General features: G+C 42.9%; 4 protein-coding genes across 8 annotated transcripts; 3 read left to right on the top strand and 1 right to left on the bottom strand.

Moving 5' to 3' along the window:
* Positions 1-2879: 2879 nt before the first annotated feature.
* LOC115368698 (ATP-binding cassette sub-family E member 1) lies at positions 2880-15734 on the top strand. The gene is made up of 18 exons (XM_030064987.1): positions 2880-2918; positions 3091-3253; positions 4227-4312; positions 4407-4504; positions 4617-4734; positions 5286-5423; positions 7267-7336; positions 7753-7849; positions 9921-10010; positions 10093-10214; positions 12913-13134; positions 13229-13288; positions 13388-13446; positions 13530-13640; positions 13935-14077; positions 14167-14289; positions 14685-14796; positions 15318-15734. Exons 2-18 carry the CDS (start codon positions 3151-3153, stop codon positions 15363-15365), a joined length of 1800 nt encoding a protein of 599 aa, XP_029920847.1. The 5' UTR covers positions 2880-2918; positions 3091-3150; the 3' UTR covers positions 15366-15734.
* A 9726-nt stretch (positions 15735-25460) lies between these two features.
* Positions 25461-39943, top strand: smad1 (SMAD family member 1). Of its 2 annotated transcripts, none has more exons than XM_030062931.1 (7): positions 25461-25527; positions 32082-32689; positions 34558-34821; positions 34905-35021; positions 36599-36820; positions 37472-37728; positions 38206-39943. In XM_030062931.1, exons 2-7 carry the CDS (start codon positions 32290-32292, stop codon positions 38347-38349), a joined length of 1404 nt encoding a protein of 467 aa, XP_029918791.1. In that variant the 5' UTR covers positions 25461-25527; positions 32082-32289; the 3' UTR covers positions 38350-39943. The 2 variants fall into 2 exon arrangements, with proteins under 2 accessions (XP_029918791.1, XP_029918796.1); XM_030062936.1 differs by lacking the exon at positions 25461-25527 and adding an exon at positions 30863-30882.
* A 1570-nt stretch (positions 39944-41513) lies between these two features.
* On the top strand, positions 41514-53698 carry mmaa (metabolism of cobalamin associated A). Of its 3 annotated transcripts, none has more exons than XM_030048285.1 (7): positions 41514-41581; positions 41981-42413; positions 44477-44599; positions 45364-45534; positions 47053-47138; positions 49856-50005; positions 52488-53698. In XM_030048285.1, exons 2-7 carry the CDS (start codon positions 41981-41983, stop codon positions 52782-52784), a joined length of 1260 nt encoding a protein of 419 aa, XP_029904145.1. In that variant the 5' UTR covers positions 41514-41581; the 3' UTR covers positions 52785-53698. The 3 variants fall into 3 exon arrangements, with proteins under 3 accessions (XP_029904145.1, XP_029904140.1, XP_029904134.1); XM_030048280.1 differs by having other exon boundaries at positions 41571-41652; XM_030048274.1 differs by lacking the exon at positions 41514-41581 and adding an exon at positions 41701-41768.
* Positions 53699-65702: 12004 nt separating this feature from the next.
* znf827 (zinc finger protein 827) lies at positions 65703-132077 on the bottom strand. 2 transcript variants are annotated; one of them, XM_030048257.1, is made up of 15 exons: positions 131834-132077; positions 109863-111146; positions 107346-107518; positions 106522-107017; positions 97006-97284; positions 87832-88074; positions 86338-86392; positions 85971-86074; positions 80527-80664; positions 78894-79065; positions 76994-77160; positions 74076-74285; positions 73134-73311; positions 70460-70510; positions 69935-70072 (listed from the first exon to the last, which is right to left on the bottom strand). In XM_030048257.1, exons 1-14 carry the CDS (start codon positions 131874-131876, stop codon positions 70462-70464), a joined length of 3591 nt encoding a protein of 1196 aa, XP_029904117.1. In that variant the 5' UTR covers positions 131877-132077; the 3' UTR covers positions 69935-70072; positions 70460-70461. The 2 variants fall into 2 exon arrangements, with proteins under 2 accessions (XP_029904127.1, XP_029904117.1); XM_030048267.1 differs by lacking the exon at positions 70460-70510 and having other exon boundaries at positions 65703-70072; positions 85971-86071.
* Between the last annotated feature and the right edge of the window lie 12102 nt (positions 132078-144179).

Genomic DNA, 144179 nt, shown 5'->3' with positions numbered 1-144179 from the left:
GGAGATGATGTAGTAGAAATGAAGCAGGTTTTCCTCTGGGAAACGGTACCAGCCTTATGACTAACCCCTTACTGAAGTTTTGTCCTAAGAGTTACTAGAGTAGCTCAGCTCAGATACTCACCTTTGCACACATACACTATATTACCAAAAGTATTCGCTCACCCATTCAAATGATCAGAATCAGGTGTCCTAATCACTTGGCCTGGCCACAGGTGTATAAAATCAAGCACTCAGGCATGCAGACTGTGAAACAAGACATTTGTGAAAGAATGGGCCGCTCTCAGGAGCTCAGTGAATTCCAGCGTGGAACTGTCATAGGATGCCACCTGTGCAACAAATCCAGTCGTGAAATTTCCTCGCTCCTAAATATTCCACAGTCAACTGTCAGCTCTATTATAACAAAATGGAAGCGTTTGGAAACAACAGCAACTCAGCCACGAAGTGGTAGGCCACGTAAAGTGACGGAGAGGGGTCAGCGGATGCTGAAGCGCATAGTGCAAAGAGGTCGCCGACTTTCTGCACAGTCAATTGCTACAGAGCTACAAACTTCATGTGACCTTCAGATTAGCCCAAGTACAGTACGCAGAGAGCTTCATGGAATGGGTTTCCATGGCCGAGCAGCTGCAGCCAAGCCACACATCACCAAGTGCAATGCAAAGCGTCGGATGCAGTGGTGTAAAGCACGCCGCCACTGGCCTCTAGAGCAGTGGAGACGCGTTCTCTGGAGTGATGAATCACGCTTTTCCATCTGGCAATCTGATGGACGAGTCTGGGTTTGGAGGTTGCCAGGAGAACGGTACATTTCAGACTGCATTGTGCCGACTGTGAAATTTGGTGGAGGAGGAATTATGGTGTGGGGTTGTTTTTCAGGAGCTGGGCTTGGCCCCTTAGTTCCAGTGAAAGGAACTTTGAATGCTTCAGGATACCAAAACATTTTGGACAATTCCATGCTCCCAACCTTGTGGGAACAGTTTGGAGCGGGCCCCTTCCTCTTCCAACATGACTGTGCACCAGTGCACAAAGCAAGGTCCATAAAGACATGGATGACAGAGTCTGGTGTGGATGAACTTGACTGGCCTGCACAGAGTCCTGACCTGAACCCGATAGAACACCTTTGGGATGAATTAGAGCGGAGACTGAGAGCCAGGCCTTCTCGACCAACATCAGTGTGTGACCTCACCAATGCGCTTTTGGAAGAATGGTCAAAAATTCCTATAAACACTCTCCTCAACCTTGTGGACAGTCTTCCCAGAAGAGTTGAAGCTGTAATAGCTGCAAAAGGTGGACCGACATCATATTGAACTCTATGGGTTAGGAATGGGATGGCACTTCAGTTCATAGTATGAGTAAAGGCAGGTGAGCGAATACTTTTGGTAATATAGTGTATATTCCCACAGATCTTTGGAGTTGTTGTGGTATAACTGTGTTACAGGAATCTTGTAAACCCTGTTTGCCCTGGTGCTGCATAAAATCCTCGGTCAATTTGACACCATTCAATTTTTAACATGTTACGGTTCGGGGGATAAATGGATAAACATAAAATTAACATGATGCTGTGTTTTCAGTGTTTTGGACACATTTTTGTATGCATCATGTGTTTCACTAGGGTATTTGGGTTTTTGTTATATAAAAAATGAGAAACATAAATATTTCACATAAATATTTCACGTTTTAGTTGTTTTGCATTACACTGAAGAACTATAGCATTGATTTTATCATAGTCAATAATCTTTCCTATACTTTGGGGCCCTCACCTAACATAACCATACCTGTAATGGTGTGAGGGCTAGTCCAGTACATTTGACATGTGGGAGGGAAAATATGATTCCCACAAGAGCTTTGATGTATCAGATGGAAAATAATCAACAAGAAACATAAAGTAGCGGAGACATAAACTTGGGTAATATTTTTTGTAATCATTTTCTGGATGTTTCAACTGCTGGGTTCAAATTAAGCCCAATTGATTTTTTTTTTTTTTTTTTTTTTTAAAAAGTTAGTAAATCTGAAGGAAACAGGGGGGTTAAAAAGTTTCAAGAGATCCCGCAGATATCAAGCCCAGTGTGGTGTGTGACTCCAGTTCGTGTACAGTGTGTCCTTTTCCTGGAAATACCTCCCTTTTTCAATAATAAATTTATTTCGTTACTCCTAACTCAGTTGTCCCAGTTCTCCTTTACCTCAAACAGCCCTGCTCGTGTTTTGAGAGCATCAGTGGAGCGAGGCTGTGGGCGTTGCCACGGGTTACACTCCGGCTCGCTCTATCTTCCTCCCTGTCCATGCTGATTTAAAGTGATGGCGAACAGAAAACTTTCCTAATTACTCTCGGAGCTTCAATATTAAACGTAACATGACTACATACAGAGCACTTGGCATGCTTAAGCTCAAACTAAACGCACAAACCACCCAGGCTACATCGCACCAGAGGGCCACAAACACCCAAGATGTGGTTTTAGGTGAGTTTGATTAACATATGGGCGGCTTATTTTGCACAACTGTTTGACAGGCAGTTGTTAAGATTTGACTTTCTGCGCCCTGTTACGCATTAAAGCTCGTTAACATGCTAATGTCAGCTAAGTAACGTTAGTTAGATGCTACCTCAGGATGCTAGCTAGTAGTCTTATTAGTATCAAGAAGTTAGAAACTTGTTAAAAACTCGTTGCTCTGTTGTCAGCACTAAGTTAGTTACTTTTCTGTCTAGTGCTCGGTATAGTTATAAGCTGACGGTTAGTTAACGCTAATGTTTAAAGACGTTGCACTCAGATTACACAATAACACATCAGAAATAAATGATGCAACGTAACGTAACTGACCAGTTTACCGTCTTATTGGCTGCCTAAGTGACCGACGTGACGCTGTGGTTACAACACAGCTTATATAGGATATGTCGTAGAAACATTAGACAACAGGCTATCCCTGTAACGGTAATACTATTCTTTATGGTCCTCATCATACTCAGACTTGTAACATGTTTTTTTCATAACTGTTTCACTGTGGAGACGTATGATGAACAAGGAAGAGTGAGCTGTGTTGTCATGCTTTTACTACAGTGAGACCACGCAGCGTTTCCATCCACTTGTCTTGTTGTGTCTGCAGTGCATCAGTCCAGGAGGACAGCTTCAGCTCTGCCAGCAGGCTGTGGATCGGGCAGCCAGGATGGCAGAGAGGAACACCAGAATTGCCATTGTCAACCACGACAAGTGCAAGCCAAAGAGATGCCGCCAGGAGTGCAAGAAGAGCTGCCCTGTGGTCAGAATGGGTAAGAAACCTCAAGTGTCATCCAGAGGTGGACGAAACTGCTTCCATCTGCTCACGTGCCTGTGATTGAGTACCTTGTTTGTGTACATGTACTTTTTGAGTATTTTTTAATACTAGAAACAGCAGTTTTATTTCTGTTTGGATTTGTGTGCCAGGGATATGCATGTATAGGTAAAAACATGTACGACTGTAGATTTCTCCTCAGCAAAGAATCAGTTACCTGGTTATATTTGATTCCTCGTGATGAAACTATTGGACATTTGAAAGTCTTAGCTTGCAGATACAGCATGCCAGAAAAAAGGAACGATTCAGTGGACCCTTTTCCTGTCATTTTCTTCCAGGTTTTTGAGATGCTTGTTTTGTGTTAGAAGAAGACATTTTAGGGGAGGGATGATTCATATGAAGTTCGTATTTGTGTATGAATCATTATTTTTTATGCAGGACATATTATGATTAAAAAAATGACCACTTTGGGTCAAATGATTCAACAAATATAGGTCATCTTTGGCCCTCAAATTGCTTGTATTTTTTAATTCAGCCCCTTTAGCAACTGAGTTTGACACCCCTGGTGGAGACTGTGCTCACTTCAGCAAACAATCTGTAGTTTAGCACAATGCACCTTTAACAGAATGTAATTTTCTCTCATCCTTTTATACCTGCATGGACAAGATCACACCATACACAGTTAATGTTTTGAAATAGTAGGTCAGTAACTTTTACTCCAAATATATTTTAAATGAGCCACTTTTTACTTTTACTTGAGTAGATTTTACAGCAGTACTTCTACTTAAGTAAAATATCAGTAAAGTAACAGTACTTCTACTTAAGTAGAAATTTGTTGTACTCTCTCCACCACTGGTCTTCTCAAATGATCCCACTTATCAGTGTTTTCGTCACGCCAGTTTGTTAATCCTAAATTCCACAATATCTTTTGAAAAGTTTTGTTTGCCCTCTCTTTTGTGTGCCTCCACTAGGTAAACTGTGCATAGATGTCACCCCTCAAAGCCGAATTGCATGGATTTCTGAATCACTGTGTATTGGTTGTGGAATCTGCGTTAAGGTAAGCGTTGTCAGTGTTTTGTTTCAAGGTCAGGTGAAAAACTTGGATTTCTGATGTGAATTTGAACAAATTTAGCAGATGCCTCCATTCTCAGAAATGTCCATTTGGGGCTTTGTCCATCATCAACTTGCCAAGCAGCCTGGAGGATGAGACTACTCACAGATATTCTGCCAACTCCTTCAAGTTGCATAGGTGAGTACAGGAAATGTAGGATCAGAACATGATGCCTATTGACTTTGTTAACTAATCTACTGTTTAGCTTGCTCTGTTTACTGGATGAATCTGTTATCCTGTGGAATCACAGATTGCCAGTTCCCAGGCCTGGAGAGGTTTTAGGGCTGGTGGGAACCAACGGGATTGGGAAATCTACAGCACTGAAGATTCTGTCAGGGAAACAGAAACCCAACTTGGGGAAGTACGATGTGAGTAAAGTTGAAAAGTTCATTGTCACGGTTCCCTCCTGAAGTCATTTTTTGTTAAGTGTTGTCACCTGTGTCCTGTCGACCCAGTTGGCTAGTCCTGCATCCTGTGTTTTGTTTCCTTTTTTTATGACTCAGACCACAGACATCACCTGCACACTTGGAACATTTTTACTCAACAAAGACTATAAATAAGGTTAATTGGAAGGTCGTATTAGTGGATCTACATTCATTTTCATCCAGGGAGTGTAGCATAAAAGCTGTGATATGCAGCTGTGTGTTTTTAAAATAGGGCCAGGCAATACTGACAAAATCAAGTATTCATTTTTCCTTGTTCACCGTGTGTTTGGATAAATGACTTTTACTTCATGCCAGGATTTGGGAATTTGGAATATTTGGATATTTGGGTTATGAGCAAAGTTTTTTTTTTTTTTGTCCAGCTAGAGGTATATGTGATGAGCTGTAAGTCTGACTCACATCTCAGTTTAGAGGACAGGCCTAATAGCATGACTAATGTTTAAATCTCAGCTAACGTACTGCCCATGCTGCCCCAGGCTCCCCCGGACTGGCAAGAGATACTCACCTTTTTCCGCGGTTCAGAGCTCCAGAACTACTTCACCAAGATCCTGGAGGAAAACCTCAAGGCTGTTGTCAAGCCTCAGTATGTGGACCAGATCCCCAAAACTGTTCAGGTCAGTTCAGCTCCAATCCACCTGCATACTGATAGTGTTGGACATAAAGTTTGTGAGAATTCAGGGCTGTGATTTGTCACTTAGTTTTTTGTTTGTCAACAGATAATGTAATAACTTGTCAAGATGTGGTAAAATGTCCATTTTTGAAAGGGTTGAAAATGTATTAAAAACCTGATGTGTAATAAATCACTAGATAACATAAGATTTCATAATAATTAACATGATTTCATGAAGGGTGTTAATGGAATAATTCTAAAGAATAAAGTGATTGTATTAAGTTATTACATTATTTGCCAATATTATTATTACACTGACATCATAATCACTGACAAATATGTTACATATGTAACATATACCAAAAAAAGATTAATGTAATAATGCAATGTGACTGTATTATTTTGGAATTTAGTACATTAAAAGGTGTTTCCAGCCCATTTAGTGGGATAGGCTGTTACATTTAGGCAAGTTATTGCTTTTGTCTCTTAAGTGATTTTTCTCCTAATTACAATCAGGGAAATCAAAACCCAGTGTAAACGGAGCCTTAGCTATAGACTACAAAAAACAAAAGGTTGGTGTTTGTAAAATTACCCAGTAAACAAATCTCCGGATCCAATGGAAAGTTAACACCATGAATACCGGCTAGGGTATCACAAACCCCTTGCTAAAACTCCTGAAGTCTAGGGCACCGCCATGTGGAATGTAGGAATGTTCCCACATCTAAGCCACATCTAAATCACACAGGCAATATATTTGAGTTGCATTCGTGTAGTTTGTATGGAGTGATACAGAGCTGATATAGGAAGTTAAATTGTATCATAAATCAAGAGTTTAAGTGGAGGCAACACCATCTCTGCATAAGTCACTCCGAGAGTTATTCCCAGGTTTTTCTCCTATGTAAGTCTGGGTCTGTCCTGATCCGGTATTAATAAACTCGACATAAGAGTTTGATACACCCTAGAGCAGGGGTGTCAAACTCGTGCCATGGAGGGCCGAGAGGCTGCAGGTTTTCATTCCAACCAACAACTCCACCAGGTGATTTCACTGATTAGTCCCGCCTCTCTGTTTGGAGGTAGGGTGATCAGTGAAATCACCTGGAGGAGTTTTTGGTTGGAATGAAAACCTGCAGCCTCTCGGCCCTCCATGGCACGAGTTTGACACCCCTGCCCTAGAGATAGTTTAGAGCACAGGTGTCAAACTCGTGCCATGGAGGGCCAAGAGGCTGCAGGTTTTCATTCCAACCAACAACTCCACCAGGTGATTTCACTGATTAGTCCCGCCTCTCTGTTTGGAGGTAGGGTGATCAGTGAAATCAGTTTTTGGTTTTGGTTGGAATGAAGACCTGCAGCCTCTTGGCCCTCCATTGCACGAGTTTGACACCCCTGGTTTAGAGTAATGGTTGGTCAGTATGGCACAACTCTTCCACAGGTGTCTTCATAAGCAAACTCCACTGGTCTTTGTGGTTGACTCTAATAAAATCACGTAGTTGTACATAGCTGAGGAAATATTTGTTAGTTGAGCAGTAGGCTATTTCTGTTTAAACTGTTCAAAGAACTTTTTTTTAGCTGTTCTCAGAAACTACAGCATCTAATCTTTTTAATAGAAAGAATAAAATGGACCTTCTGTTGTTCACTATAAAGTGATGCATTTCCCATGTTTAAATGCAAATATTCAAAATATACATTTCTTTCAAAATACTCCAGCTGCTTGAAGTGTGGTCCAATTCCCATTCCTCTCATTTACAGTAAAACTCATGGCATTTTTTCTTGAGTATTCAGTAACTTAGTGGTTTATAAATGTGATTGTTGAATGTCCAGTAGTTGGTAGCTGTTAATTCTTTCACCAGGGAAACGTTGGCTCCATCCTGAGCAGGAAAGATGACACCAAAACCAAAGATGTGGTCTGTGAACAACTTGGTACGTTGTGACTGAACACTTTTGTCCAGCTACTTCCTACATTCCCAATCTGTTGCGTCTTTAAGTATCTTTAGAGCAGCCACATGATGGCGTCAGCAGGTTATTAGTGTCCAAGATGCAATAACACTATAATGGCATTCTTGTACCACTGTTTTGCTGAGGTCCTCTGCCACATGAGTTTGCATGAGATGGGTGAAAAACATCTGTCCACAATAGCTACTCTACCTAGCACATCTAGGGTAGTGTCTTTGACCATTTAGAAAATTATGAACAGCCTTCATATTTCACTGCTCATGAAATGTTATTTTTGAAAGATTTACAGAGAACCACTCTCTCAGCAGCTGTTTATTATAGTAGAGGTTGGAACTCCACATTTTCATGGTCTCTGTTTCTCATTATAATTCCTTCTCTCTCAGATCTGACTCATCTCAGGGACAGAAATGTAGAGGACCTCTCAGGAGGGGAGCTGCAGCGCTTTGCTTGTGCCGTTGTCTGCATCCAGAGGGCTGACATGTAAGGATCATTAGTTCTCGTATTGACACTTGCCAGATCTCATCAAGGCCTGCACTAAATAGGTGACCCAGTGGGCCTCTGCAGTTCTTTTCTTGTTCTTCTGCAAATTTGTTCTTAAAATATATAGTTGAAGAAAAGTAACAAAACCTAAAGTCAGCTCTGAGGAAAATTATGCATACCACCCATTCTGTTCTTATGCACAGAAATCAAATTGATGAATCACATCATCTCAAAATTGAGGGGTTTGCTTGAATGTTAGTATATTTAAACACCAGCTTAAACTCTTATAAAGGCAGCAGAGTTCAGCGCTAGGGTTGGGACCCGTTTGGATTTTAACGATTCCGATTCCTTAACGATTCCCTCTTAACGATTCCAGTTCCTACCGGTTCCGATAACGGTTCCAAATATATCCATTTTAGTATTTTTTTATGACACCATTATACTTAAAATAAACAAGTAATAAACAACAAGCTTCTGCCAGCTTGAACGGATTGACTTGACTGTTGCTGCTGGTCTTACTCTTATCTGAACTTTCTATAGAAAAATGTAACATTATATTAATGAACGATTAATTTAGAGCCAATTTAACAGCAGTTGAGTAAGTTGTAACTAAGTACAGACAGATTTATGTTTGCTGATTTATGGCTCTAGTTAACTTTATTCATATATCAGACAAATGTCATTAGCGTTCTAATAACAAAATAAACAGCAGATAGGGTAGTGTTAGTGTATGTTTATGAGTTGTAGAACATCTTATCTTGAAGGAGTAAATGTTTACCAGTAAGCTTGACTCCAATAATTTAACAATATGTTAAATTATTATTTGTTTTAAAAATGTAAATTACTTATCAAACAGACCTAACAATTCAACTACCAGTGAATGAGCAGGAGTATGCCTGTGATAACATAGATTGAATATGAAAAATAAGCCTAAGTGATACCGCTTCTCTGAATAGACAAGCTAAGCTGTCAGTGTGCTGCTGTTAGCCAGTGAAAATAGAGCGGAGTGGCAACTCTTCACTTTGTTAGACAATCCTTGTCAGTGCGCTGCTGTAGCCTGGAAATTTTCTTTGCCAGTGCACACAACTGAGCAAAATGAATGCAGATGAGAAATTCCTGGAATTGTTATGGGAACTGGTTTTGCGAAAATGTTGGATCCGGCTCCATTTCTTCAATTTCAGAATCGGTTTCGGTTCCCAACCCTATTCAGCGCCATGTCTACACTAGCAAAACTTACCAGTGTACTTGACAGATTAGGTTGACAGGTTAAAAAACAGTTGTATCTTGTCCTGTCCCTTACTTTAAAGGACAGGTTCATAAAGGGCCAATTACTACTGAGGGAGGTAACCAGTGCTACATCTTTTCATTGGGCAGCCCAATAGAGTAGTCATTTAAAGCCTGCAAAAATAATGATATATCTCCTTTTAATTCACCTTTTCTAAAATGGGAGGTTCACTGCACAGTCAGGCATGTCTTGCAAATTCATTGTCCTGGCTACAGACACACCAAAAATTGCACTTGTCTGTTTGTTTGATTTCCAGTGAGTTCATCGCCCTTGCTGAGTATTTTTATGTGTGACTATACTTCCCATTTTCCGAAAGCAGGTATATTATGGTGTGGGAAGGCTTGAACATCTGCTCCACTGAACTGTGCTGAAGCTTAGTGAGAATATGCAGAGTGGTAAATTTCTGCTTGAGTGATTGATGAGACAGCTCTATATGATTGTAAATAATGCCAGACAATATTGTGATGACTTCTAGGAAATTAACTGTGAGCATAAACCATGAGCCTTTTCTTAAAATGTTGTTCTTACCTATGAACAAACAGAAAATATTAAAATACTGAAGAATGTCAAAGTTACATGCTAAATAATCTATCATCAAATCTGTGTGCACACACAGCTTCTACGTTAGGACCTTCATTTTTATTATACCATATCAAGCTGTACTTAACAATTTCTTGGTGAGCAATGGATTTAATTCACCAGGCAACTTAAAATTCTTGGTCTCACCATTGAGTACAGTTGTGTAGTTAATACTGTTTGACTGCACATTCCCTGTTTATTCCTCAGCTTCATGTTTGATGAGCCATCCAGTTACCTGGATGTGAAGCAGCGTTTAAAAGCTGCCATCACCATCCGCTCCCTCATCACCCCAGACAGGTGAGACACAAATATCACTCCACTTTGAAGTATTCCCTCGGGTCGTTCCAGCCTGAACAGGTGGATCTTCTCTTCCACACAGGTATATCATAGTAGTGGAGCATGACTTGAGTGTCTTGGACTACTTGTCTGACTTCATCTGCTGTGTCTACGGGGTGCCCAGTGCCTATGGAGTGGTCACCATGCCTTTCAGCGTCAGGGAAGGTAGCTACACTACCCCAATACTGGCTAGATGTTCTTGAAGTAGTGTGTTCCTCCGTGCAAGTGTTACGCATGCTTCTAGCAGTTGCACTATTCACACAACAGCACAATGTTTCCCAGCCTACCATTTACACCAGTATTACCACATTTCACCACTAGATGGCGTAGCAGGCTTCCATTCACCATCAACAATTGCTTTATCTAAACTACAAGGTTGACTTCAGTATTTCCCTCTTTCTCTCTGGCTTTTTGTCTTTGTGATTTTGTTTTCTGGGATGGATCTTTGATTAAAATCAAACAAGTTGTAAATTAATGAATTGATATGGTGTTTAATGCTTAAGCTCTGATTAACCATGAACCAAAACATGGTAAAAAAACTGTGTGAATGGAGTCAAACAAGATAGCCTAATTCATTAGTCACAATAATGTTTTTTCCTTCCAACTGATAGGCACTGATGAGATGAGGCACTTTTGAGGCACTGTGTAAGCTTCAATGAAATTAAATGATTGCAGAGAAATTATCGGGAGATAAAATCTTTTTTGTCATACTATGTCGAGGAAAGAGAAAACACTGAAGTAACTGATGCACTAAGCATTTCATTATTATCTGTTCGTGCCAGGACTCGTTAAGTCACAGGTCTAGACACCCCCAAAAATAAATAGTATACATACATACATCTATACATAAATGAATGAATAAATACAAGTTTATTTGTATAGCCCCTTTCATACAAGAAATGCAGCTCAAAGTGCTTTACATCAGTGTTTCCCAACCTTTTTTGTCTTGTGTACCCCCTGAGCCTTTTTGTCAGACCATGAGTACCCCCTCACTCATACGTTATACTCATTTGTTATAAGTTATGTTATGTTATGAAATGTTTCCATGCAGGGGCGAAAATCCCATTTCATTATTGGGGGGTGGGGGGATAAACAGCAAAATTTCAGAGAGTAATTCTTGGGGGGGACATGAAAAAATTGCTGTCTGGCATGATTGTACATCTCTCTCTGAACTCTCTTATGCTCCATTGAAATTTGCAGTACAGTGCTGAGCCCTCAGTATGTTCATATGTTTTAAATAATGCTATTAAGAGCAATAATCCTCAAACCAAATTTCTTTACTCACTGTTCTATTTCCACTACAGTCCATCAAAGTAGCTTTACAAGAACTAGAAACTCAAAATAAGCTCTAAAACTAGAGGAAATACCTTGAATAATCTAACTACATCAAACTATTCTTCAAAAAACAGATTTATTGTAGTGTCAACAAAAAACAAAGCAAGATATGGCATCAAATAGTGAATACAGTATATGTTTGAGCTGTACACTCTCCCTTTTAGATCAAATAAGAAAATGAAATGGAACTATGCCACAAAATAATGCAGTTTAAAATGCAAAAAAGTAGATATCTATCTAGAGACAAACTCAAAATATCAGTAAAATATGAACTATTTCTGACATTAATATCCTGACAGACTTTTTGAAAGAATAAAAAGCTCAGTATTTGCTCCTCCTGTGGTCTGTCCTCTCTCTCCCTCACTGTCCTGCACTCGCTTCAGCTTGGAAACAGTCATTAGCTGTTAGCTTAAACAGTGAGCTGAAAGAGGCAGGTTTTGAACCAAGCAGGGAAAAATATCGCTTTTCATATTATAGCCTTGTGCTTGGTGAACAAGTGGTGTGATAAATGACTCACTGGCTTTCACTTGAGGAGGTTTTCTTGCTAGTTCTCATCAGGCTGCTGCCTCTCAGGCTGACGGACTGAAAGTTACCGAGCTGCCGCTCTGCGGGCAGCAGGATGCGGACCAAACCACTTTGAGGCATGGGGGGAGGTCATAACATTTTAACACTTAAAAACACACTATTTTACATTTATAATCAGCACCGCTTGCATTGTGCTTTCATTGAATATTACTATATTATTCAAAATTTATGGATGGAGGGGTCTTGTCCCCCTCGACCCCCCCGGGATTTCCGCCTATGTTTCCACGTACCCCCTGCAATGTGCTCGCGTACCCTTAGGGGTACGCGTACCCCCCGGTTGGGAAACACTGCTTTACATGACAGAAATTACATGCACTTGGTGCCTCGCTTGTCAATAGACAGAATGAACATAAAAACAGGGATAGAATGCCATAAGTAATGTAACACTGTAATGTAACAAAAATGAAATTGTACAGATGTTGAAGTGATCAGGTTTTTATTTTATTCAGAATTAAGTGTTGTTGGGAGCCAAGCTGCACTGCACATACAAGCAGCATAAAGAGACAGAGCAAGAGTGGAAAGAATGAAAGGGGCCACAGTCATTGTAGATGCACAACAGCCGTTTTTAGACTTACACTTAAGTGCATGTGTAACAGTAATGTCATCTGAGATCCAGCCTTTAGAATCAGATGTCAAAAAAACTCTTGATGACAAGTGTAACTGTAGCCTGAGGTGTTTGAAGAGTGAAGGCAAATGAGTCTGTCAGAGGGTTATTTGTGTGTTAAGGTATACGGTCTCGAAAAGGTGGTGTCACCACTTGGGGAAATATGTGGTATTGTATAAGTTGGGCTACAATAGCAGAGTCCTGACCTGAATCTTTTTCAATTTAAGCAAAGTTTATGGAAGTTGTTCCAGTACACTTATAAACCCACTGCTAATGTAGCAGAATGGCAAAAGACCAGAAATATGTCCTAAGCTGATGTGGGGTTTCTCTTCCCCTCAGGCATCAACATCTTCCTGGACGGTTATGTGCCTACAGAGAATCTGCGTTTCAGAGAGACCTCGCTGGTGTTCAAGGTAGCTGAGACAGCCAATGAGGAGGAGGTCAGAAAACTGTGCCGCTACCAGTACCCAAACATGAAGAAAACCATGGGTGACTTCACTCTGGAGGTCATGGAGGGAGAGTTCACAGACTCTGAAATCGTGGTCATGCTAGGAGAGAATGGTAATGGGTGTGTTTTTGTTTGTGTGTGTGTGTGTGTGTGTGTGTGTTGCAGTTGGTCATTATATCTAAAACTCTGGATTTTTTACTTGTTTAGGGACAGGTAAAACAACATTCATCAAAATGCTTGCTGGGTGCCTCAAACCAGATAAAGGAGGTAAGCAGATTGCCTTTTTAGTCTGTTGTGCCAGGTGTTGCTGTTGGCAATTTTAGTGCCTTTAGAAAATAAATAAAATGTTTTTCATTCTTCCCCCAGGTGAAGTGCCAATCCTCAGTGTCAGCTACAAGCCACAGAAAATCAGCCCCAAATTCAAAGTAGGTTGCAGCCTGACATGATGGAACAAGGTCAGCTTTCCTCAGTGTGACCTAACAGGTAATCAGGTCTGCTCTGTATGTAGGGCAGCGTCAGGGCCCTGCTTCATGAGAAGATCCGTGATGTCTACACACACCCTCAGTTTGTCACAGATGTCATGAAGCCCATGCATATCAACAGCATCATTGACCAAGATGTGAGTATACAGTTTTAACTTTATTCATATAGAACTTTTTCAAAAAAAGTTACAAAGGCACTTCACAGAGAAAATAAACCAAAAGCAAGCTCCATAAAATAAAATAATTACCAGGACAAAAAACAGTTAAAACAACTTAAATGACATTAAAAAGGCTATTAAAAAGCATGCCTAAAAAGTGTGGTTTTAAAAAAGGACACTGTGTCAACATGGCACAAAAATGTTTAATACATTCTAACACAACCTGACTGTTACCATTGCATGTGTGTGTGTTGGTGTGTGTTGTGGCACTAGGTCCAAAACCTGTCAGGAGGTGAACTGCAGCGGGTGGCCCTGACTCTGTGTCTGGGGAAACCTGCTGATGTCTATCTGATCGACGAGCCCTCTGCCTACCTGGACTCAGAGCAGCGTCTCATGGCTGCCAGGGTCATCAAACGGTAAATCACACAACTGCAGACAGCGCAGCACTTTTGGGGTGGTTTTTCATGATGACAGACCTGTGATGTATGGTACTGTTGTTTCACAGATTCATCCTCCATGCTAAGAAGACTGCTTTTATTGTGGAGCACGACTTCATCATGGCCACCTACCTGGCAGACCGGGTCATTGTGTTTGATGGTGTTCCCTCCAAGAGTACCACTGCAAACACGTAAGACTCTCTTTCTCTTTTGCATGTGATGTATTTGTGAATTGTATTAACAGTAAAAAGTGACAGCACACAATGGTGCCATTTAATGTGCATTGTGGAATTAAAATTGATATCTCACTTGAATTACATTTACATTTGCCTGTGTAATCACATAATTTCATTAGCAGTCACTATCAGACATAACTAACCCTAACCCTAACCTAATGTAATTTTTATACACTAGAAATATGATTTTCTGACTTGTCAACAATGCATATAAATGAACAACATTACTAGAAGTAAAGCAGGGTAGCCAATATTGGTAATTCACCCTTTGCAAAGCCTTACATGGATATTTCTGGCAAAAACTGAAACAAATGTCCAGCATACGGCTTCAACCTCATGTACTCTTTCAGGCCGCAGACCTTACTCGCAGGGATGAACAAATTCTTATCGCAGCTGGAGATCACATTCAGGAGAGACCCTAACAATTTCCGACCAAGGATTAATAAGATGAATTCCATGAAGGTATGCAAGGTTTCTACAGTGATGAAAGTCCTGGAAGAGTCATGGAATTTGAAGATGTGTTTATCAGGCCTGGAAATGTTTTGGAAAGCGACAAAATATGTCTGAAAAATGGGAAAAGTCATAGAAATTTTTAATAATGCAGTTTTTAATTTTTTTAATAATGCAATAATCTTGACAAATCGACCTAAAACCAGAGAAGGAAGAACAATTAAGATATTTTTTATTTCCTTGAAATCAGTTATTATATCATTCTAAGTAACCAGCCAGTCAGAGTCAAGACACGTTTGTCTTGTGATTCCACCCGCTCGCTGTGAAGGTTGCTTTAATCGGTATGCTGCAGCATTACTGGAATATCATGGAAATTTGGTGTGTGGTTATGGAAGAGTCATGGAAACGTTTTGGAATTTTTTTGTCTTCGTTCATTTGACAAATTCTGCCTTTGAGCGCTGACTTCAAACTTCAAGTGAGCTGGTGAGGTCTCATCTCAGTTATGTAACCACACCTTTGCATCATCTCCTCAGGATGTGGAGCAGAAGAAGAGTGGCAACTATTTCTTTCTGGATCACTAATGGCGCCTTTTCTACATAAGAAACAGCAAGACCACCTCAGCAGAAAGCCTCCTCCGGGTCCATGGTTTAAAGCAAGGCTTCTCACTCAGCTCCTCAGGGCCCTCAGCAGAAGGGACACAGGAGGTTAAGTGCAGCTCTGGCACACACCCGATTCTTCCTATCTAATTATTTTAACTCTCCGAAATAGAGCAACATGATAAATCTGGAGTGTCACAAATAATGAGCTGGGGAACAGAGCCTTTAAAAGCCCTTGCTTGTGCTATGGGCTGGGCTCACCAGACACACACACGCACAAATATATATACGTATGCCTTTGGGATCCAAAGGAGTATTTTATCATGGGATTCAAAGAGAATATCTAATTAATAAAGCCAGTTACTTAACATGTATGGGCATGTTCTTTTTTTTTTTTTATTGAATGGATTTTATATGCAGGAGTGAGCTTGCCATTCACTACAAATGCTCATGGCATGTATGTTTCAGCAATGTGTTTTATGAAGCTAGGATATCAGAGGGATGTTGTATTTGACAAGATGTCACAGAACCTATCAAAAAGTTGTTAAAGCATGCTTTTCCAACATCACAGAAACGGTTTCATGTAAGTGAAACTACTCCATACTGGGTATGAAAGTGAAAAGCATTTTATTTTCCATAAGTTACCACTAGATGGAGCTCACAATCTATTACTTGCTCTTGTTTACTGGTGGACAATTTTATCTCTACAGATCTCACTTTGTTTTATAGCTGAACATGGCAAGTACCGAAGAGCTGCAGAAATAGGAACTTCATCAGATGTTTTTTTTTTTTTTTAGTTAAGTTTAATTTATATTTCATCTGTGCATCATACATAGATGATTTACAGAAATCTATCTTCAGTCTAGCTTTGGTATATTTCCTGTTTAATGTGCTGTAGTGTCTAATATTAACACCGTAAAGGTTCAGTTTTTGTCACCCCTGTAATTTTAGAATGAAACATAAATGGGGCTCTACGTAGGTGGCATAGGAAAGTACATTCGTTATCCTGCTGAAGCTGATTTTAACTTTTGGTTCAGTGTGGTTTAGTGCCCCAAACAAATCATAATATAGAGAATTAAGTTTTTCTGTTTTTTTTTTTTTTTTTTTTTTTTTTTAACAATATACTGTAAGTAGTGGGAATTTCAAGCGGTACCAATGATGTTTAGGTATCTAGACAAGATTTCTTTGGATACCTCAAAGGCCTGAGAAGAGGCCAAATGGTGCAAATTATGACGTATCTCATAACCATATTTTCACTGCGTAAAACAAAAAGCCTTTTGGTGTCCTATGCAGTTGAAAGACTACTATCATAGCCAAAACAAAAAAAAATCTTCTTTCCTCTCATGTGGTTTCACAAAAAATGGGACAAAGGAGAGTTTATAAGTGGGCAGCTAACAGGGGCAAGCGGGACTGTAGTGGGGATGTCCCGAGAGGGAGGACTGGTAAATAGTCATGATCGATGGGTCTCCCCCATGGGCCAAGTCTTCACACTTCTAACTGAGGACAGGGGAGGGGCGGGCGGTGCACTTGGCTTGCAGAGGGGAACACATGACACCATGCTTAGACACAGGCAAGCCTGAGTAAGTTTACACAAGAATGAGCTGAAAGGGGGTCCCTATCAGACCTACCCCCTCTTCCCGCTACACGCTCAATGTGACCACAGGGATCAATTCAAGGTTGGTGACATAATCCTGGTGTGTAGGTACAGTTGAAAGGTTTCCCGTAGAGCAAATGAGGAAATAATTCCCAGACTGGCCACCTGTATCCTACATTTGACACCAAGTCACCAAGTCATCACACATGGCTTGGTGTTATTTGTAACCCCATGGCAACATTTTTGTATAGCATCATGAGCAGAGGAAGGCTTGTCACATACCAAGTTATATTATAGAACACTTTAGGTCCCATTGTTCCACATGAATATTGCGAAACAGCTAATGAATCTGTTTTCTATCATTTGTCATCACAGTATCACAACCCCTCCTCTTACTCCATGACATTTGGCCTAAATTGCCATTGTAACTCCTCACTAGGGTAATTATTTTTGCAGCAAAGCAAACAGGTCATCAGCTTTGTTTGAGAAGCGGTCTATTTTTGCCCGACTGATTGGTCTTTCCCTGTCAAACTAGGAAGAGATGATGTCATGATCGCTATCACTTACAATGCTCCAGCCAGCTCCAGATGTACAGGCCCCCTTCTCTCCTGAGGTATGACCTCACCCAGGGTGTACTGAAGGACCATCTGCTGGATGATCTAGCTAGCAGGATGCAGGTTTCATCTGTTGCAAGACACTGCAGCACTTCAGAAGGCTTGTGTGATTTTGGCAACCATGTTTATGACAAGACCTTATCAAACAATGAATAGCGTCTTTGAATAGATCAGAGAATGTAGTTTTTGGGTGTGTGTAAATCTGTGTTTTTGGATGGGGGTGGTTGTATGGAACGTTGTCATCTGTCAGACCCTTGCTTTTTGAGCACCGGGCCCCACAGTTACTTTTCCACTACTTTTCTTCCTGTACAATAACAATTGCACCAACACTGACAAGGTGTTTTAAGGGCTGTTTACGCATAATCTGTGCATTAAACGACTCAAAATTTATGGTGAGAGTACCTACCCTAATTGACAATGACAAGTCTGTGCATGTTTTATTGCAAAAAAAAAAAAAAAAAAAAAAAAGACAGGTGTGCTTTTAGGAGCCAGACCTAACTCTAGATGTACTGCTTGAGTGAGCAGAGAACAGACACAGTATCAGCCAGTCTATCCTGGTCCAGCCAAGTATCATCAAACTCACCCTGACATTCTTCAACGCTGCATGTTATGAGTCAGCATTTACTCACTCCAAGGGTAATCTAGCTCAAGTTTTCCATTGTGCAAAGGTTTTGTCAGTCGCAACCTGTTTTCCATTTAGGAACCTCACTCCTCCAGGATGCTGCATATCTTTTAGACCATCGCCTTACCACTCAAATCTCAGACATTGTGTTGGCCGCTATCAAATATCTTGACACACAAGCACTGTCTCCTTTGTCCTCACTCTGTTTCATAAACTGGCTAACACCTGAACCATTGGACTCCTTGGGGTAGTGTCTCTCCATGCACATATTGTGTTGTTCTGGAACATGTCTTCCCACTGTGGTATGTTGACGTCAACTTTGAATTAGAAAACTGCTGAAATGCGGACTGACTTTGAGGGATTCCACAGGATCATCACCCGCTGGAAATCAATGACTCCATTGTCGGCTCAGTATTTGAAATTCCTCAAGGGGCAACATCATCAAGAAATGAACCATAAAATTGGGCACAAACAACTTCTACTTAATCATAAAAACCCAAAAGAGAATGTTCTTTTTGTGGCGGCTGAAAAACTTCAACATGTTTTTCCCTGTCCTGGTAAATTCTGTAGATTTTGAATAGATCAAAAGCATCTCGTGCCAATTGCAAACTAAATTAAGGGGGTCGTTAGCTGCTGGTTTAGTGTCAATTAAGGTGATTCTCACCAATCAACAGTGCTTACCATAAACAATCACTGCTTCCTTACAGTCATTAGATTTATTGATACTCAAGTAGTTTTTGCACAGTCTCTATCTACTTTATTAAACATGCCTTACCGTATATCACTTCACAATTTGTGCACTTTGCCAGTTTACAGTTACGGTAATATGTTTTGTAACACTCATACCTTTATCTTGGTATTCACTCTTTTCACCTTAAAATTTTCATGACACAAAGGGGTTATGCATGACTGGACACTACTTGAATAGAGTGGAAGGTACCATCTGTTACCTTCCCTCATCCATTTCGACTGTATGTGAGACCCTGTTGTCCTTACATTGTGTCACAGCTTGTCAGTATGTACTGTTACAATGTAATTTGTTGATATGAATCTGCACCAATGCTGATATGTTCCTTTTTTTGTAGTTAGCTGGTTCTTTACTGTAGTTCATCAGGTTATTCTGATGCTGCCTGATACAGATCACTTTATCACCTGTGTGATTTTGTATTGCACATTTAAGAGTGTATACACACTAGGAGAAAGGTTCTGTACTAAGGTTGAAACGTGAAAGTATGTTGCATTTTTGGCCACACCAAATTAATGATCTCACAGTGAAGATTTTTCATCAGGTGTCGATGGCAAGATTGTCACTGTGACATCACTGATAGGGTGTGGCCAGAGGTGCAACATGCCTGAAAGCTTCAACCTTTTGGAGGGCAGTGCAGCGGTTCAAGACTTTTGCTGCCATAGGTCATTTAGCATGTTCATACCCTTTAGCAGTGCTGTTTATGACTCTACTGTAGGTGGCGTGTATGGCATATATGAGATCCTGTGCAGCAGTGTGTAATCTGTTCAAGTTATTTGCTTTAGGATTTCTGTCATTTTTATGGTTAAAATTTCTTAATCTGTATGTCCTTTGCATCTGCATATTTTAAAAATGTAATAACAGGGCATCAGAGTGGCACAGTTGGCTAAGGCATGTATCATGTGCCTGAAAGCATCCTGGGTTTTGGTCCAGCTTTAGGCTTTCCTCTTACGCCATCTGTCACATTTATACCTACGGGCATTTCCAAATCTCCAGTCCATTCGGCCTGCATGTCAGCATGGAAAGAAACACAAAAAAGGGTAGAACAGACAAACTTTACACAGAAAGACTCCACCCTGGGTCACTCCTGCTGCTGTTCAGTATCCACTGAGGCACCATGCAGCCTGTGTAACAATAACAATTCAAAGAATGCTGTATATTCCTTATACTTCTTCAAATAAAAATCCAGGTGAAACAACACCAAATGCCATTAACTACAGCATGCACTGGCAGAATGAAAAGGCATTTCTTTACTATTTGGGATGAATGACAGACCCTCTGAGAGTACAAGTGCACCTGTATAGCAGGGGACAGCTGGCCAAGATACAGGTGCATGTGTCCATGTCATGTGTCCAGCCATGAACAAGCCTTAGCAGTTGGTCGAAGTTCAACATGTCACCACCCCCTTGTGCAAAATGCGCTGCAACAGCTTTGACTGACAGCTGTGGTATCTGGGGTCGACCATCCCATCCAACAAGTGACTGTGGCAGCTGCTGTCAGATCCCTCCCAAGACTCGAACCCTGCTACTCCTCCTGAGCCCACACAAAACCTGGGGAGGGGAGCAGGGCAGACCACCCTCCCTACGAAGCCCAGGGGATCTCTTTGCTGGGGGTAAAGAGAATTGGGGGGTGTAGGGCAGTGGGTTTAGACACAGTCCACAAGGGAGTCTCATTTTACACAGTGGGCTTAGATTAGAAATAGAGCATTGTCTGCTGAGAGGACCAGTGATCAAATCTCTTAAAGGTGTATGAAGAGCTGTGAGAACTGTCATTTGACAGTGTGCGTGTGTGTGTGTGTGTGTGTGTGTGAGAGAGAGAGAGAGAGAGCGAGAGAAAGAGGTGGAGTGTCAGACAAGGTGTGACGACTTCTTTTGTCTCTATTTTTCAGTGCCTGCATGTTTGTGGTATCTACTCAGTGAACCATTCACTACCAAATGTAAAGAGACATAACTTGGCCTCAAAAACAAAGTGCAACCATGGTCATACAAAGCAATGTGCTGATAGCTGTGGAGTTATGGTAATGTCACCCCCTGTTTTATCCTATTGGTGCATTCTCTGTCTCTATGCAGTGTGGAAGGGGCAAAGGGATGGCCCTTGGAGACAGCATTCAAATATTACCACCCCAGACATTATTTCTAGAAGGACTTGCGAAAAGCCACGTCAAGCGAGGCGCCCGTTTGAAATGCGAGCTGGCCTGATGCACTGCCACCATGCCTCGCGTTACTGCAAAAACTCAACGGGCCTGCCAAGAGACCTCTGATGGCACTCGCGGGCCAAATGAATTGCATGTGTGAGGGAGCGTCATCTAAACACATGCATGTCAGTCATCGTTAAGCATTTCAGCCCCGTGCTAATTCATGGAAGTCTATGGAGCTATGCTGTAATCAATCCTAACTCTTGAGGTCTACTCTTCCTCAGTCTGGCTAGAGACAGGCAGGGCTCCAATATTTCTAAATGGCTCTTGCTCTTTGTGAACCCTGACCTAATAGGACCTGCTACTGAGTGAATCAAACGTTAATGTCCTGTCTGCACATGCTATAATCAACAATTTGGCCATATCTTTCATTCTGTTTTTGGTCTGTTTTGAGTGTTGATGAGTTCACATGTATGTGCGGCTTAAGAGAGTAATAAAGTATATGACTGTTTCCAGAGCCTGATCTCCTGCTTTAGATTAAGCAGTCTTCCCCTCCAGCCCTCCTGCATGATGTCTGCATTGGATAGTAGTATGTGGCTGCAGTGTACATGAATGGTGCACTAAATGAGATCAATTTGTGCCTTGAGCTTATGATAATTAAAAAGAAAAGTGATTGGAGACGAGAGGCAGTGGGGTAGAAAGGTCTAACACCCAGCTGCAGAAAAGCTTAAAGATATGTTTGTTTATTTATCATAAACCCAATTCTGATGTTGACACTGAGATAAATGTTGATTTTATCAAAAGAAAGAATGGTTTAAGCGTTGAAAACAGTGTTTGGATACATTTTATATAATGGAGATTGAAATCAAATAGCCTTGATGAACTTATCTTAGACTTGTGATAGCTCCTCATGACAAGTTATGGCTTTGCTGACTTTAGCTTCATAGCTTGACCTAAAAGGCCTGCGTCTCTCATCCTCAGGTGACCTGGGGGTTAGATCCTTTTTCACTCTCTCCTGAAGTAGCATGTCCTGCAAAAGGGATTGAGCGGGCAGAGAAAGGAGCTGACCTCTTTGTTGGCCTTTTCTCCTCTCTATCAGTGGCTGGTATCCTGCTGTGTGACGGCTCAACAATAGGAATTGTCATCTAACTGCATCCACATTCAGCACTCACCACTACAAAGCACTGACAGTCGAAGTTTGCCTTATCAAGATGGCCTCATACTTTTCACTGTGATTAATCAAAGTGGGATATATGGCTGATAAAGTATCAGGTTCCTCAGCTACTTTAAATGATCACATTTATTGATGCTACTGTTTATGAGGATGAAGCACATTAAGTGTGAATATTTGGTTGATTTCCTTGCCACAGATCAGACCTATCTTAATTTTAATGGTCACATTACCCAAATCCCAATGAATATACTGACAAATCTGTTCAGGGAAAAACCTTAATTTGACTTGTGTCAAACAGAAGATAAATGAAAATATTTTGATTGTGTCTGCTTCCCGTGCTGACTGATTCAGGCCACAATCCACTCTGAGAGTGCACTAAAGCCAGCATCGAGAAGATGGCTGACACTCTCCCCCTGAAACAGCCAAGTAATCAAATTTGCCAACAAATCTTGGTCTAATTTGAGCATCTACAAGATCTTGTCTCACCCTCTGTTCCAGTGGTTGTCAAAGCAGATTCTGGGGATTGTCAAGTGCTCATTGAGGGGGCTCTAGGGGTCTCAGGCAAAATGATGAACAATCAGATAAATTATGAGGATGGCTGTGCTTTTTCTTACTTCAGCTTTTCTTCTTTTTTTTTTTTTCCCCATACAGGCCTCAGTATACCATTCTGGATGAAGGTATAATCAAAATGTCCCTGACCAAAATAACTGTAGTACTCCTATAGTAAATTTTAGACGGATGCTGTGCACATAAAGGTCCCCATATTTTACATATACCATAATATATGGAGGAAAAATACAAACAAAAAAAATCATGATGTAAAGCATGATATAATGCCATAAAACGTGATAATGTCAGTATAAACGTAGGATTGAGTAGGGCCCTATAATATTATGGTTACACCACAGTAGATCCTGAGTATTACTCACACCATACCAGATAAAAAGAACCATAAAGCATGAAGGTCAGTTTTCTCACTATAGGGTGGCGCGCACGCACACACACACACACACACACACACACACACACACACACACACACACACACACACACACACACACACACACACACACACACACACACACAGCGAGTCTCTCTAGGAATGTAGCCGATTGAAAAAAATAATAACCCACGAAGCCCAATATTGGAAATAGCACAGCATATACAAAACGCCAGAAAGCATGTAACTTCATTATTGAGCAGCACGCGCTGAGTCCCATAGCTTTATTACAGGAGTCTACATGTGCCGGTCATGTGTTATTTAGGATGGGGGTGGGAGCCGACACATGAAGAAGTTTGGGGACTGTACCTTCTCTTTCTATCCGGATCATCATCATCACCATCACCATCACCGCCCTCCCTCCTTCCCTCCCCTGATCGCACTGTTTTCCCAGATTTCACATTCACGTGCAGCTCGCTCCCGCCTCACTCAGACATTCTGTCGCCAGCGCCGTGACGTCACCTGCGCCAGGAGCCTCCTCCACTCTGAACGGTTTTCCTCCGCCTGTCTTCAGGATAATCTAGTCCCCCACCGCCCCTTCACACAACTTGGCTGTCGCCGCGATGAACTTGACAAATTAACTCTTAAATGAAATGTAAATAATAATAATAATAATAATAATAATAATAATAATAATAATAATAATAACAATGTTCTGTATCACATTAAAGTAGGCTTGGAATAGAACTCCACCCATGTTTTTGTCAGTGTTAAATAATTGCAGAACATCTAATAAGAAATCATGACAATAGTCATGGATTAACCACAGGGACTTAAATGGTGTCTGTGGTGGTGAATGATGAGTTTATAAGGCTGTATAGTACATTCTGGTATTTCTTTGCTTATATGGCAATGGGAATTTATGTGGTGTACATATCTTTAGTTATTTGCATTTTTTAGATGTAGTGTCCTCTTTAAAATGCTTTATACTATAAACTATACTGTACTATAGGGCTAGATCATTTTTGGAAGAGGAATATGATGTAAGTCTCTTCACCTGTGTTGTGACTAGAAACGAAAAGCTCAATATATTATAGAATGGTCTGAAATCTACTTAATTGTGAATCATAGTATTTGTCCAACACATAAACCTGTGTGTAAGATAGGACTGATCTGGATCTCACATCTGAAAGGAGGAAATGACATTTTGTGTATCTGTCCTCTGCTGCTGCCCTGAAGGCTATTTTCATGCATTAGCATGCAATATTAATGAGATGGTTTGAAGATCTGTTGAAGTTTCACTTTTGACAGTGCAAAATTATGCCTCTACCCAGCAGAGGTAGTCCACTACATGCAGAGGTCTGTGTTAAAGGCTGTGTGCATGGAGGCATTGTCTTGAGGTGAGAATTTGAGATGATGGCATGTGCGAGCATGCTCCCATGCTTACCCTTCTCTTAGACACTTTTGTTCTCTTGACAACATAAATAGTGCTTATCATATCACAATCAAAGCAGGGGGAACTGAGAGGCAGGCTTAACACAGTGCAGTTCAGGAGTTCACCATCAGATAAACCACAGCTGAGAAGAGTTGCCTGTCAGTCACTTACAACTATTGTGAGAGATTACTGTCCCAGTTTGGAGAATTGGATCAGCTGTTTTGTTTCAGTGGTGAGGGGTGATATATTCTGAAGCCAGTGTGGCGAAACATCTTAAAGACAGAGAGAAAGTTTTTACACATGTGATTATCTAATTTGTATCCTAATTTATATCTGGAGGCTATTAATTGTATAAAGCCTAGCCCAGGGATATTACACTTATAGCGAACCTTTCCCCCCCATGGATCCACATCTAGGTGCCATTTTTGCACATTTAAATGTGGGGAGGTAATTATTAAAAATCACAGTAAATGTCCAGGTTGTGTTAATGTGGGGGTGGGGGGTATCCCCCAGGTTGAGATCTACTGGGCCTTACTGTCTTCTTCTTTTCTAAATGCATCAAGTGATTACAGGCAACACGGTCTCACCGCCCAGCAAGCCAAGTGGCAACAGCAAACTAAAAGAAACCCTCCACTGGCGAGGCTCTTTAAACTTAACGAAAAGGCCGCATTGTTTCACAGTTACATAATCCATTTCCACACAGTGAATGAAGATGTTAGATGTGTAAAAAGTAGGGCTCGTTATTGTCGGACTGTATCCCGCGGCGTGATACTGGCTCTCAGCGGAGGGTGAGGCGGCCCCGCGACTCACTGACGCCAGGCCAAGCAGAGCTAAGACAGGCAGCTGTATGAGAGCGCATAGGAGAGAGACTTAAAGCTGCACAAAAAAGGTACTGTAAACTTTATTTTCCTTCATGCAGAATGAAAAGTACCGCTGCTTTGTTTGACTTTTCCCTCTGCACGACTTTGCTTTGAAGAAAATACATTCAAACGATTCAGCTGAAGAGTCTATCACTTGGCAGCTTCAAACTTTTTTTCCCAAGCTATCAGATTGGGAAGAGTTACAAATGTAGCCAAATTGAAAATTTAAGTCATATTTCTTTTGTATAGGCGAAACATTTTTTGCTTTTTGCGATATGTGGGCATCATTGGTCTTTAGAAAACGAGTTGTAATAATGTTATGAAGTGGATACTGTACAAATTGCACAGCAAAATTATAATTCACACTAGGAGTATTTTAGAAATAGAGCATGGCTACTGTAGTGAAACCACAGAAGAAAAAAGATACCATTAAGTGGGAAAAGGTCACTCTCCACTGAGTAGCACAGACACACTAAATGTAAGGAATATTACAGTGATTTTTCATTATGGATTTAATGTAACTGTTATTCAAGGCTTGTTCAATGACATTTTGGCTTTAGGCTTTACAGGCAGTGTGTTTCAGATCATTTTTGTGTAGACTGATGGAAGGTGTGTCTGTGTAATACTGTTGATGACACGTTTTATTGTTCATTGATCATATTTGATCATTGATATAGGCCAGTGAGAGACTTTACAGGACCAGGAAGAACATTTGCAATAAAGAACTCAACATTGGTCACCAGCATGCAAATGCCATTTTCTTTGCAACAGTGTCATCTTAACATTTTCCCAGTTTTATTGTCTTGTGGCTGATGCAAATTTACTGAGGCCGTATCATCTGCACTGCTGTGCCTCCCAAGTACATGCATGTGGTTTTATGTACAGTTATGTCACTGGGTTCATGAATTTGTGTATGTGTGTATGAGAGAGATAGAGAGAGAAAGAGAGACAGAGAGAGAGGGAAAGGGAGGGAGACCCACAGCAGCTAAGGCTAGATCTCCTGACATTATTGAAGATGACATATCAGATTACCCAAAGGACGGGAATTTGTCCTTGTCCGTGATTTACTTCAATTGTTTTATCATCCTGCATTCTCAGAATATAGGGATTTAAATCATATTTGGAAAAATAAACAAATGTTCTTGAATTTGGATTGAAATGACATACTTAGTTTTGTGTGAAAATAAAGCTACAATATATCAGTGTGATTATCAAATACTTTTATCAGGTTCATTAGCTGTAATTCCCCAATCTAAGATGTTGTTAATACTTCCAGATGGAGAAACATGCCCAAAATATCGTGGGTTATTTTCTTTTCCCTAATATAAACACGGTTTATTGACCTTGCACAATGTATGCACTCTGTGAATGTGTGCAGTCTCAATACGAGGCATTTTTTTTTAAAGCTCAAGACAGAATCTAGTCAGTGTTATTACAGTCATGTTAATGCAAAAGTGTTCAGATATTGTGTGGATTTAACTTGCAGCAACACATCACATCACTGCTTAAAACACTCGGCTACAAGGTGTAAGTATAGGTTAGCCACATTCCTCTGTTTCCAAAGAGTCTGTCACAACAACAATGTCAGTCTCAGAAAACCCTTCTGTCTGTCCGTATGGCCCAGACACCCTAGCCTGCCATGTGTTGGGGTGAGGTGTCCACCCCTAACACAACACTAACCCAACACTGAGTGCCAAGCATGGTTGGGATAGCTGCTTGAAACCCCATGTGTTCACTAGTTATGTCTGTGGTCGTGTGTGGACTGGTCTGTCTGGTACATGCAGAATCTGATCCTAGTTCAGCTTCTGAAGCCCTTCAAAGTCATTGCTCGCGCCCTAAGGGGTTGGGCATTACTGACCACAATTCGGTAGTGACAAGCTTTCCAGTGTGTTTTCTGTGTGTTTCCTGTCTTGCTGCCTGTCCATGTCATGCTCGTAAGTGGTGTGAGAGCGAGATTTCACTCGTACACAAACTCAGTCTTTACTAGGTCAGTGCTGAATATGTGGTGTGGTGTCTGCGAGGAAAAGTAACCCCATGGAGTTTAAGGAGCCTCCCAGGTCAATGCTATGTCTAGTTACTAAGGGCAACACCTCATGCCTGGCTGTGGTTATTTCAAGCCCTACTCTTAGACTATTGTATAAAGGGAGACTCGAGTGACTGTGGTTATAAAAAAAAAAAAAAAAAAAAAAAAAACTAAACTAAATTTGCTGGCCACTGGTTTGGCTGGCTTTAGCTCATTTCTAAGAATTAGTTAATTCTTTTAAAGACTCAAACCAAATCAAACTTTTTTATTCCTAAAAATCTGCCACCCTGGAAAGATAGTCATACACATTAAAGCAGTGTTGCTGCATAGCTGTGATTTGTATTTATAAAAAAGCACATATTCTATCTTTCAGTGTCACTACTCACTAAGCCTTGACAACACTTTTGTGAGACGTACTTGTATAAAAGAGTCTGTTTGAGTTGGTGTGTGTGTGTGTGTGTGTGTGTGTGTGTGTGTTCTCTTCCTCCTTTTCTATCTCTCTCTCCTCTCTCTCTCTCTCTCTCTCACACACACACACACACGCAGACACACACATACAGTTGGTCTTAAATCTCTGTCTTTGCTGTCACTTTCCCTTTTTCTCCCTCTCTCGCTCTGCATCATTCCCCCTCTTTGCCTCTTTTCCCTCCCTCTTTCTTTATCTATAACCCTCTCTCTGCTTCCACTCCTCTGTTTATAGCCAGTGACTCCATTGAGTGGGGGCTAATGGAGGCCCCATCCAGGGCCCTGCTGATAAATAATGTAGCTTCTTTATAATGCTCTGTCCCTGGGGAGGGTCCAGAGAGCATCATTACTGCCTCCTCATCCCACACAGCCCAGTCCTAAATTGATTAACAGACACAGGAGCAGTGCAAAATGATCCATGGGGCTAGTATAGTGGCTAACAGCTTGCACCAGGTGGGTCAAACCCTGCGCCTGTCAATGTCGCATGATCCCACTTATGTGCTCCCATTAGCCACAGCCTCCGTCCAACATGCTAACTGCTCACGAAAAGACGCTGCCTTTAACACAATAGGAGGAGAATGGCAGAGGCACAGCTGTACAGAATGTCAGACTGACTTTCTTGTTTCTTGTGTAAATGATGTGTGCTTTAATAGGGAGGGTAGTAGTGGGTGAGCCCACTGGAGGCATTTCTATGTGATGCTTCATAGATGCCAAAAGATGAGGGCGATGAGTGCATAGAGATGTTTGGCGCATGGAGAGGTGGTTGATATATTCAGCTCATGGACTCATACAGCCAGTAAAAAGGATCATTACTAGGATCAGTAAGTCAGTGTCTGACCAATTGTGGCTTAATCTGCAGTGATATAGGCTTATTTGGCAAGTTTTCCCAAGATATTCCAACAAGTTGAATTTCATTTGGGCTGAGATTTTCCATGAAGGCTTTTTTGTGTGTTGTTTGTTCAAATCTGATACAGAATGATTAGATTCAGTTTGGGTTACTGGGTTCAGGGACAGCAGCTGTGAAGCCACCTGCATATGAACAACATTTCTACGCTGTAAAGTGGAATTTCCAGACCATAGTTTGGAAAGTTGTTACACAAAAACCTGCCGGTCCAGGCTTCAAAAACATCCCTAGGTATAAGGATAGGGAGGCAGTGTTATTTATTTTGACTACTCCACAGACAGCTCTAAACTAGCATTGCTTGTAGAACCATCAACACAAACTCGTCTAAGCCCCTTTAAGCAGGCTACTGTAAGCACGCGGTCACAGCAGCGGTCAGATAGTGTGGATTGTCAGGTTTGGAAATACCCAGAGAGATATGGTCTCCAGCTGCACTAGGATGACAGTAGAGGATTGTGAAGCCTGCTCCAGATGTTCCAGCACGTACTTTTCTGGAATTCTCCATCTGAATTGGATTAAAGGCCCTTCTGCAGCTAGTCCTGAACTTGTGCCGATACAGCTAGCTGTCACTGAGTGGCCATCAAAGCAGCTCTGCAGCTGGATGTGGACTGAAAAGATTCCCTTTACGTCTGGGTTATGACCCTGGTACCAAGGTGGCTTTGCTGTTTTTAGGCCTCCCCCCCTCAACGATTCTGATTTATGGTGCATTGTAATGCTGCGTGCTTAGTATATCTAATTGCTCTTTGTGAAGGTTTGCTGAGTCAGTTCTGCATCAGACACTGTGAAATGGCAACAATGCAGCAGTACATTGGCGGACAGACGTAGATTTCCAAGTAGTGCTCCAGAACTCTTCTGTTGTAATAGTTTACTCAGCACTTAGTTAGGAGCACTATATGGTGAAATGATGAATACTGATTTTACAAGCAACCAGCACCAGCAACAGGAGTACAAAACTTTTGCCTTTCAGTTATGGGAAACATCACAGAAATTCAACTACTTTGATGCTTGAACAGGCGGGAGCAGAGACCGCACCCACGACATTTCTGACCCATCCTCCACTCTAGCTGTTCACTTGCAAGGAGAGACAGTTTGAGGTGTGTGTGTGTATGCATGTGTGTATGTGTGTGTGTGTGTGTGTGTGTGTGTGTGTGTGAGAGAGAGAGAGAGAGACAAAGAGACAGACAGTGAGAGAGAGAGAGCGTGAGAGACAGAGTCAAGAGTGCACAGTTAGTACAGAGACCTGTAGGCCTCAAGAGAAGGAAGTGATGCTGCTTGTGTGTTGGTGATGACAGAAAAGTAGAAATAATCACACAGCCTGTTTCCTGCCTCCCGTATGGTGGGACAATGCGTTGAGGTTGTTGCAGAGGGTGTGAATATGCCGGGGCCTGAGACACAAAGGAAATCTGCATTCATGTTTTCTCTCAATGTTTCTCCTCTCTCTCTCTCCCTCCATGGTGGGAGTGCACACTCTCTGTCTCTCTCTCCCTCTCTCACACACAGACACACACAGATACAAACACACACACACAGACACACCCTAGTCCACCCTTCTATCCCCTCCCTACCCCGTTAGCAGTTCAGCCCTCACTTTTTAGATTAGCCAATGTGATTCGGGCAGCTATGCTAAATATAGGTGCAACTTGCAGCTTTCCTGTCAGTGTGGTTGGCAATAGTAGCCCTCCAATGACTCCACAACACACACACACACACACACACACACACACACACACACATCGTGTTGTAAACAGCACCTGTTCTCATCAAACTTCTCTGCCCGTTTGTCAGGATGATGTAGCCCACACATACAGTAGCTGACAAAGATAGAAATGGCTATTCATCCCATAATCTGAAGGGCCAAGAATAACTATAGAGTTAGCCAAGCAGAGTCTTGATGATGTATTTGTTCCTGCTTGTAGGAAATCCAATATACTGCTGTATTTACTGTCAGCGAGTGATGCATCTTCACCCTGAGTCCGTCGGGACATAAGAAAAGAGGTGAATTTCTGACACACTGTTTCTGTGTGTGTGTGTGTTCACATGTATGTACAGCCAGACCTCAACCACAACTGAATTTTTTATCTTCCAAATTGCACGCGGAATAACTTGAAAAGAAGCTGGAGCTGTGAGAGCTTAATGCCCTCTTGTTTCCCCTTTTAAAAGCGAGAATGCATGTACCTCCTGGCTACTGAATTGCTCCTGTGGGACCCTGGTGAATGGGCACATTTATCCTGAGGTCCACATGCACTTCCTCTTTTATTGTCCCAGACGTTGCCAGATTCCTGCTGAAGCCAGAGTGTGTTGGTGGTGTTGATGCTTAATAGAGTGTTTGCCACAACAGGCGCTCACTAAAGTTCTTCCTCCTGTGAAAGACGGTCTCAGCACTAAACACAAAATGTTTTTCAAATGTCTGATATGCTATCCGTCCGTCTAACTCTTCCTCCTCTCTACTTGTTCCACTGCCAATATGTTTATTTGTGTGAGAGGCACAGAGTGCGAGAGAGAAATTTGAAATCTTTAATGTGCAACTGGAAGTCAAATCCATCTAATCAGAAGTTCAACCCATCCTCCGCTGTAGCAGCATCACCACCAACAACATGCGGGATAAAATAAAACATGTTAGATGTAATACAGCAAAGACTGAGAAGTGGACAGAGAGGCAGAGAAAATCCTGCTTATCAAGAGTGTGTTTTTGCCTCAGGATCTACTACTACAGCCTCTTTTCATTTGAACTGTTAAAGAATTAATTTCCCTGTCAGGTGAATCAGTAGTTGAACGTGTCAGTGAAATTCCTCAACAGTCTTCTCTACAGGTTGCGTGGGCTGTGTATGTTAGGTCTATGTGCTAAGTGACATTAGTGACTGCTGGTAATGTGACAAGCCATATGCACAGGAAGCTATCTAGAGAGTGTCTGGTTGGGGTTGACGTTCCTAGTAGGGTGTTCGCCGAGATTCCTCTGCTGCCGCTGCTTCCCAGAAGCCGCAACAGAGTGACATCACTGCTCAGTTTCGCATGTCTCATCGATGATTGTTCCACCCATCATCTGATCAGACATCTGTGCTAATGAAGCAAAAGGGGCAGAGTTAAGCATCCGCTATATAGTCGGTCCAACTTTGCTGGAGGAAGGGTAAGGGAAGCAGCAGCGAGATTTTCACATTTCTGTTACCGCTCTAATTTTCTTTTCTCTCTTCTGCTAGGTGGCCTTAGAGAGGACCCCATCTGAAACTTTGGAAACTGAGGATTATCAGGAAACTCCAGAAGGACAAACAAACCTGCAACATTTTACCCTTTCCCCTTTCTGAAACTGGACTACCCTGCACTGCTGCACACATTTCCTTCAGCGTTTTTGACCTTTGAGCGCCCCGACAGAGAGAAAGGAGAGGAGAGGAGGGAGGCTTGTCCACCATGAATGTCACCTCGCTCTTCTCCTTCACTAGCCCAGCGGTCAAACGGCTCCTTGGTTGGAAGCAGGGCGACGAGGAGGAGAAATGGGCAGAAAAGGCCGTAGACGCTCTGGTAAAGAAACTGAAAAAGAAGAAGGGAGCCATGGAGGAGCTGGAAAGGGCTCTCAGCTGCCCGGGTCAGCCCAGTAACTGTGTGACCATCCCTCGCTCCCTGGACGGAAGGCTGCAGGTGTCCCATAGGAAAGGTCTGCCTCATGTCATCTACTGCCGGGTGTGGCGCTGGCCTGACCTGCAGTCCCACCATGAGCTGAAGGCCCTCGAGTGCTGCGAGTATCCCTTCGGCTCCAAACAGAAGGATGTGTGTATCAACCCCTACCACTACAAGAGAGTGGACAGTCCAGGTGAGTGGAAATATGGCCCAGAATTTATGATGCAAAGTCCGCAACAGTGCAGTATTAAATTATTTCATATGTAACGTTACACCGTCTCAAAAGCATTTCTGCATTGGTGTTAAAATGGAATTTCATGGATCTAATGACCAATGATTAATTCTCGGAGCAGTTTCATAGCCTGTAGGGCATTAACCTTGCAGTTCATGCCTTTTCCTCTCTGGTAATGGCTTCTGCAGATGTGCACTCGTTTTTTACTTCTCCATCTTTTATATCCACTGTTCTCTGCAAGGGGTTTATCTGTTTGAACCAGATCGAGACACAGGAGAGGCAAAAGAGTGCTAAATTCAGAGTCCAGGGATGCTTTAGTTTACTTTGCAAGGGCAGATGCAAAGCAAATCAAACACACTCTTTTGCCTCTTTTCTACTAAGCAGAAAATGAGGGTCAGCTGACAAGATAGAAACAGCTGTCTGCAGGGTGCTAGAAAAAGGGGCTGAGTGTGTGTGTGTGTGTGTGTGTGTGTGTGTGTGTGTGTGTGTGTGTGTGTGTGGGGCAGGAAATTCCAGCCGGGAGAGAATGAGGGCTTTGTTTTGGGCATGCTCTGTGCTGCTGGCCAGAACTCACTCACACACATGCACGCACATTTATGCACTCAAGTACACACACAGATACACAGACGCATGCATGCTCACGCGCACACAATTACACAGACGCATATGGATACATAGACACTCATGTATGCGCACACAGTTTCTCTGAAGATGACTGGGACAGGAAGCCGGTCACCCACACACAATGGGAGGAAAGAGTGGTTGCCTGCCTCGCACACTTTTGTTTTAGCAGCCGGTTGAAGACAGAGGGCTGAGGTGATATAACCCCATAACACCTGTCTGTCCACACTCCCCCACACCCCATGGTCCCACACACACACACACACACACACACACACACATCCTGTCAATCTCCATTCACCATTCTACCAAACAACACAACTGACAGGCCACTCCTGTGCAGTTTTAACATTTTAAATAATGTTTTACTTTGATACTTTGGCCCACCACTGCAGCTGACATGGGCTTCCTGTCGGACCTCTGACAGTAGTGCAGGCCCCTTCTAAAATTTCAGCACAAACTTTATTTGTCCGCGCAGGTATTTATAGACACAAGCGGAGCATATCTCTGCGGTTTGTATCTGCACCTGAGCCTTCACAAGCATATCAACCAGGATATTTGCCCCAAGTGGTGAATTCCTCCAGAAGGGCTCACCTCAAAGATGTTTTTTCAGAGCAGAATGTCTGGGAGTCGGGGCCAAATACTGCTGGCTAAAACCAACAGGCTGGAAGCTGACATTTCAAAAATGCAGGGACATCTGCGCTGAGCAAGTAGAATGATGGATAGAGCCAAATAGCAAGATGGAGAGAGATTTCTTCATTATGCCGCAATCAAAGAACTCAGTCCTTATTGAGTTTGTGTGTAAGTGTTTGTGTGCGCTTGTGCATGTGGGCTTCAACACTGTTAAAAAGACTCCTGGAGCTTAAACATGACCTGAAACCTCACCTGAGCAATTATTGCAGCTGGAGTCAGATGTTACATCAGAATGAAGAGAAAATTCTTGAGGTCTTTGAAATTAAAAGTGTATCTGCATCATGAACTGGCTTTAAAAGCTGCCCCGTCACATTAACAGAGTATTGTTTAATCAGGTTCTTGTGTGTAATGTAACACCCGCCCCTTACACATTCAAGTTCATATCTTAATTGGTCTGAGAATTACTGATGTAACATTTGACTCCAGCTGCAATAATTGCTGTTGTTTTGAACTTGTTTTTATTTGGGAGCAGTGTTGCATTTGATAACCCAACCTGCCCTTCCCTCTCTCCTCAGTGCTGCCTCCTGTGTTGGTACCTAGGAACAGCGAGTTCAATGCCAAGCATACAATGTTGCCACGCTTCCGCAATCCTCTTCAGCAGAACGAGCCGCACATGCCCCAGAATGCCACCTTCCCAGAATCCTTTGCCCAGGCCAACACAATGCCCTTCCCCCATTCGCCAGGGAACAGCTACCCGAACTCACCCGGGAGCGGCAGCAGCGCCACCTTCCCGCATTCACCAACCAGTTCTGACCCAGGCAGTCCATTCCAGATGCCAGGTGAGATAGCAGACTGAACTGACCTCCTCCTGTTTCTTCCATAGCCACCAGCATAATGCTCTTATCTCTTCTTCGCAATGCAGAGACACCCCCTCCAGCCTACATGCCCCCAGAGGAGCAGATGACTCAGGACTGCCCCCAGCCAATGGACACCAACCTCATGGCTCCACCCTTGCCCTTAGAGAGCAATAACAGGCCAGGTAACCATGGCAATATTAACAGACACATACACCCCCCCACCCCCCTTCAGTCGTCCCATGGCAGCATCACTTGTCTGCTCGCTGTGATATCATCCCCATAGAGCTGTCTGCACCTGCTCCTGTTGTTCTGCAGGTGCAAAGATTTCTGGGAATCTGTGTTCTGCTGTTGCGGTCAGACTTTAAGCACATGCACTTCCAAATGGAAAAATGCAGTTGGTAGACCTTATCTTGTCAGATACAGCTGCAGACAACTTGAGCAGGAATGTGGAAAGGATTTGCTATGGTTGCAGTGAGGTGCTGTCTATGGGTGCAACCCCAGGAGAAGTTCAAAGCCTCAGCCAATTAAGACAGGGCTCAGAGCGGTTTTTATGGGTCCTATAAAACCTAGGGCTTATGTCATCTCTGCTGGTGGTAATGACTTGAACCTCGTTAACGATCAGCTTCACTAATTACCTCCAACTTTCAGATCTGAAATGTGCTGCAATACTTGCTGGGATCTCAGTTTGGTGGTTTGGCTTCTTATTGTGTTAGACAGGCTGTAGCTCAAATCTGAACAGTGCATTCATGAATACACAATAAACCATACAAAGGACATGTATTGGATTCTTGTATAGTCTTTGTACTCAGTGCAGGGATAAGAACAGACAAACAAAACAAAATTCATCTCCTGTGATGTCTCTGAAATTCTGTTTGAATAATTTGGACCCGTAATTATTGTTAACAATTGTGGTTTGACACTTAGGGCTGCACTTAAACTCTGTGGGAATGTTTTGTATTTAATTATTCTCACATCACCTTGGAATATGTGGCTGGAGCTACACAACTAAAGCCTTGTGTCCACACCTGACCCACTGAAGCTTTTTATTTTTTATCATCGTGCATTCAAGGCCCAGAGATTGGAGGACTATCCCGCCCACACAAAGTGACAGCAGTGGCGGGAGGAGCTGTTGAGATGTGTGCTGGAAGTGGGAGTTTGGGGAATTTTTAAGTTCTTTTCCACAAGCTGCATCCTGTAGTGGGTTTCCATTGTAGGCCAGTTCTGGGAACAAGGCAGACAAAACACACCTGCTAGCCAGTGCCATGCTACAGAGGAAGTTTGGGAGAAGTATGTGCTTAGATAAACATGATTTATTCCTCCCCCAGAGAGGGTTAGCCAACTGGCACTGGCTCACCCAAGATACCAGGCACAGAAAGCATGGGCCAGGCACCTTCTATTGACTGTCTGCCTGCTCGATAAAGCCTGGCACACAGACCACAGACAATCTGCAGGAGTCCGCCTTTGAATTGGTGTGCATTGATTTTGGTCAGGGCAAATGTATACAAATGTAGCCAGTGGGTCCTATAAGTTTATTCAAATTATTGTTATGGGCTACACGGGACAGTTTGGAAGAATTAGTTTTTGCGGATGAACAAGATCTACAACTGAGCCTCAACAGACATCAATGGCCCCTGACAGCTTGTCTTTGGCTTTCACAGAGGTATCTTAAAGATCAAGCGCTGCATTAAATCTTCTGTTTGTGTTTGCGTGCAAAGTTGGACTGTGCTCATTTTGTAACCCGTCTTGGTTTCCTGTGCAGATGTGCAGCCTGTTGCCTATGAGGAACCCAAGCACTGGTGTTCCATTGTTTACTACGAGCTCAACAACCGCGTTGGAGAGGCGTTCCAGGCTTCCTCCACCAGCGTGCTTGTCGATGGCTTCACAGACCCCTCCAACAACCGCAACCGGTTCTGCCTCGGCCTGCTCTCTAACGTCAACCGCAACTCCACCATTGAGAACACCCGGCGGCACATCGGCAAAGGTGCAGTATGCAAACGCATCAATGACTGCAGCGCTCAGCGTGTCCACAGACTAGACTAGATCAATGTGTGCTGTCAATAGATATTAGGGATTGGCATAAAGAGGAGTATGGAACAATAATAACAAATTGAGTGAACATTTTAGTTTATTGACTTTACATTTACCACACTGATGATTTGTGGTTGTTCATTTTTGCATGAAAGTCACAGACAAAGTGACAGACAAGGTGATAGAACCATGGCGGAGAGCAGGATGTGGAAGAGCTCAAACTAGGGCTGGGGAACTATCAAATATGACTGAATACTGCATTATTGACAGTGTGACAATAGTGTAGGGATGAATATTGGAGCTTTAATAATATGTTTATACACAAGAGATTTGTGATGAACAATCATTAGTAATGTGGATCTGATGACCGAGCAGGTGGAGGCAAATGACAGAACAACTAGAATGTTGTAATGTAGACTTTTAAACCAGGAAAAGACAACACTTATACCATATCATGATTGTACGATGTCCAAAAACCTATACGATATCTAGTGTCATATTATGATATTGATATGATATTGGCGTATCGCCCAGCCCTAACTCAGACCTCTACTACTCCACATCACCGACACTTCCTCCTCTGTCCTCTTCCGTTTCCTTCCAGGTGTCCATCTGTATTACGTCGGTGGGGAAGTGTATGCAGAATGTCTGAGTGACAGCAGTATCTTCGTCCAGAGTCGTAACTGTAACTACCACCATGGGTTCCATCCCACAACCGTGTGTAAGATCCCCAGCGGCTGCAGCCTGAAAATTTTCAACAATCAGGAGTTTGCTGAGCTGCTGGCCCAGTCTGTCAACCACGGCTTCGAGGCCGTCTACGAGCTCACCAAGATGTGCACCATCCGCATGAGCTTCGTCAAGGTAAACTGATCAAATTAAAGAGTCGTACAGCTGAGGAGGAAACACATATACTTTTGTTCAGACTCTCATACATTAATCTAGCCTCTGTGGATGATATGATAAATGGGTCACTGATTCATATAGTGGCCTGTTATTACATAATTAGTGGCTGATCTTGAAAACCAAACTATGAACTTGGATCTGTGTTTAAAATATGGAAGCGGACAAAAAAGTGTTGGCTCATGTTGTCTGTGGTTTGGATGTGTTAGTGTCAGAAAATGACAAAAAAAAGTTTGCAACATGCTGTATGCAGACAGGAGATCCCATATGGGAGAAATTGAGCAAAAAAGCAAAAAATTACACCATAGACTTTAAATGTCACTTAAACAAACAAAAAATCAAATTGGTGACTGATATCGGTACCCCAGAAATCCAGATTGAAGCATCTCTACTAGACTGATACACGATTATCAAAAATTTTGCTGCTTTGTGTTTCAGGGCTGGGGTGCAGAGTACCACCGCCAGGATGTGACCAGCACACCTTGCTGGATTGAGATTCATCTGCACGGCCCGCTGCAGTGGCTGGACAAGGTGCTAACCCAGATGGGCTCCCCCCACAATCCTATTTCCTCTGTGTCCTAGACTAAACTGTCCTCAGCCCCGCGGCTGTCCATACCCCAGCATTTTGGTTCAAGTAGCGAGAATAGGGGTCAGCTGGTCCGAGATTGGTATAGTGGTTTAGCCAATCCACATTTTCCAATGCCTGATAGCGGTTTTGACTGAAACACAAGCTGATCTGGGACCAGCAGGATTGGGTGGGTTGTTAAATGGGTTGGTTTGTACACTACTTGAAGGATGTCTGAATTGGGCACATTTACAGACTGGGAGAGGGGTAAGCAAAGTGAGCGTGATGCAACTGGAAGATACTTGATCTTTGTGACCAACTGTAATAATTAGACCATCGCACTCATCATAATGCAAGTATCCTCCCTGATCTTGCTCCCACAGTTTCTCTTTTTTCATTGTTCTATTATTCCCTCATATACCTACTTTGCTTCTTCGTATTTCCTTGGAAGTCCAGATTTACATGTGTAGTTACAGTAATTATGGGACATTCCAGGTCACCTAAATTGCAGTCACCTGCTAGATCTGACTGTGCCTGCTGTCTGCTGCCTGACTGCAATGGGGTTGGCATGAAATGTAATAAGGATGTGTACAGAATTAGCAGGGGCTTGGAGGATGACCAGTATGACTGAAATTTTTAAATCATCTCCAGATACTGAGATCAGTATGCATAAATGTCTCCTAGAAGTGTTGTTTTTTAGGTTTGGCAAAATAAATCAAAGCTGTTACGAGGTCCGAATATTAAGTCAAAATGATAATCCCATAATGGCAAAAATTTAAAAATATTGGGAGGGCAGAATTAGGGAGAGTTTGAGAGTTAAGGGTGGGGGTTTAGTGTGGGACATGGCACTAAAAAAAGTCTAATGTTTAAATGTTGCTCATCTTGTGTTACACTCGTGTTCAACTGAATTTTATGAAAAAAAGAAAAAGAAAAAAAAGAATAGTGTTTAGATATATTCACCATTAGAGTATGTGATGTGCAGTCTGGTTTTGCAAAGCGTAGTTTGGTTAGTGTAGTGTTACACATTTAAGGCTGGTAGCTGAAAATGACACCAAGCAGAGGCAAATACAAGTGCAGTTCAGTTTGTCCCTTGCTGTATATGCTACAGCAGAATAAAACATGTCAAATACAAAGTCACATTGAGGATATAAATATTTCAGTGGCTATGCTTCATTCTCTTATTACATTGACTCAGCAAAACTTGCTAAAAGACTGTTAGGGTGGGAAAAAAATCATGTTTTTGCTTGAGCATACAAAATTTTAAAATTGTTGACTGAATAAAAGGTAGCTATCAGTTACTGATGGTCCTAATATGATGTTTTTTATAAAATGCAGATTTTGCCATTCAATTCTTTTATGCTTTGAGCAATCCTGTTTGCTATTAAACCGTTATATTCTTTATATTCTTTTTGTATTTTTGAACATGTTTTCTGATTTTTTTTTTCATTTGTCTGCACTTTCACACATTGCCTCTTTGTTTTGTTTTGTTTTGTTTTTGTTTTTTTCCTTTTTTTCTGTTTTGGCTCAGTAGAACTCCCAGAAAAGCAGTTTTATTCCATGAATATCAAGTCTCTACTGGAAGATTCAATAAATTTGTTTCATTACTTGCAACATCTCTGTCTTTACTTAGAAACAGAGTGTGTTTGTGTGTGTGTGTGTGTGTGTGTGTGTGTGTGTGTGTGTTCAGTATACAAGTGAAGTCGAGTTTTTGTGTTGCTGTGTGAGTTTTCTCCAGTTTTCTCCTGGTTTTCTCCTGCATACCACAGACAGGCAAGTCGGGTGGATTAGAGATTCATAGTAAATACTCAGTTATGAATGGGTTAGGGTTAGGGTTATGGGTTGGAATGGGCTGGGTGCCTACCTGTGTTATCTCTGATGGACTGCCATCTACCACACAGTGTACGCCGGGGTTGACTTCGGCCCGTCATGACTGTGCAAACAAATAAAAGGGTGGAATATGTAGGTGGTATAAAAGTGACTGAATAAATACTTGACACACAGCAGTAACATGCAGTATAAAACCCAGAAGGTTATAAGCTAAGTATAGCTTTGAGCATCTTTGACCTTTCAACCCCTAATGAGATTACACAACATGGGTGAAAGACCAGATGTGATCAGGTCTTCACCATCCAGATCTGAAAGCTGAGGATCTTGACATCAGATGCCATTTGTGTGTGTGTGTGTGTGTGTGTGTGTGTGTGTGTGTGTGTGTGTGTGTGTGTGTGTGTGTGTGTGTGTGTGTGTGTGTGTGTGTGTGTAGGTGATGTGCCTGCACTATGTATATGACTTTGGTTTGACTAATAACATACTAATTTGGCTGATAGTATGAAACCCAGAAACCCAGGCGATATAGGTCGCAAGGTTACAACCAGAGGAGCATCTGCAGCTCAGGGTAACAAAGTCAGTGAGATCTTAAAGCTGTTATTAAAACAGATTTTTATATAATTTTATTTTGTTCCTTTTATATTTTCCTGCTTTACTCAACCTCAACATATTGTAACCTTCAACAGTGAAACATTTTTAATATAAATTAATTGGCATTCCCTCATTCCTATTGTCTGTAAAATAGTTTGTGGTACCCTTTGGAAAAGAGTGGAACAAAAAACGACTATTATTATTATTATTATTATTATTATTATTATGCCTGGTACCTACTGCAGTACTGAAAACTGCTTTGGACGGTGTTTTTGCCATTGGAACAAAGAGGATAACCAGAAACTGACATGTACGATGTCAAAAGGAGGATAAATGTAAGATATGAATGCATCACAAGCACATCATAGTTAGACCAGCACAAAACCGAGGAGTGTAAGATTAAAAAAACACACACACACGCACACAAGAAAAAAACCACTTGTCATTGTTTCTAATGTCTGCCAATAAAAAGGGGGAAAGGTAAAATTTCGTATAGATGAGCCATTTGATCACAGCTGTCTCTGTCTCCGAAAACTTGCTCTGTTCTTTAAGGCGGGGTTGGAAAATGAATATTTGCAGCCATCTACTGGACAAAACAGTCAGCTGTCTGCCCCTAACACTTTGTTTTTTTCATTTGCAGCAGTAATTTTATTCACATCGTTCGTGAACCACGCAGACGCAGACATTTTGATACATGTAAATAATTGTGTGAATGCTTTATAAACACATGTTCTCATCGCAATAAAGACAAGGCGGATCTATTTGTCTGGGCGAAATGAGGCGGAGGGGCGGTGCCATACGTCACCGGAAAAAGGAAGAGGATGAATTAAACTGGTAGGTGGCAGCTGTGCAGGAGGTCAATGTGAATACTCAATGCAGGAGAAATGGACGAATTTGTGTGAAATGTATGTTTCATCTGTGAGGTTTAAAAACATTCACTGTTGGCTCGAGTTGTGGTGACACGGTCTCAGCACGAGGGGCAGTTTGGTGAAGTGCACGCTCCTGTTTGCAGTAGTGAATGGCGAGTTTGGTAACTTTGGCAGTGTGTACCCAGCAGAGCTAGCTTGTTTAGCTTGGATGCTTGAGCACGCCACGAAATATCTTCTCTTTTGCATGTTAAGATCATTTATTTTGGAAAATACTCTCCACAAGTGTCAGTCAATGAAAATATCCATTTGAAGCTGCTGCGTTCACAAGTCTCAGTGATTACCATGATGCTGTTTCTCCTCCTAGATGACCCACTTCTGCCACACAATGGGACGGTTCGGTTTCTCCCTCCTGTGCCATTTGACATCTCTGCCCCCTGTCATCACAGCCTCCACCCTGTCCAGGACCTGGAGCCGCCGCTCAGGGGTCTTAGCTGGCTCTCACGTCCCCTGTCAGGGCAGCTTCCCTGGGCAGACCTGGCAGCACAGGACAGTGATCACACAGGCGGCCCTCAGCCAGCACATACAGGACCTGAGCGAGCCCGAGAAAAGACTGCTGAATAAACTCTATGACGGCCTGATCCACAGACAGCGGGCGTCTTTGGCCGAGTCGATTACTCTGGTGGAGACCCAGCACCCCAGGAAGAAAGAGCTGGCCCAGGTGCTGCTGCAGAGGGTGCTGGCCCACAGGAGGGACCAGGAGAAGCTCAATGGAGGGAAGCCAGTGGCCTTCAGAGTAGGTGTGTGGTCTGGCTTTGAATGGATAGCAGTACTTCTACATTCAACGTGAGCATGTGAGCGAGGCCAGGCCAAATAAGCTCTCTCACTGTGCACAGACTGGAAGTTTGTTTTGTCAGCTGTAGGGATATAATTTTATCCTCATCGCTGATCTCTTGCCAACATGACAATTAGTAATAAGGCTGCTAGCCTTTGAGTGAAACGGGTTTTTGAAGGCAGTTGATATCTGATATTTTGTGTTGATATTCTGTCATACCAAATGTAAAAAATACAAAGACAGTGTATTCCTCAAGAACTTTCCTCTTGTCAGGGTGGAAAAACATCTGAAACAGCATTTAGACCACAATGGGACACTAAGAACCTCAGTCTATAAAAGTTGCATAATCCTGGTTTCAACAATGCCTCTCTGCATACAAAAGTTGGGATTTGGACACAGAAATGGCAGCTCTGGTGGCAAAACAGTGAAATAATGTAAAATCTATTAGTTACACATATTCAGTTCGTTATGCTCCATATCACATCTTCTAATCATACCATCCCAGGCCATAATGATACAGGCTGTTTTTGCTTCAGTCTTTTAATTATGAGCCTGTAACTTGCATGTCCCAATTAAGCTCTGAGGTTTCATGCTGACAATTGAACTGACTGTCACGAGGTTTTGAAAGGGCTTGCAGTGGGTGTGTACATGGCTGTTGTCCTGGCACAAGCCGTGCGTTGGAGACACTGTGGCCACACAGACGTCTCCTTTAGCCACATCTCCACCACTGGCCACAGTGATTGTTACTTGTCTGTTGAGCATTTTATCTGTCAAATAATCACATGGGTGTGAATAGTAGTATGTGTGGGTATAGTCACTCTCTCCAAAAGGAGACGCCACATTCATGATGGCTGGATCAGTCTCAGCAGTCTCATCTGTGATGGTGGCCCTGTCTTTCACAGGCACAGCGCCACTAATTAGGATTTCACTCTGTCAATACTTTGGTGTCAAGCTTTAGGTTGAACTATTTCTTTTTTATTTTTTTGTGTCTATAAAGGGCTTGGTCTCGGAGCAGGCAGCATTATCTGTTGGCGTGACTTTCTGACACTCAGCAAACTGTCTTTATTTGATACCTGAACTGAGGCTGTCTCTTCCTCCTAGCAAGCACTACAGATGTGCACCCTCTGTCCACGATTTACCAGAATCATTAGTGGGTACCAAAGTGTTTTCACTTTTCAAAGTCAGCCTCTTGACTTGTCAAAGGTTATGTCAGCGGTTTTGCGGAAGGTTTTTGCACACGTTGAAGGCTTGAGTAAATCAGGGCCTCAGTGTAAATTTTTTATTCATTTTGTCACATGAAAAGAATGGAAAACACATCTGTATTAGTATTCATGAAGGTTGTTTGATTATCCATTTGTGTGATGTGAGGCTGTTAAACCTGTGCAAAAGTAGGCCTACAAGTACATTGGTATCAGTAAAGGGAAGCTTACTTGACAGAAAGCATAAACACAGTTTCATAAATCTATTTTTTTTTTGTGGTATTTTGAACCAATAGTTAGTTTTATAAATGAGGCCCAAAAAAGATGGATTCACTGCTCCTTAAGGCAAGGCAACAAGGTTTGGTCTTTATCCAGTAGTGATTGGTCTTAATCCGGTTTTTATTGAAAGGATAATAGCCACCCATATATTGGCAAACATATCAGTCTAACACTAATACAGAGTGCTATGTTTGTTCCTTCATTTTGAAACATGACTTTATCTGCAGTAGATGAACTACGCAGTTTTAAAAGTTCTTCTCATTGTCTGTACCATTGGAATTAATACAAAATGGTGTTTTTTTCTGCACACTTTCCAGTGGCTGCATAAACATGTGCTTTACATTAATTGATTCCAAACGTGATTGTTTAAGATAGCTGCTACATCAGTGTATGAATGGCTGCCCATTTTAGTACTTACAGGTGAGAATTAGGCTGTCTTGATGTGTTTATAATGTAACAGTGTGAGTTATATGTCCTAAAAGTCAGTTCTTCATCATTTTTTATGTATTTGTTTATGTTTGTTGATTTGAGGTGTTTGCTCCTCTCTTAGGGCTGTCCGGTCCTCCGGGAGCAGGGAAGTCCTCCTTCATCGAGGTGGTGGGGAAGATGTTGACAGGACGCGGCCATAAAGTGTCAGTGCTGGCTGTTGACCCATCCTCTTGCACCACAGGAGGTAACATCTCAGACATACTGTACATTATCGTCAAAATCATCATCATCATCATATGACACTGATGAAAGAAATGTATTGGGATAACAATTAACAAAGTGTACAGAAATCTCCTATTCTTTACACAGGGGTGTCATGGTTGTCGATGCCAGTACCTGTAAACATCCACGATTCTCTGTCATGGAGAAATCGATATCCCATATACTTCAGTATAATTTTGTGTAATATAATAGTTACAAACAGTGAATGTGGTCGGCTGGGTTGGATGTGTTTCCACCCTTCTGGAAAATGTGAAAGCGTCGTTTGCTCTCTGGCTTGAAGGCAAAAGTTTTTTGTCTAGTTTGCTGGTCAAGAGGAGTCCCGCTCATCGTCTTTGTATGTTTTTCTGTGTGTGCTGTGATTGTGTTGGTAGTGGGTGTGCAGTTACTCACAAATCCAGTCTAGTCACTAGAACAACTAGTGCCGTTGGGTTTCTTTAAATTTGGCATTGACGTGGTATCGGTGGTATCAGCTCTTGTGTCATCCCTACTTTACAATATTTTAATATTTTTATATGGATGATTGTATTTTGATTCCTAAGGATGCTTTGAACAGGATTCTGCCATCTGTTAGTTTCACTGACCACTCATTCCATCCTGTTTGTAGTTTGATGCACTAATTAAGTTGCCACCGTAATCGTCTTTCAAGATATGCTGAAGTGGCACGGTTACAGTAATGAATCGTTTGGTGTGTGTTGCATACTATATAAGCCATCCCTCTCATTCCAGGGTCTCTGATGGGCGATAAGACTCGTATGACTGAGCTCTCCAGAGACATGAATGCTTTTATCAGGCCGTCGCCAACTTCAGGAACACTAGGTGGAGTTACCAGAACCACTAATGAGGCCATTGTTCTGTGTGAAGGGGCCGGATACGACATAGTCCTTGTAGAGACTGTAGGTAAGACACTGGGACTTCCAGTTGCACGTCTAAATGAACTTCACCAAGGCTTCATCTGCCCTGCAAGCTCAAATCTGCATGTGGTGCAGGACATCATGACGTTGTCATAGTTTCTGGTGTGTTTTTATTATTTTTATTGTTTATTTGAAAAGGGACATTGTACATTAATCAACATTCAAACAAATATAATTATACCTGTGTTAGCCAAAAGACGAGTTTTCATCGGGAGTCCCTTTGCTATATGTTTTTAGGCAGAACAACAAAGTAATAAAATATGTACAATATTTAAAAGCATCCTGCATTGTGGTGAAAAATATTCACAAGTTATACAACAGGAGCAGGGTAAATCTAATAGTGGTGTAGACATGTTCTTGTGAGCACACTATGTGACAAAAACTTCATCAGGTTCTGTAGCACTTTGCTGCGTGTTTGTAGGGTTATAATTTTCTTGGAAGTACTATAACGGCTTAATGCTTTGAGATGGCAGCGTACATATTAATTGCATATGCGTTATATAAAGACAAGTCACTTGCATAGAAATATTTACTAATTAAAGCTAGTTATTTAAATAATAAACTCTTGAATGACCAATGAATGACCTCAGCAGCATAAATTGTTTGTTATTTGGTAAAATGCCAAAAATAATAAAAATTTTCTTGGCAAATTATCAATGTAAATGTTATCTTAAAATTGCATAGTCTGACCAACAGCCAAAAATATTCTTTTATAATGATAAAGCATGGAGAAGGGCAAGCAAATCTTAGCATTTTTATGCTGTAATAAACAAATGTTTGGCATTTTGACTTGATTAATGATGACAGAAGTGACGTTTTCACCTCTATTTGTTTGTCTGTCTGATAGCAAGATAAATCAAAAACTAATGGACGGATTTGGTTGAAGCTTAATGGAGGGACTGGTAATGTAAATTTCAGTTTCTTGTCATAGGTCAAGGTCACACAAAGTTCCAAATTCACGTTTAGGGGCAGTATCTCTGGAGTGGAGCATCATGGGTCGCGAGGTGTGTTATGTTGATGTGGGGGATTGTGAGGTCTGCTGTCTCTGGTTGCTCTTGCTAAAGTTATAAGTGCCTAATTTTCTTTAGATTTGCTGATCAAGTAATAGAATTGAATCATTCCAGCACTAATATATGTTAAATATACTTATATATATGGTTTGCTATATACGGTGATTGTGGTAGGATATTATCGCACTCAAGGAATGTCTTATCAGTGAGACTACTATTTCTATCCATACATGGAACAGTAATACATGCTAAAAAAGAAAACAAAAATATCTTTTCACATATAGCAGTGAACAGATCAGATGTGTTCTGTATAGTTGAAGCTGCACTGTAACACTAGCTTAAAAATATTTTAATAAGTTAGTCAGTTCACCTCAGTTTAGTTTTAAGGAGTCATGGATTTTGTCTCATTTGCTCTCGCTGCCAGCATCTCTCTGGTTGTCATGCCGGCATGTTGTCCGTCAGCGGCGACACTAAAGTCCGTCTTTGTTCCCCAGGTGTGGGCCAGTCAGAGTTTGCAGTGGCTGACATGGTCGACATGTTTGTGTTGCTGATTCCACCAGCAGGGGGCGATGAACTCCAGGTGAGTGAACGGTGTCAGCAGCAACAGGCCCAGCGCTGAGGTGCAGATTAGCACAGTTGTTGGATGTTAAAGGGATTATGTTGCTGCTATTTGACCCCACAGACAGTCAAAAGTTGAGCTAAGATAACCTGATAGTGCTGTTTGACATAACTTAAAACTGTAAGAAAATATAAAACTAAGGTTGATTCCAAAGGCATCCTCTTTTTTATTCTTTTACTTTATTTAACCAAATTTTTTGTATATTTAAATATAATATTGACAGCAACAGGATAGACACACAGCGAGCTAAGAATTTCATTGCATTGATAACTTGTGTATTTTTGTAAATGACAGCAAAGCCCTTTAATCCTTGAGTCAGTTTGTTTGTCTGACTGGCAGAGAAAGGCAGAGGAAAATATGTTCAGAAATAGTTTTGGGGAATTTTTCCTTCTCTTTAACCAAATGGTAGGTATTTAAGCTATTCTACAGTGCAGTCACATTTTGATAACTGATGAACAACAAGTTTATTGAACAGAAATTGTACATCACCCAGATTCTGTGAGCCTCTGAACCAGTTAGGTGTCTCTCACTTTTGAAAACCTCTGCCCTGTTGCTACCTGGCAGGTTAGGCAGCTGCTTCTGACTGGTCTGGTCTTGCACAGTGTTGTGTCTTTGTAAGATAGACGGGGCTCTGATCTAATTTTTGTAGCTCGCTGAAGATTATTCCACATGACATTATTGCTTTTGTCTTAATATAACTGTTATGTCCCACACCACACCAGGTTTCCATGGTGACAACTGTGTGTTGTCTATAGGTGTATAGACACAGGCTTATGAACACCAACAACTCAGGACTGCATATGATTGATCCTTCATATTTACAGCACAGGTTCCCTTATGGAGGAGATGATCTGATTAGATTTAGGCGTGCCTTGCTGCTTACATTAGTATTTTAATGAGGAAAAACTGATTTTATGCAGACTAATATAGCTCCTTAGTGCTTGACGATATGGAGCTCATATTAATACTATCCATGTGTTATGTAAAGTCAAACATGTTGACATAGAAATATTTGTTAATTAAAGTGTTAAATAGCTGAATTAATGACCTCATTAGGATAACTGATTTTGTGTAATACATCACGTTGATTAGGCCGCTCAAGTGCCTTTTGTTTTAATTACTGTAGTTGTTGCTTACAGTGAAAACAGAGCTATAGGAGCATAAGATGTCCGTATGATTTCTTGTGTTATGTGCTGAATGACTTGTTTGCTTGTAGCTTAGTGTTGTATTGTTGGTGTTTGTCCCGGACAGGTCTCTCTTTAGAACAAGACCCTGTGTCTCAGTGACATACCTGTATAAATAATGAAAAAAAAAAAAAGACATTAGTGATATGAAAATGCATCTAATCAATAAATGTGATCAAGATTGCACTAGTGTTCCCAATATTGCAATCAGTTAAAATAGTACAGGCCTCATCCTGCTCAGTTGTGGCACAATGTCAAGGAGTGGTTCATAAATATCAGTGACATCATCACTCCGCTGTTCATTGAGATATTAATTACAAGACTCATATTTAGCAAAATAATTAACCCATAAATAACAAATAACCGATGGACAACTGTAGATTTATATCTTTGCTAATATTGTGTTTGTCCATGTTATTTGACTGTTTTTTGGCACCTGTAATCCCCTCAGTCTCAGACTTGGCCAGCTCAAAGTTTTTTCTGTTATTTTCCCTTCTCAGGTTTTCTCGGGAGTTTTTCTTTGTGTGCTCTAAGGGTCAAAGGCTGTTGGTGGAGAGTACGCAAGGCCAAGGGTTTTCAAACTTTTTCATGCACTGGGCACCCCAAGTTGACTTTCATTAAGCTGCAGACTTCCTTCTTGAAGTGATTTTTTGAAGTGATACTTTGTTTTGTCTTAAGTATTTAATTGTTTAGATGTCATACTTGAAGACCAATTTTAAAGTAAGGATTCAAAGTAAACTGGTGAAATTAAAACGTAACAATTAAAATAATCATACGTATTTAATTAAGCTTGTGGGAGCCCTTCAACGACCCCTGGGTGTCCCTGGGCTGCATGCATGATTGGTATGCTTGCCAGGTCTCTGCTGCTGTGTGTTTGTTTTTGATGCTGTCTTAGTTTTGCTTTTGTTTTTACTTTAACCAAATGTTGATTAGTTAATTCTGAGGAGACTCTTTTTTTTTTTTGTAAAGTCCTTTGACACATGAATGTGATGAAGGGCAAAATAAATAAATGAACCTGAACAAAAAAAAAAAAAAGGCCTTGCAACATTCAAAAGGTGCAACAAGCATTCAAAACATCCATTCCAGCCACCGTTCACCACCTGGATACCAGAATTCATGCGCCCACGCTGAAGCTACACTTTAACAGGTGCAAGGCACTGGGCAGCATGATAATAGGGTGTCATGACTGTGGCACCATGTGAACAAACACTGAAGTGCTGTGATGTTTCACCTTGGTTGTAACACAAAGTAAACAGTTCTGTCCCTGTGGGACTGGCATCAGGGAGGGATGGATTGAAAGCCAAAAAAAAAAAAACGGATTGATTGCATTGTGTGAGTCTTTTCTAGTATACAGAGGTCGAGCAGCAAACCATATTTCCATCCACCTGTTGGCCCATCACTCTGTACACAGATCTCTCGGATTCTCAATCATCTGGATGTCTAGACATCAGATTTGTTTGCAGTCTTGTGAGGCCCACCTTCATCTCTCCTCAGGGCATCAAGAGGGGCATCATTGAGATGGCTGACCTGGTGGTGGTGACGAAGTCGGACGGAGACCTTGTGGTGCCAGCCAGGAGGATCCAGGCCGAGTACACCAGTGCACTCAAGCTGCTAAGGAAAAAGTCCAAGATCTGGAAGCCTAAGGTAAGTGTGTGTGTGTGTGAGAGAGAGAGAGTGAGTGAAAGTGTGTGTGTGTGTGCGTGTATATTTGAGTGTCAGCATTTATAAAAAACAGGTTACAAACAAGGTGGTCACCAAAGGAATGATTATGATCATAATGATTATGGATCTGATACAATAAAGGAGGATAATTGGCCTGTCAAGTTGCTAAACGTTTGAGCGCAAGTACTTTTTCTTTGACTTGCTATCAAATGCACACACTCACACACGCACACCCACACACTGGACCCAACAAGTCATCCCACAGCGAGGTCAGCTGACCTGGGAGAGGAGGGATGATGATGGTGGTGATGATGTCATAGCCTCATGGATTCAAGCACTGCAGTGTCTCACCCCTCCCCGCTTGCCCCAGCTCACCCGCCTGCCTGGCCTTGTCCCTTTGTTTCCCCAGCCCAATGCAGCATCTGCCTACATGGCAAGCTGCCAGGTTGCCCCCACCTCCCCCCCCTCCTCCTCCCACCCCAATCCCTGTCCCCACCCCACCCCACCCCCCTCCTACTGGGCTGCTGTGTCATGCATTTTGCTGATTAGAAGCCCGCACACTCGCATAAAAGCTGCGACGCTGGTCCCTCGCTGTCTTCCTCTCCTGGTTTCATTCTCTTCATCCTTATCGTCTCTGTGTTGGCCTCTTTTGTCTCTCCTCTATTTAGGCCTAACGCAATTTACAGTTCTCTATCCCTCTCTCTCTGCGTCTTTGCTCTTTATTGCACTCCGTTTTATTGTCTACCTGGCTTCCTTTTATCATCTAACCTAACTGTAGATTGGTAGTTTTTAAACTATAGGTCAGTTTCCCCTGATGTGTCAAATACACATTAAATTAAATGGGCTACTTGCATGAGTTGTTTGGACTACTTCCTTTTCTAAAATGAGGGTGATTTGTGGGGGGGAAAAAAATGCCACACAGTTCACGTTAAAACATTTAAAACATTTCCACTGACAGCATGATGTCCAAACAAGTGGAGAATAATTTTAGCAAATTGATTCTGAGATTGTCAGTTACCAGTTGCTTATTAGCAAGTTAATATTAACAAATCTTCTCTGTCAACATGTCGCTTTAATTTGCAGTTTTGCGTCAAGAAACACACGTTCAGAGTTTGATTTCCCCTTTTTGCATCAGACTTGAATCCAGGCCTTGCCTAATGTTTTGATTAGTTGCCTTATTGCCTTACTCATGATTTTTACCAGCTTGTCAAATCCACTTTTGCCAACTGCCAATTTGTGCAAGATTATCTCCAGATAATAAATGTGATTTGATTGCACTTCACCAGTCTGGAGATGGTGGAAGATTGGTAACATCTGCGTGGTTAATTTTACATAAACGCTCCTCTCCTCTTCTGTCTGTCCTCCAGACTCCCTCTGCTGCTCTTTACTCACTAGCGCATGATGAAGTGATGAGCTGCAGGGGGTTAACTTCCTCCACTGAGCCAACGGTTTGACAGGGCCTAAATATGACTCTTCCAAATTTGACAGATTTTTGAAATTCTTGTTAATGTGATGCTCTTCCACTTTTATATCTAACATTGTCTCTAAAAAACTGGCAAGGTATTTGAACGTTTCATATCACAGTAGTATTTTATTGCCACCATAATATTTCATTCACAGTAATGGTTGTCAAAAGAATACTTAATTGAAGTAACTGATTTCATTAATAGCCACAACTGCTGATACCAGTATCAGTGTCAGATTTCACCCAAGACTCATGTCTACTACCAAAATCCCTGAGTAGCTATTTTGGATTTCTGCACTTTTGGCTCAGAGAAGCCTGTATCTCCAAAATGATGGAGAAAACAGGGATCTAAAATCAATTATTTGCTCCAATAACCCAAACTAATGGTCCAAGCTACACTGTTCTGTGGATCGGAGTTGTCATCGTTATCGGTCAAAAACATTTTGTATTGAGTATTGCTATTGGCAGCAGAAAAGAAGTATCCCCAGTAAGTCCCTTAGAAGTACTCCAAAGTTGATGATGGGTGTTTTAAACCATCGTAAGCTCTAACAACATACATGAAGAAATTCAAGTCATTTGTTGAACTAATAACCACTTTTGTTTGGAGTAGTGCATTGGAATGTGATGGAAGGTGTTCATGTGGTGGAAGAACAACACTTTGACTATGTTTGTTTTGGCATGTGAGAATTATTTTGTCCAATGGATGTGCTCTGTTACATATAAAGCCTGTCTCACAGTTTCTGAAGAAGGTGACAGGCAGTAACGTCTCTCAGTGCCTCTAGTGACACATTGGATCCTCAGTCCGAAGATGAAATTGTCTTGGATGCAGTCTGTTTTTTGAGAAAACCTTTTTTTTTTTTTTTTTTTTTGAATGAGATCCAACGTCATTTTTTGCACATTTAAATCGGCTGTGTAATTCCATTTACAGTTTTTTGCATGATCACACCGGCAGCTGAATTGATACATGCCCTCCCACCAACCCCCCCATTCCCTCTTCAGGTAGTGCGAGTCTCCTCCCAGACCGGCGAGGGCATCGCAGAGCTCTGGGCCAAGATGGAGTCATACCGGGACACCATGTCAGCCAGCGGTGAGCTGCAGGGCCGGCGAAGGGCCCAGCAGAAGGTTTGGATGTGGAGCTTAATCCAGGAAAACGTCCTCTGCCATTTCCAGAACCACCCTGCTGTTAGAGAAGCACTGCCCCAACTGGAGGGCAAAGTCACCAGGGGAGACATCTCCCCGGGCCTGGCTGCCGACCTGCTGCTGAAAGCCTTCTCTTCCTCATCATCATCATCATAAACTGTATAGTTGGCACCTGGACTGCATTTCAGGAGATGGAGGGATCATAGAGGCTGATCAGGTCTGTTGATTGCCAGGTGAATACGGGACACAGTCAGAAAAAGTGACCTGGATTTTGTGGTTAGTGTAGAAGGAAGCAGCCTCACTGGTTACACATGGAAAATACTTGAGATAGAAGTCTGAATTTCAGCTCTGACTCAGACTCTGTTTCAACCTGCATTGCTCTGAATTAGGAGAGAACTGACCAGCGGGCAGTGTTCACTTGTGAGATATCATTTCATTTGAGTGGGAGATGTTCAACAGTGCTGTCAGGTATTAAACTTATTAAAGTTTTTGCTACCATCACCCTTGTTTTTTAAAACCAGACACTGAGACTGTCACAATTGAGCTCTTTTTCCGCAGACAAGAGAACTGAGCCTCTCATGGCATACTGTTGGAAAGAACGGTTTTAATTAGAGAGATTAGCCCTGTACATTTGAGGACTGTGAATGCCAGATCATTAAATTTGGAAAATCATGAAAACTACCCAACACTGGAGCCAACGGGCTCAGTAGAGGGTGAAGCTATGGCTTTTTGTTAATGCCATGAATTTGAACATAACATATGGTGGCAGTGTGATCTATGATGGATAGTTTGACTGGCGTCCTTGCCTACTCACCACAGAGGGATGACTTTTTAGAGTGTCAGGACTGACACAGTCAATTATTTATCCCGTTGCCCTGCAGTGCCATGGAAACTGTTGTAATACAATCAGAGATTTTCTTGCAATATCAGTTGATTTGCTTTCAAAGTTATTTTTATTCACTATTACTGTTTTTGAGTGGAATAAATTATTTAATGAGTGATGTGAGTGATACATGGATTATAAACCAATAATATTAAATCACTCGATATATTTGGGTATGCTTTTCTAGTGTCTTGTGTTTGTATTTGATATGAAAAAAGGGAATGATTAATGCTGCCTTGGTAATTTTTTTTTTTTTTTTTTTTTTTATAAAGATGTAATGAAATTTTTTGATTGTGTAGCCAGAGAGTTCTGTGCCAGATATCCTCTGAATGAATTAGCTTCTCGCAGTTGTTTTTTTCTTTTTCTTTTCTTTTTTTTTTTAATTGGGTCAACCCACACTTTTTATTATTACATGTTTTTCAGAGTTATCTTCATAATACAATATCTCCTCTCTTCCACTAGAGGTCTCCCAAATTCCACTCTCTTGCCGCGTTCATTATCCTAATGGCTGGCCCCTTTAGTGCCAACCGCTCTCCCCTACATAACCTCCCCCCATCCATTTTCCATTGTGGTTGTCTAGGGTGCCAGGTCACATACAGGCGAGGACATCAGCAGCTGCCACTCTCTTGGAGCTCAGGCTGTACCGGAGTCCTCGCCCTCTGTGCCAATCCTTGGCTTTTCTCAAGACTCACTAAAACACAAAAAAGGGAAGATGGGAGTGCAAGACAGAAGGTTTAAAAATGACTGAATGGCTGCAGCAAGGCAGTCTTTAACCTTCAGCCCTCTCTTTGAAAATAGCTGATATTTTATTGGAGGAATATCATGAATTCAGTACTAATGTATGTGGTTTTTTTTTGGTTTGTCTTAGCTGGTCTGCTTTGCTATAGTGAGCAAAAGCCCCTGACTGCTGGACTGGCTCCCAGGTCGCTGCTCGTTTGCTCCTGCCTGCATACAGGAGGAAGAATGCCCCTTGAATGCAGATGGATTCATTAGGTCTGAGTAACACCCTTCTCCTCCATCATGCTGACACAAACACACACACACACACACACACACACACTGTACCGTTCTGGCTTTGCAAAGGGAACAGTGAGTTCTGCAGCTCCTGACATTCTCCACACACAAAGATATGCACAAACACACACACACGCACACACAAATATACATAAACACACACACAGGCTCCAGTGTAAACACATGCGGTTTCACTGAGGGAGATTAACTCAAATGCTGCTGTATCATGTTCAGCCATTTTAGCCTAAACACAGGCCCATCCACATGTGTTTAGCATTTCGCTGGATCTCTTGAATGTAAGCAGAGGACAGAGACGGCCTCTTTGATGAGGTTGGGGGGGGGATTTTTCATGTTTAATGGCGGGGCTTCCATTGACAGCCTCTCTTTTGTGTCAGCAGTCTGAAGTCAAAATGCTTTCCTGGCACACAACAAACAAACGGTGCCCTCATACTGTTGTAATTGCACTCCAAAAACTCAGATTTTTTCCCTTCAAAAAACCTCAAAGTCTGGAGTAAGCACAGAACAATGGGCTGCTACAAATGTCAGTAAACAAAGCGAGCGTCGTAGCGGGGACAGACGTTTATGGGTTTTTGTTGCCGGTTGTGTCAGCGTTGTGTTTCGGCTGTTGTCCGGTCAGATCAGAGCGTGAGGGAAGCCTGACACTGAGTGAAATGTCACGGCGGCCCTCCCACCACGCTGATTTGGGAGCTTGTGTGTGTGTGTGTGTGTGCGTGCGTGTGTGTACAGTGACGACTGGTCATGGACTGCTGATCCACAAAGCGTCCACCCTTCCCTGCTGTGTTTGCTCTACTCCTCACACACATGCACATACCACAGCAGATACACTCACCCGCCCTCCTCCTTACACACAACAAACACACATGAGCGCTCCCTCCTGCCTCGCTTTCTGCTCCACTCCTACACATCTTGTACATACACCTCCCCTCCTTCTCTGACACACACACACACACACACACATATAGACTGCCTGCCTTCTTGCCCACCCGCTCCGACTCGGCTGGCTGCACTGCTTGTCTCTCTGTCGTGACAGATGAGTGTGTGAGAAGCATTTCCTCCAGGCTTGGGGCTCTCTTTCAAGACGGCTGCAAAACGATACAAGGAACCACACGCTAATGGGGTTGGAGTGGAGTGGAAAGCTGCAAGGAAGCTGTGTGCATGTGTGCATGTATGTGTGTGTGTGTGTGTCTGTGTCTTGTAGAGCTAACACCCCGAGATGCTCACTCATTATGCGGCTCTGATGGGTCACTGTGTAGCTTCTTTCTAAGAAGCCCCTCATGGCGACATGTCTTATTATATCAACCGCTGAGATGGATGTTGATACCGATCTACGGGGTGCGTACTGTGCGCGCTCCTCCCCCTAGAATGACGAGACGTGGTTGGTATTCAGAGTGCGTCTTCATTGCATGGACTAATTCTGTTTAACCTGGTGAAGTCTGCTGGATGGTACGGTCAGAATGCCCCAGGGAGGCCAGTGTGTACCCCTGCTTTATTACCCACCTGAGGAGGTTCATTCTCTTACACATACACACATGCACACGCACACTCCTGTTTGCCATGTGTAATTTACTGGGCAGCCTGTGGGCCAGGCCTTCATCTGCAGGAAAGCGCGAACAGAGCCTTGGCGCCAGTAATTGGACTTTAGAAGTGATTGGGGAACTTGATTGACCCCCGGTAATGGATTTGAGTGAATAATTATTTGTAGTTATGGTTGGAAGATGATATCAGGGAGAGAGAGACCAATCCCACCAGTGTGACTCACCCCTGCCGCCAAAGCAGAATGCTGCCAGCACTCAATTAATGAAATCCAGCTGCTCAGACTCCCCACGTGTAGCGCCTGATCAAAAAACACACAGGGGTCTGGTCAGAAAAAGGGTTATCTTCATCCAACCTTTCCCTTTCGCGCAACTGGCGGCCTATGTCTCATCACAATAGTGATTATAAAATCTTCTCCACTCCAGGTACAAGACATTAAGGTTGATAATGTCTCCATTATTTTTTAACTGCCTGTGGCGGTGCTCAGCACAGCCCACGGCAGCCATGTTAATGAGACCTCTCAAGATGGCAGGCAGCGCCTCCTCAGGACACAAAATGCAATCACTCTTAATCCGCCACTTTAATTGCTGGCCAAGCCTGCCTAAGTGAATTCAGCTGTGCGATCTCTGCAGGCAAACGGTCGTACCTTTGAGAATGCTGTAACAACATCATACTGGCAAAGATAGATCGCGTGTCAAAACAAAGGGGTGCCGGTGGTGCACAGTGGTGTGGCTTGTTAAAGACGGGGCTTATTTCTCTGGTTTGTGTGTCTGCACCAAAGGGTGTCAGACAGAGAGGGAGAACTCAAAAAGCACAAGTGAGATTCTGTCTTGCCAACTGGCCCCTCTTCTCTTTTTTCGCTGCCTCTCTTCACTCTCTTCCGATGGCCGATACGCAGGGAGAAGCACAGCCAGCTTCCTTCCCATCTCTCTCTGTGCTCTGTGATTGAACCACTTGCTCCAACATCATTATCTTTGCTCCTCTCCCTCTCACTGCACTCCCACTTTACTGTTCCCTCCCCTTCTCCCATTTCTGCCTTCATCCTTTCTCCCCTCTTCCTGTCATATGTCCTCAATCCCCCCCTCCTCCTCCCCTGCCCCTCCCCTGTGACCCCTCATTGCCCTCTTGCCAGTCTCTATTATTTCTGGCTGCCCAGTGGCCTGGTCAGGCTGCTGCTCCAGGGCTGCAGACGGGCCATGTTATGACAGGTAACACTGGGCCACACACTCTCCCTGGCAACATGTGGAGGTCAGCCTGTCATACCTGTCCACAGCTCTGCTCGACACACACATGCACATGCAGCACGCTCACACACACACGCACGCCGCGTTGCAGTGTATGGATAACTGCCAGACAGCCCTCGCCGCAACCCCAGACTCAGCAAAAGTAAGCCATGAGGAACAGTGGAGTAAAAATGGTCCACCTTTCTCATTCTGTTCCTTCGTGCTTGCGAAACGATATCTTTTTTTAAAGGTCTTACATGATGTGCTACTTTTAGAGCCTTGGCAACCAGCAGGAATTCTGTAGTTGTTGCTGTTTAGCACCAAGGAGGTGGATTCAACTGAATAGTGGCTGTTAACTACTGCTAGATTCCACTCTGTCCTGGCACAGCCTGCTCCCTGTGTTAATGACCACTCACAGTTGCTGCCCTGAGGGGGCTGCAGGACAGAGTCAGCCAACATCAGACCCTCACAGCACCTCCAAGTCCATCTGGTCAAAACAACACAAAATATGCTCTGCATGTTATTTGTCTTCCAGGTCTATTGTCTTCTGTCTGTAAGAAGAGATGCCAAGTTACAATTTGCTTCATTCATAATAATTTTGTATAGGACGGTATTGTTTCAGTGGAGGGTCCAGCCGCATTCCCCCAACGCTTCTCTTGGTCATGATGTCTCATTTCTGTCCAACTGCCCTCTATCAACTACTGAATAGCCATGTTTTGTAAGGTTCAGGGCCAGTAATGAGAACAGTTATTCTCTACCCAACCGAACAAGCTCTACCCACCCAGGACAAGATGGCAGCGCCCTGGTAGTCGATCAGTGGTTGTTGTTACACTGGCATGTTCCTGGCTCCCCGTCTGATCCAGGGCAATGCCCCACAATACTAGGCCTGCGAGGGCTAAGGGGCCGGCCTGGGTTTGTCACGCCAGGTTGACATTTCAGGGAGCAGTGCCAGGACACCACAGCACATTTCGTCCTCCCGGACAAGTGGTGTGGGAGTGAACGAGTCAACTTGGGCAGATGGGCAGGCTTCAGTGCCAACCGCACTGGACCATACCGGACCGCTGGCCTGGCAACTGTCGGCCAGCCAGCCAGTCAGCCAGACAGAGTGCTTTCTGGCACATCGAGGAGGGGCAGGTGTCTCCCTCTAGCAGCAAGCTGTGGGAATGTGTGAGCGTGTACATACAGTATGTACCTGTATGTACGTATGTGTGCATGTGTATGTGACAGAAGAGGGAGACCACGTGAAAAATGTTCGTTTGTGTCCCAAACAAAACAACTGATAGTGTTGGTTGTGTGCATAATTTATTACATATAAATGACAATTACAATTTGTTGTAGTTACAGGGAATAATGGGACCAGACTCGGGCATCATCAAGGATGATATGTGAGTCTGGTGTTTGGAAGTGTGAATATTGTTTATAAAGTTTCATCCATCTGTGTTAGCATACACCTTCTGTAAGAGAAGTCTGTGTTCCTCTGCTCATCTCGCCCAGGCCCGTTGGAAGGGAAGGCCATTAATCTTAGCTAAATCAAATAAATCAAGTGCACTTTAGAAAAGAGCTGTCAGTGTAATTGTTGTGATAGCCATTCCCGGGCTACTCCAGGGGGAGCTGTATTGAAAACAGAGCCATGGAACGCACACTCACTGCCATCTGAACATGCCAGGGCTCTGAGAGCGGGTTGTGTGGCTGAAGATGTGCATGAACGAAGCCGTTTGAATCACCCAGTGCCCTGCGTTTATGTCTCTCTCAGGATGAACACCGCTCAGAGTGACGAGATTTAAATTTGTTTTTGCAGCCGTGCCTCTGTCGTGCAGTCTTGAACAAGGCCGTAACAGTTGAACTGAAGTGCAGCGGGGCCTATCTGTGCGTTTGATCATTTCCAGTGATTCACCAAATGTCCCTAATGCTCTGTGCTGGAGTCGCTGCCGTCGCTGAACGTTTTGGTCAAGAGCAGTCCTACGCTGACAAACCATCAAGCCTAATCTTCAACGCCATCCTGCGAGCATCTTTGTAGAAAGAGCACAGTTTGGTATTTACATTTGAAAGAATGGTAAACCCTTTCAAAGAAGCCATATTGGGTTTTCGCGGGGATGAGACAGAAGAGATAATGGGGATGGAAAGAGCAGCATATGAAAAGGCTACACTGCCCTCGGCTGCTCTCTCCACCAGTGAGGGTTGAATGATTATCTGGGCACCTTGGTAACCACTGCCGTGCTTCTTATAAGTCAACTGTGAACCGGCTGAACAGGCTGCATTCATCAGCCAGCACACCCTCGCTTGTGTGTCAGATAACGCCAATACACCATTAAGGAAGTATGAAATTTGTTTGTGTGCATTTGCTCTCACTGTAACAAATTTGGGTCTGTTTCAAAAACAGCATGGCATGCTGGATTAAGGTGTTTTTGTTGTTTGCCTAGCCGCCTTTGTTTACTTTGTCACTGATTTCTTAATTCCCAAGCTAAGCGGTTCTCCGTTAGAACAAGATACTTCTGTAAGTTCCAGCAGATGGTGCCAAAGTGTGTGTGTGTGTGTGTGTGTGTGTGTGTGTGTGTGTGTGTGTGTGTGTCTGTGTCTTTGTGAGGGTGTTTAAGTGTGTATTTGGGTGAGAAAGAAAAAGAAAGAGGGGATTGGAAAGAGTGAGAGAGAGCGAGTGTGTGTGTGTTTTGACATCTTGAAGTGTGTGCGTCTTGTGTGAGAGTCTTCTTCAGAGATCAAGAGAACCATTGTCACTCACCTTCACCTTGAATGCTACAATAACCAATGGAGAGGGGCATGACAAAGGGGTCTGGATGAAAAGGCTGTGTTGTAGTTTATTCAAGGTTTTGGCAGAATGCATGAAGAGCGCAGCAATCCTTTGAGTAGATGAGAGGTCAGGGATGGGCGCATACTTCACAGGAGACATGCATTATTACGGTCTGTAAAGTTGCGGTGAAAATGTTTAAATAAAACTTCAACAATCTTTTTCAATTCTGAGATGTGATGTGAGTGTAAAGTAGTCTGCACCCGGTCTATTCTCAACCTCATCCCTCGGTCTAAGGTGAGGGCTGAAACTTCAATTTGACTCCGCAGTTTGGCTTCATTTTATGGCCACAGCTCTTCAACCTATTAATAAGACTGTTTTAGCTTTGATTTTTTATTTTATTTTTTGAAAAGGATAACAAGAGGACTGTTCAAATAAGAAAGTGGTGAGATGTGAGCAGAAAGAAATCTGCGCCACACTCGGTTCCTTGTATTCAGAAGTAGCAAAGGTGAGAAAATGCGACCAAAGAAAAAAAATGAAATAAAATAAAAGACATGGATGGATGCGATCTCTGTTAATTTGTTTGACCTGCTCTCTTCTCAAATGAGAATGGATGGAGGGATTCCCGATGTCTAGATTGGAAGATGGATGAGTATGCAGCTATGGCTTTAATTGATTGAAGACAGGAATTCAGTTAGGGATAATTGAATCATGGAAATCATTAAAAGCTCAAGTGCATAAGATAATTAGGCAAGCTAACCAGTTTGTAATCAACCCTCAGTACGAAAAATCTTTAGGAGGCGCACAAAGAGCAGCGTGTGACTGTGTCTCGTAGAAGTCGCACGTTTATGGCAGGTGATACACAGTATATATATCAAGGTGCTCTTTAGCATTATGAAGTCGCTTTTGTATGTGGCACAGAAGGTATTTATTAATAAGTAAACGCTCTGTTCTAATATTTCCTTTTACTATTGACTAATTGGTCTCCAGGCCTATTTTCCCTGCTACAGATTTCCAGGGTCAGGTGAGGGTCAACGTTCTACTTCATTACTCCACCCAGGGAAATGAGGAGCTGATTAGTTTGGGCCTGACCTTGGGCTATTCTGTTAAAGCCAGACTCTCACTAAATCTGCACGCTGCAGATCTCAGCAGACCTGATTCATTGAAATCATTGTCTCTCACAGGCAAAACGGTTCAAAAATAATGTAACGTTGCACGTATTGATATTTTAAAGTGAACGCACCCCGGCGCTCGGTGAAAAAGAGTTGAAGATGTTGTGAGAAATGGCAGGAGATATTCTCAACTTCAGGTTCAGTGTCACGGGAGATGTAAAGGAAGTGCGGCACTGACTGTTACCCATAGAAACTGAGTAACCTATGGCTGGCAACTGTCATATAATGCCATGGTAACAGCAGAGCCTAACAACAGGGGAGTTGGCTGGCTTGTGTCCTATCTTTCTCAGAGAGGTGATCCTAGTCAAGTAGAGCCTCTCCCTCTCCCCCCTCTCTGCTATAATGTGTTTGCCATCCAGTAGGAGTGGCCGGGCAGCAGCCTTATATTCAAGGCAGTAGTCAGCGCATGATCTCTCCCCCCTGCTGCTTCAGGCTGCCCTAACTCTGGATGTGCCAGGCTCAAAGCCTTGTGGGTAATCCTTCCTCCTCTGTGGTCACCGCCCCCCTGCCCGGCCCCCTGCGGTGCTTACTGAATCAGATTGCTGCTGACCCCCACCGAGTGATGTCTCACCCCGAAGAATGGGGAGCGGGCACAACAGGGGGTCGGCAGCCAGTGACGCTATGCCCCTGGGCTGGGCACCAATAAGCATGCATGTAAATACATGTCCCACCATGTGTGTCCAATCCACACTGGCAAATGAGTGAGACACCGCGGGAGCCCGCGGATCATCCCTCGCTGCTATTCTGTGAGAGGAAGCCTACTTCAGATTGGAACTGTCCAAATGATACGCAGCGCTGCCTTCTTGCTTTTGCAATCGACCATGACGCTGCAAATCAGAATAACCTTGAATGTAACGTCTTCATCCTCGGTTTGCACTTTGCATAAATCTTCACTTTGTTCCGGCAGGCATTGTTGAACAATGCAAAATGTATATGTTTATCACTGACTGGATTCATATTCACCCGTTCACTTCAGTGCTTAATTTTTTTTTTTTTTAATTTAAAGAAATGATGAATGGATTTGTGAATCAACAAGCAGCTTCAGCAGAGCTTTATTCTGCACAGTTTTAGCCCTGGCACCAGCCCATGCCAAATCGATTCCAGAGCTCATTTTCTGCCTTCTTTTTCTCTTCCTGTGCACCAGCAGTCCTGCTTTCTTGTCTGTACCAAAGGCTGTCTATGGCCGCGCCTGTACATTAGGCCCTCTGTGTTTATTTTCTCTGTTGAGCGAAAAGGAGATCTGTCTTCACTTAGCAAACCCTCCGTTCCTTCACAGGCGAAAACCCCCTCTGTGAGCAAGGGGGTGAGGAGAGAGAGCCTGGGAAGTATCGATGCTGTATGAATGGAGAGGAGGAGGGTGGTGGTGGTATTGGGGTGGAAGTAAAGCATGCATGTACTGTACACAGAGAGAAAGGAAACAATGAGATGGGGAACAAAAGAGCAAGCAGGGAGAAAGGACCGAGGAGTTAAAGAGGTTGAGAGAAAAAGGTGAAAGATTGAGTATTTAGAGAGAGCTGAGTGAGGGACAAAAGGAGGGCTAAAAATATTGGCAAAAGAGAGTTACAGCTGGACTGCTCTAAGAGTGAGAGAAAGAGCTATGAAGAAAAAAGTCAAAAAAGAGAGAGCGAGAGAGAGAAACAGATGTAGTGAGCAGAACAGAGAGAGAGAGAGAGAGAGAGAGAGAGGCCAGGCAGCTGGGAGCTCCCGCAGACACGCACTTCTGTCTAAGCAGCTTTCCTCTCAGGGCGGGGTCACGCCAGGTCATGGCGGGATTACACTTTTGGCAAACAAGAGGGAGCTCCTCTATCGCAAAGCCCTGCACGACTCCCCCATGACTCTCAGCAGCTGTAATAAAGCCAAGGCAGCCTGAACCTACAAACAAAAAGCTAACACGCTATCGATCGACAGCGGCCAACTTTCGCGAGGTGGTGTCGAAAGGTCGACATTGTGCAGACAGCTTGGGCTGGGGTGAAGGGCTATTATTGGGACGAGGGAAAACTCCAGCATTTGTCCGTATCACAGAATTTCTTCACTTAGTGGACAATTTCACTAACTGTCAGCTCACGAATTGAGATATTGTTACGGAATGGGGAAAAACACCCCATACACAGTGTGATATTCCAATCAGAAAATCCAAATTAGGTTTCTATCCTTTCAATCAATAGCCATCCCCTGCAGTGTCTGTGTGTCTCTTCACTTCCTAATCAACACTTCCACTCACAGGGAGGTCAGCTGAGCAGGCGCACAGTGCCCCAAGCGCTGCTTTGAACTTAATTAAGCAGCTTTAAACACAGCCGAAAAGATTCATTAATACACAGGCAAGATGAGCAGCTAGATGAGAACATAGCCCCTCTGCACAAGAGGAGCGTGAGGCTTCAGATGGCTGTTGAACCCACATGGGTCAACACTGAGGGTACGGTGATGGAGGCGCCCCAAGGACTGCCAAATCCTTTGGATTCAGTAAAGGTTCCATTAAAACTCCACTATCTTGTTTTCTGCTGAAACCTCGACGAATAGGAGACATGCAGTAAATGTATGTGTATATGGAAACAGCAAATTATCTGTGAAAGCAGTGCAAAAATGCAGCTAATGAGAGAGAGAGCGAGGCAGAGGGGCTGAGAGAGATGGGAGTGTGTATGTGCCTGGAAGGCTGCAGTCTGCCACCGGTGCTGTGAGGCAGGGCCTGTTAAAGGAGAGCTCCAGACCAAGGTGTTCTATAGCTCGGGGGCTAACGGTGATAAATGAGTCCCTTAATGTCGGCAAACACTTTATCTCTGCTTCATCTGTTTTCATTAGGCAGGGCCAACCTTTGGCTGGGCGAGAACGTGCTGTAACTTTCATTACTACAACATAGAAAGGAGAGGGAGAGAGACCTCCCATCGGTCTAATAAAAACACCAGCTAGACACCATGACAGATCCTATTCCTTATTATTATGATGGCATTCCGCCGCTGCAAATCAGAGGATGGCATATATCCCTAAAAACTGATCAATGCTTTCTTTGCTTTCGTTTCCTACCCCGTGTTACCTCGTCCCCACTGAATGAGATACCTTCTTTTCCGCCACTCTAATTACTGTCAAACCGTCCTCTGTCTCCCCTCAGATCCTTATGTTGTTTATTTGCCAGCAAATCTCTCAACACCATTTCTACGCTCACAGCAATATGTAAAGCACATAAAGACCCAGACCTCACATTTCTTATTAGCTTCTTGCGCAGTAATCTTAGTGATTATTAATTTGAGCTTGCTCTATTATCATTTACTACTGTTCTCATTAGTTGCTCAGGATAAGAGTCTGAGTTAAATACCTAAAATTGTAAATAAGAGGATCCCAGTGAGGGTTTTGGACCATTGCCTGAGACCTAATGATCTGTGATATGTAGCACAGATGATACTCAAATGAAATGGTTGCTGTGAGTTTAGGTATGTGTGGATGGAGGCAGTGAACATCCCTCGGTCAGTTAACTATCCACTGAGTAAATCGCTGGCCACAAAGGGAATCTTTTTTTTTTTTTTTTTTTAATAGATTTCTATGTATTTATTTGGAAAACTGGAACAAACTACAGATTGGCTGTTGCACCGAACCTGGATGTGTATTTGTCTGGTGAACCCATATAACAAGTGGATCAGACTTAATTACTGGGAGCAGTTAACACTGATAATCATCTGTCATGGTCTAACCAGTGTCTGTCCAAAAAATGGGTAATGTGGCCCAATGGAAAATGTTTTTCCTATGTGCCATCACATATACTATTGCCAAATCTTTTAATTTTGTGCCAGCAGGACTATTGTTCAGCATATGTTCATCAGACAGCTGAGGAATTTGTAATAGCTGAAAACAGCTGCTGCTAGGCTTGTTTTCAGGCTCCTCTGTCAGAGGTAGCTCTGAAATGATGCGTCTCTGTCGTGGCTTTCTGTTGAGACGAGGCTTACCTCACATACAGTGACATTTCTGTAGAAATCTTCGTTCTCACAGAGACAAGAAGTCTTGCGGCAGAACCTTCATGGTCACGACACCAGAGGTGCTGGCAAGTCATATCATGTTGCCTCGTCCAAAACCCATTTCCCTAAAGGGAACAGTAATTTATTGTGCTAGAACAAATTGGAATAATTTTCTGCCCTACATCCATAAATCTAATCACAAATTATGACTCAAACACAATCTGAAGATGTATTTGTAATGCAGGTGACAGCTTATGCAGTCGTTCATGGTGATGTGTTAATGTGGCTACTGGTTGATTGCTGTACAGATGTGTATTTTGTGTGTTATCTTTTTTTGGATTTGATATAAATATTGATGTAGCTGATGCTGCTCAGTGAGTGTATTTTCATGTGGATTATAGTGAAGATTTACAATAGGACCCAGGGCAACTAGCTGACTGCTAGAGCATTAGCTAATGAGAATTGTTAGGGTTTATTGTTTGAATTAAGGGAAAAGTGTGACACGCCTTCAAACAGCAGACAAAGAACCGACAGACAGCTGATGTAATATCTGATGTAAGCTTTACTTTCAAATCCTGTTACATTTAGATCTGGCAAGTTGAACATAAAATAATGCCAAACAAAGAAAACAAATACAAAACCAAAAAAGTACAAATGATCTATTTACCAGTTATCGTCACAACCCTGTACAGCCTTAACAATGGAGTAATAAAAAAAAGCTTTATACAGCACATACCAATTTTTTTACTGAGTGCCAAAAAAGATAAAAGATAGAGTTGAGCCTTTTCTAATCATAAAATACAGCCAAACTTAAAGCTGATTGTAGACTGTGCAGTGTGATGCTAACAACTAAATGCAACCAAGGGAGTTAGTTCAGAATAAAAACAATCAAGTGCTAGGAATTAGAGAGAAAGAGAGAGGGCAATGTCATGCATACTCTGAAGTGCTGAAAGTCAAGCTTTAATGTAAAAAAAAAAATAATAATAAAAAATAAAATAAAAGTCACTGTGCTGCTTACAATTAGGCAAAATAAACACAGAAATAAGTGCTTAGAAATACTGGTTTTCAAAAGGATAGAGCCCTGTTGCCTTTTCAAACACTGAACTCGAAGTAAAGGGGAATTAAGGAAGTGCAGCCATTCTTGATTACATAATGATTATGCAGTATTAAAAGGCAGACAGTTGAAAAGGTATCAGAGTGGACACATTCTTTTTTTTTTCTATTTCTTTTTATCTTCTTGTTTGGACCCTGACAATTAGTTTGACTCATTCTCAGAAGTCTCAGGTGGTTTCCTTCCACCAAGTGGCACTAGAGTATAAAAGATAACGTAGATAGTACAAGGAGCTCAGTTCACTGGGTGTGTGTGTGTGTGTGTGTGTTTGGAGAGATGCTCCTTTTGCTCCAGAGACAGCATGCCAGACGTTGACAGAGCAAAAAGGAACAAACAAACACCAGTGTAGGGGAGACAATCTAGGCATTACTCCTGAGCAGGGCATGACGGATTCAATCCTAACATCACATCCTGCCTTAAGTTACATTTTGGTCTTGACAATGCATGTTCTCTGTCCAATCAACATTTCTGACATGATTTAAGTAGAAAAATAAAAAAAAAAAACACATCCAACAACAAATAAGAAAAATGTAATAAGTAAAACAGACACAAACAGGTGAGGAAAATATAAAAGTTGAGGAAAAATAAAAACAATCCCTTTACAAATAAGAAACCATTTTGGCTTGAAGACCACTTAGGAACACAAGCACTGTCAGTCGCGGGTAAAGCTTTTTCAAAACAAAAAATGCTTGTACTATGCTGCCCTATCTTGCAAACATACTTCTTTTTGAGCATTTTAGACTTGTATGGATAAATACATATTCTCATAATCAAAAGTGCAGCACTGTGCAAAATTGGCTATAACAATTTAGCCTGGGACCTTTAGCTCCCAGGAAGAGCTTGACCTCTACTGTCTAATTCATGCAATTTGTATTCATTTACTTTCTCCAATTTCACAGAGGCAGACCCTTGCACCACCAGAAATGCCTACACACGGAACTATGGGGTTTGATTGACTCATTTCCAGCAAACAAGCTACTATTTCATATTACGTTGACTTGATAGATCTAAGTTTGCACTTTTAAAAAGGAAAACAGAGGATCTAAGTGCTTTTGGCTTGAAATGTAACTATATTAAGTGCAATTAAAACTCAAAAGGTTGAGAGGAGGGGAATAGAAAGCAGTACCATGTCTGCCGGCCTAACAGAAGCCATGCCATCGAACACAATCCTGTACAAGTGAATGGCTTGCTTCTTCATTGCACCTACAGGAGCTTTTCTCACAATGGGTTCTCTATGAATGTTAGTAGAAAATATTTTATTATGATGTAAAAGGCTCAGTAAAAAAAAAAAAAAAAAAAAAAATCTAAAATAAAAAAGTCTAAAATAAAATAAAAATAAACAGACACAGAAGGCCACCAAACACACCGTTTTTCTCTCTTTACCAGCACAGAAGACCTCCCTGTTACACTTCTGTATCACTTTCTCATGTACATAAACAAAAATACATTCATTCAAGTCATTTTGGAACAGTTTTTTTTTCTTTTTTTTTTACACAAAAATTACAAAAAGCTCCAAAAAGCACCATTGAATCGGCCTGTGGTGACTGTGAGCTGTGGGCACATAGCTAACCCAGAGCTGGTCACCTCCACAAAACATGTTATCTCATATATCTCTTCTAAGTATAGGTGCGCAATACATAGTTCTGCATACAGTGCTAGCCTGATACTCACCTGGTCTCAGAAATAAGTGAATGAATGTTGTGGTGGAATTTCAAATGGCCGCTCACCTCGGAGTGCAAACACATTGCTTACATTTTAGTATAATAATCTCAAATGGAATAATTAGTGATAAATGTATGTCTAACGCTTCTTGTCTGTTGTATGAAAGGCCAGACTGAGTATTTTCTTTATTTAGATTATTATAGCTAATTTTCTTTTTTGCAAGAGTTAATAAAAGACAGTTCCTCCCAAATACACAGAATCAGGATGAGTGCAGATTTGAGAATAAGAGGAAATGCCATCCACACCGACTAATAGTCTTTAAAATGACATTTGTTAACGACAGCCGACATCTATTCTGAGACAGAGGTGATATCAGGCAGCAACTATGCATATGGTTTCACCATTATACAAAACCAACAGAACTCAAAGTGGTGGGAAGGGGGAGGGCTACAAAACTATGTACAAGATTGATAAATAAGTAAGTGCGTGGTTTGAGGCGTTGCTTTGGAAACGTGCCTTTTTCAAAGAAAAGCATCCCGTTTCATTGGTTCTGTCCACATTGCGCCGCTAACACTTCAGGATATTTCGAATTAGCTTCCTAATGACGTCAAAGCTAGTTGAAACACAGAAACAGGCATGCTATTTTGATGCATAATAGCAATAGACAAAAATGCACTAAAATGTAGCACTTGCAAGTTTTGTTTCTTCTTTTTCAACTTTTATCTTGTCAAACAACTAAAGAAAAATATCTATAAAATTGAGATACGTTATTTTCCTCAGATAATGCAACTGGGTCCAGGTCATTCAGAAGTTTAAAAACAGAAAAAAAGGATAAGAGAGAGAGTAGTAGTAGTAATAATTCAATTGATAGAACTGATAAGAAAAGCAGCTTTTTGATATAAATGCATTTTTAGCACGTACAGCCTTTTTCTCATAAATGTTTTTTTTTCTTCTGTAAGTCTGTGTCTGGTCCAGCTTATTCTGCTGGTCTGATTGGAAAAGAAGTTGCTCCCACTGCAGTGGGTTAGTGTCATTCACGCCACTGTCCGAGGAGTGAGGGAAAGAGCGAGGAGAAGAGGAAAAGAAGTGGGTGAGGTCAAACAGTCTTGGCCCTCTCCATCAGTCCCAGGTAGGCCAGGAAGGAGTGTTTGTGGGAGGTGGGTGAGGGAGGAGAGTGAGAAGGGGACAAGGAGTTGGAGGAGAAGAGGAAAGGGGACGTGGTGGGCCGGCATCTGGAGTGGGGTGATCGGGCGTGCGAGTGGAATGTGAAGCGGCTGTTGTGGGTGAACAGGGTGGTGAGGGGGATCAGGTGTGCCCGTTCACAGTTCCTGTACTGCTCGTAGATGTGGTGGGAGGAGGGGAAGAAGAGGGAGGGGCTGCCGCCGCTCAGACCGCCGAGGCTTCTGGTGGCGTTGCCGCCGTTAGCACTCACCAAGCAGTGCTGAGCAGCAGGGGGCGTGGCTTCCAGTTGATGAGACTTGCCCAGTGTGAGTGACAAGGCGACCGACTGCAGGGCCTGGGAGGCTGTTAGACTCATGAGGGGGCTGCTGCTGCCGCTCCCTCCGCTGCTCCCCCCACCTCCTCCGCCCAACAGGAAGGGCTCCTGGCTCTTCCTTGTCAACGACCCCCTTGGTGACGTGCCCTCTAGTGGCAGCTCCTCCTCTCCGGCCTCTTCATCCTCCTCTTCTCCTCCTCCTCCTCCTCCTCCGCCTCCACCCAGTCCCCCTGCCCCTCCACCCTGGTGTTTCTTGAGGTGGCGGCTGAAGACAAAGGGGTGTGTGGTGGTGAAAGGGCACTCTTGGCAGCCGAAAGTCTGGCGCGGCGCGTGCTTCAGCTTCTTGTGCAGGTTGAGGTTGTCCTTGCGCTTGCAGCTATAAGAGCAGCGGTCACAGTGGAAGGGCCGCTCGCCGGTGTGCACACGCATATGCTCGATCAGCTTATTGGCCGTCTTGGACAGGTAGCCGCACTGCTCACACTTGTAGTGGTTGCCCAGGCGGTGGCCGCGCATGTGCGCCTCCAGTGACGCCTGGTCGGGCCACAGTGCCTGGCAGATGCGGCAGCGGTACTCCATCTTACAGTGCGTCTTCAGGTGGCACTCCATGGCCGCTGGACGATTGGTGGAATAGATGCAGAAAGGGCACCTGGATGTGGGAATAAAAGGCCGGGAGAAAGGGAGGGAAGGAGGCACAACACACAAAAGCAAAAGACAGTTGAAGGGGGAAGTGTGCAGTACTAAAGAACCACAAAAAACACCTTGAAATTTAAAAACACACAGGGATGAAGAGGAAAGGGACAGGTCAAGGAAAAGTCTGTGTGTAACGTGTACATTCTATGCTTTAGGGTGTGGTGTGTATGCGTGTGTGCTCATGGTGGTATGTGTGGTTGTTTTAAAAAATGTTTGAGAGATCGAGGTGATCAAATATGTGTGTGTGTGAGTGTGTGTGTATGTGTGGGAGGGGGTGACAGGCTGGAGAAAAGATGGGAGCAGTAGGACATGAAGGGAAATGAAGAAATGGAGTGGCACTTACATTTAAATAGCACCTTTCATCTGCTCTGGGCCCCAAAGCGCTTCACAAACCCTGCAGAACAGAATCACCTCAGAAAAACCTCAAATGGTCAAGGCCCTCTCTCCCTCTCTACACACTCCTGCATATACAGAGACACTGCACATTGCTGAAGTGTACACACTGGTCTAAAAAAAAAAAAAAAAAGCAGTCTCCTGATCAGGACTGAGAGGTAAACAGAGAGAAAAAAAAAGTTGTCTATCGGTGTTGCTTTCAGGTCGATTAACTCTTTCTACACCTGTTTGCCTAAATTCAGCCTAATTTTCATGGAAAGAATAAAGAAATTCTGTGTAATCCCAGAAGAACTGGAAATACAATGCATGTGTGGAGATAGTTAAAAGTTCAGTGACAATGTTAAAGACAATTTACTGTTAAGTTATTGTATGAATATGGAAAAAATATTAGTGTAAGCCAGTTTCTTCTATCTCTTTCTTCCCTTGAACCAAAAAAAAAAAAAAAAAAAAAAAAAAAAAAAAAAAAAAAACCCAATATGGCCACCACCTGTTCCTTTCCCTCTTGAATAATAGCTTGAAGAGATCAGTCTGGCCTAAATAATGTTGGTACCAGACAGAGGATACATTCATTTTTGCCACTTAAAACATTAACAAAACATTTATCCTTCACTCACACACTACAAATAGCGACAGGTCCTGAAGTTGCACTTGTTAATGACTATAAAGATACTGTTCAAGAGTATCCTTAAGCTACAAAAGGGCTTATTTAAACAGTTGTGTGCTGACAACACCACAACTCATGTACAATCCCTAGTGGTTCCTAAGCTACATCCAATGAAATGCTACTCCTTCCACACATTTGCAAATGTTGAAAACACCCTGGAACGACTGATGGCTACACAGAAACAAGATGTCGAACACAGATCTCTGCTTATGACAAGATGAGGCGATAATCATAATGATAATCAATGATTCTGCACATGCACAGGCTGTCGTTATGAGAACTCAAAAGCACAAACAAATGACTGTTGTGTTACTTGAAATGAACTACATTTGTGGTTATTTTCCTGGTGTCTTTCTTGGATGTTAAATAAACAGTAGCCAGTGGATTAGGTAAGTATTTTCAACCCCAAATGGTTTCAAAGTCTATCCCCAAACTGAATGTTTGTTTAAAAATTTGTCTGCATTTGGTAGATTATTGTGACTATCTCAAAGCCACATCATTAGCGTGTGGTGGATCTTATGTGTTGGCATTGGTTTGAGGTCAACAGATGGGCTTAATGTTGGCTTGACAGGCTGAGAATGACACATAAATATGTCACAGTACAACGGAGGCTCCTATAGGACTGGAGTAAGGAGTTGGAGGGAAGTGTGCTAGTAGGCTGGCTACATAAGAAGTGACTCTAAGGGCTGTCCTATCAAGTTATTGTGAAAAGAGCTCATTACATCAAATATTCGTGTGTGTGTGTGTGCATATAACTGCATTTTGGGGGGATCTTGAGTGTCTGGGATGGATGCAAACTACAATGTGAGCTTGGTGAAAAAAGATTTTCATCTGGGGTCAGTGTTTCCCCAGATATGCATGCTGTGCATCACGCGTGTGAGGGTGTGGGCTTGCAAGCATGCCGACTCTTTGTGAACGTACATTTAGTCTTGACTTGTGTGAATGCCTGTAAAAGGTAATTTCAGTTTATGATGTTTCAGTGGTGAGTGATCTGGCATTTGTGCTTGTTGAGTGTCGGTGAAGTTATCTGGAAAATTAGTACGCGCCTGAGTGCGAGTGGTTCTCTAGTAAGGGTGTGCCAAGGAACCAGACAAAAACACTGACAAATTCCTTCTTCAGCGAGTCTGAATTTAATCCAGTCACTGTGGGGTATAATCTGTATTAGGGGAGCTGTGCGTTTCTTGAACACAGGTTTCATCAGATTGTTTTTCTTTGGCATGACTGTTAGCTGCAGGCAACAGAACAACAGACCCTGAGGGGAAGCCCAACTCCATCTCCTCTCCTTCTTGCCTTCTGTTCCCAGCAGCCACTGCACACACTGTATGCCGCTGCCTAACAAGTTACACTTGCCAATTTGAGGTTGTCGAGAAAAATTAATTGCAGTGAGCATTTGCTATCTGCAGCAAGCAATTGATTCAAGTGAAATTAACTGATTGAGGACACATTAAACAACTGGATAAAATCTACCTTCAGCTTTACCATACTTTACCACACATACCTTGTTTATAGTGTTTATATTGCTTGCTGCTATTTATTTGCTTCATGTTTTGCTATCCACTTTGCTACTGTAATGTTTGAAATTTCCCCACTGTGGGACTAATAAAGGAAATCTTATCTTATCTCATCTTATGTAAGTTTCTTGTTTCCCTGCCTGCTGCCCTATGCATGCTGGGATAGACTCCAGCCCCCTCGCAATACTGATTAGAATAAGCGAGTATAGAAAATGAATGAAAGTACGTTTACTGTTTTATGTTGTTTTGTAAAGTACTTTCTGACTTTATTTTTGAAAAGTGATACATAAATGAACGTTATTAATTATGGTTGCTGTTGTTCCCACAACTGGCACACCCTTTGTGTCTACCTATGTGTATGTGTGTGTACAGAGCGGGACAGGGAGAGGGGTCAGGGAGGGGGAGGATGGGCGGAGTTAGGAACCTCTGTCTGTACTTGCTTTCCTTACTTGAGCCCTCCGGAGGGGACGGTGTGGCACTTCTTGTGCTCCAGCAGCTGCTCAGGCGTCTTGAGGAACTTGTGGCAGACGTCGCACTCAAACATGCGTGTGATGAGGTGGATCTGCAGGTGCCGCTCGTACATGCTACGCGTCTTGCACACAAAGTTGCAGAAGACACACTCAAAGCCTGGAGAGAGAGGGGGCGCAGAGTCAGTAGAGCTGAGGAACAGGAGCTTACCTAAGTGACAGACAAGATAGTTATGGTTATGAACTTTATGAGGGATGTGACATTAGACATGATGCTGTGCCACAGGTAACAAAGAAAATATCAAGAAAGTAGACTCTACGCCTACTTAATGACAACTATGTCATAACAATCATCAGGTGAAGAAACTGCAGAGCACAAAAAAACAGACTAATATGGCAAGCCAGAAAGTTCAGTACAGGTCATTTTGTTATTTATACTTACTGGTATCAATGGGAAAATGTGACAAAACCATACCAGTGGAGATATTTTCTGTTTCTACAACATCTAACGGCAGTAGAAGCCAGATTTTCTAAAAGCAGAAATTATTATCCATATACTGACGATATACTCATGGTGTGGTGATGCATAGTTATTGGGAAAAAAAGACTATTTGAAAAAAAAGACTGCTGTTTGTGAGGCTCACTTAAGAGTGGCCTCATTGTAACATGGTGAACATGAACTAATTTCATACTTTTTTAAACTTGGATTCTCAAGTGTTAGAGATATTCACAGTTAAGAATAAATAACAGTTTAATTTCCATGGTGCTGCTATTGGTCTCCTGCAACAGTGAATTGGCAGATGGATCAGACAGTGAAATCAGGTATGTTTCCAGACTCTCACAATTAAGTCCACTGTCTTTCTTTTGATCCACCATCTTTGACAGGTAATATTTTAGGTGGCAGCAGTTCCCAAAATTCCTTGCCTTTATCAGGCTTTTCCTCAGTTCCTGATCCCGAGTGGCTTCCGGAGCTGGATTGGCTGCCTGCAGAGGAGGACGGGGCTAGCAGGCTCTTGAGTTCTTCGTTACCGTGGGTGAGGTCTCCACTCTCGGAGCTGTTGAGTGAATCGCTGAGAGCTGAGAGAGAGGAGGAGGTGCTCTTTGTCTCACTTAGGGGACTCCGTGAGTTCAGACCTGGACACAAGAAGATAGAGGACAGAAGGGGACAAATTTCTATCACAAACATACACATTTTCATCAGGACCATCAGTAACATCAGAGCCATGTTTCATGGAGTAGAAATTCTATGATCACTGTTACACTAAAAATAACCCAGCAATGCAAGTATTTAACAGAAATTCTTTTAGAAATTGAGCTGAATGCCTGATACAGAGAAACATAAAAGCTGCAAAACTGCCATTTACTTTATGTACATCTGTACAAACACTGAGACACACAGTCACAAGCAGGCAGCCTCAGCTGCAGTGCTCTGTCCTCTGACTGAGGCCCTGCTGCCAGTCCAATCAAGAAGCAGCGTGCGTTTATCGATCTCCCTCTCCCAGTGTGCAATTCACTAGGATGGAGGAAGAGAGACAGAATTAGAGAGAGGGAGGGGTGAGGAGCCAGGGTCATGGCCAAAGGAGCTAAGATGGCGGGAGCATCTCAGGGCACAGCTCAACAAAGGGCATTCACTCAGGAAGGAGTGAAAAGAGGGAGAAAAGGGCTGTGCGGATTGTGAAATGGTTGACCTATCTTTTTAATGCAGACACACACGCACACGTCTGAGTATTTGACTTAGACGAATGCACACAAGCAGAGCAAATGCTTTTTCATGCAAAGAATCACACAATATATAGAAAATATTAATTAGCGTCAACCAAATCAAGAGGTGCCATGGTAATGAACAGCACAGCATTGGCAGCATTCTGCATACGGTATTGAACCAGGTCTAGAGAGCTCTTTTCTACTGCAATATTTAACGTCTACACGGCCTCTCTCACAATACCTGAAGAAATGCCACAGAATGTAAGGCAAAGGAAAATAAAAAAGACCGTTCATGAGCAAGCCTTGACCATGAAGCATGTACACTTCTTCAGTTCTAACTGAATGATATTCCATTAGCTCTTTCACCTTATAGCTTCATCTGCAACACCCGTGGTACAGGAATGAAAAAAAGGAAAAGAAGCAAACTGTAGCTTCCAAAATGCCCAGGGCAGACATAAACAACTACTGCAAGAAAAGTCCCACCACCTAATGGGGGAGAGGGCTTTTTCCATGCGGTGTCCACCCTTCATGGGAGTTTGGGGGGGTTAGTTTGAACCAGAGCACCTACTGACCTCAGCCAATTCTTGTTTGTGTGTGTGTGTGTGTGTGTGTGTGTGTGTGTGTGTGTGTGTGTGTGTGTGTGTGTCCACAGCCACATTGATAGCCAGGTAAGTAGCTTTTTACACTCTTTCTCAGCATTGTGGTTTCCCTTCTATCCCCTTTAAAGCCAACATCACTGGGAAAATTTACAGTTCTACATTGGACAGTGTCTGTGCATAAAGAAATCACTGCTTAAGTTAAGTTTAACTCTGGGCCAATGAAGTACAGATAAAAATGTAAGCAATTATGTTTACATTATCTGTAACAGAGTCAACTGTTGGACAGTTGGTGACTTCCAAAAATGTTATGTGATATTTCTCACCATTAATTTTGTGACATCTTGCAGTCTGTATAATTTGGGGATCAAGCGGTCAACGAATGAACATCAAAATAAATTTAGAAGCCTCAGATTGGTCTCTCTTTAATTGGCTCCATGTTGTCCATAGTATCAGTGGAAATGAACCGCAAAACACTGAAAAAGTACAAACCAGCCAAATCACAGTTCGTGCAGTCTTGTGTTGAAGTATACATAGTACTTGCATTTTTGGAGAGGAGTTATGTAGGAGCCACAGTTACACAGCTATAGGGGCATTCTGATAATATAAACTGCACAAACTAGCCACTACCACTTCTAGTTTTAGACACCTTAGCATTGTTACCAAACAGGGCTAAGTGAGATAAAACCTTCAGACCTTGAAATTGGATTCAAGCTTCCACTTAAAGAAAGAAGGATGTGGGTGTTTGAGAAGTGGGGAGAATGAGCACTAAACCATGCTCTTGTAGGTCTATGGACATTTGTGTGGTCAGCTGAGGTGTCCATCTCGTGTGGGTGTGAGGTAAATGCCAAGCTAGGCTGAGAGACTTAAAAGATGGCCACAGTGGCATCGTAAACCCAGCTCGTCTCTGAAGGACCCAAGGCCTATTGATTTTTTTCCCCTCAGGCACGATAAGGGCCAACCCTCTCAGATAAACAAGGCCACTGTGGCCTCTGAAAGACCCTCAGCTGTCTAGGCTGGACAATCCCACCCACCCACATATACACACAAAAGCGCACACACTCAGAGGCGGCGGAAGGGCAAAACGTCAGCAATAAACTGGACAAAGCCGTTTCAGACAAAAACACTCGTATCGACCAACAGGGGTTCAGACCTGCAGCTTTGAAAGTCCAGAGAAGGTCGACTGGAGAAGGCTGTCCTATTGTTTGTGAAATGCAGTCCTAGTCTTTGTCTTTCAGAGTCACTATACTCCTCTGTTACAGAACTATCACGCTTTCATCAAGTTTAAATTACCACTATGTGTCAGTATATTGACATGAAACAGTGCTTGCTGGTACCCATTCATATAAATAGACGGCCACATAATTTCTATTCCAAGCAACAACCACAATATATAACTTGTGATAGTAATACTGAAAAGAACGCCATAAATAATTTATCACGGGGAGGAACCCTGTACATATCTGAATAACTCATCGTAGCTATTTCTGGTTCCACCGTCAAAACAACTTTGGCCAGCACACAGCATCGGAGGATCTGTACCTGCGTGTCCAGTACTGACGTGGTTCTTCATGTCGCTCTCCTCCACACAGACGTAGTCACAGACACTGCAGCAGAGTGAGAACATCCACTGCTCCTTGTCCACATGGAGCGACATGTGGCTGACGAACTGGGCGTTCAGCTCCGTCTGGAAACCACACACATGGCAGCTGGACAGAGAACAGAGAGGAAGACGAGGGAAGATGGCGAGAACAAGAGGACAGTTAGCTTTGGCATTATTATGCCCTCACATACTGGTGTGTTGTGTAACCACCAGTAGAAATACTTACGAGATGATGTATCACCATTTGTGATGTTAAGGGCAGTTTTTTTCTCTCTCTATGAGCAGACTACCAGTTGTAATGAAGCACATTTCTTGGATATTTGTTGATTCATATTACCAGTAGTAATGTGCAGACAGCTACAGTGAAGGTGCTCAAACATTAACACTGCCTATAGTCAGTTTCTACCTTGCTCAGACTACCAGAGTGTTTGTACTATTTAAACACTACCAGAGTGTTTGTACTATTTAAAGATTACATTCCAACATGTTGTATAATAAAAAATAAACAATAAGCAAATAAATTAACTAATAAATAAATGATTTAATAAAAAACTCCAGAAGCTATAAGCAAAAACCTTGCTGTGTCTCAGAACTTGACAAAAATTGTAACCTACTGTGCTTTAATTTCACATCATCAATCTTTAGGTAGATCTTGTAGGTGTCAGAATTTTTAAAAGGTAAATATCAAATTTTAGAATGACATGTTTCATTTAAAAAGGCAGTTACTATACATTTATGTGGTTGACAAAGGCGCTCTCCAGGTAGTTATAAACCAATGCTATGACCAGGGTTTACCTGCAGCAGGAGGAAATTATTTTGTGTTAGTCCACCGGTACTACCTATAGTATCAGGGGACAGTCCTTGTCTGTTACTCTATTAATAACACTTATAGTAGTGGTACAGTAGGTAGGGGTGGCCCAACAATTTGATGCTTTGATGCATCAACAGAAATGTCCTGTATCGACTATGTTCCTGGCGGCTCATGCAAATACACAAGCACTGCCAATCAGCTGATATAAACAAACAACTGAGCCCAGCAGATTGAAAGTCTTAGCTGTTCTCAGTCTACCTTTATAATCATGTGGTTTTATTTTTATTTTATGCAGACCATTATCTGAAACAGTATTTGCACATTATAATAGTACATATGCCCTTTATATAATTCAGTAGTAAAATAGAGGCACAGAGCGAGCCATATCTCACTATCGGCTGTTACACCCACACCGACTCAAAATGCTGAGACTAATTTTGAGTGGATTGTTTAAGAAAGCGAATGCAGTTTATGACCTCTGATTGGAAATCTTTTTAGCCCACTGTATCATCAGTTGCTTGAGGGAATTTGAGCGGACAATGCTCTCCATCATTAACCTGGTTAGATTTCTTAACTTCTTTCTTTCAGTTTCTCTTAACATTGTTCTTTTCATAGCAGTGGCTGCATAATTTCATGTTTTAATGAACTTATCAATAACACAAGGGCCATTTTAGGTGTTTTTGTACTCCTGCATCTGTACGATTTTCACTACAGGGATTGCCACAGTTGATATTTCTGATTCTCTCAATAAAAACGGAGCACAGTACTTGATTTTTTGCTTTCAGGAATGACTATATATCAGATAAATACACTGGTACCAACAGATTTTTGATGTTTGCATTTTCTCCCTTCGATCTGAGCAATTTTTTTTTAGACTGCTTCAAACCAGTACAGGCATTTGTGAACGTATGCATGAGGGCATGCTCAGACACATCTCTTTTGGGATAATGATTCAAAACTGACCCCACAAAATCTTAGTCCTGGACACCCCTAGAGGTAGATGTTGTGTTTTGGTCCATTAACACTACCTGTAGTAGTAGGGGCAGTTCTTGCGCTCCACAGAGTCGGTGGTAACTGCAGTGACGATCTGGTCTGCGTCTGTGTTGACCAGCTTGACAGAATGGATGGTCAGGTGCTGATTGAGGTTAGCCCTGCACTTGGCTGCATAAGGACACAGGTGACACTTGTACTTCCTCTCCTCTGCAACAAAATACACACACACGCACACACAAACACACACGCACATGTCCTCAGGTTACTGTAAACACTACCTCAGATGTTATTTCATTAAGTTGCAGTCAGTCTCTAAGCCCTTACCACAAGCTCAAACCTAATTACTTAATGCCTAACCCTAACCCACCTTAACCTGACCCCATCTGTAACTCCAATCATAACCCACGGAAAAGAAAATCCTTGGAGACATTTCGCAATTTCCCTCATAACTGACCAACTTTTCTGGGTTTACAATAAGATGGTTTAAAAAAAAAAAAAAAGCATGCATACACAAACCCACGCACAGACTCATATCCATATCCAAGAGGTGCAAACAAACAGACATTTCACACAAGTTAATTGAGAGCACTCAAAATACTATGCATAGACACAACCTTCTCCTGTATCCCAAAACACAAATAACACTCATTCCTCCCCCCTAAATACACACACACACACACACACACACACACACACACACACACACACACACACACACAAACACACACACAGAATGAATTTGCCCCAAGGACATGAAGCCAGGCAACCTTTATGTCGCCGGGGAAACCAAAAAGACCATCACGCTGACATATGCCCCTGCTTCTGCTCTCTGTGGTGTGGCCAAGCTGTTCACAGCCAACCCTCTCAGATGGTGCGTGTGTGTTTTTGTGCGTGTGTGTGTGTGTGTGCTTCCGTGTCTATGTGTGCGCACACAAAATGTGAGAGCTTGTCCAATTGTGTGGGGGCATTTTGTACATGAGACTCCATTTATGTGCTCAGTGATTTAGTTTGCTTTCCCAAGTAGGTTACATTAATTTCTAATCCAGCGTTAATTTGCTTTATATAAAATGCTTAGTATAAGGATGATAGTCATTATTTTTTTCTTAATAAGGACCAGGGAAAAGACTGAGGAAGAGACGGATGGGGTAGAGAGGGGATCAATTGGGAGCGGGGAGTGATTAGGGGCTCTGAAGGGGCCAAGTTTGAAAAGATCACGTAATCAGGACACTGGGGAGAACACAGCTCTATCCTGAGTGTGTCTCCTGTGTCTCAGAGAGTGCGAGAGAGAGGGAGAGAGAGAAAGCAAAATAGGGAACCAATTGTAGCAGCATCAGAATTAGTGGAGTCTGTATGTGTGTGTGTGTGTGTGTGTGTGTGTGTGAGTGTGTGCTGGTCTGTGTAAATGTGTGTGTGTACATTCTGGGAGGCATCCTTCTAGCTGGGTAATTACACGGGCAGTTTTCCCAGTGAGACTAATCATGGTAGTAATCTCTTTAAAGGAAGGGTAATCCAGTCTAGTCAACCTTATTTACTTACTCTGGGTAGCACATGCACAAGCGCACATGCACAAACGCTTGTGGTGGCATCTATGCGCGAATGCAGACATGCATGTGCGCAGCGGGGTGCACATACCCATGGCAATCTGTGTGTGTGTGTGTGTGTATCTACCTGTGTGTAGAGACAGATGTCTGGAAAGGGTCTGCTGTCTACCAAACACCTTGCCGCAGACAGGACAGGGGTAGAGCTGTTCATTCAGTCTCCACTGGGCAATCCCGTTTCCCGGCTCCCCGCCACCCTTTTCCGAGTCTAGAACACACACACACACACACACACACACACACACACACACACACACACACACACACACACACACACACACACACACACACACACACACACACACACACACACACACACACACACACACACACATCATCTATTGTAGAAATTGCAGATCAATTATCATGCTGACATACATCAAACACATTTTCAGGTAAAATATGTGAAGATGCTGACATTCCAAACCCTATCACCCTGCTGTGGTATTTGCGCATGTTTTATTTGTTTTCTTCTTTATCAGATTACAAAATACAAGGACACATATTGCTTTGCCTTCATATTTACCTGAAATTTCAAGTAAAAAAAAAAACACATTATTTTCTTCATAGTTATAACAGTCTAACACAACAGTCTCCAGGTGAGCAGGTGCCCACATGCCCTCCACCACCTATCAGTCCTAAGCCCTTCTCCGGAAGGTGTGTGGTTATCCATGCTAATCAGCCTGCACACTCCGCCTTGCCCCTGGCCTCCACCCCACTGCACTGACATACGGGAGCGGCTGGGGTGGGGGGGTTGTGGGCGGGGGACTGGTGACGGGACAAGAGAGATAGAGCAGCACAAAAAGGATGAGGGAAAACAAGGAGAGAGAGAATGAGAGAGCAGGACAGAAAGAAACCGAGACAACAAATTCTTACATTCAACAAGGAGAGGAGAAGAATTAACCTTCTGATTAAAGTGTCGTTCTCCTTTGAAGATTCTAAGCCACGCAAAGGCAAAGCAAAGCTTTGACTCATACGGCTGCACTAAATCATGGCAGGCCTACCAATGTGTAAAGCATAAAATACCCCCATACCCTGTGTAAATATTATGCGGCCAAAAGAATAATGGGTGGGCTAATGTATGAAAATGCAGTCTGAATCTAGCTGCTTTATTTTCCAATGATCTTTCCTGATATACGTAAGCCAGATATGTCCCTTCATTCACCTGTAAAAAAAAAAAAAAAAAAAAAAAAAAAAAAGGCAAGAACATTTTCAGATGCTGAAGAAATCTGAAAATATTTTTGCTGCCCTGCAAAAATACAATTGCATATTTGAATGTAACTACAATCTCTCCAAGTAGGGTTAGAATCACTGAAGCTTATTTGTATAATAGTTTGGCATTAACAGGGTATAAAAAAGACAGCCATGCTTCAGTCATTGCACTATACAACTTTCACTGATAGGGGCTGGATTTTTGCCTTTTTTTCCCTGCAATGCTCAGAGAACATGATACACGGGATGAGCTTGACCAAAACCCTAAGTGCAAAGCATGCAAAAGGGAAGGGATCCTTTGTTTTATTGTCAATGTTTAAAAAGGAATGGAAAAACTCAGTAGTGCTCAGTCTGTTTCTCCCTCAGTAAAAGTTTTGACTGTTTGCAGATGGCAGTCAGTGCACATCACTTTGGCACTCGTCACACTTAAATTAGGGAAGAAAAAAAAAAAGAAAAAAAAAAACCAACAACGTCAAGATACATGTAATTTTCAAAGACGCAGTGTGATAGCTCCTTCGAGTTGCTGTTCTCCACTAAAAGGGCCATTCTGTGAAAACTGCCATAAGCAACACAACCTGGACAATTGATAGGGCATTTTGAGGCCAGGGATCCCAGAATGAGGGAAGGTGGTAAGGAATGTTTTTTGGCATTTGGAGGGAAATTTTATGGCAAGCATTAAATAACAGATGCATTGGCCTTGGGAAGTGGTGCTGAAGGACACTTCAGTCGGGGCTGCATTGACTCCAGAGATAGCCCTGCAGCCTTCTTTCTTTCTCTTACATATTTCAACCCCTCTTCGCCCTCTCCCTCTTCATGCAAACTAGCAAATTCATGTCCTGGAACTTCAAGCAATTTCTAAGAATTATTATTTGCTTTCCCTTAAGCCACATTACCCCCCAACATCTCTTTTTTAGTGACTATTTTGGTCCTATCTTAGCACAATATATTCTCTTACATTCAATTGGGTAAAATACTGTATTATTATAAGCATAGGAATCTGTTATTTTGCAGTTTTTCTTTCTCAAAAGGATGATAAACCGTCCACACACATTATTAGCTTTTATTTATGTACACATGTAAAAAGTAAAGTGGGAGACAGTGTAGAGTGGAAACACAGGAGAGAAAGTTGTGGTGGGAATCAATCCTCAACCAACAGGGCAAACATGTTGCTCTAGAAGCAGTGGATGAAAATTCTCAACTATATCTGGCATATTATATGTTGCAAGGAAAAGTGTACCTCATATAATCTTTTTTCACTGATAGTAGTTAATCAGTTATTTATCAACTAGGAGAAAAAAAAAAATCAGACCTGTATTGGTATCCTACAGTTTAAAGAGAGCCATATATGTGCGGAGAGGAGAGGTGCAGCTACCATAATTTGGAGTACTAAAATAAGATTTTTATGAACTCCACTCTGAAGAGTAACACCGAGTTCTAGCTGCATTTAATTTAGTAATGAAACTCTACTTTAACATATGCAGTGCTCCTTCTAAGAAATGGCATCTCCCAGAATTTAGCGCCAGACTTCAGACTATGAAATCTTAAATGGACCTGCTGACATGTAAGTTAGTTTTAATTATCCTATTGCCACTGAGTCAGCAGTCATGTGAGCCCCTGCTACGGCAACTCTCTGACTCACAACTGTAGCAAGGATCCAGCACACCACCATCACCGCAATACTGGTGGGACTGTGACACCCAGCTGACAGATGGTGAGTATATGTGTGAGTTTGGTAAAGGTGTGCAAGCAGACTAGTTTAAAGCAACATTTGCATGTGAGCTAGTTTAAGGGATGAGCAAAGGAAGTGTATGTATGTGTTTCATCACAAGGCCCTCAAGCAAGACAGGTGGCAAAGGTGTCAAAACATGAGACTCCTCAAGAAACTTGAGGCTGTGTGACCTTAGCCAACCTCTAGGTTATGAGACTCCTGACCTCCCTGTTGGCAGAAAGCTGCCACTCATGCCCCCCACATCTGACTCCAAGTGGTAATTCACACCGCTCTTCTCCATTCTCTATGTCTGTGAATGGCTTATCCTGGGAACACCAGAGCTTCTTAAGGGGCTTGTTGCTGAAGCTGAGCGCATAACAGCATTAACTGTCCTGAGTCAAAGGTGAGAACTGGGTAGGGCCCGGTCACGTAAGGTGACCAGGAGCCAATGGGCAGAGGCCTGAGGCCACGGCCCATAACTCGCACTGATGATTAAGCCAATTAGGGTGTGGTGTGGGCCTTGAAGTGGTTAATGGTTTAATTAGTGTTATTAGAGCTGGAGAGAGAGGGGCACGGATGAGAAACGATGGATTGTGCTTAACCCCAGACTGGAGGGAGAGGAGGGCAAACCCCTGAAGTCACATTGCTAACACGCAAACACACTCTTCTTCATGGTGTCTTGCTAACTCTCCCTCTCAAACGCGCAGAATGTTTTTATACAATCATGATCCAGCATTCAGTTCTAACTCACAACCACTCATTCAGAAGTGCCAAGATAGAGAACATTATTTTTACACCAAACTTATCATATGTGCTCTGTCATTTGAGCAAAGAAAGAACTGTCATTCTGGGTCCAGTTGCATCACCTCTGCTTCAGTTAGAACTAAACTAAGGTTTAGATTATGGGACTATTAAGTTGAAACTTACACACCACTAAATATTACTATATTGAAACATGAAAAATATCCTAATTAGGAGTAACGGTTGCAATGGCAGCCCAATCTGATTTTATCAGCAACTGTATTGAAAATGACGACCCTAATCTTCATGGCTGCTGACAGGTTTTGAGCGGCACATGACAAATAACAAATATCTAAACGCAGCATTGCACACCAGACGAGGTAACAGGATGCTAAAGAAATATTACAGGAATTCTAAAGGATAGCATACATGATACATACATAGTCCTTCAGGAAACAAATACGAGGATGATTCATTAGGTTTATGGCCAAAAGGCTTATAAGTCTGACCTTTCAATATTACCTCCTATTTACAAATTTGAGGATGCTGACTGGATTAACCTAGGTAGACATCATGTTAAGCAACCACACATTACTTTATGGCAAGACGTGCTTCTAACTAAGTCTTGTCTTAGGAACACAGTGCAATCGGATTTAGCTGTGAGTCAGTTACAAAATAAATAGCAGCTACTAAGCCCCTAGTGTGAACTTTACATTCCAACATAGGTAAGAAGTTAAGAACAGCTGGTGCGATCCCCATGTGGTACGGCTGTTTCCAAATGGGTAATGGCTAGTGTAGGAGAGGTGGGATGAGATGGGAAGAGCAACGATTGGAGAAGTTCACTGGCCGTTACACAGAAAAAGCTGTTTGAAGATATGGATGTTGCTGTAGCCTACTTACTTACTAACATCAAGCCAGTTAGAGTGATAATAAGGGAGAGGGAAGATATAAGCTTAAGATACACCAAAGAAAAAGAAAAGGTATGTATGGATATACAAGATGGAGAGACCAAGAGAGAGAAAAAGAAGAAATGAATAAAATAGAGAGAGAGAGAAAGAGAGAGAGAGAGCAGAGGTTGGTTCTGCAGCACAAAACACACTAGGGAGAGGAGAGGTGGGCAGGGCGAATTAACTTTCAGGACACCCTTGACACCCAGAAGCCAATCAGATTTTCATTAACTGGCGGAGGGACGGGCAAAGCTGGCACAAGCTAATTAACCTCTGGATCTCTTACTGCCAAAGGAACATGAAGGGAAGCTCTTGGATGCCAAGGAAGAGGAGAAGGGCAGGAGGCAGGGGAAGCCCCGGGCAGAGGCCTTCAGGTTGGGGAAATGCGTGAGAGTGCAAAGAGGCCTGATGGAGCTCTAAAGGTGGAAACAGGGAAAGAGGGCGTACCAGAGAGGGCTGAGTGATGTTGACGCTTGTGGCTTGGGAGATGTTTAAGTTTTAAGTGCAGGAGGCCCAGGTACTGGCTGGAGATGAGGAGTTGAAGGAGGTTGATTGTGATGTGTTGTTGTGGCAACATATTCAGAAAAGGATGTGTCTTCATGTGTAGTTGTCTGGATGCTATGATCCTGAGTAGCTTTGCAGGCTACAAAGATCTTGAGTAGGTGGGAGTATGTGTGTGTGTGTGTGTGTGTGTGTGTATGTATGTGTGTGTGTGTGTGTGTGTGGTTACCTCCTTTTGTGGAGGCAAGTTTGACGTAAAAACAACAAACATCAGGATACAACATGGGTGTTAATACAATGTACATCCCTCTCTTCTATTCCCACACTCAAGTGATATGAGACATCTGTGCTCCTCTACTGTGCGTGAGCGTGTGTATGTGTGTGTGAGTGCTGTATGTGCCTTACCATGGAAGACTGCCCTGGCAGAGGAGCTGGCCTCTGCAGGGGAAGAGCTCTTGGAGCGCGAATTAAAGGGTGATTGTCTGAAGCGCTCATCCAGGAACGGACTGCTACACAGAGACACAATACAAAATAACAAAAATGATACATAATTATATTATTTACACACACACACACACACACACACACGTGTATATATATATATATAGAACTTGCCAGTGTATTGAGTGTATTGAAATTTTGAATGTTTTTTAACTACAAGTTGTCTAAATATTAACTGTATTTGAACAAATAGCCTATATATTGAAAATTGTGGAATTGAGCAAAAGAGAAGTCATAATCATGGCAAATATATGGAGTAATATTGTCTCACCTGTTTATTCCAACCATGTTACTGTCTTTGTGGTCATTGGCTTTGCTGACCTTTTCTGCAAAATAAAAGCACGAGTCATCAAGGGAAAAGTCATTCATTAGTTAAGCCCTGAATGTTTTTAGTGACGTCCTGACTGATTACAACAGAATTAAACTGATTGGAGTAAATTGAACAGGGTTAACTAAACAAATACTACTTCTTGCCAAACCAAACACTGTCCATAAATTTTTACTATTCAAGTATAAAAAAGACCTATACAAAGAGCCTGAGAATGGAGCCATATGCGTGAGTTTCAAGGCGATGTATTGAAGTGAATTTCAAAGCTGCAACCATCTCAGTGTTCAGAGCGACCTTGGTTACTGATGTGTCTCTGAGGTCCTACTGCTCTGGGTAATTCATATTGATTGCTCATTGTGTGACAGCAGCCCACTCTGTTCCAGTCCCCCTCACATTAAAACAGTAGAGCCCGGTTGTAAGGGGCTGGTTGTTGCTGTTGCCAGGCTAGTGCTGCCCCGGCTCCCTGGGTGGGCATGCTCTGTTACCCCGCTGCCCTCTCTGCCCTCCTTATCCTCCGCTCCCCACCACACCCCCACCCCAAACACCCCACTCCGTCACACTGCTCGCCAAGGACAGAGGTCTCTTTCCACGTTGCCATGGAGATGCCGCACGGGAGAAATGTAAAGGGAGGGAGGGAGGGAAGTGCAGGGGCAGAGCGTGTGCAGCCAAGTGTGCTTGAGCCGGCATGTTTGAAAACGAGTCAAGGGAGGGAGAGAGAATGAGAGAAGGAGGAAAGGGAGGAGGGAAGAGGGGGCATTTGTGCAGACACCGCTCCCCATGGGGCCTTGTGTGTGTGTGTGTAAAGGTGTGTATGCAAGACAGACTGTGTGGGAAAAGAAAGAGATTGTCAGAGTGTCAATGTGTGAATATGTGTGTGAGCAAAAGAGAGAAAGAGAGAGAGTGATTTTAAACATGCTTGCTTCTGTATATTGCATTTAAGTGAAGCAATCAGAGACCGGATAGAGCTGGGGCCACAGTATAAAGCTATGAGCCCAAACTGCACACACACACACACACACACACACACACACACACACACACACACACACACACACACACACACACACACACACCTCGCCTCTGGGGGGCAATGGGTCCACTTCAAAGCTCTGTCTTTATCTAGAATACAAACAGCTGTCTGCTGCTTCAATGTCACTTTCATGACCAAGCAGGGAAAAGGAGGGGAAAACCTATGGACCACATTACATGTCATATATCCTTGACTTTACAACGGAGCCACAAGAGGATGGAAATGGAAACATGTAGGTTTTATTGTCAAGTATCACAAACAGTCCAAGGTTTACACTGAGGTGCCAGCGGGAAAAGGGGACAAGCTGGTGTGTGTGTGTGTGTGTGTGTGTGTGTACTGTTGTTCAGTGTGTACCTGAGAGTGTATCCTGCAGCACTGATATATGTGTGGCTCTTGAAGGAACATACCTGACAATTTGAACAGGAGTTCGGAGGCCATTTTGACTGATATGTCCTGAGAGAAGAGGTCTTTCTGGGGGCGGGCCAACGTCTCAGGCAGGTTGGCCATTGGCTCGCTCTTCTCACTCGCCCCTAAAGTGCTGAAGGCCAGCAGGTGAGAGGCAGGTGGGGCTAGTTCTGTGGGAAGTGGGTCCACCTCCATAGGCTCTGCCTTCACGGTCACCTTCTGGTACTGGGCGTCTTTGTTGTTCTCTGTGGACGATAATTAAAACATAAGACTGTGAGTGGTAAGGCTTTGGTCAAAGAGATTTGAACACTGCTGTATAGGTAGGAGTAAAACATGTTTTAATCATAGAAGAGATGCTGTTCACATTTCAATGTAAATCTTCATTTATTCACACTTTAGTACTCCAAACCCACAGGGCCAGCTGGCGGAGAAAAACAAACAAAACAGGAATGAAGCAAAAACATATAGCCGATGCTATCAAATGTGTTAAACTGATGGAATTTCTTTGTTGATACACTTGATTAGGCTGAATGGAGTGCAGTGAAATGTGTGCACACCCACATGTCACTTCCTGAGTAAGTTTGGCCAGCCAACTGAATGATCAGAGCATCTCTGCATCCTCAGCGCTGTGATTGCAGAATGGTTTGAACACAAATTAAACTGTGTATGCATCACTAATAAAAGTCTTGCTCAAGTTGATGCCCTTTCTGGTTATCCTGTCCAAATGATAAGTTAATTGCATTTACTCAAACCACCGAATAGTTCATGAAGACTAGAATTTCCTATGAGTGTACTTAGAGGACTAAAATACAATACTAGGCTGCTCCAATAATCCATGCAAAAAAAGCAACCACAAAATGTATGCTCTCTGCAAGCTGGACCTGCTTACAACATCCCCTGGATATACAATCAAAAAAATTATGTTTTAAGTTTTCAAGGAGCCAAAAGCACAGTGTTGTACAACTCTGAGACTGAGACCCAGTAATACCATTCCTTTTATCCTCCATCCAACCCTGCCTTTCAAATCCTTGCCCTGCATACTTAAATGTGCAGAGATATAGTATGTATTGAATTAAAAAAAAAAGCCAAAAAAAAAAAAAAAAAAAAAAAAGCCAAAAAAAAAAAGGAAATCCAAATGACAGTCAAAACATGAGCATTCCCTCTAAAGCCGAGTTGATCCGGTTACTATCTAGCTGTGTGGTTATTAGGGCAAGAGGGCACTGGCAGGTCACATAATTGCTTGAGGGGGGGGAGAACTACAACAGCTCATGCAGGATCACTGAGGCAAACAGGAAGGATGCTAACACACTTTAAATATGAGCTAAGCAGACCTTTATGTCTGTTTATGGTAAGTACAGGTGGTGGAGGAAACTATCCAATACTAAAGGGCCTTTTTCTACCGCATGTCAACAAGAGTTTTGCTCCTTTATAAATGAAGTACAAAGTAGCATGAATGTATCATTTCAGCGGTTTTCTGGGACAGAATGGGGAAGGGAACATTTACAGGGGATGGAATCCTAAAGGAGTGAAAATGTTGCTCATGTACCACTTATCACTCAAGTTCAAAAGGTTAGGCAAATGGAGCAGGCTAAAAATAACCAGGAAGGAGATGGCATCTGTATTTCCAAGGTAACAGATCTTGACTGGAGCGATGGCAGGAGAGCACTGTCTCAACGTGGCGACAAGCAGGAGGAAGACAAAGTGGCAGAGTTGATACATTGCTGTCGACATGGCGACTCAGCGCGAATATTGGATATATGAATTTGGCAGGATATGGAGAGCAGGGTTAGGAGGTGGGGGCTTGGTGATGGTGGGGGGTTAATAGAGTATGAGAAGTAGGAGGGAGGTAGGCAGAAAGGGAGGGGAGATGCAAGGCAGTAACCCTATGTTGACCCTGCCACCCCTCCCCTCAAGCTTCCTCCTCCTCCTCTGAACCAGGCGAGAGTGAGTCACTGAGGCTGGAGCACGACCTACATTGTGTGCATGTGTGAACATGCAAGAGTGAATGTACCATATGTGTGTGCATGCAGACATTTGAGGGGGAGGGGTGTGAGTGAGCAGAATGAGTGTTTATTATTTATGCGGATGAATGTAAGTGTAAGCTCCCCTCAGCTTCCTCAGTAGGTCTAGGTGTCTGGATTAGTGGTAGTGGCCAGTGTGCAGGGGACACCAACAACCATCAGCCCACTAATCCCTTAATCAGGTGGCCAGAGTTGGCCAGGAGTGGCCTGGGAAGGAGTGATGGAGGGGCCAGAGGATGGAGGAGAGAGGGGAGGGTGCTGGGGTAAGGGGCACTGCGCCGCCAGGGTCAACCAAGGGACAGGCGCGCTTCCATCATGGGTTCACTGCCCCTAACGACAGGGGCTCAATGGACTGCTGGGCCACACAAACACAGATACACACACACACACACACACACACACACACACACACGAGTGATACTGTACGTACTAGAGCTCCCAGATCTGGGATAAACATGCTGGCATCACAAAGAGCTAACACAGAGGGATCGCGCGGTCACAAGCAGTGTGTAACAATATTTGCTTGTAAACACACTGACGTCACATCGGAGGCATCACAACACACCATATCAGAAGCTTACCTGACAAAAAACAAAGAAATTAAAAAAAAAATAAAAAAAAAAAAATCAACCCATCCCCCAACTCCCACACTGATAACAGCTAGGGCTTTTTGGTTGGGGTCATGACCTAATGTTCTGAAGCCATAAAAAGCAGCTCTCAGTCTGCCTGAATCCAGCTTGTGTGTGTGTGTGTGTGTGTGTGTGTGTGTGTGTGTGTGTATGTCCTGTGTGTGTCTGCACATATGTGTCATCCCCTCTGGTGCATAAACCTTCTCCGTGATACACCAGCTGCCATTAGGCCACAGAATCGGCCGGGTCTGGAGGAATGTCTCGGTGTGTGTGTGTTTGTACATGGGCGCATGTGTGTGTGCACCCTGACAACCTTTTCAGTAAATATCACAGCTTTGTTAGCTTTGACACTATTCCTCCAGTTACACTTGATATTCCTTCAAAATATAGCCAAAGAAAACAACAAACAAAAAAACAACAACATATTAAGCACTGAATGATATGGCCTAAATTTTAAATACAGTGGACATAGTTTTGGATAAAAATGGTATATAATGGCCATATTTGTAGTAATTTTATGTGAAAAATAAAGAACCCTGTAGATGTGCTTTTTTGCTCAGGGGGTCCAACAGTTAATATTTTGTTTACTTGAGATCAGGTGTAAGAATGAATTTTTCTGCCTTTTTAATTTGGAAAACTCCCATATACTTTTGACAGATGATCGTTTCCTGCTTAGTGTCTGACTTTTTGTAATAAAAACCACAATAATAAAACCACTCAATGACACTTGAGTCCTTACCATACGCTCATTTACCTTTTAATTGTTTCTGTTTTAAATATATGATTTATGCTTTTTAGTGTTTTAATATCCTGTGGTTAAAGTGTTGATTTAAATCTGCTTTTAATGTCTTTTGGTGTTCTAATGTGTTAGTGTTCCATGTTGTATGTGTGCTAATGTGAATTGAGCTGCTACTTTTTAACTGCCCTCTGCAGGGATAATTAAAATTGCTTTGCACTGTATTGTATTATGTGTTCTGCTGGCTTTCATTTCATGCAGAGGCTACAGGGTACACTTGTTTCACTTTCACTTCTGTCAAGCTCCATATCTTTGCCTTAAATAAACAAACACAAATAGGTGACACTTGAAAAGCAGCAGTGGCAATGTGATTTCAGCAGTTTTGCAACTAATGACAAACTGTCCATAGAACAACAATACATGCATGGCTGCATGGCTAATATTCAGCCAAAAACTGTTCACTTCCAGCCTTTACAGCTCCTCTAGTAGCAGTAAAATTGCCATAACAGTATGGCAAATTTTAACTCTTAGTACAGACTGATACAAAATGCATAGTTTCTACTCGTGGACCACCCACCACCAAAGGTATCCATCACTGCCAGCGTGTGGAAATATTACATCATCACCTCATTTCTGACTGGAAACTTACCAATGTGCCTGAAGGGGTTTAAAGGTTTTATCAAAAAATGTGACCCTTAACCTCCTAAATCGTATCATCTCAGTGAAATCTGTGATGGTAACCATGTTGCACAGTGTTGCATAAACTGTTATGTGGTGCGGTGAATGATCTGTAAGTGGCATATAAAGAAAGAAATCCCGCACATAGCACACAATTAAAAAATCTTTGGATCATAGCACTCACGGATGAGGGATGTCAGCCAAGCCAAGTGTAAATGTACTATACATACCTTGATCCCTTTGACACAGCACTCCTCAGTTTTTGAGACAGAGTGAAAGTGACTGGGGTTTGTGGGCTGCTCTGTTTTTAGTGATCAACTTTGACCTTAGGTGTCTACTTGAATCAGAACAGATATGAGAGTCTAACTGGCTGTGTGTATACAGTAGCTAGGTATAGCTGTATAACCAGAGGAAACAGCCAGGCACTATTACTGATTCAATGCATGCAAAACCATCTTATCATGCCGTGCTTTGATGCATCGACAGAGTAGGCATAAAAAAGATGAAGACAGGCTGGCAGGGAGAGAGACAGGCAGAAGGAGAGGAATAAGGGAAGGAGAAGGGAAAGCAGAGGGGAAAAAAATAGGAAAGGAGTGCCAGAAAAGGAACACCCGAGGGTAAGAGAGGGAAGAAGAAAGGGGGATGAGAGAGACGAGCTGGAGGAGGACAGGAGGATGAGGAGAGGCTGTAGCCTAAATGACAACCTCTCCACCTCTATTCCTCCCCCTCTCGTTCTCCCCCTTCCCCCTGCTCTCTGTTATTCTGCATCTCTCTATCCCTACCCCCATCCCTCCCTCGCTCAATCTCTCTATTCTCCTGCTCTCTCGCCGACCTGCTCAGACAGGGGTGAAGAGTTCAGGCGCTTCAAAGGCTGCAGTGTGGAGACTGCATGTCATGTGGGAGCCACAGCAGCCTTGCCTGCAGACTCCACAGACAGCTGCTGCTACGGTTGATCCTAGACCAGCTAGCTTTAAATAGCTCAGCCTCTTAACAGTTGCAAACTGCAGCTACATCTGACTCTGGACCAGTGTGTTTTATAAACAGCCCATGGGGAGCCAGATATGGCCCCTATAAACTGTTCATAGACAAAACAATGTGGATGCAAGTGGCAGCTGCAGCTCATCCAAGGATAGTGAAGCTCTATTTCGAAAAGTCAAGACAAAAGAGGATGCAAGTACAACTGAAATCAACTGACTGCCTCTCAACAATTCAGTCAATCATTGCAGTTCATAAAACTAGGCACTAAGACACACAGCATGGGCAACAGGGAACAACTCCGCATTTTGTGAAATTACACCTATAGGGAGTGATGGAGAGGGAGAGAGAAAGCAAGATCGAGAGAGGTGGAGGCAAGGAGGGTGGGAGTAAGAGAGGTCATTGAACGGGCACACGGTGGGGGCATGGTGAGGACACTGTTAGAGCACTGTAGCACTTTAGATAAAGTGATACCGGCGCAATGCCAGTGGTATGAATTAGAGTGATGAGTTGTTTGCCTACAGTATGCTATAGTTTGCATGTAGGCTGCAATAAATTGCATTTGCGAGTGCCTGAATTCTGTTATCTATACTTACAGAGCAATTTTTACATCCTTGATGAGGCTACAGATAAATTATGAGCATTATACATAAACTAGCTTTCCTGTGTTAGTGAGCGAGTGTATGTACATGTTCATGTGCTGGCAAAACGTCATGTGTATAAATGTGAATCCTTTCAGTCAAAAGCCCTGTTTTCGGAGCCCTATCCATCTATTCTTTCCATATCTCTATATATCACAAAGGGCCTGGCTCACTGTTTAATTAGCAAGGTAATGACCGCTGTGGAAGGGAGGGGGCCTGTGAAACATTCTAAGGGAGGGAAGGGCTATTCCTAAGGAATGAGGAGCGAGATTAGCCAGTACAGAGTGTGATTTCACACCTATAGAGAGGGTGGCTGGATGGTGAGTGGGTGGCACGGCTGTTACCCACACTCTGCCAGCCTGCCGGGGCACCACCTAGGGCCCCATGCACCCCTCCCCCCTCCCTTCCTGTGACGCCATGTTCCCCTTGCCCTGCAACACCAGTGCCCATCTGCTGGTACACGTTAGCCACTGGCGCCAGGGAGTACTTAGCCTGGCGTAATTAGCCCCCAGACACCAGCAGCCTGGTTTTAAACAGATGTGGGGGAGGTAGTGCTAAGCAAGACGACTCAATGTGATCAACCAACATTTGATAAGGAAGAGAGGAGAGAGAGGGAAAGGAGAGAAAAAAAGTGACCTAGTTAAAGGGATGATGCAACTCATGTTACAGCACAATGGGCAGTAATGATGACAACCCCACTTGCTCTGACTGTCCACTGCCATGGCCGAGGAAGAATGAGCTGCACAAATTCAATTAGGCTATGTCTATTTGCTGTGCTGACTAGTGCGAACGAGGAAATGAGCGGTTTTTAAATCGGTAAATAGTGGTGTTTTAAACAGAGGAGATGCTTAGCCTAACCTCCCCAATGTGATTTCCCTATTTAAGTATCCTCACTGGGTTATTGTGTTCTGGGGGTGACCTTTAACAGGAGACAGAGAAAGGTTACAGTGTAGATGCCCTTGAACCTCGTGGCCGTAATCACACGTGACTGTAATGGCACTGACCTTTCCCTGGCTCCCTCTCCTTTCCTCCTTACCATCTCTTTTTCTCCTTCCCCTCCCCCCAGGGTCATCTGAGGGTCCAGACTCTTGTCAAGGCTGTCACTCTAGACAGCCCTCTCCATCTACCGCCCCCGCTGTTGCCATGGCAATGGACGGCACTGCGCTCCGAGGACTGTGTGAGGGGGCAGAGGGAACCAGTGGACGGACGAACACTGCAGCATCTTTCCCTAACCCAGGTCAACCTTGAAGAGCTAGTCTGAGTGAAGGGGGGGGGGGGATAAATGCTGGCCATGCTGCTTGAGGACCAAACAGACTAGCAGGATAATGTTAGTGCAGGGGGGTGGAAAAGAAAGGGGAAAGAGAGAAGGAGAGATAGGGGAGATGAAACAAAGAACAAAGGCGGGGGCAGTACAGTGGAGGAATTACACACTACCCACATCGCTCTCTCTACTCTCCCTGTTTTATACACACGCACACGCACACGCAAACACACACACACACACACACACACACACACACACACACACACACACACACACACACACACACACCCTGACCAATATCTCATATTTGCTTTCTCTGTGGCTTATAAGTACTAATCATGTCATCTTTGTCTTTCTGAAGCATGCACACACAAAGCACATGCACACACAGGGAAACGTGACCTGGGGGCAGGCAGTGGAGCAGCACACGTGTAGTACCACAGCGCTCCCAGCCAGCATGACTCACTCTGAACACCAGTCAACTCAGGGAGAACAATGGCAACCGGTGTGTGAGGTGTCTGTCAAGCACGCACACACTGGCACAGGATGAAGAGCTGCGGATGGAGCGATGCCCCACTGCGCCACCCTCAGATTGCCATTCACTTCATGTTTTCAACACTCATGGATGCATGTGTGCATACATGCTTGTCCACACATTCAGCTCTAGCTGGATGTCACATTATTAATTTCCTGGCAGTGCAGTTTAAACATATGCACTAGTACAATGTCCAGATCCCAAACAAACTCTATTAATTTACTTTTTAGGAAAGGTGACCCAAGTGGTTTATAGAACATCTGCTTTGAAAGTAATATTTGAATTTTATATTGTTGAAAAAAATATATAATGTAGAAAAATAAACATGAATAAATTGCAATTAACTGTTTGGACAGGAAAAAGCAACGATTTTTTCCTGTATATCATGTAACTGTGGCAGCTAGCTCCACTGGTCCATATTGATACATACTTCAGCAAATAACACTCACGACTGCCTGAGAGACACACTCCAGCAGCCCACAGTGGACAAACACCTGTCTGTAACACACTTGAACTGGACCTGGCACTCAGTGGAGTTTTTGGATGGAGGCTAAAATAAGCCACTGCTTTAAACCTTCATTAGCAGTGACACAAAGTGTACAATAATTGAAAAACAACAATAACATTTTCATAGTGCTGAGTACAATGGTGTACACAACATACTGCAAAACAAAGAACCGGGTGAGATTTGAGGCCTGCCGGAAGACCTGTTACCGACCTGCTTGCTGCGCTCAAAGCAGAAGCCATGAAGGCTAATTCATGCCGTATGAGAAGATGTCAGAGCGGTCCCTACTGGGCGCACAGGTTTAGACAGGGTGCTTATCAAAAATGTTTTATTGTTTCATCATCTGTTGTGGAACAGGGGGCAAGACAGGGTTGGGTTTTAAGTGCAATGTAGCGAGCAGATAGACCTTGTGCCAATCGATGGCATTGTTTTGGAGAGGCACTTCAGAGGATAGAGAGGACTATTGACTGCACAACATAAAAAGAGCTGACCCTCAGCCTACCACCCCTCCTTCGCCAAAACTTGGGATGGAGAGAGCCATAGATGCAGAGAGTGAGGGAGAGAAAATGGAGGGTCGAGACGAGTGACCTGTATATCGTCACAAAGGACACAAAGGCTTTGCAGCCAAAATCTGGAACAGAGGCCTCAGAGAAACAAAGACTATTTCACCAGATGAGCTTTTTCCCACAGGTACCTTTGGCTCACCTTTGAGAAGCCCTCAATTTTAACTTGGTGAGGTGCACAACAAAATCCTTTTATGGTGGCCAGTAACATAACCTTTGTCATACAGTAAGCCCTCTGCGCTCCTATTGGCTGGTCTGAAACCCCAAGAGACCACTGGCAGCACAAATATCAATAAAACAGTGCATGGTCTAAATGTCCTGTACACATTCTCTCCTAAAACCCCTACCTACAAAGCAGTGATTATGATTTCAAAAAATTAAGTTCACATTTACTGAGTATTTTACACCAATTGCATCAAATATAGCCATGCAATATATACACCATTTTCACACCATGGATAAAGTGTTCTTAATCTCAGATTCAGAGAGATTACACAACTGTGATGGTGCAGGTTTGTTTGTGGATTGTTAATGCAAAAGTCAGTCCTACGTCTGTTGTTCATTTGAATTTCTTCTTTGGCACCTGCCCAATGCATGCACACACACCCATTATCACTAACATACCCTACCTGAAAGCTTAATCAGCAGCTCAGATGCCACCTTAACGTTGATATCCTGGCTCAGCAAGCTGTTCTTGGCCATGGGGCTTCCCTCCCTTGGTTTGTGGGCCCCTGGGCGCTCTGCTGCTCCTGCAGCCCCTGTTTGCCCATCCTGGCAGAAAGCAGTAGGGAAGCTTGGCTGGGCCTGACTCTGGGACTGTGAGGCAGGTCTGGGGCTTAGGGGTTCTTCTGCCTTGGGCTCCTCCTTCAGGTGGAATGGGGACTTCAGTGTCTCTCTCTGGTTGGCCGCTGAGGACAAGACAGAAAAGAGAGTGAAAAAGGAAGCAACAAAGATTAGTGCAATGAAGACAGCAGGAGAGAGCAACCGAGAGAGAGAGAGAGAGAGCAAAGATCTGCTGTAATCAGGAGAGTGAGACTTGCTTGAAATTTTGAGAAGCGTGTTGCCTCTTTAACACTTCTGACAAAAGTTTGGTTTAAACAGTGTTTGATTAACTCTGGTTGATTATTTCCACACAGCAATAACAGGCCTGATGGTGGCTATGCGGAGGCTCAAGATTCTTTCTATCACAACATCTGCTGTGCAGAACTGTGGGGAAACAGGTTTCTAAAGCCTGCAGACACCATAGGGGTGCATATTTCCATGAATACTACTGGTGCTTGAGCTTGTAATAATCATTCATATTCAAACGAATGTATTGTGTAGAAACTGACATACAAACAAGAACTTGTCAAGCTAAATGACTCATGAGGCTATCCTATCAACATTTTTTTGTAGCAAGTATGCATAAACAATGCAACTGACTGTACTGTATCCCATCAAAGTATAAATAAAAATACAACAAATAGAATACAAATGATACAGCATATGACACATGAAAATCCACATTAACATAGGGTGTGATTCAAAGTGTGCTGAAGCCTGTCACTCCTATTGCTCCAACAGAAATCACAGTTAGGGCACTGCGGGCCAACACAGATGGTGGGACCTCATGACTGAGTCTCTCTCCCTCCAGGTCCACGGGGCATCCACCACAAGCTCCCCCTTCTTCTCTTTCCTTTTTTTCCTCTTTCACACTGGAACTGTCCCAGTCATTTCTGACCACTTTATTCTCAGCTCCATTCCACTTATGACTGGCTTCCTCGTCCCTTCTTTCCCTCTGACACCGTATCAATCCTCTTCAGACACAAGGACATGAAATAATTCCTGTACTTCTGTACAACGTGATAGCAATCAGCTAAAGTCTTATCTGCCATCTCCGCAGTGTGTAGCCTAGGTTAGGGAGTGAACTGTCACATGAATCCCTCCGCTCCAGAGTCATCTTCAAGAGAAACTGGGCCACATCTAATCCGCCTTAGATGAATAATTAATAATTAGACATGGAGCAACTTCCGATAGCCGCCAAGAAAAGAACAGTGAGGCCAGCTCCTCTCTTTGTGTCTCTCACCACGTCCCACTGCACGTCCTACATCAGTGAAAAGGAGGTGGAAAAACATGAGCTTTAGCTTATATGGCGAAAATCTAAAAATGCCTATAAAAATTGAGAGAAGCTTGAAGAGACAATCAATTTTCCATAATATTTTATTTTTGTCTGCAACAATCCTTCATTTCAGGCTTTCAGATTTTCCCATCCCTCCCTATTCACCATATGACAAAACACTGGGTAAGTACTGACAGGTAAAATTGGTGCAATTATTATTCTTCAAATTTTCATATTGGGAGACACTGATTTTTATGCCAGCTTTTTTTTTTTTCAAATGACTATTTCTGGCAAGTTTAAATGGTTAATTTAGCTTTTTATGACTAGGGGGGTAAACTGCAAAAAATAACAAACCAGACAACAAGACAGAGTAATGTCAACATTACAACCATCAAACAAAATATAACAATATGACAAAATAAAGCCAACAAAGCCCATTCTTCTGTTTTTCAAACAGAACAGGACCACAGCAGAAAACCAGCAAAGTAAACGAAGACGTGTACAGGCAACACTAAAAAAAAAAGTATCAAATGGACTATTCCAAGTGAAATATAATAATTGTTCAGTCACAGTTACTTAAAGATATGTTTAACACTAGTGTGAATGTTACTGTCTTGAAATGGAATGTTTTAATCACTTTAGAGTGTATCTTGTGCGCGCGCGCATGTGTGTGTGTGTGTGTGTGTGTGTGTGTCTGTGTGTGTGTGTGTGTGTGTGTACTAGACAGCAGCACTCCCAGCTAACTGAAGCAAAATCAAGCTTTAAAGTGACATTAAGTGATGAAAATCTGAACACAATCATTTATCATGATGGCAAAAACAAAGAAAATGAGGCCAGAAGAACCTGGAGTTCTCCTTTAAGAATGAGAGGAACTACTGCTATGGTCATTACTGAATGTTAATAAGGTGGTTTTATTTCAAAAGCAAAGAAACTTTTAATTGAGGTAATTAGTAATACTGTGTGATCGTCCAGCATTAGAATTAAATGTGATTTTTTGCTTGTTTGTTAGCCCACTGTGGTAGGCACATGCATACAGATACACACATTGGTCACCAGCCAAATTCTGATAGGGTTTGGTTGTGGCTGGTAGGTTTGTGCAATATTTTTTTATTCTGCTTTATTATTGTTTCAGCAGTAACTATACTTTAGATTTATCTTTGTTTATGCTATGTGTTTTTGACTTTCATATAATTTCATTTCAACATGTGGCTGTGTAAAAGCGAGGCTGCAGTGACAGGCAGAAGAGCAAGAAAAAGAACTGTTAACAGTTGATTTTGTCCTGCTGTACAGATGTGTGTTTTTCAGCTAGACGAAATGAATTTCCTGCTCTGGATAATAAAGTAACATTTGACTTGACTTGTCCTGTCAGAAACCACAGCTTGGACATCCTACAGTCACTGATGAATTTTATTTTCCTGCCACATCAAAAACATGCATGCACATATCCATTAGCACAACCCTTGACACAATTTTCAAACCATCTATAGACCTCTACATGGCGCACACACACACACACACACACACACACACACACACACACACACACTCTCACACATAGGGCACAAATATAAGAGAGGCTATCACTCTTGGGCCGACTGCTGTCCAGTCTCCTCCGGCCCCAGCAGAGATCTGCTCCAGTCCTCACCCTGCCGTCTCACCTAACATCTCTAACCACCACAGGCCTCTCGCCCCCTGCCCGCATCATCAATCTGTGCCAGCTCTGGCCCCTCTGATTAATGATGATCTATGCCTGAGGGACACAGGGCTCAGGGACAGTGGATACGGGGCAGGAAAAGGGGACAGGTGCTGGTGTTTTGACCACCCATGCGGTGCCACGATGCCACAGTGCCACACCATGGCGTGCCAGGGCTGTAGTTCAAGAGGGGGGAGAAGGAGGAGGATGGGAGGTGGGGGAGGGGGACAGTGACCTTCAAGTTAGGGGGCAGTGGCTTGGGGTCGCACGCGGCACCAGCTGGAAATGTCACACCGTCAGATGTCAGCGGGCAGGCTAAGTATAACCTGGTCAGCACCTGGAAGGACGTCCTCTAATTAGAAGCGTGTTCGGCCATGTCGGATCAGACAGGGACAGCACACTTGGTCACAGCCTTACACACACTCACACACACACAAACGCACACCTAAAAACACACTATCACATTTACCACCGCAGCACATTCGGATCCACAGTATGTCTGCAAAGAGAAATCCAAAAAGGAATATACACATTACACACATGTATGCACCGTACCTCAAACATTCTGTATCATGCTGCTCCTAAACTGTAGTTAAGTGCTGAGCTGCACACAAACCACTAGTAAATACAGACTCACACAAACTTACATTCACACATTCTACTCCTCTGTGGCCTCACCAGAACAAAAACAACCCCGGGACTTGCACTCACACACAAAGTCACACCACTCCAGTGACCTTTTGGATTGTCGCTATAAATAGAGTGCATTTCCACTCAGAATCTATGTTACAGAGCCGAATGAATTATTTAGTAGCCTAATCCAATGGGCAAGTTTTTTATTCCTCCAGGCTGATAGCTTGATAGCAATAAGCTGCAGCACAGTATTAGGAACACGAACAGGAACAATTCGAGTCACAACGGCGATCTTACGCTTCAGGCTTAGGTCAGACAAAATTTCCCAATCACAATACACTCATGCACAATCGCTCTTGCACATCACCTTGTGAAGGCAGCACAGATGTGAGGAGAAGACGGGCATCTCTGGGTGACTGGGCATCTCTGCCTGTGTGAATATGCACCCTCGCCAGTGTCAGCTCCCTGTGCATAGTATTGTAAGGCTGGTTCTAGCCCAGGGTTGGCGATGCTATCAGCTTGTCTCCATGTTATCACACCCTTCTGACACCTGCCACCAACGCGCCTTCCATCGCCACTCTTTCCACTGTTTCTTTCTCTCTCTCTCGCCACATTTCTCCCTCGCGCCTCATCCGTCTCACTGCCAGGCGCTTGTCCACTCGGCCTCACCTCTCGCTCCGTGGCCAGGGCTGCCGTCAAATAACTTCATTAGCTTTCCACCTCTGTCACGCTGGCCTGCTCCCCCTCTGACAATTGGCTGCTGTTTTCTCCAGGAGAAAAAAAAAGAGGGCTACGTGGGGCAGGTTGAGAACCCAACAATAGCTGACAGTGTGCTAGACACTGGACAGTGATACTGATGGCTGCAGTGGGGATGTATGGACCAGAGGTCACACACAAAAAGGCCTGCCTGTGCCTGCTCATGCGGAGCTGGAAAGCGAGGGACATGCAGATTAATGCTACATGTTCAGAAAGGTGCAAAAGGAAACTAGAAGCACAACTCAATACATAAAACTATTCTGTATTGACTTCACTTGATTAAGACAACAAATCACAAATATTTTAACACCTGAACATATACAGTTTACATTATGCTAATCCCAAATATGATAATACATATGATAATACATGAGGAATATTTCCACGTCATTAGACATCGATAGAAATATTGCCGATACTCATTGTTGGCAAAACTGTCCATGTACAATGCTTCAGTACTGCATTGAATGCAAGATTGTCTCCCAGGATAAGATAAATAAGACAACTGCAGACACATCACGACAGATACGACACCTCCCACAACCTCCTGCATGCCAATTATTCACACCCAGCCAGGGTCAAGCTCGTTGTCCCTGTGTCACCACGGCAGGGGGTGGAGTGATGTTTGGAGGGTGTGCAGTGCCTACTGTCATTATTAACTCAGGGTCCACTGGGCGCAGGGTAGGGGCAGTGCATTTCAAAGTGCCTCGGTGGCTTTCATCTCAGAATCAAAATGTGGATCACACTGGATAGCTAACGGTTCTGTCAGCGTGCAAGGATAAAAATCAAAGGGTATCAGTCTAACACCCAGTGGAAAGCAGGGCAGCCTAAAAAAATGATATGCTTATTATGTCAGAGGTCAGGAAGAGTTCACTGGCTTTTTATGCTTGGGGAACTCAGATGCAACTCCCTCTTTGCCTCTCTCTCTGTCTCCCTCACTCGCTGTCACTTTATCTGTCTTTTTTTTTTATCTTTCCCTCTCCAGCTTTTTATACCCCCCTCCCTCACATGGGCCTTATGGGATTGAGGCACCGAGACAGCAGTGTAAAAGCAGGAGGGATGAGCTGCTCGTGTACACACTCAATCTGGGTTGGCAGGGAGGTCAAAAGAAATGGAGTCTAGAGGTCCCAGGAGGAACTTCCTCACCTCTCTCTCTGCCTGCTCCATGGCATGGCTAAGTCCCACAAAGATCTGAGTACAGCTCTCCTCAGTTTCATATCCCTGTATCTTTAACTCCACCCTCCAACTAAGAGAGAACTTTGTGATCAAAAGAACCAGTATTCATTAAAGCCCATCATCACTCATTCAAGTTCACTATCCTCTCGTCCTGTCTTTTTAAATCCTCTCTCATTCTCCTTGAGTGATGCCCTAACTAAGATGTCCGCCACTTGACACTGGACTGACATTGCGAGGAGCCATCTTGGCTCCTCTGGGATTTAGCTGGGCTTGATTGTGCAGTCTGGGAGTGAAGTGCAACTGGCACCCAGGGGGCATCCATGTGGAGCCAGGGTGTGCAAGATCGAGGGGGAATTAACTGAGCCAGCCCAGTCCCTGTGCATCCTAGTGGGGTCACAGGATGGCACTGAGGGCGCTAATCATTTCAAATTATGAATTCCTTTTTAATTATGAATTATGCATAAATTTTTAATTAATCTAATGTTCCCAGGGTTTTTTCCTCCTCTCCTCGCTCGAGATCTCAATCTAATTACACAGCATTAAGTGGAAGAGTGGCAGCCGTAGCCCCGACCCCGGCGCTGAACCTTGATCAACCTTTTTCCATCAATCTTGTTATTGTCTCAAAGAAGCTCATCCTTTGACGTTTTGCAACATGGCGAAATGCATCTAAACACCGTCTGGACCCAGCATACCTTAGCACAGCATGTTTGACAAATTCAAGCATACTGATTGAGTTTTAAAGACACCTAAATAAATATGCTATAAAACTTCAGTAAATTTCATGTCAGCTGCCACAGTCCAGCCAGTGATTTGCAAGAGACCAGCTGAATGGCATTTTTATGAGCATGTTGTTCGTAACAGGGACAGCGAGAAAAGTTCAAGAGCCAATGCAGAGCCACTCCAGCTCTAATAATGGTGTACAATATTACAATATGACAAATTTTAACAGTTGTAGGTCATTATACTGCTCCACGATTAAGCAGTTTGTTTACTAGTATTCATCCCTCATGAGGTTTTGACAGCCATGTCCACAGCAGTAATTGCAACCTAAGTTTAAAATACCCATAAACAAGGCAAGAATTGGGAGAGGACTGGAGCCATTCTGTTTCTAAACTAAAAAGGTTTATGTGCACAGTTCTTCCTGCAGGACTACACAATGACCATTTCCATTAGTGTCACTAACATTTTTAGTTGGTCTCACCAATATTTTAGAGTATAATCTGTCACCATTTTGTCAGTCACAGACGTGGGTGGGGGAAATGAATGAGCAATGTTATTCCCTGCCTCAGCAGCAACTGTCGAGGTGCCCTTAGGCAAAACATTTAACTCCCAACTGCTCCGGTGGAGATACTCAATGGCCAAGGGTATAAGATTGTGGGTGTACAGGGTTCCCTCCCAGGTGTATCTTTAGAGAACTGTGTGAATGTGAAGCAAGTGGTGCTTTAGAACAGCATGTGTACAACTTTCTCTGGATAATTTTTTCTTTTTAAATGCTTGGATGTAACATCTTTGGTGAAATGAAGCCTGTTTAGACAACAAGGTATACCTGAAATAAATTAAGACACCTGTGGACTTACTGCATAAGTAGACAAGGTCAAAAATCAAATATTTTGTGTAGCTGTCTAGTCACTACAACACAGCTGTCAATCCTATTAGGCTACTATATGCACTTTTTTTTTCTTCTTTTTAAAAATGCTAAAAGTGCAAAACATCACAAGAACAGGCCATTATTTAGCCACATGATTTCCTACCAGGTATGAACTCACATGGGGCCTGATTTAGACTTGACTTAAACCACTAGGTTTTTATTTAATAAGTCGATTTTAATGTTAAATGCTAATGACTGGTCTCTGAACAATTGGAATGGTATTTAAAGCAATATGATGACTCTCCATAGCTAAGCAGTCAAGATGTATCGTGCCATTTATGTGCTCAAAAGGCCAGGCTTTTGAACCCTGTACTGTGGCCAAACAGCTTTCAGAGGCATCAAGCCACTACAACCTTACGGACTAAATATTATGAAACCATATAGAGTAATTTGGAGGGCAAAGGAGGGCAAAACATAAATAGGCAATAACCAGTATCAAGAGAAAAAGGCTAAAAAACACAATTTCAGTGCAGTACTCCTTCACTGAATATGTTTTTACACATGGAATAGCTCCTTTTTAATTACTTATCAATTCAAACACGGCTTCATCGTACACACAAGTTGTAATCAAAAGATATGAAGGAGATGGCAATGCCAGGGTACACAGAGGCTACAAATGGTATCAACCATTGAGAGGTGCTCTATATTGAATAATGATCTGCAGAGCCAGATCACACAGGTGACATCCGTCCTGTGTTACTTCAGGTACATTCATTCCTCCTGGTGCTGCATCACCTGGACAGGGTGTCCGAGGGTACTTTGGGAATATTTCCTGCTTCCTGCTATCTGGTGTAGATCTTAATATCAATGAACTGACACCCCAAATAATTTATATGTATTGACTTGACACTGTTGCCTTTGATCAATGTTTTTGCATTGATCAAAGGCAACAGTCAGATTTCATTATGAACTGAGTTTTTCCAAACGTCACACATGCCACTGTCTATATGTATGTGACCATCGGGTCCACAAGAACAAACTTGGACCACAGGTTAAGACAGTATTCCACAAATACTTAATTGGTACGTGATGCAGAAATGGACCCAACAAACGTCTGTGCAAAGTTTTAATACATTTTGGTAAGCTGAAAGAAAGAATCTGTCAGTAAGAAACTCATGTCTTGATATAAAACTTACATATAGGCAAAAATGCAAACAGCTTCAATCAATTCATGTTTTGTCAATATTTTATGTTTTTATTCAACTACTGTCCTAAGGGGAAGTTTCCACTCAATTTCCACACATATTTTTTTGTAGTCCTAAAGTCTGAAAAAGAACAGCTCACAAACATGCATGCCTAAGTCCACACAATACCCATGTATCTTTATGCAGTCTGAATTCGGCCCATATTATTGAAACTGTACAGTAACTAAATCCATTTAATTCAGTGCAAAGAGGATATTGCCAGTGTAATTGTACTCTTTTTCTAATCACTATTATTGCACATGAAGAGTCTAAGTCCACAAATGTATATGCCACAGACAGATGGTACTTCTTTGTGTTCTACTGCATTGTTTTCCACTCCCATTGTTTTCTAAAATACTTTACAACTTACAGCTTGTAGAGATGTACTGCTGCGTAGACACAATACATCATAAGTGTACCAGCATGTGCAATGCGGTTTTTCCACCCATGCCTCTATCACACATCTAATTGACACATTTAATGGGGACTATGTTCGCTTTTTCATTAATGTGCACTGTTACTTCTGGAGGCAAAACAAAACTTAAAACTGACTGGAGGGTTAGGTGCTGTTCGAAACTTAGTGTAACTACTTTTGATATGATTGCAACTGCAATAATCTAGGAATTATAAAGTCATGCGCAGGAAAAAGTACATTTAAAATGATGAATTACACAATTCAGTGCAGAGTTGTGTCTCTGCAAGCTATTTTTAATTGATCTGATAAACACTGGGAGCCTATGATGTCTTGGGGGTTGGATGTAAGGCAAATTTGCAGACAGTAAATGTGAGTAGTAGATTCTGACTGTGGCAAATATATTGGTAAGGTAAGACTCTTCTTGGGTATTAAAGGCAATAAGAAAAATCGAAAATAACATCTAGGTTATCCTTTATCAGCTTAATATGAATATGTGATTTTACTGAATAGCATTAATCATGTTACAAACAATTTGTGCTTACCTGACAGCTTCATAAGCAGGTCAGTGGCTGTCTTCGTGGTGATATCGGGGCTGAAGAGGGAGGCTGTGGTTGGACCACTCGGACTGGACCTAACCCCCACTCCTACCCCAACCCCAGAGAGCTCCAGAGAGTTGGCACTGCTGCTGGGGCGCTCCCTGCACATGGTAAAGGGAGAGAGCACTGCCAGGTCCCTCTCTTGCGGCTCCTCCTTGACGTGAACGTGGTTTGAGGAAGGCTCAACTGGCGGGGATGTCTGCTGCCTAGCGTCTGAGTGCAAGGGGGACACTTCAGACCCCCTCAGGTCCGCAGGGCCGCTGTCACCCATCAGGGAGCCCTCACCCTCAGTGTCGGTGGTGGCCTCCTCTTTCACCTTGACGTCTGTGCGGGGGAAGTGCTGGTGGCAGCGCATGTGAAGCTTCAGGCTGAAGTGGCGGGAGGAGGTGAAAGGGCAAAGTTCACACTGGAACGTTTCGCCCCGGTCCTGGTGCTGATGGACCTGGAAAAGAAGGATTGTTTTAAAAGCTGAATCTCCATTTTCTCTACCATTACAGAACACTGAGACCAGAGACAATATTCTTTTTTTCTGGAGGCACTGCTGTATTTCAGTAACACTCAGTGGTGAAATACTATGACAAACATGCCGTAGTGTTTAACTGTGCCATGTGGAACAGTATATTAGAGGTGACTTTAACTAAAACATGCATATCCCTTACTGTCAGCAATTAGTTACGTCCCAAGAGCCATAATAGCCACTAGGGACAGTTGATGTGTAAGGGGGAGAGGGTCAAAGGTTGAAGAGAGGACATGAATCCATATCATATCACCTTCATGTGGGACTTGAGATTGTCTTTGCGAGCACAGCGGAAGGGACACAGGGGACACTGGTGGCTTTTCAAGCCTGTGTGGATCACCATGTGTCTCTTCCAGTAGCTCTTGCGTTTGATGACCAGTCCGCATACAGGACACTGGAACGGCTTGCCACCATCCTCAGGAGAGCCTGGAGGGAACAACAGGTCAAGGTTATCTCTGACAAACCATAATTCTGTCTTGAGCTCAGTTAAACTTAAATCTTTCAGAGAGAAATGTATCTTTATTTGCTTCCTGTTAAGAACTAAAAATCATCACTTGCTGTCTTGCGATAACTCCGATTGTGAGCTTTGTCTTCTACACATCTAATGGTGAAAACTATCAAGGGAAATGCCAGCTGGAAGCAATGGAACAATGGAAGTAAAAACTCAAGCATGTTTTAGTATCTCGATTATTGTTGTTGGCTTCATATCCGGCATCCATTACTGTTTAATTGGTCTTATTAGAAAGCGGCATGATTGCATTACAAATTCTACAAGGGCCTGTCAGGATGGCTTCATAAGTATTCCAGTGCTGTTCCTTGAAAAACATCTGGTAATCAGTGTTTGGTGAAATTACTGTGCTCAGCCATTCATTGACCTGAGGTGTAAAACCTCGAGACTGCCTATTTGCAACAATAAACCGCCATCTGCGGCCCAACCTCTCCAAGTGCAGAAGAGATCACCACGCAAAAACGACTTCTGCTTACTCCAGGATGAGGCAAGTGAGGCAGAAATAAAAAAGTAGGGGTGTATGGGTTACTGCTTTACCCTTGGTACTTACATGCCTGCTTCCTATGTAATCTAAGATAGTTTTTTAGACAAGATATGCCTCACATATCTGGATGAGGAGTGCTGTACCTAACAATACAATACAGTTTTATAGTGGAACTGGCAAGGGACTACAATAAAACAAGACATGACAGTCAACAATCAAGGTCACATTTTTCAGTCTGGCGACCAAACAACTACCTGCATTTTTACAGCGCTGCTCGACCTTGACGGCTTGCGGGTTGGAGCAGCCTGCCTTTTTAGCATGCAGATCACAGAATATTACATCGACTGCCTCGTCTGTCTGAAGTCAATTTGATCCAGCCATTTTAGATTTGGCGGGGTTACGACACAATCCCTCAAAAGTGCCCATCCGTCTTCCTGAAAACATTCTGTTCTCCCTAAAGGCTGCTCAGCAAGAGCCTGCTCTTTCAAGCCTCTCCCTCCCTCTGTCTGTGAGAGTGAAATCTTTGTGTTCACCCTTGTTTGGGTTACATGTCTAAGTCTGAGTATAAACTTATAGGATATACTGCATGGCCATTTGTGAGTTACTCAGAGAAGGAGAGAGCCCGAGAAAGACAGAGAGAGAGAGGGAGACAGTGAGTGCGTGTGCACGCATCTGTATCCAGTCAGTGGAAAGTATGATGTGTTTGGCCTTAAGTCTGCTGTACTGATCAGTGCAGAGGGCTCTGGTTAGTGGGGGTTGAAGCCAGGAGGAGGCTGCTGAGATGGATATGGACTCCAGGGCTCCCCACTGTGCCGAGCACACACTGACGGCCCCCTTTTGGCAGCGCGCACATCCGAGCGCAAACGAGCTGGTCTGGGAAGGCAGTGAGGTCTCAGTCGGAACCCCCCGTTGAGCCCACAGACCATTTCCCAGACTAGAAGGCCAGCCAGGGCTGTTTTCTCTCGGCTCTGCTCTCTGCTCGGCTGACAGTTAAACTGAGGCTACACTACTCACTACTTCAGCGTCACTGAGGTGAGAACAAAACCATTACCAAACTGGGGAAAACATGTCACGGATGTTCAGAACAATGCCATTAACACCAGTGATAACTGGATTTTGGGAATAATGAGTAAAGCTGCTATTCTACTATAGTTTGCTAGTAACACATTCTTATCTATTTGGTTTGGCACTGCCATTGCAATATTACTTTTTCCAGTAATCCATATTAACAGTTCTAATTAGAATTTTGAGACATAAGTGGAGTTATTTCTTTGGTAGCACTGAAGTACACTGAAATATACTGGGTGAGAAAATATATTTTAAAGCAGACAAAGATCTCTTGAACCTCACATAAATTTGTACCATTATTTCTTGAAAGAAAAGGGCAAGGTGAGGGAGGAAGAAGACTTTCCATATATGAAGTGCTGCTGGAATGCTCTTGAACCTTTGTAGTCTCTCTGTTCAATACAAATAGTAAGGTCTTTTCATTTCAGTGTGATAACCTTGCTTGAGCTTGAGTATCCTAATTCTGTGTCTAACTGATAGCAACAATTGACTATGTTGTAGTGTTCTGAAACCCTGTCTAACTGAAGAAAAAAAAAAAAAAAACACCTCTCCTACTGGTGATGTAAAAAGCTACCTAACTAATGGTTAGCTCTCGAATCTTACTATAAACAACTCTCAAAATATTGGTTATAGTGTTATTTTGAAAATAGCCAAATGTAGAACTACTACAACTGCGGGCATGATGGTACTGGTTGCGTGGTCAATTAAATTACCTGCTTGGCTGCTAGGTTTGCCTCTGCCCTTTGGGGTGGAGGGCAGCAACAACTCTAGACCCTGGTTGGGTGTAGATGGCGTGGGGGCCTTCTGGTTCCTGTCCAGAAGAGGCTTCACATCCTCCTGGAGGACCCCAGCACTGGCCAGGGGGGATCCCTCCTTCTTCTCTGCTATCAGGTTACCTGCTGCTCTGGCTGCCACCTCTTTGAGCAAGGCTGCCGAGGAGGTCATTGACACAAGTGAGAGGAAGGAACTGGCTGGAGCCTGGTGGTCATTAGAAGCACTGGCTGTCGATGAGGCTTGACTCCGTTCGCTGACTTTCTTTGAAAGTGCTGCGAGGGTGGAGCTTGCCGACTGAGGGCTGAACGGGGAGGTGAAGGCATCAAAGCGCACCACATCTTCTCCTCGACCACCTCCCCCTAGAGTGGACACTGTGGAGGAGGCAGAGGTGGAGGAGGATGAAGAAGATGTTGATGAGGAAGAGGCAACTGCATTCTTGTCTTGAAGTACAGCATTTGCTGCCGCTTTTAGCTTCTGGATGGCAGAGTCCGGAGACAGGCTAGAGCCGCAGGGTGCTGAGCAGCCGGCCGGTGGCCACTTGTCTGCGACACCCACCCATACGAAGCCACTGCCGTTGCTAGGGGTGACAGAGGAGAAGGGGTCAAGGGGCTCTTGCTTGATGTTGGTGACTGAGGGTGCCAAGGAGGCCGGTGATGCCGAGGCTGAGCTGCTGTTGTTGTTATTAGCCAATTTTCGGGCAAGAGCACTTAGCTGCTGGGCATGATGGGAAGACGGGGAAAGGGTCAGGGGTGGGGCTAGACCTATAGGAGGAGACTCTCCTCCAGCACCTCCCCTTGATGACCGGCTCAGGAGATCCCCAGCATCAAGTTTAAGTGACCCAGCCTCTAGGAGGCGCCGTAAGTTGCTACTAAGAGGCTTCCCCAGGGCACGAGAGGCTGCCTCACCGTACAGCGATGATACCACTGAGGAGAGTGTGTCCTGGGCCGAGAATGCACCTCCATCCAGTCCAAGGAGCTCCAGAGAGGCACGGTGGACAGGTGTGGGGCATCCCAATGAACTCTCGCCTCCAGAGGTATCATGGTCCCCAGAACCTGTGGTGACTCCAGGCCGCTCATCAGGGGAGGAGCCTCGGGGTAGGAGGAGCTCGTCTTGAGCGTCACCATACGATGACGACTCCGAACGAGTGTCAGAGGCGTTCCCAAACCAGCTTTCCTCCTCCACAGGACCACCATCAGGCCCTCCCTCCTCATTGCTGTCCACATCTAGGAGAGGAGAGATGATAGACAATGTATCATTAGGAAACAGAGAAGAAAGCATTGAGTGTTTTGTGACAGAGCTGCAGACCATTAAGTACATTAACTGTATGGAGGGAGAAAGGTGCTCAACACATTGCACTTATTGATAGACAGACTAGGCATAATCTTTCAGACAGTACAAAAAGGTTTTACATTCTGAATAAGAATTGGAAACACTGGGCAACTATGTGATAACAGTTAAGAAAAGGAGGTTACTATAGCCTCTGGCTGATGTTAGTCTAAGACAGCTTACATCTGTACAGTTACTGAGAAATACAAGTCCATTTACCATCCTTGTTTTTGTCAGCTGCTACATAAAACGAGTCACTTGTATCATCAGGGAACCAAAACAGGACTAAGATTTTAACACCTCATTATTGAAAGTAAGCATTCTCAATTACCAGTCCAAGCAGAAATCAAATGTTCTTTTAAAGGTGCAAAATATACTTCAGTATTTATAGTAGAGTAATAGCAAGTGAACGACTAGAACAACCTACAACACATATTCAACCTTTTTCTTATATATTGGCAGCCTTCCACAAGTCACATCCAAAATGGTTGAGTAATTTAGATTTTCCTGTCCTTTTTTAACCATATTTTTCCCACCCTTGGTCTAGAAGAGCCCAGTAAAGGGGTTACCATGACGACGGGTCCTTCTGGGAGGCTAGACAGCAAAGATTAGGGTAATGGAGGTTACAGAACTAGATTAATATTCATGAGTCTGCAGATACCACCGGGGAGCCAATAAGGATAGGGTTAAGGTCACCAAGGGTCATTAATATACACTTCATGTATCAATATTCATAAGCAAAACATTACAGCTTGCCAGACAAGGGCGAACAAAGAAAAGTGAATATTCCTGATACATATTAACAAACCTCTGTAAGAATATGTCAAAAGCACCAAGGCTTGGCAAAAGAAAATGTCAAAACTAAATTTTTTAAATTTTTTTTTCTCTGGGTTACTGTACACAACCTTAACAAAACACAATTCTAATGCATTATGAACCCCATGAAATTTCCTGGATAAATAGGGCAATTGTACAGTTGCAAAACTGTGAAGCAACAAAAGAATTATTTAAAATGTCTCACAAACACACCACACAGACATCCACACACACACCAAGGCTGTCTTCACCCTGACGACCCTGACAGAGGCCTGGTGGGCCTGCACTCTGTTTACAGGCAAAGGCAAAATGGTTGCCAGGCAACCCCAGCCCAGCGACCTGTTGGGATCATTAGAGCTGGCTGACATCTGGCCAGCATGGCTGACCACGGTCCACAAAGGTGACCACAATCACAGCCAACTACGACCGCTCCTCTCCTGCTGCAACAGATATCAAACAGGTCTTACATACTCACTTAAAACATCATCTCATCTCTGTCTCTCTAAGACACACGCACACACACACACACACACACTTCCATCTTACACTTAACAATATTTACACAACAAAATACACACAAAATGTCAGAAGCCAAAAGCAAACGTGATGGATTATGCAATAAAACTGGCCTAAGGGCATTCCTCTAAACATCTAAAAACCCATGTATAATAGAACCTGCCTGGGAGCACAACGCAAGATATAACAGACTGATGATCCTTTGTGGTGTGAATGACCCTCCTCATTTCTTAAGGCTGCCATAAAGGTGAAAGTAAACGTCAGATTGTGCTGATTGTGACACACCGATTTCCCATGCTCCTTAAAGCTTTTTGTCACCTGAGTAGGGTTAACAGGAATGAAAGAGAGGGAGAGGGAGAGAGAGCGAGTGAGTCATGCAGGGCAGGGCTTGACCCGTTTCCATGTGACATGAGAAAAGCAGTAAGAGTCTCTAATGGCTGTAATGTGGTTAGAGGGAAATGGCTAGATTGCTGACCCAAGGTCTCAGCTTTGAGGCTGAACTCTCTTGCTTCCTAGGTTTGCTCTTAAACCTCAGGGGTGGGAGGGTGGGAGGGTGGAGGGTGAGTGTGGAGAGGGGTGGTGGCGGTGGGGGGTAGGGGTGGGGGCAACTGAACGCAACACTACACCGCTAGGCTGCTGCCAGAATGGTACAGTGCACTGATGCGCTCTGCTACCACGGCTTTGTGTGACACAGGCGAGCCACCCCCGTGGGCGGGATGACATTTCCCAAGGTCATGGTCTCCGGCCCAAGCTCTCAGGGGGCTTTGTCTGAGCTCCGTACTCGCAACCAGTGCTGTATGCCCACCACACACACAGAGAATAAATATATGCACATGCACACACACATTTAACCACAAATAAGCAGACAACAATGTGATTAAAAGCAACCTACAGCTCCTCCCCCTCACTGCATTCTTTTTTTTTCTTTTCCCTGTGACACACATTCACCCGCCTTGCCTCCAGTACAGTGGCTGGCTAGACGACAGTGACTGCAACCCCCCCCCCCAGTGATGGAGGCAGGGAGATACGGGCCGAGGCGGCAAGCGTCTGCCACTGAAAGGGAACCATTTAGCGGTGTAATGGCGGGGATGACTTGCATGTTGAGACAAACAGCTGCGGGGTGCTCAGCAGTCCGGATCTGTTATCACTCACACACGGGTGATTCAGTGGTGCAGTGGCGGCAGATCCTCTCGCTGGGCCACAGACGTATAGCACTACTACAATATAGAAAAGAGAGAGCGAGGAAAGCAGAGCCTGCAGAGAGAGCGTACGTCTAGAATTTAAGACCAGCGAGAGCGATCTGCCTCATGCTTGACCACACAGAGATCTACACAGAGGAAATAAAAATAGTGAGATGTAGCACCGCTCTAACTTGTAGCGCTTGGAAATCCATGTGTTGTGTTGACCTGTCAAAAAAAAAAAAAAAAAAATACACAGGGAGCCCACAGCCTGTAACTACAGCTAAAAACAGTTGGACATCACAGGTAGCCTACTTGTTCATTGTTTCACCACGCAGTGCTGTCAACAATCTCCATTTGTGAACTTGGCAGGATTATTTTGGCCCTGGCTTTTCTAGGGCAGAGTGGTGAGTGTGTGTGTGTGTGTGTGTGTGTGTGTGTGTGTGCGTGCGTGTGTGTGTGTGCTTGAACATACATTTGTGTGTTTTGCTGGGCTCAGTACAGGAGTCAGCCAGATTTCAGCTAACCTTGTCACACACAGTGATCCCTGGTAAAGGGAGGGGTCAGAGTTAGAGGAGGGAGAGAAGAGCAAGAGACTGGAGTAAAGGTTGTCCGGCAGGTCACCCACCACATGACTTGCGTGAGGCCGCCGACCAACATATTCCTTCCCTCTCTCTTTTGCTCTCTCTCTGTCACACACACACACACACACACACACAAAGCTATTCTGTGACTTAGCCAGGCATGAAAATTGGCCTCACTGACCCTGGGCCCGAACAGGGTAGGGGGAGAGGAGGTGGAAAGGGGAAGGAAGGAAGGAATAGATGGAGGGATGGGTAAGGGAGGGGTTGCTTTGGTTGGGCGGGAGAAAAGAGGAGGCCATTAGCCGATTAAGGCTGGATGGGTGCATCAATACTGTGCCGATGTCAAAAGGAGAGTCATGCCCATGAGCTAATATAGCAGAGAGAGAGAGAGAGAGAGAGAGAGAGAGAGAGAGAGAGAGAGAGAGAGAGAGAGTGAGAGAGAGAGAGAGATGACAATGTAAAGAATAACTGATTAGTGACAAACAGCGATGGCAGTGCAGGTCATGGTATCACCGGAAACTGCAAAAGACTGCAGAGTGCCAAACTGTAAAGCCTGGAACATCATTAAAGCCCACCACAAAATACTGATACTAAAGCAACTGCATCTACACTGTACCTGAATTGATTATCCTAACATCTTCCCTTGTATGACTGAGAGGGAATGGCAGTGGTGGTTTGTTTGTGTGTGTGTGTGTGTGTGTGTGTGTGTGTGTGTGTGTGTCTGTGTGTGTGTGTGTTTAGGGGTGGGTTAAGGAGGGAGGGCAGGGGGGTGAGGACACAGGGAGGAAGGGAGTGAGTATGGATGTGGTGAAGAAGGAGCCGTGGCGGTAATTAAGTGTCCGGCTGGGCCCTGGCGGGGGTTGCCACGGCCGCGGGCTATGCTAATGAGCGCACCCGGCGGTCAGGACTGCCTTATTAGCGCTCACTGGACAATATGGTGGGAGAGACGCTCTACCGGCAGGCTCACGTCTCTGCAAATGACTAACAGTTCTCCTGAGGAGGAAGGTAATTCCATTAATTGGGACGCACTGGATCAGGATCTCTTCCCTTCTAATTTTTGTAATGTCTTACGTGCTTGCTCCGTTTTTCATACCCACACTCTCTTCCTGTGTGTATCTCAATCCAGCCTTTTCCCTCTTTCCCTCAATAGCCCCACTCTGGAATATAATATAAAAAAATAAAATACAGATGCTCTAAATATAACCAGCTGGATGTGACTGAGCTAAGAGACATAAATCCCTCCCCCTTCACATGAATTTATGGGCAATCAATCTGTTAAATGCACTTGTTTTTCTCTTACTCTTTTGGGGGAGCAATGTGATAATTGCTCCAAAGTTAATCCATCATTCCTGTTATGAAGCAGATGAAACATGACAACCAACAAGAGTATGGGAAAGATGGGTGATCAGTGAGGCAAAGTGTCATTACAATAGGCAGCTCATTGTCATTTGTTGATCTTAATGCTTGAGTTGTGTCCTGCACAGTTGGGACATAACCTCGCCCACTGCTGTTTCAAAAAAGTGCACTTCAGACACATTCCTCTAAGCATCCAACAACACTGTGGCTTGAAACCCCTAATTTTTCCATGCAAGAGTTATCTGAACTAGACACCCATCTATGCATCAGTAGATTGTGTCATGAATCAAGGGTAAAAAATCCTCCTATGTATTGATCAAGGTTAAGACATTCATCTCCCATTCTTCCACTGGGAAAAATCATAATCAACTCAAGAGCACCCAACTTCCAGCTCCCCACTATTTCAAATCCCTGTAGCCAACTAACTCTATTATCCTGTCCAACTGGCAGTCAGTGACAAAGATAACACAGAAAGCCCATCTTTTAGCTGGAATCTGAGGTGACGTGACACTCACAGTGTGGACCAGGGTTCAAGCAGCACAGCTATATATAATGGTGGTTGAGTCGTATTGAAATGTAGTGCAAATTACCATCTGTGTATTTTCGGCCTTGGCCTCCGTGGTTTGTGGGTACTTTGGGCAGCATGCCAGAGGTGAAACAGGAAGGAGAAGTGTTCTTGGAAGAGAATGAGACGACTGAGAGCCCCAGACCTCTGAAATTCCTCATTGCAGATGGAGCGCCCTTTACCCCCTGGTTTATTTTTCCCTTCCATTTTTAGCATCTCATGTTTTAAAAAAACCCACATGCTCATAATCTCAGATGTGTCATCAAAGCTATAGACCTAAACTGCTGCAGGGAGAGAAGAGCTATGTCTATTGCATCTTTACAGGAGAAAACAACACATTGCAAAGATTGTGATTAAAGGGGAAAAACAACTATATTTCATTAGTCACTTTATTGTCCTGCCCTAGAATGATTCAGCTTGGATTGAAAGTCAGTATGCCACCCGCATACTTTGAAACACATTTTGGACAAACCACATTATTACTGGAGACACGCATGTGATTCAATTATTCTGAATGTCAAATTGCTAAAATCTCATTTACTGTGTACCCTGACCATCTGATACAAGGACTAACATTATATGACAGCTGAACATGAGTTTTACATGTATTTCTTGTTGTATTTATAATGGTTATTGAGGTTCCTGTAAACAAAGCTGTTTTTCAACATAGGATGAAATATTCACAAAGGTCTTCAAGATTCACAAAGACCTTGTTCCCATGTTCCATTCAAAAAGTTTCACCTTGCACAGCTCAAAACTAGATTGAAAACTAGGACCTGAGAATGTTAAATGGTGTTCAATGCCATTTTACAGACTTTGAATGTACACTCAAATACTCATCAATAATAAGCCTACTTGTTCAAAACTATATTTTAAAAATGTTACTCCAATCTGATCTGTCATTTCTGCTGTCATTTCATCTGGCTGACATCTGACTGTTTACATGCTAAACAAACAAACAAACAACAAACAAAATGTTGGTAAGGACCACCAATTTTGATTTATTTTGTGCTGATTTTCATTTGCACTGTTACTAGCACACACCATGACCTTCAGCTAATGCAGTGTGCTGTGCAAATCTCAATAAACAGCTTGTTTTTTAAAATTTTGCTGGGTTTGTTAATAGCTGGTTCCAATTTCCATTGCACAGGCAAGAACGTCATGACGCAAAAGTGTGACTATGATGTGAGACCATAACAACTGAACAGGTTGGGCAACTATTTCGCTAAAAGGGGGAAGCTGTAATATTTAGGGCGATTTAAGCCATTAACACTTACAAGATAACAACACTTAATTTCAGTTCTGAAATTTAATTCTTATGCTCTAACAGAGCAGGGTGGTGCTGCAAATAGGGGGACCGTCTTTCAACCGGACAACCTGAGTTCAAGACCCAGTGTCATAAAGCTTCACATCCTGCTTGTGTTTTTGAGCAACACACTGAATCCCTAACAGCTCTACAGATGCTTTTCCGCCACCGACCCTGCACTTCAATCTCCCTATGGAAGGAGAAAGCAAAAAGAGACTTTCCAGCAGGGTTTGGTATAATGTTATTAGTTTGACAGTTCAGTCTGTAGTGATCACACCATGCTGTCCCCTGTAGTCAAAAGCAAAAGAAAAGAGAGTGTTCTGCCTTCAAACTGTAGGTTGAGAAACCTAGGTTTTGTCATCAACCAGTGGTTTGTAACATGCTGCAGACAACCACGGAATAAAAAGGAACGAGGGAAAAAGTTGACAAATTATGGGGAAAACCTGTTCATCTAGTAAAATGTTACAAGTTCAACTAACAAAAATTCAGATGAATCCCTATCCTACTCTGCTTCACAGCCTTCCCCAGTCAGCTGGTCTTCGTTATGGCTCATTGACTCAGCTGCATAGATGACAGGGAAAAGTTTGAAGGGCTGCATGAGTTGAGTCTTAACTTTCCTGGTCAATATGATGGATCTTTTGAATAAAAAAAGAGAGGTCCTGGCACATTTTTAACTAAAAAATTCATAAATCCACAGCTGAAATGAGCTGGCTGAAACAAGGTTGCACAATTATTATTATGTGGTCGTATCACGATTTTAGTCTCTACAGTAATCACGTAATATTGGGATACTGCAATATTAAAAGCTTTTGTTTCATTTAAGAACACCTACCGTAGTCGAAAATCAGCAAATCATTGCCCTTAAATGTAAAAAAAAAAAAAAAAAAAAAAAAAACTGCAATGTTTCACAAATCATTGAGATGAATGATTAATGATTGTGATCACATCTCACAGAATAATCAGGATCTTCATTTTAGCGATAATTGTGCAGCTCAAGCTTAAAAGAATCATATACTGCATTACCCAACTAATGAGACTAATTGACAAGTGAGAACAGGCTAATGTTCTCTGTCATTGTTCCAAAAAAATATTTTTTCAGCGTCAAATTGTTTGAATCACTTATTTCACATGAGCCTGACAAATCCTATCTATTCAAAAAAAAAAAAAAAAAACAGAAAAGAAAAAATCATCCAAGTGATAAATTCATTTGCAATGTTATAACAATAAGAAAACACCACTGGGCACTCTGCTGAAAATAAGTTGTACTGATTGATGAATCTGCACATTTTGCTTGGTCAATATCCACAAAAGCAAAACTGGGCTGATATGAACAACCAGACTCAGACAGCATAGTGTAACTATGAGACCAGCACAGGTTATAATGTGGATGGGTTGTGAGCAAAGGCTCTCTGGCTCTCTATTCTGTGCCAGGCTCTTTTGGCTTCATCTACATTTTTATACAATGTGTGACAGAAACTGTGCATTTCACTCTTACGTTTCAGGTCATCACTTCCTGTACCCAGAGAAGATTTCCTACCAGTGACCAAACTCAACACCAAAATGTATTTTGGGCAATTATTTTGAATCTATGGGATCTAAACTGTGATGAGGGGATTTTCTTCTCTACTGCATTCTGTCTTTGTGATTTAGGCTGATAAGAGTGGTGTATTTCCACATATAGGTCTTTCCTATGTACGTCCTACAGACGTACATAGTAAAATAAACTTCTGCAAGAGGCTGTTGCATCATGTAAATTGATTTTTAAAACTAAATCACTATATTTGATCTAGGGTTTTTTTTTTTTTTTTTTTTTTTAAAGAAAATTGGGCTTTTCAACTTACTGAAGTACTTTTTGGTAAGGAAAGAAGAGGGAGACAGAGTGGAGAAATCGCTGGCAGGATCCAACCGTAATAGTGCTCTGAAGACGTTGCAGAACTTACTCCAGGTACTCAGAGACTAAATATGTGCATAAAATCTTTAAAAAACAGAACCACCTGAGCACACTGGTATTCTTGCATTCAACAGACCTTCATCTGTGTGTTCCTGACATTACAGAATCATTTTAGCACCTGGATGAAGGTCTGCTGACTGAAACACTGGCTGTCTTAGCCCCAAAGCAAGATGAAGCTGCAAGAATACCAGCATGATCAAATGGCTTGTGTTTAAGGATTTAATCATAAGCCAGTATAGTTTAACACGCTGTTATAGCGATGGGTAACTTCCCCAATCCAAAGGCCCAAGAAGCTAAAATTAAAATAACTACTTTTTATACATAAACAAAAAATGCTACTGTTTTAACATAGGTTTAATCACATTACAAATAACACTGTAACAACTCCAATTTATAAAACAGCACTTGTGCACTTATTGTATTTAGACCTCCACGCTAATTTATGGAAGCTTTTCTGTAAATGGAACCAGTATTAATAAGGGGAAAAAAGCAAGAGAAGAAATTCACATGATGTTCCCATTCCTTTAAGGTCCCATTTTGCTGGGACCTTAAAGGTAGCTGTCATCCAGCCAGTCTGCAAACATATGGGCTTGATGTTTCTGGCTCTTGTTGGGCATCTCATGTGTTTGCAGTAATTGTTGGTGCCATTTCAAATCAACCAACTCAGTCCAACACTCTTAAAAATCACGGACAAAGGTTTATGGTACTGTTTTATCTTTTTTAACGTAAGGACATTATTGTGTTCATGCCATAATAAAAAGCCTTCCACTATTCACTTAGTAACTCAAAATAGCCACCACAATGTGCAATCCACACAGCCATCCGAGTTGCCATTTCCTGACTAACTCTGAGGTGGCATCCAATCTGACTTGGTGGAAGAAAGCACAACAGAAAACAGTAGAACACCAGTGCCAGAGCAGGGAGGCAAAGATAACCAGCTTATTATTAAGTGAGAAATAGGTTCGACCAGAAACTTTTCCCCCTCTAGCACTGTCCAAGCCAAGGCCTATCAAATGTCCCGAGTCGACATTTTATTGGCCCCAGGCAACTGGGCAGTCCTTACTGTCAAACTCTGTGCCAAATTTTATAGTTTATTATTAACGGCTTTTCCTTTGCTTGCATGATTCTGGTTAAGATGCTTTTCACTAAATCTGACTGACAGGCGCTGGTAGATCATCTCATTATAGTCATGTGAAAAGCATATCTCATGCCCAACAAGCCTGGCCACACCTGCCCTTATCTTTAATGGCACATCAATTTACAGCTCCATAGTGAATCAATTCAGAAAAATAAGTGGAAACTGTGACTTAACAGACAGATAATTTTCTAGGGATAAGGGTATTTTGTGGTTTTGAACTGAAAGCACTACTATAATTTAAAGCATATTTTAATGTCAAAGGTCAAACATACTATGCTTCCACAAAGTTAGACTCCTACTCGTCAGTACAGTGCATCTATGCTTTACATCAAAACTGAGGTCTTGCTTTTCTTGCTTGTAATTTCTGAGAGTTGTTCATGTTCGTGAAGACTGGTGGGGCCATTCTATCTCATAGGAATAGCATACAGTATGTGGGTGGCATTCTCCTTTGTGAAACTGAATACAGGCAAGCACATGCAGCACACTTTAAAGGACCACATATAGTCAGAAAAAAATGTTTGGAGATGCTACATGGAGATGAACAGGCCAAACAAAATTATGCCAATGGGAAATCTGAGCTCACAATGGCAGCAAAACCTATTTCTTTGTTCATGTAAATGCTCAATGATGGATTGCTTATCTGTACTTGGAGGCATTACATTTTGATTGACATAGCCACATCAAAATGTGTTGTCTACACAATAGTCTCTTAGTTTGTGTTTACCACAGACTGGCATGCTAGCAAATCCAAAAGAAAGCACAGTGACACCCAGTTTATTACAGCAATTATGGTTATATGACTACAATCATATTTTCATCACTACTTCTTTATTTTTCATTGCCCTTTCCTCAAATACTGAGTAATTGGTTGCTGCCATTGAGCATTACGCTAGCAGTCACCAACGCAATGCGACCCCCACTGTTCAATTCGTTTAACACCCTCCCATACTTGCTTTATATATCACAGGAACCTGTGATGAACTAAGCTCAGATTACCATTTCATGTGGTCTTACTTAGAAAAGCTGTTAATTATAAGCCACTTGAAATACAAGACAAATCCCATCAATTTTCTGTTTCTGGTCAACAAAGTAACCCCATTCACCAAAACGTGAATATCAGACCACCATTCTCAAGAAAAAAACATTACATTCTTTGAAACAAGTGCTAAAAGAACAGGCCATCACCCTGCTGCGTAGTTTTCTGGCATACTGAGGCTGCTCGCAGAGGTGATTGTGTGTCTGTAGAAGAGAAGTGAGAGAGAGTAGGAGGGTGGAAGGTGGGAGTGTGTACAGCGTCCATGTATTGTTTGTAAATCACCCTACTGGCAAAGGGACACTCAACCGTTCTATAGCAGCCAGTCAACCCGCAGATACAAAGCAAGGTCCAGTGGGACGTAGGGCTAGAGTGAGAGGTAATTTTGTATGCACACGCATGTAAGGGGACAGTGTGTATGTATGAGCGAAAAAGGCAATGTCTGTTTGAGATACTTAGAAAGGACAGAAGGAGAGAATGAGGAGGAGAGCAGGCAAAGAGAAAGAGGGAGTGAATCTTGAGAATTGAGAGGGAAAAAAAGATGGCTTTTTTATGGTGGTATTGGGTTGACGGCTGTTTGGCAGAGGCGCCCAAGGCAGTGCCTGCTTGGATTTTAGCCTGTCACTTAGGACAGGGACACTAATCAGGATTGGTCCCGGTCCCTTCCCCAGGAAAGGGGGAGCAGTTTCAGGCCATTATAAAAAAAAAGGGAGAAAGAGGGAGCGAGCGAGAGAGAGAGAAGAATTGCCGTGGCACAGCAGGAAATGCTAACCGCTAACCTCATTTACATGCAGGTCCAGGGAGAACGGGGGGAGAGCTTATTCCGTTTCCAATCTCCATGTTAAATGCTGGCCAGGGCAGCTGATGGGAATGAGAGGCATTGTTCGCCCCATGCTGCTCTTTCCCTCTCTGCTACACCAATACCTGCCTTGCTTTTCTCAAGGTAAAAAAAGACACATTGCCTCAGTAATTTCAATCTCGACCTGAAAGCTATATGAACCTGATATGTGATGTATGCAGCTGTTTACTTTGCGCAGACAGTGTGCTATAGCCAACCCTTATAGGTCTATCTGTTCTGTCATAACCAGGTTGTGACCTGAGGCTGCCGCATTCAAAGCCATCCTTCACCCACTGAGTCTGTTCTGTGGCATAATGATTGCTATGACAACCATCACTTAAAGCCATGGGTAGGTGGAGGAGAGATGTCAGGTTCTTGTCTACTCTTCTGATGATCTCATTTCTGGCTGGCAGGTACAACAAGGTCAAACCACTGAAACTGGAAAAGTGGCTGCTTGCTACATGCAAATGACAGAACTGAGTTTCCAAACAATTACACTGCCCGGTCCAAATCGACATAGAGCTAAGCTCTGAGAATCACAGGGTGGAAAAAAAAATCAGGAGTGTAAGAGAGAATGAGATGTAGAGGGAGGGATGGCTGTCTTTGGCCAGCTATGAGCACAAAGTCTGGCTGTGTGTGCCAAACGAGGTTTTTAAACGGTTTTTCTGGGAGGATTTGCACTAATCTAGAAAACCTTCTGGAGGAAGTGCAAATACATCTGCCGCTGACCACTCCCCTGTAGAGTACGAGGGATTAATGACATGGCAATCTGAACCAACATGGCCCCCATTCAAAACACTCATGGGGAGAGGGAACACACAGGCAATCATGGGCTGAGCCATCTGATTCAGTTCTCTTCAGAATATCTGCCTTTGATTTTTTTTTTAGAGGCTATTCTGCTATTTGGTCCATCTTCATTTGTTTCTACTGATGGCTGCTACAGTTTGCAGGGGGACCTGGGGGCACCTAAAGCTACAGGACTCCTCACCCAGAACAAAATATCCAGTGATGAACTAATCTCATTAGCATCACAAGGGCAAAATCAAGTGACCAAATGCCCTTGTTTAAATGACGAAAGGATGAAACCTGAGCCTCCATCTCTTTTAATGCACTATGAGATGTTAGGCCTACATTGTGCAAATGGGGAAGCCTTTTCTGCAGTGCACAAGGCTGAATTAGTGTCAGACCCTCACCTGCATTTTTTGCATCATAAATAACTTCACACTGCACTGACAATGGCTTTCACAGAAATGACTTTACATCAATGAATTTAACTTATCTGGATTTTTGTCCCGCAGCCAAAAGACTTTCACTCTCTTTTTAGAGGTGATATATTGTTTCCCTGGAGAGCTGTCACTGCCTTATGGTCATACTATTCTGTGGCTATACCCTATTCACTTCTCTGCAGTTTTAATCTCCCTATAAAACTGATCCTATGTCCCAAAAAGCTGCAGACACACAGCTGTTAGCCCGGATAGTTAAACACATTAGCCTGTGCCTTGCTCTTGACTGCTTGAATGTGCAATGTGGAAACACTTCCACACCAGGAGAAAAGAGGGGTTCGCCTGGCTAGTGCACGAAAGGCTAACAAGAGCCAGGCTGTGCTTGAGCAAAAATGTGTGTGTATATGTGTAAGAGGCCTCCTGCCCTCTTCTAACCACACAGGAAGTGAGGTCATCTCATAGCACTGCGCCGTGCAGAGTGCATTCAGTGAGGGCGACAAAGATCAACGTGTTGGCCAGGAGCCATTCCAAGCCCCCTAGCAACGTGTACATACATTGATAAATGACATAGAATTGTCAGTTCAGTAAGAAGCTTTTGGGACAGACCGGGGCAATCAAATGCAATGACCATAGCAGAATCCAAAGTAACTCTCACACACAAAAGAAAAAAAAATGATATGCCAACCTAAGCAAAAAATTTCCCCTGATTTCATGCACTAGTTAGACATGTTCCACATGCTCCAAAATTTCTTCACAGCCCACAGGCAAGACTCTTTCTTCTGAGACAATTGAGGAAGCTCTTTAATTCTCTACAATGTAATTTCAATGTCTTTTTAGGAATGAAACGTGAGACAGAGTCCAACAATAAATCACATCCCTGTTTAGAGCAGGCGTCTGGCACGACTGGCCGACTTCAGCTCCCCAGACCACTACCTCCTCCGCCGCCTCCTCCTCCTCCTCTTCTCTCATGCTCTCCATCCCTCATGCCTGTTAAAGGCTTGTCCTGCAGGGCCTGGATGCACTTGTGTGGTACAACAACAGAGAAACCGCCCAAAGCTCTTAACAGCTCTTCCTCTCCACTTCCTCCCTCCCTCCATCTCCACTGCTACCACCACCACCAGCTCCTCTCTCCCTCTCCACTCTGCTCTGTCTTTCCCAGCTGCACCGGCGAGCTGTTCCGTATGAACTGCTGCCAGCTGAAAGCCTGCTACTCCTGTGAGATTGCTATTACTCAGTGCAAGCAGGGCGCTGCGTAGCCAAAGGGCTGCTCTCCGAGCTGTAGATCTCCATGTTGTGACTTGTCAACACGGGAAAAATCGTTACCAAGGCTGAGGCACCTCCATTCCACACAGAGGGGGTTCTGATTGAGACCAGGCAGACAGGCAGGTACTGTAATGGAGGTATCAGGACAACTGCACTGTTGCCTGATTTTGTCACAGCAGACTCTATCCTCACAGACAGTGCTGTGAAGTGATTAGGCAAAATAATTAAGAGAAAAAAAAAGTGTATTTCTAGGGTGAATTTCAACTTTGAGGGGGAAAATAATTTGTAATGCTGGACATTTTTTTTACATATGAAATTCTTTTGTTTTCCTTACCTGAAAACTGTATTAAAATCTTTAAAAAGTCAACTGGGGTAACAAAATTAAGTTTTGCATTAATTATGAAATTACACTGTGGCGTAGAGCACTAAACTTATTTTGCAAAGATGGACAGCAGATAACTGTCTCAGCACAAATTGGATACAGCTGGGTTAATGGCTACAAAGTCAGTTGATTACATGCCCTTTCTACCTGAGCAGGTAACAATGGTAAATGACTGTAATAGTCAGTCAAATCTATACATTATAAATACTTAGTTAAGCATCTTACTTAAGCATTATTTATTTCTTTATGTATTTATTTTGCTTCTGACACCAAGATAGTAAGCAAACTAAAAAATTCACCTATTCATATTTGACCACTAGATGCTATGCAGCTCACACGCACATATGAAGACTAAAAACATTAAGTGAGCAAGTCTGCATAAAAAGAAATGTTTTTGTTGCAAAACAAGTAATTATTCAGATCCCCCTACAGTGACCTCAAAGATTTTCTTATTATTCTTTGAAATGCAGACATTGGTTTACACTGCAAATAAGAGCGGTAACTAGCAACTGAAACAGGCACAGCTGTGCATCCTCACCCTCGTTCTCCCAATGCATGCATGAATCTCATTTGAACGGGCTTGGAACTTGTGGAAATAATCATTCTTATTTTTTGAGATGTGTGTTTTCAGAGGTTAGAAATTTGTATGGGGCAATAGTGGGTCTAAACGGGGCCCTTAAATAACAAGTGGATATGATAATTACAATGTTTGTTGGTGAGGGGGATTTCCTAAGTCACTGCTAGATTCAGTGCGCTGCTCTAAAGGTTAGAGAAACAGTCTTGTGACTGGAAGGTTTTCGGTTTGAAACCCTGGACAGGCTGAAAATATCCGAGGAGGGAAAGTGACTGAGCAAAGCCTTCCTCTCCTACAACAACTACTAGAAATATGCTGTTGAAAAATGCACTTAACCCCAAACTGCACCAATGGAGTTGTACAGTAGCCAACGTTGGAAGACAGGGGTCGTGCTTGGCAGCTCCCAGATGAGAATGTCTACTTTCACGCTAACCATTAAACTATATGAATTTGAAGCATGGTGTCTCTTCACATTAATCCATGAGCTTTGATCAAACCTTACGTGGGTAAGTATGAAGTAAAAAGAAAAAATTAGCTAGGTCACTTAATAAAACTAATTACTGAGCATGCACCTGCACCTCTTTGCTCCATCAGCTGACAACTTTATAATTTAGCCCATTTTTCTCTTTCTGATGGTCAAGCAAGTTGTCTGGAAAACATGTCACAACAGATGTGACATGTTGCGTGTTGCATGAGGAAAATGGGAACACATCAATTATTGAAATGCAGCATAAAAAACGTTATTGTGAAGTATCTTATCATATGCATTCTAATTAAAGGTAGCACGCTACCTCACTAAAAGCTTTGATTCTTGACAACAAACACTTAGGTACTTATCACTGGCAAGCAGAAGACCACCCTGCATGTGTTCTCGGTTGTGCATCAGAGCAAGTGAGGTAACATTTGGGTGTATAGGTACTGATCCAAGCCCCAAGTCTTTGCTATATCTTTAAAAACATTGACATTAAAACTTACTCAGCTAACTTTTTTTCTTTTTTAACAGAGCTTAAATGCTTCCAATTTCAATCAATTCAATTATCTATGAAGTCAGAGATCGACTGACTGAGTCCAGTTTTGCCACTGATCATAAATGCATGCTATATTCAGCATGCATGAGGTCTCTATGTTCTCCATGTCACTATATGGCAAGAAGCATTCACCACCTTTTCCTCTGCCCTTTAATTCATCTCTAAGTGAAAGCCTGTGTATCATTATTCGCTTGAGCTCCACTCGGCCGACACCGCCAGAGCGCCCAAGCCCCATCAACTTGAGGGGGACGTGGCGGTTGTGGGGCGGGGGATTCTTGGCAGAAATTCCCCACAAATTTGATGCCAAGAGCGAAATGGAAACCTCCTCTCATTTTCCTTTCCCCTTAATCCAATGTTTTCAAGCCCCAGCCCCGCCAAGGTCATTATAATCATAGCAAGTGGAAGGGAGCCAGTGACCCGCCATTACGGTAAGGTAGAGAGCCACCCAGACAGTCAACCACTGGCTGGTGAGAGGGAGCAGTATTCACTGTAGAAAGGCTAAAAATCCCTTCATTTCAAATGTAGATAACCAGAGGAGAAAAGACCACAAGACAAGGCTCCCTCCCAAAACACTTCAGGTTTTGCCCTTTATGATGTGGTCGTCCTCCAACTATATTTTTAGCAAACCCACACAGTAGCATTAAGACTTTTGTAGGGCTGCCCCCGAATAATCGACCAAGTGTTAGTCGATGAGAGGATTCGTAGTCGACCAAGTTTTCACTGCTACTCGCAGAAAAAAATACAAGCAACTTCAAACTCCTCTCAGAAGGTGCACCTTGTCGTTAGTAAGACTAGGTCAGTGTGGCTGGACCATGTGTGAAATGCTAGAAGGCTTTTAATTTGATATGACGGACACAGGAAGTGGTGACACTCGCTCACACAGGGACAGACACTCTGGTTTACACAGCAGGTCCCCGTGGCTTTTAGACTATGCTGGGTAGTGGGTCCAGAGTGAGGGATCATTTCAAGAATCTGAAGGCTCATTATAAATTATTATGTTGGTGAAACAGGTTCGTAAGTTTTGGGATGTTATTCTGTACCCAAAATATAACTAAATATATTTTTGGGCCAATATATCATAAACTTGCAACAACAAGGAAACAATCACTTGAATTTAAAGCTACTAGTCAACTATGAAAATCTTTGTTTGGGGGAAGTCCTAGAATTTTGAGTAAATGCAGTGATGACAACGGGTGAAGAATTTTTTTTTTTTTTTTTGAAAAAATTATTTTTTTGGCATTTCTGCTTTATTTGACAGTCACAGTAGAGATAGACAGGAAAGGCAGGGGAGAGAGAGGGGATCGGGACTGAGCCCCGGTACATGGTACGCACTCTTAGCCGGTGAGCCACCGGGGCACCCAAGAAATTTTAAAGTTGATTATTCATGTCTTATCTCTGATATATCTGATGTAACAGCCAAAAATAACACAGACCACCTATGTTATGTTGGATTAGTCTAACTTTGTATGTCATTTTTGTGAAATCAAAAACCATTAGGTATAAAATATTACAAGGATGCTATGTGCAATTAAACCAGCCCTACCTTGTAAGACTGAGTAATAAGGCAACAGAATTACACCAACAATAACGCACACCAAGGTCATAAAGAATGGCAGTTTTCATTGTGGCACCAAAGGTCATGTTTACTTGTCAGAGTGAAGGCGCCATACTGTACTGTGACCTCCATAGCAGGCTTATGCACCCACACACACACACACACACACACACACACACACAAACACACACACACACACACGTGTTGTGTGTTCACATTCACATGTGCGTGCACGCACACTTGCGTATGGTCTCCTCCCACAAGGTATGCCATAGACAACTTGCTAAGACAGTACACACTCTTGGCTACACAACCCATATATCTGGGTCTGTGCTAAGATAAAGCACCTCTAGCATTAAAGCCAGTGTATTAGCTTGCCCTTTTCCACCACAGATGAAGAGATTTGAAGCTCGATATTGTGCTCCTTGGCTGGCACACTACCAAGGTGTTGTTGGCTGAATAATGAAAACACACAGACTGACAGCAAATGGCATGCGGTGACACTTCCATTCTAAAGTGGGAAGATCCAAAACAAAGCGCAAAAAGCTTTTGACAAATTCATGCTTCTCAGTGACAGTTTGTTGACTGAAGAGGGAAACAACTTCTAAATCAGAAAAAAAAAAGATTTGTGTAGGAAGAGAGTTACGGCTTCAGTACAGTGTCTGCACAGAGGTACATGATTTCAGAAATGGATTTTTCTGTTGCAAGTTCAATACAGAGCAGCTTAATTGCATCTGTGACATGGGCCAACTCCGCTCATTATGCAAAAAACAAAACAAAACAACAAAAAAAGGTGAACATTTGACTTTATGTTTGACTGATCGAGACTGTATAGAAAAGCTGCAGTGAACAATGTGTTTTTCACTTCTGGATTTGATTCCTTGTGATATACAAAACAAAACCTCATGCATTTTCATTCACAAGGCTAAATTATCCTGTCCACCTCTTTTCAGATGTAATACAAGCATACAAACCATAACAAAACTGTTTTAGCCTGTTCATGCTTTTACATGTGAAACCAATAAAGTCTGTCCTTTGTATATTTTAGACATTATAAAGCAGGGCTTGTTTTCCGTAATAGCCAGTTGTGAAGGTTTAGCTTTAGGGGACATTTTGTTATTGGAATGGACATTCAATTACTACTACCCTAGGTGGGCAACTCAATGACTGAGACACATTTTTCTGTTATACAAATACACCCAGCTTCTTTCATTTCTGCTGTATTTTCAGACATCTGACCCATGACAGAAAAATATCTTAGAAATCAGAAATTTTGCCTATTAAATGGATAGCAAGTCATAAAATCCTACTCAATGAGTTGGTCCAATTACCAAAACTAGAAGCTTACTTATTAAAGTTGTCTGTAGGCCTATCATGAGCCGTGAGCCTAAAGCATCAAGGATAAATGCTTTTACAAAAGAAATCCCAAATCGTGTAGTTGAACTCATCACTGTGTGTGTAACAAGTGAAAACTCAAGAAAACGGACGCAGCTTTCAATTCAGTATTCAGTTCATCATAACATGATGCACTCGGTTAAATGCATCTTTTGGTAAACAATGAGGGAAACATATTCACTGGATGAGCATCCTAACAGTAGCCTCAATATGGACGGTGTTTATAAGAAAGCCTGCAAAGGGCCAGATCATGACCCTGCTCTGTGCAGTCCAACCAAGTGGCTAACATACTCCGTCAGTAGCATATCAGTGAGGGCTTACTGTCCAAATATCACTCTCTCTCGCTCACACACACACACACCCTCTCCCTCTCACTCTCACCCAGTCTCCACCTCTATGCATCCAAGCCAACAGCTGCAATTTCCCAAGTTCAACCTTGGGTCAAACACCTGAGCGACAGATCAGTGAATATTAAAACAAACAAACAACTATTTTTTTCCTATCTTGTGTAAAGCTGTAAGAATTAATCTGTGGATGTGGGCCACATTTGAAAATAAGTCTCTCCAAGGGTCAGAATTTTGAAACAAGAAATATGACAAATGCAGCTCTTTTAAAGTACTTTCTCAAACAGTTTCACATAAAAAAATGTCAAAACTGCAGAGACAACTGAAAGTGCCTTTTGATCACAGCTAGTTATGCTTAATAGTTGGCATAGTCTGACATTTAAGAAATGAAGAAGATAGTGTCATATGATAAATGTATAAAGTCGGTGTTGATTTAAGATAAATCACTCAATTATTGGTGACATTTGCATATCAATATGACTCATTAAGCTGTTTGCTTGTGCATGTATAGCGCACAAATGTTCTTCAAGAGCAAATAAAAAAAATGTCACACTTGGGTAATTCCTTAAATAATCGTTGTCATTGCACACATCCACCTAAGCAATCCTCTAGCGGCTGGAGTGTGTTATTGCAGCTTTTCATTATTTGGACTGATAAAAGCACAATACGAACATCCAAGCTACGTAGGGTCAAATGTACAAAAGTAAACCGACCTCCCCTGCAAAATCCACTAGAGGGGAATTATAATTGGTGGCAGCAGAAGCACAATGTCTTTTTCTCAAACGTAGGAATAAATTATTGTCATTTCCCTTTTCTAACCGCGTTATTGATCGTAGTCTGTCTGCAATGAATGGCTGCAAAGGGAAGGGGGAAAAAACCCTGAACTTCAGGTGACCGACCATGGCTCTGGCATTGCCTGCATGCAGACTGGGAGGGGTAGAAAAATACCTTTGCTTGAAAAAAAATCTCTCCACACTTTTTAAAGTCGACGACAAACAAGCGCGAACATTTCGGTTCCGTGATTTGGAGCAAAACTGTTAGGCGAAAGTTAGACGTTTATTGCCGGGGAAATGAAGTTTACCGAGCGTTGCTAGATAGCGCTATTGCTAACTAGGAACACTAGGGCATGGGTAGCCAGAGTCTGGCTTGTCTGATCCGACTGACCCTTCATTTTATTGCGGCCAGACTCCCAGATCCTCCCCCTTCTACCCGAAAAGCGACCTAGCTGAGGCGGACAGATAACCGAAAACGCTCGGCCGTTATTTCTCACAGACAACCGACACATATGCCAACTGACCGCAACCTTTAGAGGAACTGGACCTTTATCGATTATACTCTTAATAAAGCCACGTATCATTTATTCACTCACTGGCTAGCTAACGTTACCCATCGCCAACAACATGGCTGCCTCGCTCGGACCTAAAAAGGGAGAAATAACCTACGCCGAGTCTTTTGTCTGTTTCACCTCTTTAACCCTAAACTACTGCGCAAAACACACGGAGAGCCGTTAAAATTGCACAAATCGAGTGAACGACTTACGTGAAGGCAGGCGCTTGGGTTGCTCCTGCTTCCTCCTTGGCATTTTCCCCCCTTTTTAATCACATTCTCGTCCTTGTTTAGGGATAAGAAGAAAAAAGGTTTTTTCCCATTGAGACTGGAGGCGCCAGTGATGGCAGGGACTTGGTCGTGCACCTGGCTTTGCTCGGTTTAAAGTGTATTGTTGGGGAATGGGAACACAGGCGGAGGAGGTGCCGCTGTTGTTGTTGCCGTGTCTTGACTATGGCTGCTCTCGGTGCAAGTGTGTCTCCGAGCCCCTAACTAACACTAATGCAGGGATCAAAGGGCAGCAACAGCAGAGCAGACACACGCGCGCACGCACTCACACACTCACACACTCTCGCACTCACGCACACACACAAACACACACTTGCGCGCACGCACACATTCGAGGAGCTCGCCCCCGAGAGCAGCGTACGGACAAGGTGCCCCCAAGCTTTCAGGGTGTATTGCTGAAAAGGAAATATATAACAAAAAGGTGATGTTCTTTAATAAATAGCGGTCGGAGCGTAGTGATTGGCTCAATCTATATTAATGGAATCAATTTTATGTCCTTAAAAACATTATAATAACGGTTCTATTTCATGCAAATGATGCAAAGATGGATGGACATTTCAATTTAAAACCCCAGTGAAATAAAGGAAACTGGCGCATATCAATTTATTTCGCATAATGCACACAATTATCAAATCTGTATGATTTGTGAAAACAATGATTATGATGACAATTTTTTGCTTTTGAACTAAATCTTAATGGGCTAATATTGCGTGGCACATTTAATTTCTTTACAGATTCCCAAAAATGCTATACATTATGCTATCGTACTGCTAGTGTTGTAATAATTAGGCACATTGCCTCTTCGTTATAGTAGCCGTCAGAATACACCTTTATGATCTTCATTAATATAAAGATGTAGATATTACAAGTTACTGTCTTATTTACAGCATATTACTGGCAAGTTATCACTAGTCCTCCATGGTCCATTAAGCCAGTTTAGACTACACAAAGAAAAAATACAGAATAAGCACAGACATTAACAGCTTTAGTTTTTGCTAAATTAATTATCACAATCATTCAAAATTCTGAATTTTAACTCTGCATGTTTCTCTCACTGCCCCATCCTCATCTCACACACCAATACACACCTCCTCCTGCTGCTAATACAAAACTGCATAGACTTATAATTATTATTTGTCTTTTTGGAAAAAAAAAAAAAAAAAAAAACTATATCAGAAAGTATATTTGCTTGAGAACCAGAACTGAGGTGTATTAACAGGTAGGACATTAACAGGTGTCAGTATCAGAAATATGTCCAACAACGTCCAGCCCCATGTAGTTATCTCCTTATCAGCACAGAGAGACCAAAACTGGCCAGAGCTGAATCCTCCTCCCTCTCAGCTGGGTGTTGGGGCTTTTTCACAGCGCAGGCTGTCCCCCACTCCCTGCTGTTGGACTCCTCCAGGCTGTGTTCTGTTGGCCTGCCGCGTTCTTTCACACCTCGGCCGTGTGTGAGGAGAGCTGTGTCTTCATCCCTCCATCCTTCCATCCTCCCGTCCTCCTCCTGCCATCCCTTCCACCCACCCCCAGCGGAGGCGCAGGAGGCTCGTTACCGTGGCAATTAGTGAAAAGCCCAAATTAGCCCTCTTGGCTGTCCACAGGTGACAAAGACACTTTGCATTTCTGCTAATTAGGAAACAGAACAACATGATTAAATGGGGTATATCAGGATGAGAGTGGACAAACATGTTCCACAAATAGACATAGGACAGTTACTAATCTTTAAAAGGGTTATATATTATTACACCTCCAGCATGAAAGGATTAAGACATCCCATTAGGTTTGTCATTTGTGGAGAGGATAATAATGGATTGTGATATTGAATACTACAATGGTCTACATTACAATTTTAATAGAGTTTTTTATTGCTGTTGGAAATTGTGTTGGCTTACGTGATAGTGAAAATTCTCAACAAAAGAATTTCCACCCACTGTGATGCTGACTGCAATGTATACTGACGTGCATCAAGACAAATCACACCTTTATTTAAATTTTGTATTACAGTGCCATAACACATTTGTGTTCGGGGGAGTGCATGTGCATGTGTGTGTGGGAAGCTGTGTGTCTCACCTGCACCTGCAGATGAACGATCTAAGAATGCTGCAAGGACCGGGCACCCTGACCAGAGAGTGGATACGCCGCTGCAAGGAAAAGGTTAAATGCTTTTTGGTTTCTTATTTCTTGCACATTGTCCGTATTTTTGTTGAGAATACAAAGTATGGTAGATACACATGATAAGACCACTTGATGATTTCTTGAACTAACTCGGTAAGTGCTACTGAATTTCAGCACTCAATTATGCACTCAATGATGCCCTGGGACTGTTGTAATTGGTGGACATTATCTACTTCACCAAAGCAGTAGAGTTTGTCTCAGCTCAGTAGGGAGTGAATTGGAAAAGATGGAAAAGGCGACTTTGAGAGCACACAAGTGATTTTCTGGGAATATGGGTAAATTTTCTGGTTCAGATCGGTTATCGTTCTTATCAAATGATACTCATTTGTGTGGAAAGACTCAAACAAACATTTTATGATTCTACAAAATCAGTCAACCATTCATTGACAAATGCGGGAGCTCTGGTTTCCACATCTTGATACCATCACTGATAAGTGTCTTTGTTCTGTGGTTTCATGCTGTGGGAGAGCAATGTTCATGTTTACAAATTTTGAATGAACAACCTTATGCCACAGGAATAGCTTATAAGAGTTCTTAAAATGAGTGATATTCCCCTTTAAGTTTATTCAAGCTGGGTGGCTTAATCAGCGCTTGTTGTGTGTGTCCACCCTCCGCCTGTTATACCACATTAATTGTAATTAATGATCGAAAACTCTTTGATATATCAAACCCAATTTACCAGGTTAACTTATTTCAGCCATAAATCAGCATATAATTTTAAAACTTCCACAACACTGTGATTATTTCCACTTGAGTTTTTCATTAACCGTGAATAATATATATCTATCATGCTTCCTCTTCCGACTGACAATGTTTGTCTTGATGGTGTTTTTGTTCCCAGTTGAGTTCGGTCACCATGGGGAGGTCGCAGACTGTTCTGTGACCCCGACAATGCCAGGCAGCTGAGGTAATGCTGGCAACAAGGCAATCTGCTGATAGTAGCCATGGCAACACTGACATGACCTCACTCAGGGTTGAACCTAAAGGTCAGTCCTCGTTGGCCCGGAGATGAGTGCTTTAGCTATTACCGCTGACAGGTCTCAAATGTCCCTGCTAGAACAGACAGACATCCTAATGCAGAGGGTTTGTGCTGAACAGCCCTTTAACATCATTACAGTAAGTGTTATGTATTTGTGAATGCTTTTCTAACTAAGTGGATATATAGAATAATGCTGTATAGGAGGTCAATTAGACTTGTTTTCTTTCACCTCCCAATAAGCGGAGCAGTTCTGCTTTGAAAACAGCTCATATTGTCAGTTGGCATTATTACTACTTATTAAAATGGTTCCCCATAGCGGCACAACGGTTAGTGGGAGCTAAATGAGTTTCAGGTGCTTCAGTGGAGGATGGAGCAGACTGGAGAGAAAGAAATGACTTAGTTGCTTATCTGCCTTGGGGGCAAACAGAACATCTTCCAGTTTCTTTTCCTTCCTTTCTCACTCCCTCTTTCTCTCTCTCTCTCCCTCTCATTTTCGTGTCTGTCCTTTCAGGCCCAGTCCTGTGTGGGCCAGGCTGCTTGGACTAACGTTAGGCTCGGCAAGTCAGATGTTGCCCTGGGGTAAACAGAAACATCTGTCCCCTGCCCAGCCGTGACTGTCGCCGAGTGATAAATCCTGGGGTGGCTTGTGCCAGGGCTGTCCGGCATGCCACCTGTCCCCCTCCTACACAATATCCACACCCCAACCCGTACACATACACACACACACTTCACCCTATTTGCACTCGTCCCCCTTCATCCTGACAGTGTGACAGAAGCAGGTGGTTCACTCCTTTTTTGCCCTCTGGCCTTCTATGCTCTCGCCCTCAGTTGGCACATTTATGCTCTGACAGAGAGAAGGGGTTGTCGCTTCAACCAAATACCAATGGCAAGAGCCCTCTCCCAGGTTTATTCAGTGTTGGCTCAGCAGGACTCCAACAAATCTAGCAGTCATTCCCTTCAATCAGGCGTCAACTCTGGAACTTGAGGTAAACAAAATTCCCTATAGACATGCTCGGTGATAAGAAAAGCAAAAGTATTTTCAATTTTCATCTGAAGGCACTGGCAATTCAGGGGATGTCACTTGAATGGCATTGATTTTTACTTATTTAAGGCTTTTTCTGCCAAAATCATTCCTTCGGACTCTTTTATAAATGCAGCTACCACAGAACAGACACACATAAGACATGCTGCATTCACACACAGCTACATGCTTTCTGTCTCCCTTTCAGTTTCTTATGTCTGTCTCTGTTGCTCCCTCTTCCTCTCTCTCCTCTACTACTTCTACTAGTGTGACAGAGGCAGGTGGCCAACTTCCTGCCCTTTGACCTTCAACAATTTCCCTGCAGTAAGAAGACAGTACACACATACACAAACACACATTCACAGAGGAGGAGCCTAGGTTGCCCCTGGTGAACTGGGGCAGAGGTCTTCCAAAAGGCCCTGGAGAGAAGAGAAGGTCCTTCAACTCAGGGACAAGAGTTATTTTAGCTTGCAACACCAATCCTGACAAGCTGAATGGTCATTCCTGCAGTGCCACCACCTCACTGAATATGCATGTCAAAGAGAGATGTAAGTTGCAGAGCCAAGTCAGCCCTGTCTTATTGTAAACTTGGTCCATTGAAGAGGAATTACTGAGCCTTTCACCGACACATCCCCAACAAAGACTTTCATGAATTCAGGAATTTCCCATATGGACTGAATATGATGAATGTAATTACAATATCTCTGTTGTGCTCCAGAAGCACTAAGACACTAACACTGTGTGATGTCTGTCTCCCAATTGCCTTTTTTCATTCTAGAGGCAAGCTGAGCTAAAATAATCATAAAAACTGTCATGCACAGCTATTCATTTGTCCACTTCTCTGCCTTTGGCAGCTTGAGTATCTTTTTATTACACTTACAGTAGGTTTGAATTTACTTAGCAAAACGGGAGGAATAAATTCCTCTTTGTTCCAAATAAAAAATCAACTGTAAGAGTACTTTGACACTCGGTTCTGTTTTTATGAGCTGTTCTTTGGGATGCTGCATGTCTGTGTGTGTATGATTTGCATGTTTGTTTTATGCCTCTATGTGTGTGGAAGGGGACCCCCACTGATTAATGTCACTTCATTCTGTAAATGGAGCGTGCTGAACATGTTCAGATATCTATAATGTGTTACCAGTCTCAGCTTGATTTTATTGCCATGGTCTAATAGGATATTGCCACTATCGCAATTTGGATTAACTTCCATATCACTGCTGTTGAACTAAGTGAGGTGTGTGTGTGTGTGTGTGTGTGTGTGTGTGTGTGTGTGTGCGTGCGTGCATATGTGTATATATGTGTGTGTGTGTGTGCTTGCATGTGTGCGTGCGTGCGTGTGCACAAAATGATAGAGAGGGAGTGAGGATGTCTATCAGGGTGGGCTGCTGTGGTCGATTAATTTCACATTCAGCACCTCCTTTATAATGTGACTCTTCTATTTATCATCACAATAGTTTTTATTATGAACTGTTACAGCTGCTGTTTTTCTCCTAACTGAAAATGTGTTGAGGGGAAACATTTTTGACCCTGTGTAAAATCAAGGACCGCTGTCTGAATTGGCTAAGGGGGATACTGTAAAAGCAAGTGTTTTCCTTTTCTGACCAGCCTTTTATGACTGGCTTGCCAGTGCCACACAGACAGAAGTGTGTGCATGCAGGGGCACACACACACACATACACACACAGATGTAACAAACCCTTGTAGAGAGGACTGGCATGCTTTTGTATGAACATGTTTTTGTCAGCAGGGAGCATGCTCACTGTATGCAGAGGAGTCTGCCCTTGCTCTGTGAGTCCTTTGTCTCCCTACATCCCCAAGCTCCACCTCTCTATTTGCCAGCCCTCCAATGGGAGAGCCTTCAGGTGTTGACCTTATCGGGTGGAGGTCAAAGCCAGGTCAGGGATCTGTTGCTAGGCTACCATCAGATAAGTGGCTGGGGGTAGGCAGTAGCGGGTAGTTCTGTCATTCAGGGCTTGTCATGTAATCTTGTTCATTTGCAGACAATTGCCTGGACGTCAGAAAGGCTATCTGGCCCATACTGGCGTAATGAAACACATTAAAATATTAAAACCAGTCAAGCCGAGCGTTGGCAGCTCTCCTTGGCACATGCCTTTTTTTTACAGTCATGCCAACTGTCATGCAGTAACATGAACCCCTTTAAATAAGCTTGTGTGGTTGGCTGTGTTAGAATTACAGAGTTGTCACGGATAAGGTGGTGTTGATGTTTTTTTTTTTTCTTTTTGTTGTTTTTTTCTCTGCCCTGCATCATTTGATAGTGCATGTTTTACAAAACAAAGATCTTTTAATATGCTCGGATTACCACATTGTGATACAACTGATATGAGCAGGGTCATCATCTGATTGTACTGCAATATAATTGGAAATCAGTGTTTTCAAAAAACATCATTACCAAAAATTTATTGCATAATTTACAGATAATGCAGTCCTAAAAATATGTTGCCATTATATAAGCAACTAACATAGCTAATATTAATAAAAGCATATGACAAAAACCCTTCGAGCTAAACAGCTGTTATTAGTGGATGTGGTGATTTGAGAGGAACATGTCTGTATTCCTATCTCTCTGTGTATGTATGTTATCTGAACATACTGTAGAGAGACAAATGGATGGTTTCATTCATGACTCATTTGGGGGTAGTGGTGATTTGGGGGGGGTAGTTGTTGTTTGCTAACCTACAACCTTTAAATAGAGTACAAACAGTGCCACAGCAGTCTATTTAGAGTGAGAGAGTGAAAAAGAGAGAGAGAGAGTTAAAGAAAGAGAGAAGGAGAGGGAGAAAGAGAGAGGGAGTTGTTGCGTCTTCACACAAACATGGTCTGTTCTCCCACTCTGCCATTCCACCACCTGGACCTATCTATGTGGGAGACTCTGCACCACACATTGATGAACGACACAAAATAGGACAATTTCTGTTCACACTGCGGGTCACATAGAGAGAGCCAGGTTGACACAGCATCTGTGTCATATCACAGGTTCCTCTTTAGTGACACCTGCACTTTGTCAGTGTCACCCACTCAGCCAGTGAGGTTAACCACTGGGGCTGGGAGGAAGTGGTCATCAGAGGCTGTGCGAGGAGCAAGACCTCAGCCAGTTAGACATAAAGAGACCTAGATAAGGCACGTGGCAATTTATCCATGCCAGTCCTTGTACTGTAGCTCCAACATGGGATCTCGTCTGTTAGATTGGCGCATTGTGAAAAGAGGTTCTCAGTGTCTGGGTGTTTGCCAGCTGACATTCCACGGAGACAAATTGAGAGAGAGGCTCCGGCAGATTTATCGGGCCATTGGCTCGCCTCAGGAATTCTCTTGTAACATGGCACTCCTGTGAAAGGGATAAAGAAATTAGTGTAAAACAACCCCCAGCTCCCCCCACACGCCCCCCTCTCCTACCGCACCCGTTCAGATATCAGCTAGTACTAGCTTGTGCCCCCCCCAACACATACACACATACACACACACTTACTATTTTTTACTAATGTGGATGGGTGCGAGATGGATGGGTTTGAGCTTCAGTCCTCGTATTTCTATGAATATTCAAAAGGATGGGCAAGAGAACGTTGCTGTATTCTGACTGTTGAGTCACAGGTCCTCTGTGGCAGGAAGCACTGCTGGTCAAATGACAGAGAGAGAGAGAGAGATGGAGGAGAGAGGGATATGCATGTGTGGGATTTGAAAGGAACTGCTCCTGGCTGTCTTGGATATTTATTCCTTTCTAAAGCAATGAGGTGTTTGGAGAAAGAGGCCAGCTATGTTCTTAATGCTACAATGAGAACAGGGAACATTCTGCTGCACTTTCCTTAACAGACTGCAGCCTGTATTTGCGACACCATGGCTTCACCTCCGACCCTCTGATGATCAATAGAGATATTTGAGTGACTTTCTCTGAAAAAAAAAGGGTCCAGTGAAAATGTCACCGTTTGCAGAATATAAAAGATACCACAAATACAAACAATGTAACCTAGGGCCTATTTGTAACATCCTCATAAATTTTACACATCGTAAAATCATAGGGCTCAATTATGAATCAGTGGTATAAACATCAATATTGAAAACTCACTTTCCGGTTATGCACATATAGAACCCTAATGCCATTCTCCATATCAACTGCCAACATCTAGAGGTTATCTGCCAAGTTGATGAACAGAGAGATTGGCTATGAAACACAAGGTGTGACAGTATGGCAATATGTTATAGTATGCAGGCAGAGCTCATCAGGAAAGAGAGGATGAGCGGCTTTGTTCCAAATGTCACGATGCATATTTATGGGCGCACTGGAGTGGCTCCTTGTATAAGCACCATTCACCATCTATCAGGCAAAAGCACTATAGTGTCTCTTTGACAACTTGGCAGAATAGTGTCATGTGACAAAGAGATCAAATTAGGTGATATGTTCATGTGATGAGCCAAATGTTATGCGAAATTAACTGTTCAGGCAAGCTAGACAATATAATACTGTGTATTTATAATTTCCTCAGCTATAATTAATGGGTTACTACTCAAATTATTGTCTTTAAGTCATGTGTTTCCAGAGAAAATTATCCACAAAATCGTGTCAACAATAATTTAGTTTCTGTATTGTGTAATGTGCCACCAGTGGTCTTTATTTCCTCCCTAATGTGACACATAGGAACACTGGATGTGGAGCTTTATCATGCATTACCTCCTGACAGAGGATGCCTCAAATTGAGATATTAAAGTGGAGTGGGAGCAGATAAGGCGACATGGGAGCGTGTCAGACAGACAGACAGACTGAAGCAGACCCCTAAGCATAAGCTCCACTGAGCTCTGTTCCACTAAGGAGGTTCTCTGGAGAGTTGTGTGTTGGCTGGCTGCGCCTGGGCCATGCAGTGGAGGATGGGCAGCAGCCTGACTGTCTGTCTGTGGTCCCACTCCTTGGGGAGAGAACATGCCTCCAGGGCTGTAGCTGATTTGAGATGGTCCCAGGACTAACCCCTGGGGGACACCAGCCAGGCAGACAAGGTTCTCTGAGCCTCTCTTTTCAGGCATTTGCAAGCAGTGGAGCTTGGTGGCTGAGGAGAGAGGGAACAAGAGGAGGGCTTTCATCTCGACTGTGAGCGGCTCAGTGGATTTCCTCCAAATTACAGGGAGTGATTACATCCCACCTCGTCTGCCTCGCGCCATCCCCCTCTCACCATGGGGCCCCCAGGCCAGCCAACCGCTGTCAACTGTCAGTGCTCACAGCTGAGTCATTAAGTGGAAGTTGAGAGATATGTCATTGGCATGGAAATAATAAGGAGCAAAACACAAAGCACAGAGGCACACATTGCACCCTGTGGGTAATCCACTACAGCCAATAAACTCTCCTCATCCTTTATTTGCCAGTTACCTGGTATGACGATGGAATTCAAAACTGCTGAATTGGACCTGAATCTCTCACCACCTGTCTTGTTGAGTGCCTTTGGTGTTAGGTATAGTAAAATGGACAGAGGCCAGACAGAGATGGAATCATAAGAGCTTTGAACAAGTCGGCCACTGAAAACATCCCTCAGTGCTGCAGAGGCAACAGATCCAAACATCAAACCAGTTGATGTGGCAGCTGAGGTTTCCTGCCCCCTTTTTGATGGAAGAAATGTTGCCCATCACTTCCAAGCTATTACCTCCATACAGTTAGGGATTAGATAGAGGCATGAACAGGGACTCTCCGTCAACCAATCTGTTTTTTTTTTATTTGAAAACTCCCCCAAGCTTTTCCATTATCTTCTCCATATCAAACTTGACCTGAAGAGAAAACCGGGCTTCAGAAGGGTCAGTGCAGTCTAGACCTTCGCCACATCCAACACCTTCTGACCCCCACTCCCCCAGCCTGCATATTGCTTTGGGATACAAGAGGGATGCCCCCCCATTCCCTCTAAAGCTGTGCCTCTCCCTCCTTTGGTCCATTCTCCCATTTCCCACCTACAATAGCATCTCCTGCCACCATAATCTTTCTATTTCACTGGCCCGCCCCTCAGGGTTAAAGGGTCTGGAGATGGAGAAGGGATTTGTCTCTGTATTGACAGCACTGCTGTTGTCTGTTTTCCACTGTTATACTGGCTGGTCAGAGCATTCCTGATACCATGTGACACTGAACTACTTGGAGAAAAGTCATTGTTTAGTTAATATACCCGTGAAAACAGTAAATACAGATGGTATAGTGAATGCCTATGGTCACATAATGGAAATGAGCAGAGTGCAAAGAGCCAGGCTGAGAGCAAGTAGCTGCCATTAAGTGTATAATGATTCAATGTAATAATGTATTATTATGTTTGTTTCTTGAAAAGTGATGAAATGACATTGTTGATGATAGTAATTATTCATAGTGCATATTACTGCTGATTCTAATGCTAATAATTCCAAAGTTTATAGGCTGCTTCTATACCACTCCAACTCTTACTACTGGCGCTACTACAACTATTGCTGATCATAATCATCATCCTCATCCTCCTCCTCCTCGTCATCATCATGTTGGTGGTTATTGTATTAACTATAACAATATATGCTTAAAAAGTAACAGTAGGAAGTGTTGCACGACTGGGAACATAAAACGCAAAATAAAGGAAAAAACACTGGGAACAATGACTATAAACTTTGAGTAAAATCTACTTGTAGTAGCTACAGGAAAAATATAATACACTGACAAAGGCAGAGAACAATACAAACAATCCAAGTAAGGGGACAACAAACAACAAACAAAGTAGAAACCACTGCATCAAATGTCTGTAAAAGTGTATTTTAAGGAGTAAATTTTGCATGCCTGATTCCTTCAAGGAGAGCATTCCCAAGCCTAGCAGCCCTTGTAGTAACAACTGGATGACTGTAATGACTGTTGAGACTGAATGCGACAAGAACTTAAAAAGAGACTTATTACATTTGCAAACTGGTCCTATGAGAAAAGTAATGAGTATATAAGTAAGTAGACATTATAAAGTTAAATGTAAAGTAGAAGTCTGATGTGTACAAACAATAGCTGTGAATAATCTAGCTGCTGCATAAGCGATGTGTTTTAAATAGTATGTTAATAGCGTAATGTAAATGACAAGTAAACATAAGATTAGTTGGTAACAAACAAATGATTTCTTGTGCCAACTTTTTCAGCAATATTGAGTGTAAAAATGGCTTGCTATTTTACAAACGATCTCCTAAACAATTTGCATAAATAGTGTGTAAGCCACAGAATAGGTGTCCATCACTGACAGCTAATCCTTGGCAAAATATTGAAAAACAGGATTTGAGGTGGAAGATGACTTGAGAACATAGTTTTTATGCTTAAAATGATCCTCATTTTAATTTCATTATTTTCTATCATTTATTAATTTCTTGGGAGTTACAAATAAAATTTATCTCAGGGTCCCTTTATGGCATGATCTGTCCATACACTAAGAAATACAGTTTGTTCCCTTATGCCTCCTCAACCACGCTTCCTCACCATGACCACTGTATGAGCCAACCCAGACACCCAGCTGCATGCTTAAGCAATTTGCATCATGTCAGTCAGGACATTTTTTCGAGCTGAACTGCATCTTTTAATATACATCATTCCTTTTTCATTACATCTCAAAATAAAATTACGGGTAGTTATTACATTAATAGAAGATTCAAGGAGACAAACTGCATAACAAACGTGCCACATTCCAATCACATCACAGACATTTTCTATTAGGTCTAATGTAATGTATTATCATAACAAAAGAAAAGTATGAGTAAAGTGTAAGTGTACTGAGGTCAATCTTTGAAGGCCACCGAGATAAACTGTGGATTTTTTTTTCCTCTCCAAAATTTCTTTCAAAGCGAGCAATGAAAAAGGGAACAGGGGACAAGGGGAAAAAAAATCTTCATTGAATATTCATTAACCGGTGCCTAGGTGTATACATGGCTCTTAACCACTCTTGTTTATGACTTAAGGACTTGTAGTACTGACCTTAGTTTAACACAGCAGCAGATACCAAATTAACCTCTAGCCTCCACAGGGCTAGCCATGCCCTGCTAACAAGCAACCTGTCTAGACACACAAGAAGTACTTTATGATTCCACCTCTCAGGTTCCCTCTACCCTCTCTCTCTCTCTCTCTCTCTCTC

Source organism: Myripristis murdjan, chromosome 1 (assembly GCF_902150065.1).
Source record: "Myripristis murdjan chromosome 1, fMyrMur1.1, whole genome shotgun sequence".
Taxonomy (NCBI): Eukaryota; Metazoa; Chordata; class Actinopteri; order Holocentriformes; family Holocentridae; genus Myripristis; species Myripristis murdjan.
Note: the sequence above shows the minus strand (reverse complement) of the source record. Positions and strands in the feature narration are given on the sequence as shown.

Bases quoted from the DNA above. Each gene is read 5' to 3' on its own strand.
- LOC115368698 (XM_030064987.1), top strand. From the start codon at position 3,151: ATGGCAGAGAGGAACACCAGAATTGCCATTGTCAACCACGACAAGTGC. The intron at 4,505-4,616 runs GTGAGTACAGGA...GTGGAATCACAG, and splicing joins AACTCCTTCAAGTTGCATAG to ATTGCCAGTTCCCAGGCCTG. The intron at 14,078-14,166 runs GTAAATCACACA...GTTGTTTCACAG, and splicing joins GCTGCCAGGGTCATCAAACG to ATTCATCCTCCATGCTAAGA.
- smad1 (XM_030062931.1), top strand. From the start codon at position 32,290: ATGAATGTCACCTCGCTCTTCTCCTTCACTAGCCCAGCGGTCAAACGG. The intron at 32,690-34,557 runs GTGAGTGGAAAT...CTCTCTCCTCAG, and splicing joins CAAGAGAGTGGACAGTCCAG to TGCTGCCTCCTGTGTTGGTA. The intron at 36,821-37,471 runs GTGCAGTATGCA...GTTTCCTTCCAG, and splicing joins CCGGCGGCACATCGGCAAAG to GTGTCCATCTGTATTACGTC.
- mmaa (XM_030048274.1), top strand. The intron at 42,414-44,476 runs GTGTGTGGTCTG...CTCCTCTCTTAG, and splicing joins GCCAGTGGCCTTCAGAGTAG to GGCTGTCCGGTCCTCCGGGA. The intron at 45,535-47,052 runs GTAAGACACTGG...TTTGTTCCCCAG, and splicing joins AGTCCTTGTAGAGACTGTAG to GTGTGGGCCAGTCAGAGTTT.
- znf827 (XM_030048267.1), bottom strand. From the start codon at position 131,876: ATGCCAAGGAGGAAGCAGGAGCAACCCAAGCGCCTGCCTTCAC. The intron at 111,147-131,833 runs GTAAGTCGTTCA...CTCCTCTCCTAG, and splicing joins ACCCAAGCGCCTGCCTTCAC to ATGTGGACAGCAATGAGGAG. The intron at 70,073-73,133 runs GTAAGGAAAGCA...TCCCACATCCAG, and splicing joins GTCCCCTCCGGAGGGCTCAA to GTGCCCTTTCTGCATCTATT.